Below are 116,368 nucleotides of genomic sequence, written 5' to 3'. Positions count from 1 at the left end.
TGAATGTGGGAACAAACAATTGTTAACAGCCATTGTTGCAAATGTTTTACATTACACGAAAATCTTAGCTACAGAAAGGAGTATGTATGGATGAATTTAATCATCACGGTTACTCTTTGAAAACGGATTAAAAAACCAAAACAACGCTGCCAACTTCACAAAAGCTACCTCTAAAACAGCTGGGAGAATTTGTTCACTGAATCGTGAGCTTGTGCACAGATGCACACAGACACTGGGAAAGGTACTGTATAACCACCAGTATGAGGTTTGTACTGTTCCCCCCCCCCCACTTATTTTTTCCACTCTGAGGCAAGATCCATGGCTGCTGAGAAAGGGGTAGCTCTGTAGAGTGTACATATGTCACACCAACCTTGTGTAGACACTGAGCATACGAATGGGACCTCTTGCTTCAGGAGACTACAGAGTCCAATTCTACCTGTTCTGAAACCACTAGAAGGTGGTTTTAAAGCTGTATTTCAGTCATTGCCCTTTTGTCACAAGCGTGCGGTTTATGAAGTGGTGTGCTTCCCAAAACTGCAGTGAAGTTTTCAAACAGTGTCCAGGCTAACAAAGGTTATGAGCTTAAGCAGTTCAGAGTAAAAAACCAAATGAAAGCAGTTTGGTAGGAGTAAAACAACAGCCACTGTTAATCAGATGTAGCAGACTGGAAATCCTCATATTTCTGTTTTCAAAAAAAAGGGTACAGGAAGTCTCAATCATAAAGCTAAATGAGAAGCACTGTTATGAATTATATTAGAAAAATATTACTATGTCTTCATTACAGCTAAGATGTGATTAATTTTCTAAATAGGTCTTTTTGCTCTCAAAGGTAAAAAACTGCAAGTGCTTAACAAAAATTAATTGCTTACTGGAGCTCTTATTTTGGACAATGTAAAATATTTTTATACAGTAACTGAACAGCGAGTTAAAAATTACTGTGAGAACTCCTCTATAGGATTGCATGACTCAAGCATTAAGACAAGAGAATCAATTAATACTATATTCAAATGTTTTATTTTTTTTAAAAAAGTATCCAGCTGCTGAAGTCAGCCATTAAAATCAAACTAGTATTCTATCACCTTTTGATTACTGCAGAACCAATGGCACATTTCTCTTACCACTAGGGATTTTTCTCTTTTTCCCTGGAGAGGGCTACACTGTTGTCTAGGAAAACCAAAAAAATCTAAACAGTCTGATTTAAAGTATCTAACTTGTTTTCTTGTTTTTAAGCTTTCTCATTAATACAAATTCATTTCATCTGAAATAACTGTCTTTCTTCAACATTGTTTGGTGTGCACTGAAACAGGATATACAAATATTTTATTAAGTGAGTTGAACAGCTTTCAAGTTGCGCTGAACTTTCAGTAAATATTCCTGTAGTCTCTGCTATAATGCCGTTCTGTAATAACTTCCTACAGCGATAAGGGACTCCCCAAAGATCCGTTTACTCCACCTACAGTAACAGAACAATAGACAGGTATTTCCTCTCTTTTGGCAGAAGTGTGTTAGTTTTGATAGAACGCTAAACTATGCCAAGACTCTCTTATTGTTCTGTATACCTACAGCAAGTAATGTTAGGAACCATGATTTTAGTGATAAAAAGACAGGATTTGTAAAACTTCACATGGAAAACTGGTCAAAGCTGTATAAATGAAGAACTTTTGGAAGCTAGATGAACTATTGTACAGGTTTATTAAATAACAACTTAAGCATTTTCCCGAGTAATCTTTTTTCCTTTATTACATGGATAGAAAAATACATTCAAACCCAAACTAACCAGATGTCCAGTTATTAAAAATTTATTCTAAAGCAAACTGATTCAGGTCATGTGACAGCAGGAAGGGTGGCATGGAATGGAGTTCCAGCTGCTCTCCCGTGCTTCAGGCAGCACCACAAGAGGATGTCAGAGGCAGGAATAATCTCTCAAAAGGGGAAATGCTTACCGTGGAAGGAAGTCATTCACTTCCCTCTGAATGCTCCTGCTTGCCCTTTCGGCTCAGTATGAGCCCTCCATAGCCAGGGCTAAAGCCAGTGGGTTTGTCTTGTATTTCTGATTACATCTCGGTGCATTGGTGTTAAAAAGCACCCAACCTATTCCCCACTGATGTATGTGAACTGAGAGTACAATATTGAAATAAAAAATGAGAGAAAGCAATGAACAAGGCAAAATCAAATAACTTTTTTCAGGTAACAAAGGCATCAAATTAGAAAGGAAGCATTTTACATGTATTTTGCCCAAATATGGCAAAGTTACTGAAATTAGTGAGGTTAGTGGTTTGTCAGTCACCCAAAGTTGCTAGAAAATTTGAATGAAGGCCTTAAATGAGACTTCCAGTAAAATCTAGGTGATGCATAAGCATTACGTTGAGCTCTGCACCTGAGAAATTGTCACCCTTGCTATATGTAATGGTGGTGCAGTGGCCTGCAGGAAATGATCTGACAGTTTTAGACAGCTTCACAGGAGGTAAAAATCCACATGACAAAAGGCTACGGTAACACAGACACAGCTGATAACCACAACAGAAAAAACAGTGCTGAGTGACCAAGATGGTTAAGCTGCCGTTTTCTCCAAGCCATGTTATGAGACACATCGACGAGGCAGTGTGGGGGACAACTTCACATTCGTTTTGCCACTGCTGTATCTGATCCATTATTAAATATCCACAAAACCAACTATCCACATCACAGGTATTAATTTTATAATACTAAAAGCTATAGGGAAGTGCATCACACACTTTCTTTGGTAACAGTCCTAACACCAGTATTAAGATATGCTTGCATAGTTCTATAGAAGGTTTGAATTAATTGAAAAAGAAGATTAAAGAAACACAAATTTAAATGTAGAGAAAAAAGTGAACGACAAGCAGCAATCAACACATTACATCAAGAAATCACAATATAAAAGACTACAGGACTGAAAAGTAAAACTTAAACTATCCTCACATTTAAATAATCTACTGCTATAACATCTATGTTAGGACAATATAGTATTCTCTCACTTTTAGTTTCACGGTTGGCAACCCGATAATCAGGGTCACTTCACAGAAAAGAATACACAATTTATAGCTCTACGAAAACATGTTCAGTGCTCCCTAAGGGCCAAATTAAATGTTAGGAATTACTAGGAAGGAGAACAAAACGTAAAGCGTTACTGTGCCACTGTGTAAATTCATACTGCATCTGACTCCATTCAGACTCGAATACCGGCCGTGACTCTTGTTTCCCACCTTAAAACGATGTGGCAGTACCAAAGGCACTGGGAAAAGTGGAAAGAATGATTCAAATTATGGAACAGCTTCATATGAAGAATGACAGTAATTAGTAGAAGTTTTCACTCTAAATAACAGATAAACAAGGGAAGGTGATGGACAGTCATCAAATCACAACTGGCACAGAGATGCTGAATAGATACGAGGCTTCTCTCTGTCCTCCAGCACTGGTACTGGGTGTCACCAAAAGCAGCAGGTTCAAGCAAAGACAAGGCAGTACCTCCTGAGACATGTCATACCTGTGCTGTGAACACCTTTGCACCTGAACACGTTGTGGTCTTTTGGTCATGTATTGAGAGAGCAATTGGACAAGTTCACGGACGAAACAACTTCTCATGCCACCTTACAATGCTGCTGATGCAATGTTTGAACTAAGTGCAGCAGTGAAAAAATGGCTAACCTAAAACATGCATATACAGTCTCAAGAGAAATTAACGATACTATTTTGTTCTATGTTATGTTTCCAGCGTAGTTATAAACAGCATCTGACATCTGAGCAATGGCAGGCATTGCTCTGCAGAGCTAATATACAGGAACTAAAAAGGCAAGGCCATTATGTCTCCTCTTCTGCTGATTCACGAGAGGGAACAACATTCCACCAAGTCCCCTTTTGGGATACCACTCACCGTCAAGCTATGTTAACCACTGTGCTGCTGCGTACTAGACTCCTGTAGTTGTATGGAGTTTTTCTGGTAAAAGATTGGCTCCGCTGGGGTCAGTGGTGCCAGGGACCGCCTGTTTTGTGCTTCCTAGATACCGCAGACTGCAAAAGAAGAAAAAAGAAAAAGTGGTTGTGCCAGAGTAAGAGACAGGCTGAACGAAGGCAGCGTCTCCCTCCCCTTGGAGAAGGGGAAGGACAGGTCCCAGGGAGGTCACGGAGCCGCTCCTGTCAGATGGACAAGTGGTTACTCGCAAATAGCAGTGCTGTTACTGCTGAGCAAGTAGGAATGGGCATATTACTGTAACATTCAAATATCCTAACTTTAATTTCTTTGGTCTGTATTTCATGACTTACGCAGTATAGCTTCCTGCACTAAGTAGCTGTTTATGCATAAGAATAAAAGTGTTATCAATCAATCTCAATCTTCCTCAACTGAAAAAAAAGTCCGTTGCTTAATATCGAGCAATTGTTGGGAGTTTGACTATTACTACTGGGGAAAGAAGTGGTCAATATTAGCCTCAGGAGACTTGAAGGTACTATTTGTGTTAAAGAGGAAGGATGAAGTAAAGCTCACCAGCCAAGCAAAAGTCAGACTGCTCCTAGAATAGGTGGCATAGGCAGGAACATATGGCAACAAAAAGTGAGCTGCATTAGGCAAGTAACTCTCAAAGGTTTTATAACAATGCTATCCCTATTTAAATGAAATGTGGGACACTGTAAGAAACTTAAGGACAGCATAATCCTTAGACAGAAAGTATTTAATTTGTAAAGTCGGCTCCCTTTTTTATATTGTATGGTGAATGTCCGTTTGATGATCAGTCATCTAGGCCAACATGAGAGGGGGTGGATACCTTCTGGAACAGAGAACAAGACTCTCTTAAAAATTATAATCGGGAGAATGAACTACAGAAGAGAGACCTTAAAACAGTGCTGTTCGTCCTTCCCCTATTAAAAGAAAAAACAAAACCAAAACACCAAAAAATTGTCTTCTTGTCCACTGTAGTTTACAAATACTTAAGGGCAGAAATGGCAATCACATTTGTTTCAGAAGACCCTTCAATTTGATATGCTGTATTTAGCTGGACTACATTTACACCTAATTTAGTCTCAAGTCACCATGGTTGATAATCACTTCACGTTAAGTGCCTCTTACACTCCTCAAGTCATTGACTTGTGTCTTTTGATTTTCACGCCACAAACCTGGATCTCGATCTCTTAAAATAAAACTGGGTTTACATAATGGCCCAAACACCCTTATTCCAGACTGACGTACATACAAACATTTCAGCTTCATGTACGTGGGTTGGTTTCATCGAAATAAGATTACTTTAGATTAAATCGGATATTGTCATAATACATTCAGGACTGAACATTTTGACTAAGTTTTTTTGAGAACTGTCTTACTCTCTCAACAATGTGAACAGTCCGTAGTTGGATTTAATGCAGGTAATAAATTTACTTCATTAATAGATACAAGGTGAAAAGACTACTTAATTGTAAGCATTCACGTATGACATTGGTCATATTTGATGACATTTTCATCAACTAGGTTAAGACTAAGGGCAAAAATTTGACAGCTGCTATAAACGTACGTACTTGTCTTTAGAATCATTTAAAGATGATCTCAGAAGTGCTCACAAGGAAAAAAAACCCTATTGTTTTGTATGTAGTACTATAAATAGGAAAAAATAACTTGTCTCTATAAATGATGCCAAATTCCTTTCCTATTCTTTTGCAAGTTCTCAGTAGAGGTGCAGACATTTCTTTCTCTATGGGAGCCTCGCATTCATGTTGCCAAAGGCATTTTTTAACATTTTTTTAAACCACTGGCCAATTTAAAACACTGGACTATTTTGTCATGAAAAATGTTAACTACACAAATTTTTAAAGTCTATTCCTAATTTTTAAAAATCCGTAGCTTTTGTGAACTGACATCATTTGTCCTTTTCAGGACAGGCCTTCAGGGCAACTAACCTTGTTCCCAGCTGGCTGGGAAAGACCAGGGAATGCTGAAAGCAGGCTAAAATAATACCCGTGGAAAGAGAACTGCAGGAAGGAGCCTGGCTCTTTCTGTCCGGTCCTGGAACAAACAAGGGGCACAAGGTTCAACACAGTAGAGCTGTTGTAGCATACCCTGGTCATGGAAATAGTTTTTATTTGTAAGTTCTTGTTTGAATAAAACAGAAGTATATTTAGAGAGAAATTCACATGGATATTATTGCTAGTTATTTCTTGGACCTGAAATTTATTTCCTCATTCTGAGTGAGGAAGGGTTTCTGTATAATATACATTAATTGCACAAGAAAAATACATTTTGAGCTGTAAATTGCTTGCTAGTCTAGAAGTTATGATTTAAACAGTGTACATAGTACTGTCTGAGTCACCAAAAGATAACCGAAGAACTATTATCATAATTTATGGGAGTATTATGAAATATATTATTGGAGTTTTATGAAAATCTGTTAAGCTTTATTTCAATGAAGAAGAATGGAAGTTATTATTTTAAGGTTCTGAGGATAAAAGATCAATTTCAGTGTGCATATAGCTGCATAAACTCTTTCAAATATATTAATTGCTACTGTTGATTCATATTGTTGGAATTATTTTTGACTGAGTGTACCTGAATCAAAACCAAAGCGTCATCAAACATGCAGCAGTGGATATCTAACATTTTGAGACAGACATCTATGAATGATGCACAAGTTCATGAATGAATACTATATCAGTTACATTAGTGATGAAATTTTTCAAAATTTCTACCCATGAAAGACTTAAGTATAATTGTCAGCACAGATTGGAAATAACAGATAGAGTGATACAGAAATAAAGCCTTTGTAATCCATAAGACCACTAATGGATCCCATTTCCTTACGACAGACATTATTGTCATATTAAATTAATGACTAGAAAAAGTATTACCTTCTTAGTTATGCATTTATATTCCATAAATATTTTACAATGAGTACTTATATGTAGATCACACAATAAAATGTTCACGTTTTTGCCACATGTATTATTGCCAAAAGTTTCTGCTTGAAAAATGGAAATACATTCACATACAGAAATCAATTTGCCAGAGGCTATTAAACTGAGTACTTTAAAAAAAAAACAACAAAAAAAAACAAACCAAAGAAGAGAGAGAAGACCCTAGGAATGACTTACTGTTCCTAGCAAGACATTAAGGATTTCTGTGACACTTCTCTTTACAGGCATTTTCAAGTTCTATGGGAGTGTTAAACTTATTGTAATAGTCAGTTACTATTTAGGCAACAATTCTGGTATTTGTGGGCCACACTTTTCAAAAAGTGACTCAGCCCATTCTTAGCATGGATTCAGTTTTTGATTAGGAAAGACTACAATACAGAATTAATATGCAGGAAAAAATAGATGTTTGAGTAAGCTTTAGTCTTAAAAAGTCTTGCTGTCATCAGCCAGATTTTTTTACTGTTTGCCAAGCTCATAATTTTACTACAAGGATTTGAACAGCTTTGCTGTCATGCATATCCCTGTTTTCCTAGTACAAATTTTATTTGGCACTGCCATCTTTATTGCATATATTCCTAAACTAACAACAATGCAAGCAGAAATCTAAGCGTGCCCTGACACATGTGAGAGAGCTTCTGGCAGTGTAACGTCCATTGTCTGCAACTGTTCTGACAGATCCCTGAGCTCAGACAGTGCATCATACATGCTTAAATTATGAACAAACTCCACTGATGTAAGGATAATTCTAAATCCAGAGTATTTGGCACAACGCTTGGCTTCTAAGCCTGGTCCGTGGAAGGATTCAGTGATGGGCCTGAAGGGCTCTAAATTAATTCCAGACCGCCTCGATACAGCCCTGCCTTGAAACCAGCTAGTGAGTATCTAAAAATCTCTGCAGTAGTTATTAGCCTATCACTATATAGTCAACACATCTGCACATCTGTTTTTGATTTTAAGAAGTATATATCAAATAAATTTGTGACTACAGATGTCTCATTCACAACAGATTCTGTGGCACCAAAATATTTTTAAGCTGTGTTTATCACATCATTAAATGAACAGGAATAATAATTCTTCAGACAAAAGGTATTACCAAATGGAAGATTTCATAGTTGGAATAGGGAAATTAAAAAAAAAAAAAAAGTAAGAGCATGAAATCAGAAGGCCATCTTTGCATTTGTACAGACCCTTTCAACTGTATTATAATAAAAACAGGAAGGTATTTTCCAGGTTGGAAATGGAATACATACCTTAGGATTTTGAAAAGTGACCAGTGATAGAGGCTATCAATTTTTTGTTATGCAACTTGAAATGCATTAAGTCACTACAATTACCAGAAAGCGCTGTGTACCCCCTTGTTTCACAGTGAGCAGCGAATATGAATGGATTTGTCTTTCTTTTTAATATTGTGCTCAATCACATAGGTAAAAGTTACAAAATAAGCTACTCTCAAACAGAATGCTTTTCCTTTTATCAAATTCTGTATTCTCACTATTAACTTTACACAATACTCAGCACACATTATTTAGATGAGTTTCAGACAAAAATACTCGTCTTACCACTAAAGCAAAACATTACGTTAATTTGTTTAGGATCTCATCCAAAAATCACGTATACAATGTCATTTGAAGTATGCCCTGATACTGCTTCCTCATCAACAATTACCAATCTTCACCTAGGTATATGGCTTGCCCCTTCATAATGTAGCTTTCTACTGAAGTGATATCAATATGTATTTCTAATGCAAATCAGACTCATTAAACATTTCTTCAGAATAAATTCAACCTGAGTTTTAAAATCCAGTTTCTGAGTTACAATCTTTACATCACAATCAATGATTTTTTTTCCACTGACTTCAGTATAGCCACAGTTTTACTTAGACCTAGAACATGTAGTCCGTGCTGTGAAATTTAAATCAAATTAAGAAAGTATATAAAATATAGTTTATTTCTGCTTTTACTGAAAACTGGTGGGTATGTGCGTGTATCTCCAAATTTCCTACCCTAGCATTTCCTTGTGAATTTAAAGGATTAATCTGGATACTGGGTATCAGCCTGCAGCAACGTATTTTGTGAATGGTCTTCTGGGTTTTGGCCCAAATCTGATTAGCCACAAAGAAGGAAAGAAATTAAAAAATATAACAGGAATTGACAGAATAACACTTTATTATGCACATTTGTATTTTTACAAAAGGTTTTAATAATACAGCGTTGTGCAACTGTAGCATAAAAGTAAAATGATAGCAGTACTTCATTGCTTAGGAGTGGTTTACCTCTCCTTTAAGAGACTTTTGAGCATTGGTATCAAATTGACCAACTTTCTCTGGTTTCTAGCCAGGCATGAACTCACTATACAATCACGTCTACAAAGTGAAGTGAATATGAATTTCATGGAATGTTTCTCAGCTCAGAAAATGTAATTTCTTAAGTTGCACTGCTGCACTTATGTGTATCACCATTTTAAGGTCTTTTCTTTAAATAGCTGGTAACAGTTTTGATATATATCTAGCTTTGCATATGTTCTTCTTCCATACTTTTTCCTTCTTAATGCATACCTCTTTCCAAGATTAGCATAAGTTACAAAGGACCTGTGATGAACATTCACAAGCACTTCAAAGCTCAAGTACCATTTCTGGCCACTCAAAAAGTGTTCAGAAACAAACAACTATGATATTCAGATCCTACTTGAAAACTAGTATATAAAGGAGAAAAAAATATTAACAAACCCTTCAAGATACAATTACTATAGTATCAATGAAAACAAAGACGCCACCAGCCTGGAAGTGCAGTGCTGAAACAGCTGTCAAATAGATTGAGCTGATAGAGGAACCCAGCGCCATCCAGGAAATAGAGCAGAATTCCAGACAATGAGGCCAAGGAAAGGAAAATTGGCTTTTCTGTGTATCACATGGCAAATTAAGTCTACTTGGCCAAATAAATTTGCCTTTTATTTGTTCTTCTATTAATTAGGGTATTTCTCTGAAGGGGAAAAAAAATCTCTGGGCATTTAAAAAAAAAAAAAAAGGACTTCAATAATGAAGTTGAACAGAGAAGTTCAACAGAAGAGTTGAAAAAATGTCAGATCTGCCTTATGTTCACCCTTAGCTATCATCAGACTGATCATCATTATCCTATTTTATCTTTCAAAACAACTCTGGAGATTAGAAAACACATGCATGGTTGACATGAATGCATCTGTCTCCTTTAACAGCTGATTACAAAAGGGTCTGGAAGACACTCTGGGAGTAAAAAGGATGGCATTTCCTATTCACGTCAGTGGGAAGAATAGGTCTTGGTTAACCACATTCTTGTAGAAAAGTCTCCAGAACATTGTCGTGGACTTCCTGCTTGCGATACGGATGCTTGAAATGACCTAATCTGTTTTCTAGCTCATTCAAGAACCCAGACAGATTGCTAGCAGAAATGTCTGATACCTGATATACTATACTTCTGGGGAGGACAGCATACCTCCTTCTGATCTCAAGTCACCCAAGGACAACTCCTAGCCAAGAAAGCAAGCATCTGTTACAAAGACCTGGAAGAATGGGTAATTAGAAGAACATTCTAATAATAATGTTGCTAAGACTCGGCCACAAAAAGTCTATACTTCATAAAAAAGGGCAAAACTTCACCAAACAACCAGTAGAAGAGTAAGCTATTTCCTACCACTTCTGCTTGCTTCTGGTATGATGTTCCAGCTTACATGCCTTTGTGGTCCATAATGCTCCTCTGGAATGGATGGTAGAGAATCTCTTTCTTTGTAATTGTTTTATTCTCCCTGGAAACACAGGAGCCAAGAAAATTGCCTAAGAAATAAGGAGGAGGTGAAAGCACAGACTGCTGTCCCTGCTGCGTCAAGTGAGGCTTGCAGGATTGTTCTAGATGACATATGACCCTCAATAATTGCAGCGTCAAACTTCTGGCAAAAATCTTTGGGTAGTAATCTGATAAAGGTCACCAGATGGTCAAAGATCTTGTGGATATAGTTTGAGAAGCACACAAGGTAGTTCCAAATGTGGAACTGAAGTGAGGCTGAAGAGTCCAGTCTTTTATGGAGCACAAGTAACTCGGGAGTTCTTAGAAAAGTAGCCTTGGCAAGTACTTATGAAGCACTGAGGGGAGGTGAAGATCTAGACCACAGGGAGATCTTTTCCTTAAGAACATGATAATATGGCAATAGCCTGTGGTAGGGCGCTCTGGAAAACAGGTAGTGTGATGCTGCAGGTCTGACAAGCTTCTCCAGTTGCCACAATGGTCATGGAGCTGACCCGCTACTAAGGTCTTGCTCAGGAATCAGAGGCTCCCAGATATGGGGCTTTGTCTTTGTCTGGAGTACAGCTCCTTCCTATCCTCACTGAAACATGGTGTTCAAAAGCAATTCTCTAGTTGTGTTGATGGGATAATAAGCTATTTTGATGCTACTTGGTCCTGAAGAACCCACAAACCTAATTAACAAATACTCTTGAAGCTAGTGCTAATGATCTCAGTGGGCAAAAAGACAAAAGTTGCCCAGGAATATGGGCTATCAAAGCAACTGGAATGATTACCTGAGATTAAGAAACAATTGCCAAGATCAACGCACCTCTCAAAACCCCAAAGCAGAACGCAAACAAAGTAGAATAAAAATACCAGCACTAGCTAAAACTCTTTTAGCTGTAAAAAAACTGAAAAAGGAGGCAGCTTTCATACAGTACCTGTGGTGTGTGGAAATGGTATCATTTTGATTCAGCAGACATTTAACAGCAATTGAACAGAAAGAGGATTATGCTTATTGTCACGTTGACATTATGCAGGGGGTTGATATTTGTGTGTGTTCCTGCTGCTATCAATAAGATTATCTGACCTATAGTGCTAGGTACAGATACGCTCTCAGTGTGAACATAAACATAGATCAGCTGATAAAGAGAATATTGAATCCTTGCCTAATTCAAACAAAGTATGTTTAGCTTGCTATTAATCATCAAGGAAGCTTTTTTTAAAAAGCCAGCCCTTAGAGAGTCCCACAGCCCGTCTATATGGAAAAAAGGAAAAAGGAGGGAGGAAAAGGGGGAAAAAAAGGTGAGGAAGGAGGAAAAACAGATGACAGATTTCTTATCAGAAGAAACGTCTTTCAACTCTTGGAACATATTGTTTGCATTCCATGTCTAAAAAAATGATATTTGCACTTGTGAACTATGTTCAGCAATTAAGTAATCAACAATACATGGAAAGTACCTGATTCTAATAGTTAAGGTTCACGTAAGTTAAATTTTTGCATGTTATTTTGTCATTTAAGACTAACTTTCCAAGTAACTGGGAAAGCACGGCCTGACTTCACAAATATCTTATAAAACATCATGTCCATTTATAAAAATAGTTCGTATATGTTTCAGATTAACACAAACAGAAAACAAATGTACTTGTGCATACTGCTCTGGCAACTGGAATCTTGCTACCTTACATATAGTAAAATAAAATATTATATACTCATTTAATTTATATCCCAAGTCAATATGTTCCTGTATCTGCTATAAAAACAAAGGCTTTTAGCTGCACCTGTCAGAAGCATGATCCTGTTCATAGATCATTGTTGCCTAAAGCCTCAGTATAAAAAGTATATACTAAAGCAGCATTCCCACCTATCCTCTCTAAGGCTCTTGTATTTTGCTAGGCAGTGTACAGAATCATGCCTCTCAACTCAAAACCTGAAAATTCCTTAGTTATTTTAATTTACATGCCAGATTAATATGTTTTACAGCAATTCAATGTTTTACCTTCAGAAATATGGTAATTGGACCATTAGATTTGGTAAAGAGCTATTTGTCTAGGAGACCTGGCTGGGGAGGTAACTAAATAGGATACATCCCAGGATTTCAATTAACACCATAACTGCCCCATGTACATTTTAACAATTCCTAAACTACGAAGTATATAAATTGAGTCTGGAAAATGTTAATCTTTTTTCCCCTAATATATCAGAAAGCATTGAAAGTTTAACGAAACATTTCCTTAAAACTGGAATGCTGTTTTCCTTCTTCCCTCCCCCCCTTTCAAAACTTGCATGAAAAATGCATCAATCATGAGAAGGGGACATGTTAATAAATAAAAGCAAAACTAAATGTATGTGTAAAGGATAGATTGCTCACTTTCAGCATTAAAGAAAGCAAACATGTCAAGTATGTAATATTTTAACAAACAGGGCTATTTAAGTAACTTCCCAGTAAGTAATCAAGGCTAAAACTGAAGAACATAAAATCTTGTTTAAATCCGACCTTTAACAATAGTACCTGACATCTGATGTTCACTTTTTTAATATAAAAGTGCCTCAGAATTAACAGCAGCCATTTGAATACATGACGCTAAGCAACTTCAGTTAAAGTATGTCACTCAGCTTCTTTGGTATTCAGCTAACCTCCTGGTACATAGCTTTTTTGCAATTTTTATATATCAGATAATGAAAGCAATGTGGAGTGTTTTAAATCCCAAAGGTTGCATGCATCTAGGAGACCTACATTTAGGAAACTACTACATTGCAATAAGCCTTACGATAATTAAGTACTAAAAACCAAAGTGGCCAGGAATCACAAACTTTCAAACCATTATCAAGCACACATTGGTACTAAGCAGTAATTATTATGAATTTTAGGGTCTTTGTAATTAGCAGCACAGAGAAGCAGATTACAAATCAGCAAATTTTATAAATCAGCAAGTAAGTAAACAATAACAAAAGGTAATACAGGTACATGTTCACTTCATTTACTAATTGTACTGTTTGTTCACTATGCTTTTTTCTCCAACAATATATTGGCGTAATATTCACATTTAATAAACACTCTAATTCTAGTAAAGAAGACATTTTAAATATAGCAATAAAAGTAATCAAGTACATAGCACTGCAGTTTGTTGTAGATCAGCGCCAGTGAATACTGTATCAGTGAAATTTATTATGTGATAACTATTCCTCTTGAAAAAAAATATTAGAATGCTAAGTAAATAAAAAATCTCTGTAACAGTTCATGGTCAATATTATGCTAATAGTAATAATAAAATAAGATACATGCGTTTCATGTAATTTGCAATTGATACAACATTTTTTCCAAATGTAATTAAAATTCCATCAAGGTTGAACTAGACAGATTTTCAGGTCTCAAAAAACCCTCAAGATTTTTTTTCATGCTTCCATAAACCCTTACATAATTTAAACAATCACAGCAGGAATCATTATGGAATGGTGTAAATGATATTGCAAGTACATGATAAATAAGAAATCAGTTAATGATGTAACCTTAAATGTAGTTCTTCATTGATACAGTGTTTGAGTTTGTTATATTAAGCGTCAGTCATTGCTACCTACTTATTACTAATTGAGCATAAGTGCAAAGATATCATAATGTAAACTTCTGGGTTTCATTTATCAGCTCTGGTAAAACCTATTGCTGTGTCCAGTTCGCTCTCTTTCAAGGCCCTTTCCTCTCAGGTTGTTGTTAATTCAAACACAAAAACTCCAAAGCAACGAAAGAACCCTTCTAAATGTGTTGCTTTTGTTATTGCAGGTCAATTATTATTCTTTCATTGCAAGAAAGATCCAACAGGTGCACATGGCTGATTGTTTCTACATCATTACTTTGTACCCCAGTATGCTGGACACATTTTAGCTATAAATAAGCACATAAAAATTAATCAACTGAAGTTAATACACTTGCATTATCTAGATTCAGAATTTGTAAAATTTCCATAACATACCCTCATTACATAGTCAATTCAGACATATTGTTAACAATAGGGGAGAGAGACTTTTTATGATGGACCAGCCTTTGCTGCTTGGGTAACCCCCCCAGAGATTAGCAGCACTTTCTAAAAGATCCTATTTATTCTTACTCATAAAGAATATCACCTGACAAAAATGAACATCTTGGAAATATTTAAATACGTTTTCACATCCAACTGTTCTTCCTCCTCTTACTGTAACATCATGCCTAAAGGTAATAAGCGCTAGTTTTGAGCACAAAAATAGCTGAGTTAAATGATCAAGCCACTTATCTGTTACTCGATCTTGTGAAACTGCTGCCTGCTTTACCTACATTTGTTTGCCTTTGGCAACTAATACAACCCCTCAGTGTCTGTAAATAATCATGATGTATCTTTATACCATACAGAGGAGGCAAGAGCAGCAAACACATCAGAGTTACAAAAACATTTCAAGTCTTTCATTGGTGCGCAGTTTCTGACGTGGTAAATTCAGGCTCTGAGTTGTCTTAAGCCCAAAGCACGCAACGGGTACTGCTTTCAGTAAACTGTGAGTGGTGAAAGGGAGCGGGAGCTTCAGCTAAGATGCCAAGAGCAGGCTGATGAATTACTGCAATTGTACGCAGTATTGATTATGAATGCTAACCAGTCTTATTGCATTATATGAGGAAGAAAAGTAACTTTTAGCTAAATAAGTAGACTTATATAGGAAAGATTAGTGAGACAAGTGGTTTGAAATTGGAACACGTTCACTGCGTGTCATGACTTCCTGGACAACATAGAAAGCTCAGGTTATGTATGACGAACAACTTGGTCTTAACAATTAATAAAAATAAAATTAACCTAAGAAATGCTGGTGCCGTGCTTAGGTTTTAGAGGACAGACATAAAACACATAAATTTATCATTTTAAAACCAGACGATTTCTGTCTCCTACCACAATTTATTCCTGCCTGCTTTTTTACTCAGATGAATTCCTTCTGTGGTTAGAATGACAAAATACTTCCACGTTAATGAGCTAATTAGCTTAATTGCATAATTTTGCTATTTTTTTAAACTCATGTTGGATCTCCAGAAGAAATAGGTACTAAGTCACAATTACGGGATTCTGTTACATTTCTCCTTCTTTTGGGAGGAGGAAGTTACATTTACATGTTTTGTTCTGAAGATTTGCTTACATAGGCTGTCTTATTAGACCATCGTTACTTTGCTAAAACCAAATTAATCTCCAAACATTTTAGATGTCAAGTTAATGATATATAATAGTTTATGATAATCTTTGAATGCTTAATATTCCAGATAATATTTTTTTTTATTCAAGAGGTAAGACACTGTACATATTTCCACATATTTTCTGTCAAAGCACTATTATTCAGACATCTCCAGCCCAATACTTCAAGTCAAAGGTTTCAGTTTTATTTAATCATGAACAAAACAAATAGTGAATATGTTAACACTATTTTCTTCTAGGTCCAAGCTTTTGCAATACTTACCATAAGAAAGCATTAAGTATGATGAACTACTTAATACATTAAGGCCTATAAGGGTTTCATACACATAACTGAATGAAATAATACAGCCAAAGAAAATAGTTGAGATTTAACTCAAGCGTGTGCTGAAACACAGGCCAGACCCTGAATAGGTATAACTCAGCACAATTTCTTTACTGGGTTGTTTTATGCCTGCTGACAATATAATGTAATTTTAGCAATTTAACAGAATTTAAATGAAAGTTAATTAACAAGGACCTGTCTTCATGATTTACGGTCCGTAAAACGGGTATCATCTGAAAGACGTGGAAATGAGAGAAGCTGATTGAATGATTCAGCTCCCTCCCTCCCCCTCGCCCCCCCCCCCCCCTCCCCCCCAATAAATGACCTGACTTGGACTGATTTTGATCTTTTTCAGAAAATATTTATGCATCTGATGCTCATGGGTTAAGTCAGACTTCTCTGAAAAACCAAACCAGCTCCCTAGTTAGATTTAATCCTTAGCGCTATTAATGAGCAGAGTCCATAAAATGCCTCTATTTCAATTCAAGACAGAAATTTCAATTACCAAGTTAAGGACTGAATTGCCATCAAAATATTAGTATATATTCTTAAATTTAATGCTATTTCACTGAAGGTGTAGATTTTATAATAAAACATGATTCAGCATAAAGTAAACTTTTTATAGAGAGATGCTACATATGAAGAAAGTCACCTATTTTCTGTTTTATTATTAATCTTCAGTTTTGCTTATACCATAGGATGACAAATTGTCCTCGAATATTCAGCTTTGAAAAAGTGAAATCTGGTGAAAATTTCACATTTGACAAATTCTTGCATTTTTATTGTCGAAGAATTAAACTATCCCGCAATTCTCCAAATAAGCTAATGTAAAAAAAATCAGTACCATATATACTTACACAGTTGTCTAATATCTTAAAGCCAGAATTTTGACAGCTATTTGTTGATCTTGATAGCCCATTATCTTTATTTTTATTAGGAAATCAGCATCCAAATTCATGGTACCTTGGGGAAAAAATTCAGCCAAAGACATCCTCATTTACTTAAATGGGTAATTTCTGAACGACTTCTCTTTTTTTTTTTCCAATTTATACATTACATATTGCACAAACATTATGTTTTAAAAAGTTATGCAATTCCATTAAAACTTTCCATAAAGCTAATATGAAGTGTTAGACTATTAATGTTATTTGAAGGAATATGCAGATTATATGTGGCCTGACTATTGAAATCACATCAGCATCAACAGATTCTGCTTGTAAAACATTAAATATCATTGTCTGTCGACAATTTCACCTTTAAAGTGAGAGCTAGGGTATGATCAAAATACATTTCAGCTGTAGAGTTGCACATCATTACATGCTTATCTGGAAATGCCATTTCAGAATGTCCATTTCAGAAGAGTTCAAGTTTGTTCAGATGAGGAGGCTGATTGCTTAGATTTAAAAATACTGTAGCAGAAGCATCTGGATACAGTACCAGAAGCCAGCATGCTGCTCCTTCTCTTCATAAAACCAAAAATATGGGCACCAGAAAAAACTTGAGAGACTATGTAAAGATTTGTGTCCTTCTAGATTCTAAAAAGTTCATGTTTAATTAGGTTGATACAATATTTCTGCTACTTACTGATTGTTCCTCAAAGTTTGTTGCTGCTGAGCTACAGCTTGGATCATCACACTGATATTTTCCTTCGCTAGAAATGGGAAATCTCATCTAAAAATGACATATCATAGCAGCTCCATCTTTCTAGAGCTATCACCCACACTTTTTAAACTGACAAGAGCTATATCCACTAGAGACATTTTATTATACAAGGAACAACTTTTTTCCACTGCTCCTTTCCAGTTTTCTTTGCCAGGTGCCTGTTTTTGACAAATTAAACTAAAAGATGTAAGTTGCAGTAGCTTGGTCTTTGCTGGCACATGATGAAGATCAAAATGTTGTGATTTATCTTTGAAACTGACTGCTTTGCTTAATGCAGAATGCAACTGGATCTCTCTTTCCCACCCTTAGACATGACAAATACATTAACACCACCTCATTGCAAGTACACTGATGTCATGCATAATAAATACACTTGTACAAGAAGCCTCTTTTACCTGTATTTTTTTAATTCCCTTAGTAACTACCTTTTGGTATCCTTCAGTCACTTGTTTCCATGATGTCTGGTTGCCTATGAACCACTGCAGATCTCTCTAGGCCTTTAGCGCTGAAGAAATACGAACATCTTAGCAGCTGATATCATAGCCTGCTTTTAAAGGATAGCACATTACACACAGGTAAATATGAGTTATTGCCTGTACCATCTTAACTGCCTTTATATTAATTTACAAATTAATTTCTCAAACTGTAATATTCAAAGAAAAAATAATGACAACCATGGTATTTGGACATCAACTTCCTCATGGATATGAATGAATGAAAAGCAGCAAACGCAGTAACTTACTAACTCAGAGCTCCAACACAAGATACGTCCTCTGTTCCCACCTCTTTTTTTTTTTTTTTTTTTTTTTTTTTACATACGCTCTACACTACACCAGTAGTCAGGAAGTAGAATATTGTTCCCTGAACAAGGCATCACTTCACCCATTCTACAATCATACACAGGAATTTCTATGCAAACGATCCCAGATTATGATTAGAAAGCCAAGCTATTTAAACCGCATAGCTGGTTTAAATTTCTTTTGTTTTCAGTTTCAAAGGATACTTTGTTTAAAGAATTTGATTACATCAAAGACCATTATTAAAAATAAATCCCAAATAGAACGAAATGCCAAATCTCTTGGCATTCTGGCCAAGATAAAGTTCAGTTGAGAAAGCTGTCAACCATATCTGAGACAATTTTGTCACAGAAATACACAAAAAGGAGAATCTAGAAAGCACTGATGTGTCTCTTAGTTTCCTGAAATACTACCCTGTGTAAATTTCCAAGTTAGGCACCATATTGTTAATCTCTTTCCCGATGTAAAAAGGGCAAGGATTACAGTCAGGGCAAAATTACATACAATAATAATCAGATCTGATTGTTATTACTTTGATGAATGCAGTATGGAAGGCTTGAAGAGAAAATTTAAAGAGGACTTCCTAGAATTTGATTAAGTGTTCTATGCTGATACAAGAGAAAGCACAAAATATTTTCTGAAGTGAAAAGCTGGGCAACTGTGTCCAAAGTTACTAAACAGTTGCAAAAGTTGTCCACATGGTGAGAAACACATTGGAATCGCAGGACTAAATTAGGAAGGAATAATCACAGGTTTTTATTTGATGCGCCTGAAGAACAGGAGACAACAAAAGTACTTCAAGGTGAAAACCACAGCAATTTTGAACAGAGCTGATCCCTGTGCATACCAAGATTACAGGGCACACAATAGCCAGGGCATTGACAAAAAAGAAAAATGTGGCAGTGCAAACAGAAGGGAATGATTAAAACTTAGAAATATTCTAATGGATGTGGTAAGATTTAGACATACTCTGAGTTTGTGGGTCAAAGGAGAGAAATAGGCCAAAGAAGATGCCAAGATTACAGCCTTGAGTGAAGAGGGTCGTGGTTATATTCTCTGTTCTTTCTAGTTATTCTGTGTGGAACAGAGAACAGACAATTAAAACAATAATTGAGTATTTTGAAATATTATAGCCCAATTTTCATTTAGAAACTTACCAAATAGCAACTGAAGATATTTGTTTGTATGTCGAGGCCATAGTATCAATAGCCACTGTTACACAGGAGCAGGTATTCTATCATATGGTACCTTAAGAATCAATCGAAATCACTAAACTACCTATCTTCTTTTGTTAGTGAAACTGGAAGATGACAAAAAAATTACATTACCCTGAAATTAATTTCTTCATTCAAGTTTAAATGAAACACTTTATATTTTTCTGCATTTGTTTAAGGAATAGTAAATGAAAAGGTATTTCTTTATTCTAAAAATTATTCTGTCATGAGGAGAAATTTAGTTAACATTCTTCTCATTTATGATATATGCTAAACTACTCAAACTAAGTTTTCTTTATATTGAAATTGTTCATGATTAGATTGTAAACTCCTCAGGGCAGAGGCCTGGAATATGCTACAAAGACTATTGTTAGGAAACAGAGATGCTACTACAGAACAACTATATTCCCATTACATTTTGGAATGAATTGTGTATACATTTCTTCAGGGTGTTTTTGCACAGACATACCACTGAAATAAAAGCCAAATAATTTGTGAGAAATGGTCTGAAAGCAAATAAATAGATGGTGAAGTATGCTGTTGATATGAAGTTACTGAGGATAGTAAAAATAGAGCTGGCTGAGGGAATCTGCATACAGCCTCACAACCCCGAGTGCACAGGCAGGTGAAATTTAATGTAGATACCCATAACGTAAACACAGAAAAAAATCCTTACCTATAAAACTACCTAGTGAATGTAGACTTTAACAGTCAGAAAAGAGGTCCTGGGATCTATACAGTTAATGCTATGAAAACAACGTTGGATGTTTGTTCAATGTTCAACAGAACAACATTCAACAATGCTCAGTTTACCTGCTTTCTCACTTCCCTAACAAAGCAAAACAAATAAATGACAGGAATTATAAGGAAAGAACCGGATAATGACATGAAAACCATTATTTTGACTGCTCTTCTGTGTTGAATACTGTGTATAACTCCTGGTCTCCTCACCTCCAAAAGCATATAGTAGTGCTCAAAAAATAATTAAAAAAAAGAGATTAATAGTAATGTGCAAAAATCAAATAGACTAAAACTCTTCAGCTTGGAAAATACAAGACTGAGGAAAGTTATAAAATCATGAGTTGAAGACAGAAGGTGACTAGAGAGCAACTGTTCATTGTTTCTACCAAAATGAGAAGAATATCAACCAAGACATATAGGAAACTTTAAAAAAATCAAACCCACATTTCACACAATGCACAGTCAAATTGCATTGAGCAAGGACCTCTTCCTGTATACACTGCAGATGTCAAAAGCCTATGTGGACTTAAAAAAAAAGATTGGGCAAATTTGTGGAATAAAAGTCTTCTGAGAACTGTTAAAAATAAGACACCACTTCTGATTCAGAAAGTGCTAAAGCCACAGATGGTTGCAGTCAGGGTACTAAGGGATCACATGATGTCCTGTCTCTGTACTTTTCCTTAGGCACTTTATAGTGTCCACTGCTACAGACGTATATACTCAAATACGATGTTTTAATGAAGACCAAACTATCTAATTCTTTCTGGAATGCATTTATTTATAGCTGAATTCATGGGAATCAAAAAATAAAGGAGATGCATAATAGCAAGATACATCTCAGCCTTGAAAATATTTACATATAAACTTGATTGTGGTCCAACTGATATCATTAACATATGAATAGAAGTAAATGTAAGAATATAATCCCCAAAGGAACTTCATCTTTTCTCTTTTTAAAACTTTTTAACGCGGCTTCTGTACCGTGTTAAATGTATGTACCAATCATATTGGTACTAAGTGTACCAAGCCAGGACAGAATTTCTTGTTCTTTTTTTGGGAAAGAGTGTAGGAGTATTTCCAACAGAGGAAGGTGTACGACAGTATTAAAATTCCATCAATTACCTCTGCCTTTTGAAAAACAAATCATTACTTATTTCCATCTTCTTATGTACATAAGTTACTTTGTTTGTCACGGCGTATTTTCTGTCAGTAATCGCGCTGGACGATTTCTGCATGTTGTCAACTCTGAGGCCCGTACCCTGCAGCAGCACTTCCTGCTACCCCGCAGCTTCCCCAAAGCAACTGCGACTCAAGTGCTACTCAAATGGAGCAAATCACAAGCAATGGCACCAAGTCATTTCAAGAACGCCTTGTTTAAATAAGCAAGCAAAAAGCGCAATCACCGACTTAACTGATCTGATTTCTAAACCAATTTAAGTCAAGCTGTACAATATTGTGTGGAAACATGGCTCAAACGACATTTATTTTAAGTAACGAGGTACAGATGCAGGTTATAATCATAATTTCCAAAGTGCTAAGCAGTTACTCTTCCAGAAACAAACAAACAGGATGAATGAGCAAAGGCATTACTCACAATCCCATTAGCTGCCTATTTTCACTTACTGCAGCCTAAACACTTTTGACAGTCTGGTCCAAAATGATTATTCTGATCCATTCCAAAGGGATTAGCTGTGCAAATAATCAAACCTGGCCGAGCAATGCGGTCTAATCTGTAACGTAGTTAACAAAGACTGAAAAAAAAGTGTAGAAAATTACTCTAATTCATACTTACTTTTCAGGTGTTAAAAAAAAAAAAAGAGAGGGAGGGTCCTTAAAGGGAAAACACTTCGATACTCTGTGTGCTTTAAAGCCCCTACTAGCAACTTTTCTGTGGTATCCCAAAACAAAAAGACAAGCTGAAAAAGGAAGTTAAACCAGCCCAGCGCTCCTGTCCCTAAATCGCTTGACCAGGCGTCCCCTCCCGCTGCTGCGGCGCGGTGCCGAGGGCGGTGCGCGGCCGCCGGGGCTCGCAGGGCCCGGCCCGCCCCGCTCCCCGCACGCTCCCCGGCGGGGGCGGCCGCCTGTCGCGCGGGATACCCGTACATCTTTGAGAGGACCTGTTTAATACACACGGTAAAGCGCGCTCCCCGCGGCCCGGGCGCTGCGGGATTCCTCCGCTGGCTGCGGCGGGAGCCGCTCCGGGGACGCCGGGCCCCCGCCTGCCGCCTCCGGGCAGGCCGCCGCCGGGCACGGGGCGGCGGGAAGGAGCCGGCGGCTCGCGCCGGGCGTGGAGCGCGAGCGCGCCTCCCCCCGCCCGCCCCCGCTCCCGTGCGGCCGTTAGCGCGTGGCAGTTAGCGCGCAACCGCTCCCGGGGCGCGTGCCGCCGCCGGGGCTTCCGCGCGCGCCGTGTGCAGCGGCGCGAGAGAAGGCGGGCGAGCCGCGGGCTGTTCCTCGCCTCACTCCCACCCCCGCCGGGGCCCCGCCAGCCGCCGCTGCCGCCGGTGAGCGCTGGGAGGCGGCAGCGAGTCCCCGCCGCCGGATCCGTTCGGGGAAAGCGAACGAGCGAGACTTTTACCTTTTCTCTCTTTTCCCGTCTTCACCCACCATGCTGCGGACGCCGCTGCCCGCCGAGGAGAAGCGGCGGCTCGGCCCGGCGCCTTTCTCCTGAGGAGATGAGGGAGGAGCGGCCGGGCCGGAGCTAGCGCGACCCGCGCCTCTCCCTCGTCCTCCCCCCTCCCGCGTCCCCGACCACCATGAGGGAAGAGACAGAAGCCGCCGCCGCGGCCGCCTCCCACCACGGACCCAGCAAAGCCCCGCAGCACTGCCAGCAGCCGGACGGCGGCGGGGCGGCTGCCCCCCCGGCGCTCCCCGGCGGCGGCAGCCCGGAGAGCCTGCGGAACGGCTACGTGAAGAGCTGCGCGACCCCCCTGAGGCAGGACCCCCCGAAGAGCTTCCTCTCTCTGCTGCTGTTCCCTACCGCCGCCGCCTCCTCCCGGGCTCTGCTCAGCCTGGGCGCCCTGGCCGCCGCTGTCCTCTCGCTCCTGGCCTTTCACGGCCGGGGCAGCGCCGGGGGCCAGCAGGACGGGAGCAGCTGGCGGAGCCCCCGGCCGCTGCACGCCTTGCTGTGCCTGTCCCGCTGCCTCAGTCCCCTCTTCAGCATCGCCTGTGCCTTCTTCTTCCTCACCTGCTACCTGGCCGGCGGCAGGCGCGGGGAGCGCGGCGGCGGCACGACCCGCTGGTGGCTGCTGGCGCTTCCCGTCTGCTGCTACTCGGGGGACTTCGTGGCGCTGCAGTGGCTGCTGCCCGCGGAGGGGCACGAAGAGGAGCCCCGGCCCCTGGCCGAGCCGCAGATGGTCCTAGGCAGGCTCCTGACAGTGCTGGGCTCGGTGGCAGCGCTGACCCTGCTGCAGAGCTCCCTGAAGTTGCGCCGGAGCCTCCTCGTCTTGGTCTTCTCCTGCCTGGTGTGGCTGATGTCGCTCACCAGCCTTCACTCGCTCCCCCCAGCCCTCAGACCGCTGCTGGCCGGCTCGGTCGGGGTGGCAGGCTGCCTCCTGGCACTCTGTGGCGGGGAGCACGGCATCTTCTCGGCTCAGAGCCGAGGAGCGCACCACCAGCATCATCACCACCCACGGCTCCCCAGCGTGGAGGAAAAAGTGCCTGTGATCAGACCCAGGAGGAGATCAAGCTGCGTATCCTTAGGGGAAACTTCGGCCAGCTACTATGGCAGCTGCAAAATGTTTAGGAGACCCTCGTTGCCTTGCATTTCCAGAGAGCAGGTAGGTTTCCCCGAAACTGGAGGGAGAAACTTTCTGAGGAATGAGCGCCACTCGCTTTTCCTAACTGCTGTATGTGTCTGTGCTGGATGTCTGCTGTCAAACTCCCGTGAGAGGAATGGAGGAAAATGTTAGTCTCCTAACGGGTTTCTCCACTCGGTTCTGCAGAATCGATATAATCCTTTACGTCTGTATAGAAGCTAAATCATAATAATGTATTTGCTATAGGGCAGAAGGCTTGCTCGCTTTTCATACGAGCTTAAATAATAAAAAGTAGTCCTTATTGATTAAAACAAAACCTCAAACCAAACATCTTTAGCTATCAGCTACTTTGTTATTCTGATTGTTTCTTTTCCAAAGCCCACCACCTCCTCCGCTTCTGGCAGACTTTGCGGGAGAAAGGAACCACAGCTTTCTAGCTGCTCGGCACTTCTGGTTCTTCCCGCTTTCTATCGACAAAATGATTGCCAAATGCTAAAGAAATATCAGGTTTTGAGGGATATTATTTGTCAAATGTTGGCGTTGTTTGAGTGGCAGCTGTCCTTTTGCCTTGCAGATTACTGTCTCTTGTTTCTCTCTCTCCCTCTCACCCTCTCTTTCTCGCTGCACATAAGTTAACATTAGGTTTGGGCTGATGGGATTTAAGAAACTTCTTTTTACTGAAGAGAGAGCTGTTCAGTAGAGTCTGGAGGGATGCCCGAAACGCTCAGTTTCCTTGAATGGAACTCTGTTGGTTTCTACCTCCCGGAAAACTTTTCAATGAGTCTTGTTTTTTGTAGTGCAAACCCCCCCCCCGTGTGTGTGTGTGTGGGAGTTTGTTTTTATTTGGGAACTTGCACGTGAAGTGCAGGAACATCGAGTTGTCTTGCCGGTGGAACTGGCCCGAGGCTGCTGCAAGCGGGTTATCAGCCCGTGATAGGAGGGAGAGCAAGGGGAGTGTATTTAATAAACGTGCAAGTGAACAGTTTCTGGGAAGTGACTGTTGCTGCAGAATCCCTCATCTACTACTGTTGTCGCTGAAATTCATGGATACTAAATGAAATTTTCTGATTTTGCTTTGACACGTATTCCGTAATGCACTTCTTGTGGTGGACTGTGAAACAGGTCTGGGGAAATACGAAGTGAATCTGAAACGCTGGAGTAGTTTTCGAGCATTTCTTTGCCTGCATTTGCACAGTAGAATAATACGGTGGTAATTGTTTTTGCATAAAAGGTTAAAATGCAAGTATGCTGTAACAGGCTTCAGAAATAACTCGTTCAATAAGTTTCAAATTATCTAATGCATACTATGAAAGAAACATTAAAATATTGTACTAGCAGTTAAGATATGTAGGAAATATTGTATAATAATTTACTTTCTCCGTTCCCTTCTGGACAGTAAATGCTCTCTTTTTCTCTCACATTTGCCTGCAGTACAAAAACCTCAGAAAATGTGTTTTCATTAACCTTTCTAGATGACAGAAGATATTTGTTCTTATGCAAGTTACTAAATGCTTCCTTTGATATTCGGCTCACTTCCTAAAGGCGTGCGCATATTTCAAGTTAAGGCATTTATTATTCTTTAAGTAACATCATAAATGTCAACCATAACTAAATACGTAGAATTTATTGGCAGTACTTAAATCATACGTGTTCATAATAAAATGTAATTGGTAGACTTCCAGAATTTGATATCTTTGTTATCACTAGAAGTGAACAGAAAAAACAGAGATCTGAAGTTCTTTATTTTCCTAATAGTCTATTATGCTTTACAATAAATATTTGTGCTTTATTAAGCACAGTTTAAATAGGATTCATATATATATGTTATGTGCAGTATTTTATATGTGATTTTATAAAGGTAACACAGGTTAAATCCTCTGATCTCCTCTCTGACTTGGAGAGAGATCAAACATTGCAGAGCTGATAAAACGTCAATTGTTTGGGTGGGGAGGGGAGAAGTAAGCCCATAATGTGTGACTTTATTTGAATAAACACTACAAGGTTTTTATATTGCTTCCTTGAAACAGAAGGAATGTATGCACTTAATGCTTTTCAGAGAGTATTTATTATGTGAATTTCCTTTAAGGACTGATTGCATGTTTTGCAGATCTTTATAAAATATTACAATGATTCATTTCCAATATTAATATTTTAAGAGTGAGTGTAATGAGCCTTGGTAGGAAGATCAGTGGAGTACAAGGAGTGTGCCGCATGTCCACCGTGGCAGGAATATTTTGATGAATGATAGCTAAGTTGCTATTGTGATTCTATTAGATGTATTTTGTATAATTGTTATGATCCTCTTGTATGTAGAGATTTGTATGAACGTCTGCTAGCAGGACCATATAAGAACAAAAAAGGCAGATGTATCGAATCATAGAATACCAGGTTGGAAGGGACCTCAAGGATCATCTGGTCCAACCTTTCTTGGCAAAAGCATGATCTAGACAAGATGGCCCAGCACTCTGTCCAGCTGAATCGTGAAAGTGTCCAATGTTGGGGAATCCACCACTTCCCTGGGGAGATTATTCCAATGGCTGATTGTTCTCATTGTGAAAAATTTTCTTTTTGTGTAGATTTTAGTTACTCTTTGAGGAAAGTAGAGAATGCTAGTATTGACCTTAAGTTTTCAGTTACTTGTTGATTTGAAATTATGCCCAACTTGCTGTCTAGTTAAACACATGAGAAAAAAAAAATATATTGAGTTGACTGTTTTTTTCATTAAAAAGCTCAAGCCAACAATTCTAAGGGGTCTGTGTGCATGGAGAGTGTCTGGGGGGAACAAGTATGTGCAACCAGTAGTGTGTGCACACCGGAATTGGATGGAGCTATCACTGTTTTCTGGGGTAGAAGTAGAAAGAGGGCCTGTGAGCGTGATCCTGTAAATGCTTTCTAATTTGAGTAATCCTTATGACAAATATTTAGATTATTGCTTTCTGTACTTGAACAGGTATGACAACTATAATGCTGGAGGGTTAATAAAATTAATTACCTTTATTCTTAGCTTTTATATGGGTATCCATGCTTACTTTATCACCAAAGTCTACAAATTCATGCTGTGTGTGTCTTTTCTGCAGTACATATGGCTAGCTATGTAGTTTGAGGTTGGAGGAAAGTGTCTTGAATAGATTTTATCTTTATATTTTTATGGGAGTATACTTAAATGCCATTATCAAATTATAAATACACATAGAAGGAAGCAATATGACTAAAATTAAGGGTAAAATTATGCAAATGCAATGTCTTTTCTGAACTCTACTATATTAACACTTCTCTTGCTCACAGAAATTCATACGATTTTAGCAGTAAACAGGCTTTTTGTATTCTTACGTAAGTACTCATCTTGGACCTAGAGAGGAATTGCTTATTAGCAGTATGACTGCTGTATTGATTGATATTACAAATTTTGTGTAGATGATGTTTTGATTGCATGTATTAATCGGATGCTAATCTGTGAGCTGTACCTGCTGCTACTGGTAAAAAAGGGTTTATCTTCATTGACTGTTGTGTATTTAGCACTTTGTTGTTGTTGTTGTTGTTGTTCATGAAAGCCAAATTAGAATTGGAAATCTAAAAGGTGCTTGTCAGTATTGCAGATTTTGTAAACGCTCTATGTCCTGAAAAATATTGTAGTGAAACTTTTTTTTTTCATTAAAATGATGGTGAATATGTATATGAGAGCAAATAACTATGTGTAGGAACTCATACATAGGAACTTCTCAGAATCCAGAAAGAATATGTGATTTCTAAAATTCATATTTTTCCTTGAGTAAAGAATAGGCCTTCCTAATTAAATATACACGATATGTGTCCAAAACAGTCTGCAAACAGAACTGATACTTTTCCTAGTTACCTGACTAGGTTCAAACACATAGGAAAGCTGGGATATTTCATGGATAAAGACTGCTTTCATGTTACACTCTGTTAATTACAGGAAGAACTGTCTTGTGGTTAGGTGGTTGGATTGACCGCCACCTCTCCCGAGTTTCTGTTCCAAGCTATCTCGTACCTTTGATGCATTACCTTAGGAAGATCAGGACTTGATTTCAAGAGTCTAAAATATTTATTGAAATTAAGGCAGTTCCTTATTTGCTTAGACAACTTATAACTGTGTCTGTTACCTGTTTGTGAAACAAATTATACTTTGTCCTTAAGTACTCACTATATAAACTTTATAGCGCAGAAGCTGTCTCAGTGTCTTAAAATTGTTAAATTCAGATACTGTTTGCAGCCTAGAAACATGTAAGCCCTTACCTGTTGATTGCAGCCAATAACATAAAATGTAACTCTTCTCGCTATGTATTTGACAAACTAGTTCTTTGAAATTTTAAGTTTCCCCCTAATGATTACAATGACTGTTACCACAAGTGTACCTGCATGTCAAGATTTGTTTCTCTTGTTAACAGAATCTTTGTATCTCTTGGGTTTTTATTGTTTGTCTTATGGGGAAAAATCAAGTTAGAAATGTGGGTGTGTTGAGCTATGAATGCAATCAATTTCAATGGGATGTGTCTGAGTGTGGGGAATATACAAAGAGAAGGATTACATGGTGAAAGCAACAGTTTTGGGAAACTGTTTTTGCAACCATTTTTCGGATGAGTAGGATTATATTGTTTCTTTCTGGTTCTCTCTGAGCTTGACAAAGTGTTTTGCACTAGATGAAATGTGAAATGAGAAGGCTCTTCGTAAGAGTTGCATCCTTTTTCTTTTTTTTTTTTTTTCTCCTTTCTTTTTTTTTTTTCCATCCTGAAGTTGTATTCTTGAAGTATTATACCACAAAGAAATGATGATTTGAGTGTGGTCTGCCCATAGAGACCTGTAGAGAGGTCAGAGTTTAAGATGGTATCCTCTGGCAAAGTGACCATGAGGATCGTACAGTGGTTCACAGAGACTGACAAAGAACGCTATTAGGGAGACTGAGTGCAGTTAAGAACTCTGTTAGCTCAGTTTACCTTAAGCTGTTTTTTAGATATCCAAGACTTGGTGACAGTTCATGTTCTGGGCAGAAAAAGTATGCTAAAAGCAGGGAAACATGTCTGTAAGTAATCAGTGTAGCAAAGGGGGTTGACTGTTTCTGTAGGTGTGGTTTCCTAGAAAGAAAATGTAAAAGGAGAAAGGAAGGAGATCAAAGACAACTGCTGTGGAAATGCTGGAGAAATTTGGAGGAAGGTGAGGGTGGCATATCACAGGAGTGACCAGAGCGTGAGTAGGAGAGAAATGGAGGAAGCTGAGCGAGAAGGTTCCGAGGACTGCATGATCAACTGTGTCAAAGGAAACTAACAGGATAATTGGATAAAGTACTAATTTTCAGCTTTGACTAGGAAGACGTTTTAAACTTATGACAGAAAATCATAGAGATGAGGAACAAAAGGTTCCCAGGAGAGTCTCTAGAATGGTAAAGAGGACAGGCTCCACACTGCGGTTCATGAACAGTATACTCTGTGAGGTTAAATATGAAAGGGAAGAGAATTACAAGGAGTCAGGTATGTTTTCCTAAGGAAAAGACTCATCTTTTGACACAATCTATGTGTAGGTATGTATATGCCTGACCATCCTAATTATTGAACTTGACCAACTGAACTGATTGAATACTATGGCCTTAGAAGTTTCAAAGATATCAATTTCCAGCAAGTTTTATGAAAAAAGGGGAGTGGAAATATATCCCAACATAGGGCAAGTCTGCAGTGTGAGCTGAACTCTTAAGAAGCCACATGAGAGTCTCTCATGTCATGAGTGACTACCAGAACTGGGGGGGCGGGAATTCTGTTAAAGCCTGGGACATATTTGACATTTGATAGGAAAGTTATATTTCTAAAAACCTTTTTTTTCCTCCTGTTTTGGTTTTCTGATACCTAAAAATGAAAACTTTGTGCAGCCTTACCATCGTTTAGACAAATCACTGAACAAAGCCAAATGTAACTATCAGGTCTGGTGTTCAGAAACTAGTTGCTGAAGATGGAAAAGAGTAAATCTTGTACTTTTGTGCAAGGATAAGGATTACAGGTAGGGAAACTGGGAGATGTAGTCTGTTCTATCGTTGATGCAAAAACTTGTGGAGGAAAACAGACGAGAAACTTCTGCCTGACAAATGAGAAGGGAGGGCAGACCACGGGAGGCTACAGCCATAGAATATTTTGTTGGAATCTCACCCATTTGTCCAGGATAAAGCTATGTGGAGAGAGCGCTGAAAGAATAGTTTAAGATGAGAGTAAAGGGGAGTGAAAGGAAACGTTGAATTTCAACATGACTTTTTCGGTGGGTGAAAACAATGCTTAGCAAGATGGAAAGAAACAACAGAATAAATTTTAATGGAAAAAAAATAACAGGACTTTTCTGCAACTCAATAGCAGGAACAAAAATTTAAGGTAAAAGTGAGGGCTTGGTTTGGTCATGGCAGACTGTGTAATATGAGAGTGAATGTTAGTGAAGCATAAAAAGGATCAATAACTTTAAGGATCCAGGGGAAGTAATAGCGTACTAGAGCCTTCCAAACAGTCAGGAACCATGGATACTAATAAATTAGAGTTCACAGGGTACCACGTAAACTGACAGATGATGGTATTTGGGAAGGGGAAGTGTGACACAAACAGATTGGCGAGATCTGTCCTTAAGGAAGACCAGTTACGTGAGTTGCCAGCCTTAATGTTTCTTTATGCAAACCCAAATACCTTCACTAAGTTAAAGGTGTATTTGCAGCAAATGTTCCATTTGCTGTTCATTTGATACATGAAGGTTTGTTTTATGGAATGTTAAAATGATTTCTTTCCTATATAATTTACTATTTTTAAGCTATTCAAGATACCATGGAAAATGTACCATGTGAAGCTGTATTTGGGTGCTTTGGATTTGGTTTTGAGAGATCTTCCCTCTTTTATGAGGAACGTTCCAGGCTTTTTGGTATGAATTAGCAATATAGGTACGTTGGTTTAGCTATATCTGTGCTGGTAACAGTAGTTGAGAAACATACGTGGGGTTTAATTTGGGGTGAGTACTTTCAGTATGCCCAAAACAGCCAGTGCTGCGCCCCCGCCCCAGAGGAGCTGTACCGCTGTTAGATGGTGATACGGCAAGCCTGTGTCACACCCGCCTGTTTATATCCACTGTCAGTACAGTTTTATCAGCAAAGTTCATAATATAGAATAAACTCTTCTGAAAGTGTGTGAAACAAGGTTTGCAGAGGGAAGTTTTATCAGTTTTATTGAAATAACAGCTTAACTATGACTCCCTGCATAGGCACTATGTTTCTTTTAACCTTCATTATTGGTCATGTTACATTTTGGTTTTAATTAGATTAAACCCTTTTAACAGGATAGGAGCTAAACTAAAGGATAAAAAAAGGCATTCTTGTACTAGGCTCACTGTCCGCATCTTTAGCATGATTTTTGTTCCAGTGTGACCTAAAATTAAAGGCCTGTATTTACGTTTAGGGTCTTTCAATTTTTCTTAGAGCCAGTTTAATATTACAAATTCAATCATAACTTATTTCCCCGTTTTTTTTATTTTTTTTTTTTTTTCTCCTAAGCACTGTTGTGTGGTACCTGTTTGCCACTTTAGGAATGTAGTTTTGTTCCTTCTGTCTGGTAGATTCTCTTAAAGGAATTTTAAATTTCTGGGTACTCTAAGTTACTAATACAGGATAAGAAGTACAGAGTTTTTTTAAATACAGGTATCAGTGAGTTTTTCTAGTACTGTTGGCTCTCCAGAACAGTTTCTATCCTTTCACACAAATTGCTGATACACCTACTGTTTTTCAACATTTGATGACTGATGAACACTAATCCTCAGATATCTCATCTTCTGTGTGAGAGATGTATGGTAGCAAAGGAATCATTATCTTCTGTGTGAGAGATGCATGGTGGGAAAGGAACCCTAACTGTGTGTATGCTTTACCGACATGGACGGCCTCTTAGCTGGGCTTGTAACTTTGGAAGGGATAGATATGAACAGACTCTTTGTGAGCTTTCTCTGAGGCAGGGATCGATCTCTGTGTTTATAGGACATCATTAGTAGTTAACAAAATTCAGTGTCATGCATGTAGTTTAATGATGCTAACTTGAAAAAGAAAGGAATGTATTTGAGAGAAGTCTTAAGTGATTGTCTTGATTAATGTCCACACTAGCCTTCATTTCATTTGGTTTGCTACCTAGACAGTGTAACGTGTAAATGGACTCACAGGCTCTTTGATACCCGCTCTTGCAATTCCATAGTATCCTACACATTCTCACTCCCTTAGAATTGTCCTCATTACATAGCATGAAATTAAATTTCAGTTAATTTAAGCTGCATCTTTTGTAGATACAAGCAGTTATGGTCTTATGTATGGGTAGTAGGGGAGGGAAACTTGCGTTGAAATCCGAAGGTGTGATTAGCAGGCTGGAAAAGTTTAGATCCTGCTGTGTCTGTGAAATGCCATCTGCTCTGGCACTGCCCTGAAGGAATTGGCTCAGACTGGCAGGAGTAAAAGCACACCAGCACAGTTTTCCTCTTGACTAACTGGGTCTGCGAGAAGCAGGCTTTATTTTGCTTGGGGAAAGGTGAATGTTGATCTGGGTTATACTGTTTCCATTGAGATTGTCCATACAAAAATGCACTGATGTACCTACTGTGTATTGCTGCTTATAGACTGGGGTAAACAAACACATACATTAATGATGACAGGAGCTTGGTTCTTCCTAATGTGGTAGTATAGGATAGAGCAGTATATTTCATATCTTCATATCTTATGTGTCCTCTTTCTGTCCTTGTTTAAACTAACTGCATTTTTGGGGCAGCATAGTATCCATTTGGGGGTCACTGAAACATGCTTACAAAGCAAATTTCAAATGAAACTTGCAATGAGAGAATTTCAATTGATTATGCACACTGATGTTTAACTAGGCATCTTCTAGTCTTTTTTTTTTTTTTTAATAGTAAAAAGCTGAGGAATGTTATGTAGGATCTTTCCAACGATTAAAGAAATTTAGTATGTCTATCTGAAGTTAAAATGAGTGATTACCAGGATGTAAATAACAGGTTTGTGCTGTTAGGGCAAAGCGCAGTTGAAAGTATTTTGATTACAAATATCTGTTAACTTATTTTTATGTAGTTATAGAAAAGCATTAATTAGAATCCATATCAGTGTTTCTTGCTACTTCTTATTCACCATAGCAGAACATTTCCATGCCATGGTAATATTGAAAAATCTAATTTTTCTTTCTATTTGGAGTTTCTGGTTGAACAAGTTTGATTAAGAAAGAAGAGTTTGGAACAGCTTTTGTGTTAATGACCAGGTTTTTTGGTCATTGCTTTTAATTAAGTTAGTTTTCATAACTGACAGCCTGTTTGTTAGATGCCAAAGAATTTTTAAAGAAGCTTGAAAATAATAGGTTTGCCAGTGATTTTCTATAATGTCAAGATCAAAATAAGAAAACGGGAGTAGATGAGCAGAGGCAGATGTTGGCTATTGCTTTTAAGGGTGGCCCGTTTTCAAACCCTCTGAGACAATGAGCGTCATAACGGAGACATCTGCAGAATGTTGCGAAGAAGAAAATACTACTTCAGTCTATGTGCAAAGGATAACAATTTTTTATGAAGAGTAAAAATCGAAACTAGTTAAAAGACCCTAAGCTTCAAACAATCTTGTTAAAACTGAGTACAACTCTGTGCTTACATATGAAATTTGCATAACCCATTGTGAAGATCGTTAAGGATAAAATTTCAGGACACATTCATTTAGAAATTGATGTTATATCTGTAAATATGAAATTGATATCTTGTTCAGGAAAGTATCTTACAACTTTAGAAAAGGTTCAAGCTGTGTTTCATATAATAAAGAGATGCCATTTCAGGATTAACTGCAGAAGTCAATACAGCTTTAATAATGGACCTATAAAGGTATATAGTTAAGTCTTGTGTCATTTTTCTTGTATGAGACTAGTTGCTGATAAAATCTCATTGCTAAAGATTTTTAGGTCTTCTATACTTGCCTTAACACTTATGCTAGTAGAAAGCTCCCTAGAGTCAGCAGAGCACTTAAGCTTTCAAGTGGAAAAGAACATGTGTTTTACAGTGTTTAAGGATTGAGATTATAGTCCTTACTTGTTTAAAAATTCACAGGGTTTAACGTAATTTATAACTTTAGCTCTCTAGTAGCAAGTGTTAACAATCTCAAATGAGTACATTCTGAAAGCTATGTTCCTTTCACCTGTCTGGTGGTGGACAGGATTGCTGTGTGTATAGAAGGCACATCTTTATTTTTAATTATTTGGGCCTTGAAAGTATGATAAAAATAATTTCCCAGGAGATTAATGTTCAATAGTAAATTGCTTGCTTGCTTGTCTTGTCTTTTTTGAAATGTTATTTTTCTTTCTTTTTCCTTGTCCTTACCTGTTCTTAATTTTACAATAATTTTAACACCTCTTCCTACCAGTGTGTTCTTTCTCTTTCTATGTGTTACAAGGTCAGTAACATAATTTGGTCCAAAATTACGAGTATCTTTTGGCAAAGACATAAAAATGTTATGACTGAAAACACTTTACTTTTTTAGAAACCTAGAAATCAAATTATTGTTTAAAAAAAATGTGTAGAACATTTGGTAACATAATTTATAAAATAGAAGAATTAAATGTTTCTTTGCATTTACAGCATAAAAATGTTTCTAGAATCCCTTACTTCAGTACCATGTAAATGTCCATTATTGAAAAAATGATACATAAGTAGACTGTGCTTGAAAAGGGCGTACATTTATTTTTGACATACTCATACAGACCTTATCCTTTACCTTGATACTATACAGTATTGTAAAGTTGTTTGTTTTTTCATTTTGTTCTTTTAGTTCTGCAAGTTAGATGCAAGGTGCTTACTCACCTGTTTCATTCTCCGTAAGCATAACCGCAAATTTATTTGTAAGATCTGAGCTCTTAATATGTAGGCTTTTATAGTTAGGAACTTGTTCTTTGCTGCCCAAAGAGAATCTGTATGTCTTCGGTAGCTTCAAAGCTGAAAACAATCCTCTATTTGTTTATTTCCTGGATAGAGGGGACAAAGGTTTTCTAAGTTGTTTGGTGGTGGTGGTTTTTTGTTTTTTTGTTTTGTTTTGTGTTTTTTTTTGAGAAGACTAAGCCTTTAGCCAGCTTGTTTATGTTTTGCCTAACTCCTTCCTGTTGTAAGCAAGTGAGGAGGGAGAAATAGGAGTAGTATTGGCTCAAGTGCCGTAGTTGTATCAAGAGTAGCTGGCTGACTAATGATAATAGGGAATGAACTGTGCCTCAAAAAAAAAAACCTGAACACCTTACCCCCTTTACTTCTCCTCCATTCAAAACAGAGGGAAACAATTAGGGGATTTGTATTTGTCAATGTACCTTCCTGCAATGTTTGAGAGCTATCAGAAAGTTTTGCCTGATCTTTTATAATACTGACATTCATATATGTATTTAGTTGAGGTATTTCATTCTGATTACAGCTTGGGTTGTAACAGGGCCAGTAGGAGCAGAGGAATATTTTCTGTCCTGATGTCTTGAGCTTTATTTGCCTCCACAGGGCAAGCAAATTCAACTGGACTTTTGCAGAATTTTTTTTTAAGGAAATTTTGAACTTTATTTCCAATTTCTGAGTAATACTTTGGCTCAGCATGTCTGTTAGATTCCCAGCTGTGTCTCAGGTCTGTCTTTTTCTTCCCATCAGCTCTGCTTCACTTTTTGAGATGTTCTGCAGTGGTACCCCTGCAGACTTCAGGAAAAGGGGTAAGCCAAGAAAAGCCAGAGTCAAAAAGAACAGTAAGTTCCCTGCATCTGTCTTGTTATGAGCGTCATTTGGGAGGTTATCTAGCGGGCTGGACAGAGCTGTATTTTTCTTCTTGTGTCGCAGTCAGAGTATAGCAGGAGACGGCGCTGGAGGAAAACTGTATATCATGATGGTGGATTCCGTAGTTGGTGGGTTGTTGTAAGGCAGATAACAATTCTGAGTATTGCAAAGGTGTGAAATCATCAGTATTTGGATAGACTTCCAAGCCTTATAGAGGTTATAGAAGGTTACTTCTATGCAAAATGGTCTTGTTATATATCAATTACATAACCGAAATGGTTAAGTCATTTGGTGCCTATGTCGATATTTAGATATAAGTATTTTTTTAGTGCCCTCTGACAGGACTTGTATGTGAATCTTCCTGCACTTGGTTCTAATCCAGGCATCTAAAAACTCACTTTATCAAAGACTTCCTCAGCAACCATTTTATGTTCTAGTTTTGGAGAACCTGTCCGAACCTTGAATCCCACAACCTAAAGCTGTCATGCAGCTTATGATTTTTCTCAGGGGTCCCTGATCCATTGTTGAATAGAGTTGGAGTAGGAATTTCTTGTATCCCAGTATAACCCTGCAACAATAATCTTGCTAGTCTGTGCTGGTTTGCTTCCCTCCCCTACAGGGATATTTGGATTCCTCAACATGCCTTGTGTCATCACAGGTTTTCTGCCTATCATTGCCTTTTCATCCTGAAACTTCTCGATCTCTTTCTGGAATTTCCATACTCACATACCAGACTACTTCCTTTATTTTTTTTTCTGAGCTGGCTTTGTATTCAATTGAGGAAAGCTGTCTATTGGTGAAGAAAACATTTCTTTCTTTTTTCTTCTGCTTTCCTACCTACTACGTGGGTACTGCAACACCAGAAGGAAGAGGAATGCAGGTGTACGGGAAGAAGCTAAGGAGAGATGCAGAGGAAAACTATACTAATAGAGTAGAAAAGCCTGCTGACAGAAACATCTGCATTTAGAGAAAAGCATCACTGAGATGCTAACAAGTAGTTAATTGCTGACTAAGCCAGAGCATTGATCATATTGTGTAAACATGGTAGCCCTTTTTTGTTTCTTATTTTCTAGATAAGTATAGTTGCCAGTTCATACTTGCATACTGTTCTTATGAGTTTTGTTTCAGGCCGCTGGTTTGTCTGTACCTCTGGGCTCTTTGGCCTAACACTTTGTATTTTGTGTTTTGGAATATGGATAAATTATGATACTAGATTTGAGGAAGAAGGCCTCCCAAGAAACCGTAGAATCGATGATGTATTTTGAAAGAATGAGATGTCCAGTTACTGGAAGATCAGGACTGGTTTGGATCTAAAAGAGCAGTTCTAACTTCATATGAACTGAGTACTCCTGAGTGAGTACGCTTTTGTGAAAGAAATAGTGAAAAGTCCCTAACATCGCCTCCTCCCTGCACCTTCACGTTTTCGATACCTAGTTCTCTTTAGTGGTCAGGAAGCTGCTGTGACAGGTCGTTCTGGCTGGCAGTCATCTGTCTATTTCAGAATGCTTTAGGGGATTTCCCAGTTAAAATTGCACTGGGTAGATCAGTCAGCGAAGGTGGGAGCCTTTTTTTCAGCAGTAAATTTCATGGGCATTTTACCTTGGTGTGAAGCATTGCCCAGAATTTTTAACCAAAAAATATTACTTTTATCTTGCCTTTTTGCTTTCTTTGTCCCCACAGCTATTCCATAGTACAGAAAAACAGTTGTGTTTTACATTGGATAAGCACCGATGTCAGCGCATAAAAGCTCTATGCTGGAAATAGTTTGTTTCATGTTTATTCATGTCCTGAAATGACCAAACTCGCATTTAAAAATAAACCATAAAATTATCCAAATGTTTTTGTGCAATATATTGTCAGAAAGGCCAATATTTGCGTTTTTTTGTTTAATGTGGGGATTTTTTTATTTGCTCTAGAATCTGCAGTTCCCCTGAAAGATAGCTCACTAATGAGATCCATGCGCTCTACATTTTTTTAGATCAAAATGTAATCTTTGTTTTCTGGGGTGTATACGGTAACTGTTTTGTGATACATTTTTAAAACATGCTTCCTACTTATATATGAATACACATCTATTTGAAGTGAATGAGAAGCAGTTTGGTAGATCGTCCTGATGTTTGTATCTAATTTACTTTGAGTTTGGTATAAAATCAGGAAAATTCTGGAACTATAAAGTTAAAATCAGAGATACAGATGATTTGATGTTTTATGTAAAAACCACAGGTGACTAATTGTTTTAAACTTAATTTGTCGCAGAAACTCTCAGTAGTGCAAATGCAAATTAAAAGATATCTGTTGCATATTTTTTTATTTTAAATGATGTTTTCTTTCTCATGTTTTCCTTCTCAATTAAAAGGAGAATGCAGCGTAGACAGCTACTGCAAAGTTGTGAGAAAATTAAAAACGCATGCACAAAACATTGCTGTAAAAGTTAATTTAGAGGTACGATAGGTTAACTGTGAAGATGTTAGTCAAGGGTTAAGCTCAGTGTGTTTCGCTGGCTGCTGAGTGAAACAGGATGCAGTGACTACATTGTCAGACTGCTGGTGTGAGTGCAAACAGATGAGGAAATGCTGGATCAGGCACTTCAGCAACTTGGGCTGTTACCTAGGAAACGGCTTGCGTCATACTTGCCAGCAATTAGCTTACAGTTCTTTTATTTTTGATAGTGTTGCAAGCTGAACTTGACTGTTACAAAGGAAAAGACTGGCTTCATCTCAAACTGTTCGGTTGTGACTGCGGCTATGGCGCTCATGAGAATTTGCAAAATGCTACTTCAGATAAATTGAAAAATTATTTAAACTCTCCAGCCTACTTCTCCAAAGAACGTTGTAGTTGTGCTTGATTCTGAAGATGTACAATCAAATTTTTGTGATCTGTATGAAAATTATCTTCCCTAGTTACCAAAATGAAGTACTATGCAAGTTTCACCAGTGTTTTGGATAGCGCCACCTTTTCTAGCAATTATACTGAAATATTCTTGTGTGTTACATATTAAAACATAGTTTTCAAAATTAATGTTAACGGAGTTTTAACCTCTAAAGCAAGGGATCCTTTTTCTAAATACTTTTTTCCTGTGTTGATTAAAATTCAGTAACTTCCAGTGGTTACCTAGCCACTAATATAAACCAGTTAGTGTTGAAAGCAGTGTGTGTTTTATCTCAGAAAATCACCATGTCTTCTGCATTTCACTTCAAAATTGTAAACAAATTCACAGTAACTCAATTAATATTAACGTACGTTGTTAGTATGGGTATTGCCTTATGGCTAGCTATGGCTAATTATTTTTTTTAGTGAAAAAATCATGCAGTGACCAACAGGTTAAACCAAGAGTGTTTGTCGCTGTGTTTTTACTTTTTGTTGTTGTTGTTGTTGTTACATAGGCAAACATACAAATAAACTTAGATTTTAACAAACTAGTATTATAGGGCATAGTTAAAGGCTAAACTTGTTAAAATGTCGAGGTTAATACAGAATACACTTGTGTTCCTGTGTTTGTGTGAAGCTTAAAAGGTTAATATATTTTAAGTGTTTGAATACTAGGATTTTCAAATTATTTTGGAAGAATTCTTCCATATAAAACCCCCACATTTTCTTCCTTGTTAAAAGAATAACTTTGACAGATCATCAGTTAAAGCTGGGTTAGTATCTGAAGTCTATACGCAAAGCTCTTGGGTAAACAAAAACAACCAACCAAACCACCAAACTTCCCTAATCCCCCCCAAAAAATCCCAAACAAAAAAAACACCCAACAAAAAAAAAAAAAACCAACTCCAAACCTGACTCTTCCCCCTGCCACGCCCCAAACCCTTGAATACAAGGCTTAGAATGTACTAGAGCATCTCTGTTTCTGCACATTTACGATAGATTAACTTGGCTTTAAGAGTCTAGCAGCCTATATTTTTAGGGCATTTTTTTACACTGTAGGCCAGTGTTATCTATGGGTAGCTGGTCACTGGGGTTGTGTTCCAAACAGTGATCACTGTCTACCTGGCCTGGGATCTTCGTATGGGATTCTCTTCAATTTTATTTTATTAAAAAAAAAAAATGTGTGTGGGTGGAGGTGGCTAAAGCACTGGGATGCCATTCTAAAGGAAGAGCAACTGTTTTTGCTGCTAGTTCAAAATTATTTGACTGACTTGTCCAATCTCACTAACACATGTTGTTGCATGTGGCCGCTGCTTGGTATGTGCTTTATTTGGCATGTATTCATATTAGCTCAATTGCAAGTTACGAAGTTTTACCATTGAAGTCAATGAGTATTGGGATTTAAATCTGTATGGTTAATAAACAGCTAACGTAGATGTTAACAAAGCAAGATCTGGAAATTTCAATTTTGAATTGTGAATTTTATCCTTAATCTTCTTTATCCCTTCAATTCCAGACAGTTATGGTGTCATCAGATCACCACTGGTTTCCATGAGTGTACGTCCAGTAACTTTGCCGTGTAATTAGGGCAATGTCTGCAAGTTATGCAATACATCAAATGTATCGAATATTTTGTTTTACCCTTATTTAGTATTTTAGCCCTGTAAGCCTTGTCAGTCTTCCTTCAATGAATGAGATGGGAGTTACATGATCACATACTTATTTTACTGCATAACTTTTAATATTGTTTAATTATCTGAATTTAGTCTTCATTCTGGCACTTGTTAGCTATTTTCAGAGTGCTTTTATGAGCTGACAACATTCAGTTGTTGTTTCCCTGAATGTCATATTCTCAGCCAGACTGTTTGGTATACATGCGTGTTTGAAAAGATGAGCCTGTAATAACAGATGGAACTGCAGCTTAGTAGGACACTACTTGGCTATTTAATCTTTCAGATATTACAGTAAGGGACTGCCTTTTTTTCAGTGAAGTTTTGTATGATTCCTGGGGAAACATTTGGTGCATATCTGTCGTAGTCTCCTGACTTCATAAGTCAACTTATCTAATACTGTATGTTCTGTAACTTTTAGAACTGGTCAGATCGGCGAGTGCTATGAAAGAGAAAAGGGATTAAGGTCTCTTCCATCTTCTTCTGATTGTGATTTTTACTGAGGAAAATAAATCAGTAAAATGTTCTTTGCTATGAAGTATTTTATAGAAAATTCCACTGAAAGCATCAAGAAAGTGATTGATACTCCTTCGTTTCTTTATGTAAGTAGCTAAAATGGCCAGCAGTTAGATTACCTTGCATGGATAGTTTTGTGTATCAGGAATATTTTCATGCTTTTCTGAGCAACACAAAGGGTTTTCTTCTTTGTTTTTTCCATCATAGGGTTATGTTCCTAAATGATCATTAGAATCATCTAAGATGGGCAGGCTTTTAATAATAATAATAATTACTATTATTATTATTATTGCCTAATTTGAATAACTTTCTTCCAGGTCTTTTTGTTTTCAAACCATCTTTGCCAGTAAAGTTGTTTTGTTTCCATATAATCATTAGAGCTCATAGAGGAAATGATGTAGACTTACTTCTGTTCACCAGCCCTTTTCTCCTGATATTAAAATCTCCCTCTTTCCTCTGAATAGGAGGTTTCTTTACAGCTCCACCCTAGGACATCACAACTTCAGCCTGCAGTAAACCTGTTGTTGGGCTTCGTTGTTTGTTTTGGATTTTTAGAGGATAAAAGCTAGGGGGAATTACGGAGAGGCATCCCTTAGCCATCTCTAAATTTTCCTGGCATGTTACAAGTTTTCCTTTACTATTTTGTGATTTTTTTCACTGTTTATTTATTGTCTGTGTCCAAGTAAGTAACTTGTTTCCAGTTTCTTCAGTGTCAGGCTTTCTCTCAATGTGTTGGGTATCCACATAGAATTTGAGTCCTTAATTAACCAATAGAATGTAACAGTTCCCTGAAATCTTATGGAATGGAGAGCTTGTTTCTTCTTTTCATTGCCTTAGATGACAGTTGCAGGTGATTTTTCTCAGTCTTCATATCCCACTACAGTTTTCTTCTGGGATAGTAATGTTATAAATGTTTCTGACTTAAAAGTTGTCCTCTGTGTACTGTAGCTATTTAGGGGAAATGTTTTTGCTAAGATGCACATTGGAGGCCGAGACTTCAATGGCTTTTAAGGTCAAATGATATAGTGGTATCAGTAACTTTTCTATTCCTTCGTCTCCTTCGTCTCCTTCGTCTCCTTCGTCTCCTTCGTCTCCTTCGTCTCCTTCGTCTCCTTCGTCTCCTTCCTCTCCTTCCTCTCCTTCCTCTCCTTCGTCTCCTTCGTCTCCTTCCTCTCCTTCGTCTCCTTCCTCTCCTTCGTCTCCTTCCTCTCCTTCCTCTCCTTCCTCTCCTTCCTCTCCTTCCTCTCCTTCCTCTCCTTCCTCTCCTTCCTCTCCTTCCTCTCCTTCCTCTCCTTCCTCTCCTTCCTCTCCTTCCTCTCCTTCCTCTCCTTCCTCTCCTTCCTCTCCTTCCTCTCCTTCCTCTCCTTCCTCTCCTTCCTCTCCTTCCTCTCCTTCCTCTCCTTCCTCTCCTTCCTCTCCTTCCTCTTTTTTTTTTTTTCCCCCAGCCTTCCTCGTTTTTCCTTCACGTTTTGGTGTTTTTTGGTTTGGAGGGGTTTTTGCCTCTTTTTTTTGCTGATAATACCAGCAGCAGAACTAACTGTGTGGTGCAATAGCAGCTTTTGTTGTCTGGGAAGTACAATGCAGTGCAAGTCTTTCTTAAAATTTTGAGTTCTGGGGTCAGAGCATGAAGTTTTCTGATGCTATGAACTATGTCCAATTTAGATTAATTGTTATGTAGTCACAAAAAGAATTTTTTTTTTCGACCTTTGGACATATCCTTTCTAATCTGAACACCTCTACTCAAATGTTCCAATTCCCTGAATGCTTTGTGGCACTTCCACTGAAAGAAGTGGTCCTTCCCAGCACTGTCTGCTCATTCCTGCCCTGGCACCATCCCCCTTTGTGCTGACACAAGCATTCATGAGACTACACAGTGAACTAAATTGAGGAACTAATCCATGTTAAAACTGATCAGTTCTTTTTGTAGTTCCTTGCCACGTGTCTGCATGCATGCTATTGCCTCATAAGAGAGGGAGTGACACAGGGGTGGGAATGAGCATCCGAGGGAGGGCAGGACTGTTCCTTTATTGTGGCAATGCCAAGTTGTGCTGATTTAAGAGAACTAATGGCACTGCAGTGTAAAGAATGGATGTGTTAGAACTTCCCAATAAATCAATCAAAAGAGCATCCCCTCACACCCAAAAGCCTTTCTATTTTTTCTGTGTATTGAGTGAACTCTCTATTCTGCGTTTGTCTACCTAAAGTAAAAGGAACAGAATGCTTCAACATTGGATAGCTGGAATATGGCAAACATACTTAAAATGTTAAGATATAAAGTAATTGCAGTCAGGTGTGGTACTGCGCTTGCAACATATAACATTATACACAAAGTTTTCACAAAGACCTTGAATGGAAAGGTGCAATTTAGATATCTGAGTTAGACTTGTACAGTGAATAGGGCAGAGGGTTCTTTTGAAAAACAATTTAAGATTGTGCGGTAACAGACAGAATCATACCGCATTCATATGTGAGAACAGAATGAACTGGTAAAGGACACATGTGAATCAGATTCTTCCTAATACTTGAGTATTTGGCACTCATTTAAAACAGTGCTTTAATACTGTTGTGTTTATGTGAAAATTCTTCATTATTTTCAGAATGAAGTAAAATGAACACATTATAAAACTGTAACAAAACTTCTGTGAGTCACCTTATGGGTCTTGGACTCTCATGAATCCATCATGCTTCCATCTGCAGGACTAAATATGTAATATGGTAGTGGAGGAAAACTATTACCTCAGAATATAGAAGTGGAAGCCCTCTCATGCTGAGTCAGGAAGTACGTCTGTCCCTCTGATGCGTCTAGGTATTTTGATGATTTTTCTGCCCACTTTTGTGGGTACCAGAAGTTTCTGATAAAATAAATTGCTACATTAAGGAAGCTTCAATCCATCTCTTTGCAGTAGCCTTCCTTGGCTCTTAATTTTCCTATTGCCAAAAATTCGCATATGTGACAGTAAGAAAAAGGAAAACGTGACCAAAATGACAGTATCTTATTAGTAGTTCAAGCTCAGACTGAACTTCATGGGAGAAATAGGTCCCATGACTTTGTTCCTCCCAGTTTCAGACTTCTATCAGGTTTACAATTTTCTATAATATGGAATTGTGCAATCCAATCATGTATCACTTATTCCTTTCATAATAACTCCTAGTCTGTGGTGTGTTCATTTTATAGAGGTGTTTGCTTATATGTTCTGACCATCATCCCAGTAGAATTACCAGTGCAAAAGGCATTAGCCACAATGATCATTTTTTGCAGAAAGGGTTGGGAGTGGAGAAATGGAAGCAGGCACACCACGTGTCTCATTTCAGCTTTTGAATAAAATAATCTGTTGAGGAGTACACACAAATGACTTCAGGTGTCTGTTTCTGTTGTGAACTTTCTGAGTTTTCTTCTACCACGTGCTGGAGGTTTGTGATCAAAGAGAGAATCTTGTGAAAACACCTGCAGTCCTGCTGCTTTGAGTTGTTAGCTCTACCCCTTTATGAAATCTGAAATATTAGGTCTTGCATTGTGCAACTAATAATGCTTTCCTAATACAAGGACAGTTTCTCATTACCTAATTAGTTTGTTCTGGTTTTTTAAATAATGTTCAGGAAGATAAAGCAGAAATTTGCCCTTGATTAAGTTCACATTTTTTAAACAAAAACATTAACAAAAATGTGGATTATATAGATGCTTGACAAAGATTAAACTCAAACCAGGAGAAGTGAGAGGGAAGTGAAAGGAATGGTAAACTGGAGAGAAAACTTTTAATCATATAAAGAAGAAAAAAGACTATAGAAGCATAAATTTTGTAAGCAAAGCCTGATGTCAAGCTGAATTTGCTTGATAATTTTTTGATCTCCCATACCAGTTATTCCTAGCCAGAAGATGGAGTTAGAACACTTTTTTTTGATTATGTCAAAATAAGGATTTAGCAATTCTCAGGGCTTTATCTATTTCCTAGTGATTGTACAAGATAATCTGTTCTAGACAATGCTGTGTGAAGTATGAAGGATGTGCAGGGCCCTCTGTCACTGGAATTCCCAGAATATGGTCTGTGAGATCTCTAATAAGTATGGCTGGTTGGCAGAAATATACTGAAGAGCTAAAACAGTACAAAGAATTTTCAACTGAAAACATTATTAGAAATATATTGTAAGAAATAGTTGAGGGGAGTTATGCTTTGACTGAGACAGTTTGGCAAGCACTTTTGAAGGGTATACGAGTGGCCCTTAGCAGTCATCCCCTGTAATGACTGCAAAAAGGTATAATGACCCTACATCTCGAGAAAAGGGGTACAGTGACTACTGTTTGTGGTGGCTTTAAAACAGCTATATCTAATGCTGCTAACGGTACAGCTGAGACAATTTGCAGCATACTGTGAGACCTACTCAAAAATTGGGAAATTGGGTGAACATGGGTGGACATTTTGTGCTGAATTCCATTCTGCCATTAATCTTTCTGATTGATCGAACATTTGGAAAAGTAGCCCACAAGGCTTAAATATTTTGCCAAAACTCCTTGTTGTTCTGTGAAATTTAGCCAATGTTTTCTGTAAATGGTCAATGCTGACACGGATATAACCCAAGGCCAGACTAGGCAATTCTAATCTGATTTCCCTGCCTTATTTTCTGTGCCACAGTATCTGGGGGCCTCTAGTCAAAAACTTACCTTTCTTATATGTTAAAGGCTTTGTTCTCAATGCAAATGTACTGTGTACTGATTTAATTAATTAATTAGCTTGGTTACCATCCTGTATGGGTTGGGGAAAATTAAAGATTACCCTTTTATCTATTGGTCAGAAACATGCATCAAACAGAAGCGATTTCAGAACCTCTTAAGTGTTTGATTGTATTGGTATTTAATATAACTTGATCCATAATAAGATTACAGATTTTGTCGCTATGTTAAAATGCTAAAAAAGCTGTAATGCATTTGTATTTATTAGATTTAGTTATATAAAATAGAGCTTTATTCTCTCTTGGAACACTTATAAAGCAAAGGATTCTTATTTTGCTAAAATAGTACTTTTGGAAGATAATATTTTGTCAGAAAATTTCAACAAAGTATTCAAAATGTTTCAAATTTACAATATGAAAACTAGGAATATTGGGATTCTCGTGAATACTGTTTAGTGAACTGATGTGGATTTTTTTGTTTGTTCATTCCATAACTTCTTCTAAGTGCTTTGTGTAGCTTTATTGTTTTTATTTGATTGAAGTATTGCTGCATTCTGATGTGCTGGTTACTTAATAATGATTGTTAGTACATTTACTTCAAAGTTTAAAGAAAAAGCAAATCCATGTACCCCAAAATTCTAAAATTTTGTAAAAACAAAAAAAGTAGAATGCCTAATGTTCACAAAACATCTGTTTTTCTCACCCCATTTTCAGATCTGTGTATTTAATGACTGACTTGTTATGATGTGTCTAAATATTGTAAAATGCCCTGTATGTTCACACTGAAATCTCGTAACTTCAAAGCAGCTACACAATTTTTTTATATTAGCAAAATTATTGTCAAAATGTCAAAAATATAATCAAAAAAACTTTGAAATTAAATTACAGCTTTTGCATTTTGACATTTAAATTGCATGTTGCTTAGTATTCTGACCAGTTTCATAACCTATAGGAACTGCACAGTATGCTTTTGTTTAAGCAGTTGTAGTCATTTTTAGCATTCATTTATAGACACCGAGAAACTGCATTTTCTAGTTTGCAAAGTAGTAGCTCATTTTCTGTGTCCCAAGGCAGTTAATTAAAACTGTTTAAGTGTGACAGTGAGAGTTAACATTGTTTAGACATAATAGTGTGAGTCAGTCTTACGGTGTTTGTAATAACAAGTTTCCACATCACTTTTTTTTTTTTTTAAGCACGAATATGAATTTTTTTCATTGAAGAGTAAATAAATTGGAACTGTTCCATTCTGCAAATGAATCAGCATTTCTTTTATAAGTAGCTTTTTCTAGTCTTAACCAATTCATTTTTGTGAACTCCAAGTTGTTTCCTCTAAACATCTTTCATAGTTAAAGCTTTAGTCCTGAACTTGCACTACTTCTTGAAATCACAGTCCTTACAAGAAGCTAAAGCATCTTTTAGCTATGTAAATGTATCCCTAAAGTTTACATTACAAGACAAAAAATGCTTAAGAAATAATTTTCTGTCTCCTATTTTATCTTCCTGTTAAGTACTAATAAAAGACACTGTCCCATGCTGTCAAATATCTGGACTTGGTGAGGAATTTTTGTTCCCTTACCACAGATGTCTCTTTTCCAGGTCATCTCTAAAGTGGCTATTCTGACCTTCTTTTTAGGTGTACTTCTATAGGTTAATACAGGGTTATATTGCCAATATATTAAATTGTGACATTAACGTTTTGTAAATGTATACAAATTTATGTATATGCCTGTAGATGTGTATGTGTGCACACATCATAGTTTAATTCAAGTACCTTTTTGTCATGTGATCGTCCATCCCTAGTATCTTTGAATTCATTGGCTTATTTCAGTTAAATTTGACAGAGGATAATCATCTTGAATAATAAATTTCCTGTAAATTTAATGAAAATCAGCAGCCAGCAAGAGAAGAGAGCCTACTAGCACCCTTGTTACAAAAAAGACTGGAGAAGCCACGAAAGACAGATGGAATGAGTACTCTAAATACAGGAAAATGGGGCATTTAGAACTTGCAACTCCAAGTTGCCAGGTAATCTAGTCATAAGACAAAAGTTCCAAGGATTTTATAATTTGTGCTACTCCCAGAGCTACTTACCCCTTTTTCTGAAAAATTGTGTTTACTGTTCTGGTATTCCTTGTTGAGATGTCGTATTCAAGTTTTGGGAAGATGATCTTCTACGTAGTGAAACATGACAGTGTATTTCCTGTCATGTTATAGGACTTACTTAATTTTCTGTTTTTCAGTCTTCACCAGTTACAGAAACAAGCTGTCTATTGATGACAGCTCCAAGATAAATGAAATGCTGTCTCATTTATTGGCTGATTTATTTATGCTCTGAGCCTCTCTTGCAGTAGACAATAACTTTTTTTGTTTGTAACAGACTACTAGATGGGAATGGCAATGGCCATTCTTTGAAGGAGGTACTCGAACAGGTTTTGACTTAGCATGAGGCATGCTTCGCTGTTGTTGCTGGGATGTGAAAGCAAGTTGTCTCACTGGTATTTTATTTTGTGTTGTACCTATTCAGAAGTAGGAGAATTGGTCACAGTCTATTCTTGTGGAGCCTTGGCTAGTAAAATGGACAGCAGATAAATGGATATAGCAAAGAAGCTTGCTTTTCAGGGAAAAGATGAATTTTCACAGAATTTCTTTTCTCAGAATGACCAAAGTTTTCCTAACATTGATTCCCACTCATTTTCCTCACAGTCTTTTCTGATGCGCCAAGTTATTTTTTTTTCCCCTCTAAGAAAAGTAACTTATGTGTGAGTGAAGCATGTTTCTCATTGTATCTCCTAGTTCACGTTTTGTTTGCAGATAAGATGGTTTGTATGTTTGTTACTTATTATATTGTTTATATGTATGTGTTGTCTATTTCAGCAGTGAGGTGATTTTTTTTTTTTTTTAAATTAACTAGCTAACATTTATGAAGGAGAGGGTGAACAAGGAAAAAAGACACTTACTTAAAACTTGACCATTTCCAAGACCAGTTGTTAGAACAACAACAAAATCAATCTCCCAGTAAGTCTTACCTCTTTATGGGGTACAAAGCTGGCATTGTAGGAGCATAATTCTAACTAGAATTCTGCAAATGTGTGCTTTGTGCATTGGCTGCATTTTTGGTAACAACTGGACATTTGCTTCTGGGTCTTTGCGTTCAATCACAAGTTATATTTAAAAGATTATCCAGTTGGCTTCTGAATGTCTCTGTATGGGAGGTTTACCAGCAGTAAGCCTTGGACAAGTCTCCTACTGGTGCTGTCCATTGAAGCAAGGTTGAACTGTGTTCTAGCCTCTCAAAAATTCTCAAAGTATAGCAGTTTGAACAGCTAGTTGTTCCCTTCAGCACCTTGATTGTTTCCAGATACAGCAGCAGAAAAATGATGCTTTGTTTCCCAAGGGTATTAGAAAACTGGCAACTCAGTTCTCAGCTGTCATGGTGGGAGGTGTAATGAGAAGTAAATTAAGAATGCTGGAAAAGTTGACTTAAAGTCCATGTACAGGAATATAAATCAGAAAGCAAACTGAAGCAATTTCTGGACTATAACAGAAACAATGAGGAAGGCTTTGCTGAGTTTAATAGAGCCAATTTTTTCTTCAGATCTCTCTGCTTGACTTCCAGATAAACTACTTAAACCTTTGGCTGGCATTGGAATGTTTCAGTTTGGGATCAAATAGCTATTCTTGGCCCAAATTACTTCTGGACATTGTCCAGAGACAATATTCTTTAGGGGTGCATTGAAATCACAGAAACAGCTTTCTCCTACTCCTGGTAGCAGACCGAAAAAATACTATGAGATGAGTGAAACCATACATTATCTGCTTCAGGTCAAATTAATGTTACTTGCTCTTTTCCTTGTCTTGGTTTTAGAGAATTTGGGGATGAATTGTGTAAAACTGTTTGCATGTCAGGAAGTTAATATTTAAAAAAAGAGGATTATCCCTGTTTACTGTCTTTTATATAGTTTTTCCACTTTGCATATGGGTGGTAGGTTTCTTTTGCTGGGGTGAAGGGCGAATGTTCCCGATTTTGATCACTTCCATTTGATATAGTGTATGTTCCAGTTAGCCTGCCCAAATTTATAGTAATTCTTAATGTTAGCTTAAAGGAAGAGGCAGATTGTGTTTTCTTTCCATGCAGTTTTTTGATTGGAGATGTGGACAGCAAAAAAACTGTGATGAATGCATACACAGCTTCTCGTGTCTGAGTAACTAATTATAGTTCAGGGGTTGAGAGTGACTGTTGAACCTGAGGTTTCATAGTGGAAATATGTCAAAAGAATGTGAAAATAAGCGTTCTGGGTTTTGTAATATTGACTCATATTATTCAGTTTTCTTCTCTGCAGTGTCCTTTTTTTTGGCCATTCTAGTTTTAGCTTCTTCCTTCATGTTTTCTCAGAGCCAGCAGGAGGAATATGAGTACACAAGGTACAGGCTCTCCCTGTTATGATGTCTAATATTACAGTGCATTCCTATTAGGCCCAGCTTTGATGAGAAAACTGCGTAATTTCCATAGCCTGAAGCTGGAGAATGCCTACTAGAGGTGCAATACATAAATCTAGCACTTGACTTTAAATAACATTTTTGAACTTGTGCAAACTATATTTATATTTTTTTCTTCTTCTTCTTCAGTAGATTTCCAAAAGTGTAACAAGTGGTTAGAAACTTTATAATATGTTGTTATAGAATGGAAAGTATCAGGCTACTTGAAATTTGATTTTTATTTGTCAATTTCTCTAGACCAATAAACCTGTACATACAGTTTTCACACATTCTTTCTAAATTAAAATTCTGTAACTGTAAAATTAAGTTTACTTGGGAAGCTGTCACAAACAGCTTTGCAGCTGTGTAGTTTTATGTTGTTTATTCTTGAGGGTCTTCAGAATAATTTTTGTATTGAGTTATTTAAAGTAGAGCACTTCTAAGTTCCATAAATGCTAGACTTCCTAAACATTTGACTATTTAGAAAATAGTGATGGGATGATTATTTCTGCTGGTGCAGGTTGTTTTGTGAGGTGTTTTGTTTTCCTGCTGTGGGAACAACAGGGCTTTGTTCCTGTAAACAAACAGTTACTCAATGAAGTTGTTACTGGATTTGAGTTTTTGTTTACAGATTAAACAAAAGTGAAAGAAGCTCAAAGCTTGCATTCCAAAACTGATGACTACTTTTTTTTTGGGGGGGGGGGGGGGGAGGGGGGGGGAAGTGGAAATTATACCATTTAAAATACAGAAAAATAAATCTATTGCTCTTGGTATTCACTGCAAGATGTTTAAGCAGATAAACATTCTTTGAAAATGCCATGAAGGTTTGGAAAAGATCTTCTGTAGTTTTTATTTATAAATTTGTATCTCTTCTCCTGAAGCTATGGTGAGCCCTGCATACTGTCATTCTTTTTCAATTGTAAACATAGTTTCGGTACTACCACTTTTGCACCAAACGCTGTTTCTAAGCGACTGCTGACGTCAGTTGGTGAAGCACAAGAAGGTTTGTGTGTTTATCTGCTGTGGGCAGACTCTTAGAAAAGACGAAAGTATGTAACTAGATTAGGCCAAAGAGATTGCTGCTTTAAATAAGCATACATACTGTTTGCAATGTCATACTTCATTTTTTCTGTATTTTATTTTGATTAGGAGTTGTATCTTCTGTTGCATATGCCACAGTATTTAGTTTGCAGGAGACGATAAGGAGGGGTATATATTGTCTTTGCTATTGCTTTAAAGGGGTAGCCTTTTTTCTTCTTTTCTATAGCATGGTTAGAATGAGAATTTAAAAGGAGTATGTGTCGTAGTGTAAAGCTTTCACATACCTGATCTCAAGGTTAGAAATAGGGCTATTAGAAATGAAAGCAGGCATACAATTTCCAGTTCAAGCGAAACATATTTACTTAGGGATTCTTGGCCAGAGTCTATACATTTGGAAAAACTGGAATGATACTCTTGGAATATTTTACTGCATGGCTTTGTGTCAAACAGAGTTGGAGTGGAGCTGGCTTAATGACCTTTGTGAATTTTTTTGTCCTTGATTATACTTGCAGCACACCCACACTGAATAAAAATTACCTGTAGCAAAAACTCTTTGTATGAAAATCTTTTTATGAAAATAATGGAAATAGTGGTGGGACTGCAGTCATGGTAGGCCAAAGAGTGAAGCTAAAAAGTTTATAGGAAGTAGTAGTACCGGATGGTTTAATAAGGCAGGAAGAAAAATAACAAGCATAGGATCTCTTTTTCAGGTTGAAGAATAAAAGCAGCAACTTTCAGAACTAAAGAAAAGCTGAGAATAATTGCTCCAAATTAACTTAAATTAGATTAAAATTAAAGAAAATGCCTGTGGGACATAGGAGAACATTAGCAAGCATAAGGTGAAAAGGTCAAGCTAAATAAGGTCCTCTTTGAATGTGGCTGTTGCGATGGTCTTACTGGTCTTGAAGTCCACATCAATCTTTTTACGTTTCCTGTACTGTTATATTGTGCTATCCAGTCTGGCCTTGAAAACCTTCAAGGATGGAGATTGCACAGCCTCTCTGGGCACTCTGCTTCACCTTGTCCCACTGCTTGTGTGTCCTCGTAGTGAGAAATTTTTTCCTTATGTCTAGTCTGAACTTCTCTTGTTTCAATGTTGCCTCTCATCTTCCCACTGTGCACTGCGGGGTACAGCCTGGCTTTGTTGTCTTGATGGCCTCCTATTAGACACTGGCAGGCTGCTGTTAGGTCCCCCCCCAAAAGCCATCACTTCTCCAGACTGGATGAGCCCAGCTCCCCCACCCTCTCCTCACAGGGTAGGTTCTCCAGTCCTGTAGTCATCTTGGTGGTCCTCTGCTGAACTTGCTCCATTTTATCGATGTCTGTCTTGTATTGAGGAGCCCAAAACTGGATGTACTGTTCTAGGTATGGTCTCACAAGAGCTGAACAGAGAGGGCAATCATTTCCCTTGGTCTAATGGCTGTGCTCCTGTGAATATAGACCAGGATACTGTTGGCCCCTTTGCTGCCAGGGCACACTGCAGGCTCACGTTCAGCCCTTCATCCTTTTCAGAAGAGCAGCTCTCAGCCTGTATTGTTGCAGGGGACTTCCTTTCCAGGTGCAGGGCTTCGTGTATGTCGCTGTTGAATTTCATAAGACTCCTGTTCACTCATTCCTCCAGCTTGTCCAGGTCCCTCTGGATGGCAGCCCTGTCGCTGCATGTACTGTCTGGTTCCCCCAGTTTGGTGTCATCTGTAAGCATGCCTTGTAAACTTTCATTGTTCAGAAGAACACAGTGGGGTTTAATTCAGGTGAATAAAAGTTAAGTAGCTGCAGCTGCTATTACTCATTTGCCCTTACTGCTTCTTATTCTAGGTCTTTATTGGATTTTCATTCCCTTTAACAATATTTTCTTATTATAAGAATCTTTTCTCCAGCTTTCAATAGCAAAGGTAGAGTTAGGAAATGACATTTAATTCAGTAAACTGTTCTTAAACGAATGGTGAAGTTACTTGTGTGTTTCATTAGTACAAAAGCATAAAAATGGCTCAGATTAAGAGTTCATTTAGCTTATTATTCTGTCTCTAATCTCTGATCTTTGTCTAAGGTCAAGTTTAATATCTGTTCTTAGCAGGTAAATATCTTTTACATCCTTGACTTGAAGATGTCATCTTAAAGAGATTTTTGGGACCAAAAGATGGGTTGCAACTATTTCTATCTATCCTATGCATCTGCCTGGTATTGCAGTGTCTCCAGAAGCAGCACACCAAGGGAAAAATCAATAAAAACAGTAATAGTAAATTGCTGCTTATCATCTTCCCGTCCATTACAAGGGCTAATGTGCAATAAAATGCATTAAAGATCATGGGGGGGAAAGAAAATAGCCATAATCAGAGGCCGATGGAAGGATAAAAATATGATAACATACGATACTCTTTTATTTTTTTTTTTTCCCATACCACCTTCCTACACTCTCCCAACTTCCACCTGTTTTCAGCTCAGGGGACTTCCTAATGTGATTTAGCCATTTAGTTACAAGTGCCTGTTCAGTCTCACCTTCAACTTACGGGCACTTCCTCCTTTGCTCCATTTCCCTTTGAACTTATTTAAACTTCTTGCGTCCACAGCTTCCTTTGATAAGGCAGGTTACTTACTACCTGCTGGTGAAGAAATGCCTCTTTCTGTTTTGGACCTGGCTTGTCCTAGCTCTTTCTCATGGCTTCTGGTTCTTGTGCTGTAAAAAAGTAGTCTACTGAGTTTAACTTTCTACTGACCCGTTCCTTGGGCAGAATTTGCAACAATCACGAGTTCGGTGTAGCAATATACATGACAGCTAGCAATGACAACAACTAATTTGTTTAAAAATTATTTTAAGGTGATTTTAGAGACCAGCTTGATGTGTTAAAGTTCATGACTTTGTATATTCTTAGACTGAATATATTGCAGTAATATATAATTTTGCTGTTTCCTGGAGGTTGATAACTGTCTGCTATTAGGATTTTTTGTTGCAGGATGATGCCACTCAAAGTTCTGCCCAACGATAGCAGATGTTCTTGTGCAAAACGCCTGGAGACAAATGAACAGCAGAAAAATCTGCTCCCTGAGAACTGATACAATGCTATTATATTCATTTCCTTTTGCAGGGGAAAGCTGTTGGTTCTGTGTTGTGTGAGATCAGTTGGAATTACTACAACTGTCTTTGCATACTTACAGTGAAATGGCTGCATCTTGGACATATGGTTTGGGTTTTTACAAGCACTTGTTCTGCAGGTTCTGCTCTTGCTCACAGAGAGCAAACTTTGTATGTTTTTGTAAATAAATGGATTATTTAAAAAAATTATCCTTTCAGTGTCACTGACTTCAAAAGGCAGCCGCAGCAGAGATCCCAAAATACAGTTTTATAGACAGAGAAAAGGTCACTCTTTTCTTGTTAGGTCATGTGTTAAATTATTTAATTATTATTAATTTTACTGTTTTAAAAAAGTAACTCATTGTTTATGACTTATGATCTTATAACAATCCTATTTCAAATTTTAAAAGCTGTTGCTCTGGGATATGATACAAAATACATTGGATTTCTGTAATGATTTTTTAAAAAATGAACCTGTTTAATTTGTTAAACAGTTACTATAATATCTCCTTGAATTAAGGGTATAAAATATTAAAATGAAATTTTCAAGAACACCTGTGGGTTAACCATAATTATTTTAAATTGAGACAAAGCAAGAGACTTTTATTACATTTCCTAATTGCAGTACAACCTATAGCAACCATTCTTGTCTCAGATTTCTTAGTTACCATCCTGTACGTTCTATTAGTTTGTGAAACTGTAACTGGGCTCTGATCCAAAATCTTCTCTCTGTAAATTTATAACAGACAACCTGAGAATCATTTCTCTCTAGACTTGCAAGAAATACCCATGCTGGTTCTTTATAACTTTTTGATAAGTTATTTGCTGGATTATTTTTAGCAGTCCAATGTTACTTTTCAAAAAGTTACATTTTCAGTGCAGTATCATAGTATATTAAAGATGCATTATTTTATCATCTAGGCTTTTTTCATAGGTTTTCAATACATCTTAAACTGGCAACCACAATTTTAAAATTCTGAAACACAGTGTAGAGTCAACAGAACTTTTCAGAACTCTTTTGCTCATTTACATAGGAAAATTAAGTTTTATTAAGGAAATGGAATAAATTGGGAAGTTGTGTGATGTTAGTATGACATGCTGGAAATGGAATAATCCTTCACTGATAATTGGCTAACAGTAAGATTTTGTTGTTTTGCTCATTGTTTATACAAAGATTATGAAAATATAAATTTGATCTAACTTTGATCCTGTAAATTTCTTCTTCCTACTTTTCATTTGACTTTTGCTTTTATTCCAGATATAAAGTTAAACAAATATAAAGCTAGTGTCTTCAGAAATATCCTGAAAGGGTAGGAGACTTCAACAGATATAGCTTGATTTTGGTTAGCATGTGTTATACGGCAATTAATAGAAAAGTTGGCTGATAAGGTGCATTTATAAAGTTACAAATCAAATATATTTGTACATACACAGTGAAGATGCTTTTTGTCTCTGTAACCCAGAATATACACTTCTATGAGGGATAGTTCACATATGGCTCCCAAAAAAATGAAAGGTTTGTACATAAACTAGGCATGATGCCTGAAATAATTAGTTTCAACTCAAATATGGTAATGCCTAATGTAGTCTTTGGAAGCAATTTGGGCACATAGGCTTTATTTTGTGATTTCCTTCTGAGTTGTTCTTTTTTTGGAGGCAACCACTTTAATGTATTGTTCCTAGAGTGGATTCATAGCATATTTTGTGAAATATTAGTTATTCTCTTTCTGCTCTTGATAGCTTTGCTTCCTTGCCTAATTTCAGCAACTGACCGTTCTTTTTGGCCAAATAATTGCTTCTCTTACATGTTGTACAGCAATGGTCTCCAAACTGCTTGGGATGGCTGAGAGTTACCATCCCACTTTGGGTTACAGCAGTGCAAGGGGAATTCCATCTCTGATGTAAAAGCTTAACCTGTTATTAATATTTGGAGTTCTAACCCTAGCAGAAATGAGGCTTGAAATGGAAATTATCACAGCAAGGGAAATAAAATTGGCAACTACTCCTTTTGATAGAAAGGTAAGATGGGGATACAGGATAACATTTATTCTTTCATAGAAAACATATACTATTGACATATTATGACTCTATGACCTCTTGAGGTTCCTTTCAAATGGAATTATCCTAGAAGACTATGTACCTGTTGGTGTGAAATTTTGTGTAGACATAGCTAACTAGTTCAGGTACTGCTGAGGGCATGTTTGCAGTAGCACATAATTCTTCTCAGGCTGTGAATCCTGGGAAAGGAGCTGAGCAAATATTTAAGTACTGAGTCAATGTTGAACTCCAGCCACTGTGGCTACTGAGCTAGTACTGCCTAAGTTTTTTAGCTTGTAGTTCTCTAGGAGTTTTCTAACATACTCCTTGCTAGCTTGTATGAATGAACTAGAAACATCTCATACCTTTGACTACTACTCTTAAGTCTTCTGTCATTGTGGAAATAGGCCATACAGCTTTATACATCCCATCTTTCTTTTCTTGGGATTTAAACTTGCAAAAAAATAGAGACATCCTCATTACTTTAACCAGTACCTCAAAGAGTCTGTTAGCTTACTGAGTTAATGTAAACTTATCAGCATATATTAAATCTACGTTTCAAAAGGTGGTGGGAGCAGACTAAATGTTTAGTGTTCTGAAATGTGCGTTTTAGATGCCTGTAATATGTCCTCGCTGTATAGCACCGCAGTCATAGCAACTGTGTGTTCAAATCATATTATGCCTTTAAATATCATTGAAACCTGAAAAATTCTGCTAACATGATAAATCTTAAGTTGCACTGATGTTTAACTTAGCATTTTGGTTAAATCTTGTGAATTTTGGAGGAAAATGTTCATATGCTTTAACGATATGTTGCAATGCTCTCTGAATGCGGCTTTAGTTGCCTTTCATGTCAGTGACCGAACTCTTCAAAAATTAAAACCTCTTGTTGATTTTTTAAATTTAGTTTCTTGTCCCCACAGTGGTATGAAACCTTTGTTGATTTTGGATGCTGCTGTTTAATGCTGCTGAAGTAATTTGTGATAGAATGAGCTTTGAAGTATATTTTGCTTAAAAGCATAAGTCTGTATCTTCCTTTAAAGAAGTATGTTCTGTATGGGAGAATTATCAAATTTGCACCTCTTAAACTTGGGAAAGAAGTGATACCATACGATTCTTGTCCTTCATTAGATTACATCAGCAAAATATGTAATATATGATGAATAAACTACATACATGATTCACGTTAAAATTTTTAAGCTGTTTTACTCTGTAAGCACAAATTCTGTTTTAAAATTCCTAGTTTGTGAATCATATCAAATTTTGTTGTCTTTCATAAACAGATTACAGGTAGATTTTTAACCCGCTGATCTTTTAGTTTAACTGCTAGTACCTGAGCTAAAGAAATAATTCTGAAATCCCTCTGTAGACCTGTTCCTGAAGAAAGATTTGATGCATGCTTACCCAATTAATTAGTGAATCTTGGGGTTTTTTGTGAGTGAAGAGCCATGCAGCAGAGGAACCCTGGAGTAGGAAAGGTGCTGGATCACACAGCAAGCTGCGATTTCAGTGCGTAAACAGGTTAGCATCTGGTAAGGCCCTGCTAGATGTCACTCTCCTCCATTAGATTGAGGTGCTACAGTCTCTTTTGAGACTTTGATTTTGAAGCTTGTTAATAGCTTCATTAACTATTATGAGGGTTGAAGCAGCTGTTTGATGGACTGGACCGCTAAACATTCTGTAACAGAAAAATGTGCTTCTGAGGTCTACAAGAATTCCTCATTGCATCAGTAGTATACTGGATTTATGTTAGAGGACTTCAAAAATTGGGTAGTCCCTTACCACCAGGTTTTATCAAGAAAGTTAGAAATGAATAGTGGTATTATGGGTAGAAATAACACAATAGAAAAGTTTGCAAAAATTATCTTACAAACCAGTCTGAACAAAAGAAAGAACAATATTGCTGTTTTTCACAAGTTGTCATCTATGTGTTTAATTAAGATTAGTGAAAAGCTCACAAGTCTAAAGAATCCAGAGAATTGTAAATTGTTGGATATTGAGTGAGTTGGAGTTAATATCGATATTAATTTTAACTGCTAGATAAAGAATGAGTTACATATCATGACAGTAAAAAAAAATCTTGGAAGCTAGAATGAGTATCACTTCACGAAGCTGTACTGTGCAGTGTCAATACTGTCAAGAGTTATTAGCGAATATTGAAGTAGATGGCTTATGTGAGTTAAAACAATAAATGTTTTGTGCTGATAATGTGAATATGTCTTCAAGTGAGTATACACATGAATAATTATGGAAACTCTTGCAGGCACTTGTCCATTCCTCTGCTGTCAGCTAAGAAATCAGATAAATAGCTAAGAATTTTTTAAAATGTTTCAACAAGACTTTTTTTCCCTTCAGAGATCTTGCATTTTGTGGCACCTTAAGAATTTTAAAACTACATTGATGAAATATATCTTTACGTAGACTGTTTAGATTTTGCATGAGGATGGGGTGCTCAGATTAAATCTTTAGATACCATCAATGATTGTTTATTGAAACAGCCAATCAGAGAAACCAGAAAAGGAAAAGCAACTGTTAACTTCCTCCTGAGGAATATTTAGGATCTGCTTCAAAATAGCAATCGGAGAGAATCTCTGTAATGATGATTGCAATGTCAGTGATCATTCAGAATTCATATTGGAGCAGTGGAAACCAAAAGATGTTACAATTGTGCTCAGAAAAATTGTTAAAATAAAAGGGGAAAGTAAATAACGTAGAATCCCTGCAGGTGGCATAGAGACTATTCAAAGACAGCATACTGGAAACTTGAGACAAATGCATGCCATTTGTCAAAACAAGATATAAAGATAAAAAGAAAGATGCCATGATTAAACAGGATGGTAAAAAAGGCTCATAGGAAAAAGTAAGCATTCGTGAAAATAATTGAGCTTGTATCCAGAAAAGACAGGTTAAATGTAGTAGTCCAAGGCAGATCAAAAATAATCTGAAGAGCAACTTGTAGAAAAGATAAAAAATTATTATCAGTATTTGTACAAATGCATTAGAAGCTTGAAGCCTTCCAGAATGCCTGTAGGACTGGTAGGTTCTCAAAATAGAAGGAACATCCATATAAGATGAGGCCATAGCAGGAAAAGAAAAGATTCTTTTTGATAATGTTTGCTGTGAGACAGCCTGGAGAAAATTCCTATGCTGGAAGTTTACAAACAATGTTTTAGTGGGTTTAAGTCAAATTTAAGCATTGTAAATGAAATTTGTTAAAGGAAAAACAGCAAAATGTCAGGACCAGATAATGCATGCCCAAGGTTCTTGAGAAACTTGAGGATGAAACAACCAAATTGCTGAATGTAATGGGCATCTTTTTACTTAAAATTGATTAGGTCCCAGCTGACTGCAAGTTGGCTGATGTCATGCCACTTTATGAAAGTTCCCAGGAGGGCTCTAAAGAACTGTTGGCCAATAATCATGACTTTCATAAGAGGCAAATTGGTAGAAATCACAACAAACGTTAACATTACTCATTTCAGAGAAAGATGATATTTTGGGGAAGAGTCAATGCTGCTTTTGTCAGTGAGTCTTGCATCAAACAAACTTATGAGAATTTTTTGAAGGAACCAGCAAGTTTGTAGATTAATAAAGATCCATCTGATACAGTCTGCTTGGATTTCTAAAAGGCAATATTGGAAAACGGAAGAGAAAGAGGTAACAGGGCTAATCAAAGCTATTGGAACCCTTTCATACAAGGCACTATGAGGGCTGCTATGGGGAAAGTTAACTCCATCCCAGCCAGACTCAATACAAGGGGCTGTGACTGCAGCATGGAAGAAGATAGCTATAGGGAGGGTGTGACAGCGGTCTGTGAAATCATGAATGGCAGAGAAAGCCAGAAAAGGCTAGGGGTATCAGATGTTTGAGCCTGCTTGAGATGGAGTGTATTTTAAGCTATGAAACTTCTTCCAATAAGACATTGTAGAGGCCAGAAGTTTAAGGAAGAAAATTAATTGTGAGCTATTAAATACAGTGCCACTTTGAGGAAGCACTTGAGGTGCAGATTGCTGGATACTGGGAAGGTTCAGGAGAAGAGAATTGTTATTTCTCTGTGGGAATCTTCTGATGACTTGTCAAAGACAGGATAGTGAGGTTTGTGGTCTGATCCAGTGTAGCTAGTTTATATTCTTGTTTAAAGCAGTAGAACAATGTTTGTTACTACTTTTGTCATTTAAATGGGTATCCTTGATTGCAATTTCATACAGAAGAGAGGGAAAGAAAGCACAGGTAAATTAACGGTTTTAGAGTCATAATATTTTGCTTTGGTTTTTTTTGTTTTATTTTTTTTTTCATTTAATCAGAGATTTTGATGTTAATGAACTTAATTATGTTTTTTTGAACTTACATGAATGAAAATAACAGTAGCCAAATTCCCAATATAAACCTACCTTATTTTAACATAATTATAAAGAATCTTTTGGCTTGTATCCCTAATGATTAATAACTAACTTTTGCATCAGAACAAATTTGAATTCAAAAGTAGGCTACACAGTTATCTGTTACTGTAAATTTGCTACAGAATTCCCTTAATACTTTTACAATATATTATTCTGTAAATCCAAGTTCTAGATCTAATGTTTAATTTTGCTGAATGTTCCCCCTCTCAATATTTTATCATGTTTTTTTTCTTTTATCTTCATTGATTTACAATCTCTGCATAACCCAAACCATGAAGAATTTTTAGGGAAAAAATGAAAGTTACCTTCCTCCAGTTAGAGTTCAGAAATTGGTACTGAATATTTATACTGTTTGTGCACCTTCCACTTTCTCACCTGAATTACCAGTTATTAGGAGCTTGAGGAATTGAAGAATCTGATTTGATTGGAATGCCAAAGGCAGGGGCAGCTAGTGTGTGTGACAGCACGTATTGAGTTGCTTTTATCTGGTGTATTTTGTTAGCATGAATGCATGGAGTCCCTCTTGAGGAACTCAAATTACAAGTACGTAAAGCTCATTTTTTTTTATATAATGCTATAGGTCATGAAAATGTAAAACCTGGACTGAATATAGACGTATTTGAGTAGAAATTTGTATGGTTTATTTTTTAGCTCTGCACATAGGAGGAGAACAGTTGTTAGGTTAGATATAGGGTTCTGAAGTGAAGTCAAACTTTTATTAAGCCTGTCTAGCCAAAACGGATTAGTAAATTGATTTCGAAATTATAATTAACTTGTCTTTGCCTCCCTTTTCCAAAATGAAAACTACTAACTTGGCACATAGACTAAACTTTTACCTTATTCTTTCTTTCCTTTTTCTTTCATTGGTTTAAGACCAATGTTGTCTCAAACTCCTCTGTTGTAGGACAAGACTGGAAATTGAAGAGAAGTGGCCTTTATGGCAAGGATGTGTGCATTGCTATCTTTGTGAAAATATTTTTTAAAATTTTATTTTGCATATGCTCAATAAAACTTCTTTTATCTTTATAGCACAGTACCTGAAGATTCCACCATAATGCGTACGATCCTATCTGAAGTGGACTTGGCCTATAGTTTCAGTTCAGAGCTTGGGCTGTGCCCCAGAACTGAACAGGAGGATCGTTTCTTCTGTGCTTTGTCTCTCTCTTGCCTTGTCTTGCCTGATTTGATTGCAGTAGGAATAAGAACTGGATGTGGGTGTGGGGAAGAAAATAAGTTAAAATGTTTTTGTAAGCAGAAGGGAAGAAGTTGGGGCTGAAGGAGAGGAGGTTCAAATGGTGGTTTGAACTTGAATGAGAATGGGATAATTTTATGTCTGGAGTAATGAGATTGACATGCTAGACAAGGAGGTTATGATGAGAAACTTGAGAAGTAAACATAGCTGGAGATATCTGAAGAATTAAACTGGAATAAAGAGGTAAGGGATGGGTCTGGATTAATGCTGGAAGGGGCAGGGCTGTAAATCTTGTATTCGAGAGAACAAAGAGAAGTTTGTGCCTGCTGAGGAACATTGCAATCAGGAGACTGAATGACACCATCTCTCTCTCTGCTGCAAGCAAGCACCTGAGAAAGGCTTAGTGCTTTCTAGTATTAATCTGAATAAAAGATACTAACCTGACTTCCACCATTGCTTGCTCCAATGGGACAGATCATCTGGTGGCTTGTCACTCCATCAGTGTGATGACATATGATGGAATTTGGGAATTTTGGTTTGCCTTCTTGTGAATAATTAGGCAGTAGCAATAAAAAAGCTAAAATGGGCTGTGTTTCTGAAGGAATTAAAAAATTAAATAATTCTGGAAATAAAAGTGATTTTGCAAGTTCTAACTATATAATCCCATACACCTGACCTGTCTCCTCCTTACCCCCAAATCCTGAAATTTGTGGTGCATCACAGTGAATAATAAGAGATTTTGTTTTGTTTTGTTTTCTCACTGTAGTTTCCAGTTCTCCGTGCCCCCAAGTAAGTGTAAAGAATGAGTCAGAGGTCAGAAAAAAAGAAGAGAGAGGCTTAGGCTTGAGGCAGTTGAACATTACATTGGAGAACTGAGTTTTATTCTGACTTTATCACTGAAATTTCTTTGTGTGTGTGAGATCCTTGGTGAGTCACTAAAATCTAACTTTTCCCAAGTGGTTACTAGTTGTATGTGTGTTTTTTGGTGTTTTTTTTGTTGTTGTTGTTTTTTTTTTCTTCCTGAGACTATGGATCTGATTTGCAGTAATGGTAACCACTCTCTTCTGTAGCCAAAGACTGCCAACTGTACTTTGAATGCCTAAAATCTATGTAAGTGGCAAAAGAAACTGAACATTCAGTTAGATATCCAAATTTAGCAGGATTATTTTTAATTATTTTCTTTAATCTGAGTTGCTAATCAGTAAAGTACTCCAATATTTTACAAGCATTTTCTAACTAATTTTGTGAGAATATTTGTGAATATTCAGGTGTTATCATGGTAAGAACTATACCAAAGCCAGAGAAAGTAAAAAAAAATTGTTGAGTGGTTTGAACTGCGTTCAGCAAGTATGGGGCCATACACTGAACAATAAAGAAGCAGAGTACCATGCTCTTTCTGTGGGCCTGATTCATTGTCTTTCAAGTGTGGCAACTCACATTTGCTATATTCCTTGTTGACGGACAAAATTTCTGTCTCATTTACCCATCTGTAAATCCCTTAAAATCAAGTCGTCTTAGTATATTGACAAGTGTGATTGCTTCTTTTTCTATTTCTACACACATTAGCATGATATTTTCTAAACATAATTATTGCATCAAACTTGAGGCTACCTTATGAGACTGAGAATTTCAGAGATACATTTTCTACACTGAATTTTGAAAAATGCTTTCCATTCGCTTGAATAAGTGATGACAAACTACTTACATGCATCACCAAAAAGTAATGTGACAGCTAATTAATTGTTCTGCTGCAATAGAACAAGTTCTGTCAGTCATGAATTGAAATTTTTGTTTATAATACATCAGCACGTGGCAGTGGTACTGTGATCCTAAAACATTAACTACAGTATCTTTCATGTCTAGAACACTGTGCGTGCTGCTTATATACTATACAACTCTATTACAAATATATATATGTATATTACATGATACATTACTTTATAGCAGATTTTTATATATTTCAATTCAAATATTGGAGTTTTATGTACAGTAAAGCACTGTGATGCTTTTAAGAAACCTGCATTTATGCTTTGCAGTTTTGTTTGGCATGTTACGATGCTAATAGCTCTCAATTCATTTTCATTGTACGTCATTATGATAAAGCCTTTCCTTTTCCAGCAATCATTTATCTTTTCTCCAGGTACAGGATGGATGTGTTCAGAGAAAATAATCAGTGTAGATAATTAGAGATATGCAATAAATTCTGTAGTTGATAAGACTTTTTAAGAGCTATGCCTGGTTTTGTTTCAGGGTTGAAAGTATGATGAGAAAGGATAATTTTGTGGTTGTAATAGCTGAATGACAAAGAATCTTTGTCTGATACAGTGTTGTTATGCTGATAACCTGTCTATTTCAATTGTCTTTCTGTCTTGGTCTGTCTTTAAAATATTTATCATGATGCTTTCATCTGTCTTGGAGAAGATGGAGAAGGTTTTTTTTAATAACGTTTTAGAAAACTCATTAGAAAATTAATTTGTATTCTCTTCACAGTTTGGAAGGTTTACGGTAAAGAATATATGAGATCACACTAAATGCATGGAATAGAAAGAAATACTGAATTGTTTCCTTACTTAAAATGGTCTAAGTTAAGCTTTTATCCCATAATCATTTAGACGTGTGGGTGGGTGTGTTACTATGGCTTGGCTAGTTTATGATACATCAGCTGTTCTGCAGTAATTGCCAATGGATTTGCTTTTATTTCCTGTGTAGTAATACATTCCCAGTGTATTTTCTCTGAGGGGTGATAACTTGAAGTATTTTGGTTTTTTAAAAATAGCAAGAGGCTTCAGATGGAGCAGCTGAAAAGTAGCAGCTTACACCACACTAATTGCCTAATGGATGGGTCTGAGAGGGCTTAATGGCTAGAAAAATATCCCACTTCACTGGGGTAGATTCAACTCTACGTGAAACTGCAGCAATTCTCATATCTTGAGTCATGCATTATCAACCTATTTCTACCAGTTGAGAAACCAGGTAATTCACATTTCCTGGAGTTAAGAGGCGTATATGTTGAGAGCTTTGGATTTATCAGATTGCTTCAAAAGATTATTATCATTCTAGTGGTTTTATTACTTTATTCATAACTTCCAAGATTTTACTTTGCACTTTTTTTACAACACTACAAAGAAATTTGGGCTACTGCTTGCACAGCACATGTAAGAATGGTGAATGCGTTGATGTAATTTATTACAATATTAATATTAGGAATCTCAGCATTTGTCTTTGGTTTGAGTACAGGTTCAGTTAATATAATTTCTATCCCCTTGATTTGACCCAATAGTTTCGCACGCTGACTGACAGTTTTAAACTGATGATAAAAATCTCTTGAGCTGTTTTTTTTTCTTTGGAATATTTCACCATTTTACATATATTCTGAAGATTTAGGTTAAGATTGCTGAATTCCAACGAATATTTAGTTGGAGAGCTGCCTCCACTGCTGTGGCAGGCAACTTCTGTCATTTACTCCAGTGGCATCCAAGTTTTTCTAAATTGTGAGTGAAAAACGGTCTCCCAGCCTTTCACTGCCTATATTGATGTAAACATGCTGTTCAGAATGACAGTTTTTATCTGCTCACTATGTAGTATACTGATTTCTCAGCAGTTTAACTTCTCTTCCTTTTCCACCAGCCTGTAGCAATTTGGTTCAAGCATTTGCATGTTAATAGTATAAAAAAAGATAAATTTGCATCTTTTACCACCAGTAATCCTCTTCTATACAGACTGATGATGCAGTAATGAACAAGTTATGAGAGGGCAACTCATGAATATAAATAGTCCCATTTTACAAGTATTTTGCCAAGGTCAGTGGGAGAGAGGAGGGAGGTCAGAAGTAACTCCTTAGTCACAATCACATCTGGAGCTGAAACAAACTCTTTCTTTGTCTGTAGAAATTTGGCAGTGTTTTAGGATTGCCAGAGTTTAGATGCTAAAATCTGGGACAATGGCAGAGAACTAAACTGTGCATACATAGATTAACTGTGCATGGAAAGTTATCTGCATAATAACCACTTTTTCTGGATGCCCCGTAGCCTTGATTTCTACATGTTTGGAAAAACAACTGTTTCCGCAGAAATACAGGAAAAGCCTTACCCTATGTGCTTTTCATAAGGCATTGGATTTGACCACTAGAACATAACTTATTAATTTTACAGGACATCTGGCAGTCCTGTGAGGTTCAGTCTGCATTTTTCCCTCATCACAGAAGAAATATTAATGCATCAGCAGAAGCATTCTTTGGATACAGTGATTATTGTTCAAGATAGCACTACTGGCACTTGGTTTTGACCTCTAAACTTGTTTCTGCTTGGCAGTGGCTTTCAGTATTGTCCAAGTGCAGACTGGTGTCTTCTCAAAGAAAAAAATATTTTTGTTTTCTCTTATCTGTCAATCTGTCCACTTAAGTAGTCTCTGTTATCATAATATTATAAAATTCAACTCACAAATTGCCTCTGAGTTAAAAAACAAAACAAAACAAAAAAAGGCATGTCTGCAAGTTCCAGAAAGGGTGGTGCTTATGTGATTCTTTTTGCAGTTTCTCAGTTAAATACTGGATTTTAAGGAAACTGTCTTGGGAATGTAAGCTCTTCAGGGAAAGAGGGCACAGGTTGTCTTAAAAAAAATTCAGCAACTCAAGAGGACAAAAAATTTATGTTATTGCTACAAAGAACAACCACAGCCAAGGGACATGGTGGTGGGTGCTTTCTAGAAAGTATTTTCCAGCCAAAATAGTCTCCTTTTTTTTTTTTTTATGTATACAGCAGTTATTTTTCTTCCATATCCAACATGTCAAACTGATGGAGTATGTAAACTTTTTCTGTAATTACTGACCAATCTTGTAGTTTCAGTGAACAAATATTTTATATTTGACAGTCATTATACATAATCAGTCTGAATAATGCCATAAAGAGGAATCACTGAATATATGCTTGAGGAGTGAGATCATCAGCCCTTAGCTATCAGCTGATGAATAAACCAAGCATTGTGTCCTCATGCCCCCTGAAACATTCCCACAGGTTTGAAGTACTGTTTGGGTATGGGACTTACCACTTTCCAAGTTCAAGGGCTTTTATGTTACAGTTCAGCATAAAACTGTGATGCCATATAGATTTTGGAAGTTTGAAGTACTTTTAAATTACCTAATGGCCACGGTGGTATATGTCTGAAATGACAGAGTTGTGGTAAAAGGTTTTAAATGTGTTTTTCTGCTGCAGCAGATGAGGAATGGTTCATAACCTGCTGTTATCTGAGCTGGAGTGAAGGCAGGAGCAGCATTAGCTTCCTGTGGGCACCATCTGCCCAGTGCAGTAGCCTTAGCACATTACTGATGAGTCCAGAGAGAGCATTAAGCTACTTGAGTTATTTGATTTCTGGTATCTCAGATAGTTTGTCAGAATGGTAGCTTGAAAATAGGATACGTCCTTAGACCTTTGGAAGTTTCAAATGATAACGCTGTTTGAATTTAGCATTCAGTAGTTGTGTATAAGGTTATGACCAGTATGGATATTACAGCATGGCACTAGCCTCAGTAATATCATAAGCTCTGACCATTTGGAAGTAGGAAAGCTTTTCAGGAGCTTCTTTTGGAAGGGCATTATTAGCCTGCTTCCAAAAAGATCCATTCAGTGATGAGAAAGCCATAGCATGAACCATGTGAACCATCTAATAACTATAAGCCATCAAGTAATTTTTTTAGGAAAACTATTTTGGATCAATGCAACAAATAATGGAAGAGGAATGGTGGAAGGAGGTATTGGATTTTTTTATTAAAATTAAGAAACTGATGATGGAGAAATCGGCCTGTAGGTTTTTCTGTATATTTTCATACCACTGGAAATATCTGTTGTTCGCATTTGTTTTGTGTTTTAACAGTGAGTATTTATATACTCCCTTTTTTATTTCAAAATGTAATGCCTGGTATAGAAAAGCAAACAAGGCAAAAAGCTCTTATTCAAGCAATGTATATACACATCAGTGGTGTGACCTCTTAAGTGGTGTGTCACTATCCCCCCAGAAGATCATAACTAAGAAATCGATTTCTGTCCTAATTCTAAAGTTATTCAACGTGTTCGGGTGTGGACATACAAGCAAATTATTATAACTTTTCCACAAAATGATATGAAGAAGGGAAAAAATATTGGAACTTGCTCAAAATTGTAAAAATCTGTTTGATCTCATCTGGGACTACAGACTTGTTGTGCCCCAATCTTAATTGTGCAGTTCATAGAATCACACAGTGGTTCAGGTTGGACGGGACCTCTGAAGGTCACCTGCTCCAACTCCCCTGCTCAAGCAGGGCCACCTGGCGCCAGTTGCCCAGGACCATGTCCAGATAGCAAATGACGGCCTGAATTGAATGTAGCTTTTTGTCTGGGAAAAATAATAATAGGAAACCTATCCTTTTTGTGGATTTTTCTATAATAGACTAAGGATTTTATTCTGTTCATTATTCCTTACGAAGATCGAACATAACATAGCTAGAAAAACTAGCAGAATTACTAAATATTTTCAATCTTTATTTTAAACAATAATTTTTTGTTGTTGTTGCTCTATTTTAGGAAGGTTGTGCAACTCGAAACATACAAAAGGTATAGCTAAACTTGTAGATTTTAAAAAATATGAAGATTTATTCAACTGGCTTCTATTGAAAAGTGATAGTGAGGCTTAAAACGTGTCATTGTAGAATAAAGTTCATTTCTTATGTAATACTTTTGACCTTCCTCAGTTTGTAGCACTTTGATTTTCCTGCAAATGTCTTTGTCATTTTTTTAACTTCTTTAAACACACAAGTAATCATCTTGGGGGGGAGGGGGATCAAAAATAAAAAAAAGGAGCTTGGCATTATTATAGATAAAAAATATTGGAAATTAATTCTTTAGTCATTTTATACACTTAAGTGGTACTGTGTGGATCATGTAACTTTCTTTTAACTTTTCAAGTTAAACTTGATCCTTGCTCAAATGGACTTCATTACAAAAACTGAAATCTTACTCTTTTTACAGATTATACAAACCACATTTATATTGCATAAAAATGCATTTTCTTTTCTTTAGTTATTATACAAAATGATTATTTGTGGATCTAAACTGCCCATAAAATCAGAAGTACTGCGAAGTGGAATGGAAAATTTCATAGCTCTGCCCTGGTGTGGCTGACTGAAAATGTTCATATGGCCCTTCAAGCACTTCTAGTATGATAGTGTCTCACAAATGGCTTCTTGTTTGTTAGATGGTCTAAAATGGTCACTCCTCAGCTTATACTTCATGATTCGATTACTGCCATTTGTTAAGTGAATGGCAGGCCTCAATATATGCATTTCTGTCTTGTCAGGTTCACTTGCCATTCCTGGCAAGTGTTTATACTATCTGTATAAATAATGAAGTAATAGCATGCCTATAGGAGATTTTTCTAAAGTCAATTTGTAGTTGGGTACACCTTGTGTCATAAAAATTTGTAGAGTTATTATCTATCTAAATATTTTTTAAAAGGGTAACTGCATGGCCTCAGCATTTCTGTATGATATGGCAATAGAAAGATCGTGCAGTGGCAGGACTGCAGCTCCTTTACATCCCTTAAATGTTCCTGGGGAGGCTGCCTGACACTTTATCATGTACTTCACAATTTTGACATTCTAGGTTCATGTAATAGGTAGATTTAAGCTGTTATATTTAATTTTTTAGAAATTAGTAGAGCAGAAAGAACAATTCCTGTAGAGGAAGAAGCATGTTTATTTAGTAAATAGTATTGGAGGTATAATATGTATTTTAGCTCAGTTTCCGAAGGAAGTGAAGCTTATATGATTCTGCCTTGCAGGCAGAAAGGTGCAGGAGAGTGTTTGTGCTATCTGTATTTGCCTGTACATCTGTCCCCTCTTGCCTGCTAGCTTTTGAACCTGTTGCATCATTTCAAAAAAAATGATAAAGGAGTAGTTATTTTACTGATGATCCAGTTCCTATAAGTTTGGGGACTGTAGATATTAAGGATTTCATTGTAAGCTTCTACTCCTCGATAGAGATTACCTGTCAGAGAAAGACCTCACAAACATTTTAAGTGCATGGCAATTTCAGTTTCAATTTAAATTTTTGGTGTATTTTTTTGACTGTTCTCTTTTGCTTTTTTACCATAAAATATTTCATTAAATGAATTTTGGGGCATTCATATTGAATTTTTGTTTGTGAGCTTTCTCACTTTAATAGTGAGCCCTTTCCAAAAGATTTGCTAAAATTATGAGGAGCAGAGTTCCTTTCTGTAAATCTTTAACTACATTGCAGGTACCAGGTAATTGAGCAGGAGTTTCCCTTCTGCCTTGTTATCCTGAGATTTCTAGAGATGTGGAGTTCTGTATGGTTCTGACTTACTCCCGCTGCTCCTCATCTATTCTAAATGTGGCTTGTTGAACCAGGTAGCTTGTTTGAGTAGTTTTATGACTGTTATGTACCTCTTTGAAGTTGTTTACATTGTTGGAATTTAAATTTACCAAACTAATTTTGATCTTATGATTTCTAATATGCTACTTTATTAAATGTAGTTATAATGAATCTTTTTTCATTTTTGCTACAAGTGCAAACAAATTACTAGGCTTTATGAATAATTTTATCTATTTTGGAGGGAATGGAGAAAGTAAGAAGGTAGAGAGATGGCCGATTTAGGCATCTCCTCAGTTTTTCTAGTTTTGAAACCAAAACGTAACTTTTATACACTTATTTGGGGAAGTAATGTTGGGATAGGGCTTGTAACAGAGGTATAGTTGTATTCTTCATTTTAGAATATCTTCGACTGTAGTGACGGTTGCCAAGCAGTGATACTGAAATAATATTTTGGAGAACAACTATTCCTGCTATGTTAGGAAACAAAACAGAAAACCACCACCAAATAAGGCATATTTACATGTTTAATAATGCTTCAGTTTTGATTTTTCTATTATGCACGTGGATTAGTAAGTGTTCTCTTCATAAACCTGGAGATAGTCTCCTAATAGACAGTTCTTCCAGTTAATCTGTCAAAATACAAAGTGTGGACTAATGTTTTTAGCTCTAACATAGTCTGACTTTTTCCTGGTGAAGAGAAGGCCCCCCCAGAGATTGAAACATGTGCAGACCTTAATTTTCATATATTTTGACAATTAGTGAAAACTTGCTGTGAACAAAAGAGCATTGAAAAAAATCATTTGATACAACTGACAAAACTTACTCAGATGTGCTCAGCTTGAATCTGCTTGCTACCTGCCAAAAAAATAACCCTGGCTGCTTTTCAGTTCATGGCTGGAGAGGATTTCTTCGTTACATTCTTAAATTATTAATTTTTTTAAGAACAAAATATATGAAACTCAGATGGTAATATTTGAAAGAAGGCAATAGTAATAATGTTTGTTTTAATTCTCTCATATAAATAGCGTAAAATAATGTCACTTGTGTAGATAATTATTGACTCTCTTTTCTTAAATAAGTACCCTGTGCTTTTTGAATGAAAGGTAGCATTGCATGAGTCTTGGGGCTTAAGCAATTATTTAAGATATCTTCCTGCAGTTTAAATATTGTCATTTGGTTTCATGTTTTTAAAAAAGCTTGCTAGCTTTTAGGTGAAATTTAATTTCCCACTTTATCTTGTGTAAAAGCTGATAAGAAGGAAAGATCAGGTGATGCTGCAGCATCCATACACTGTAGTTGAATGCTGAGAGTTCCTTCAAGCTGCCTCATACTCTCTCAGCCCTGTTCTGAGCCCCAAGATCCAAAAATGCTTGCATAATTGGGTACTGTTTTGTGACTTATTAATTGCTCTCTTGGGTATATAGTTGCATGTGAGCCAGATTGGCTACTTTCCCAGCTTGCATCACTGGCAGCTGTTTTGCTTGAGGCAGATGGCTTGTAAGAGAAGCACCCATAAATTAGGGCATTGCTACTTTTTTCAAACCGTTCTGTGAGAGAGAACCTGATGAGATGACATTTCAAAGTGTTTTTTATACACCCTGCTAAACTTCTTTGTAAGTGTCTAAATAGCACATTTTACAGTGATCTCTATTTTGTAGAAGAATTTTAGGGCAGTACAGACACTACAATGTAGTCAGCATGAAAATGTTAAATTATATTAAGAACCATTGGTGATGTTTTCTATATGAAAGAAGGTTCTAAAAAAATTCACATCAGAAAGAGGAAAGAGCCTTAATACCCTTTATATAGTGAGAGTAAAGGCATTTTTAAGGGCAGTAGCTGGAGAGGAAATGGAATAGTGTACGCTAGGAAAACTTCAATGGTCTATTCACGTGTTTTAGACATATTTGTGTGTAACGTTTTTCTTCTGGACTGCATGATCACAGTTCCCATGTAGAAGTTTAATAGCTAGACTTCTATAAAACTACTTCTAAGGAGTAGTATGAGACTTGTGCAATTTCCTTGTAGTTAAGAATTCTATTATTGTGCTTCTCCATCCATATGTTCATTCTGTAGGTGTACACATAGTACTGCTTTGGAGACTGGAAAATTTCTTGCATGAGCAGGATCCATGGACGCACACACACAAACCTTGCCTTTCTATGTGTCTCCACACCAGCATAAACAAAAAATCTCATCCTGGAATTGTCATTTCTTAAAACTACATAGTCATTTTAAGCCAGAGCAGTTTACTACTTTTGCTGTCTGTTTATTCTTTTGCTCCTGTACTGCTGTATTTTGTTAAAGCAAATTACTTTTGGTCTTTTCTAGTTTGTGCCTCAAAGATTCTTCTTTACTGTTGACCATGCCTGCGACCCTCCAGTGGGTTTTAAGAACCACTTTTACTATAGAGACTGCTTCTGAAATTCATTTCTCTGTGTCCATCTTTGCAATAAGGCATGCATTTAAGAAATATGATATTTGATTTGGACTCATACTCCAGGAAATAAAGGATTATTAGAGGAAACATCAATAATTTCCTCCAGTGAGTCCTAAGCTTTCATGCTTTGGTGGCAAGTTGGGAAGGTTTCGAAACCTAACTCAGGCCCGGTTACGACCTGTTCTCCAGTTAGGAGGGAAAAATAGGCTCTGAAAAAGAATTGGTCTCTAACCAAATTTAGCTTGGAGAAAATAGTTTTTCCTTCTTCCCTGGGGAAACGATCCTCTTAAGTTGAGCTGTGTCAGACCTTTTGATCTACAGTATTGGTCCAAGCTGCCTTCATACGTGGACTACTGTTAAATCTCTGTGTTTCATTGCCTTTTTGCCTTACTGTGAAGAACTACTTGGGAGCAGCTCTGCTTACAAACTGGCCACAGAACCAAAGTCTGCTGTCTTTATCATGCTGTTATTTATAAATTGCTTTTTAGTTGTTAAAATATTTAAGTAGTTTAGCTTTTGTGGTTATGACAGGTGTTGGTTGATTCCCCCCTCGCCCCCAATATTTTTAATTTTCTTGAAATGCCAGATTTGTTCGTTTTACTACTGAGGGAAAATGCTGAAATGCAACGGTGGTCTTCCTGCTCTGTGAAACTTGGTATATAATTCTCCTTTGTATGTGCAAAAGATACTGTAGGTATATGCATATTCTTTTCAAGGAGAGAAGGAAGTTGGAATCTGAAGATAAACATGAACTCTGTCTTGCTGTAAGTGTTCGAATCGGAATTATTTTTTAAAATAACATTAATTTTGGGAGGATGAGTTTTCTGTGTCCACATAGTCCATAGAGATGAGGTGATTTAGAGCACTCCTAGTTATGCTGCATATGATATAATCTAGAGCAAATATTTAAACGTTCATTCACACATACTCTCTTTCAGGTGAAATTAGCTTCTGTGAAAAGACCCAGACATTCTCACAGAAAATAGGCTCTAGGTAAACCAGTTGGTAGTTATGGAATGGGTGCAGAAATTACTACGATCTGTTCTGTCCTATGTAAGTAAAGAATAAAAATAGCCCCTTTGGGCCTAATATTTCATAACTTTGACTGTGTATCCTGTTTTATCTTCTGCTGTTAAAACTTAACTTGGCTGCTCTTACTTCTTCAGTGTGAAAAGATACTTTCAGCAATTGGTGGCATAATTGAAGCACAGGAAACACAGGCAACTGCCATCACAGAGCTCCAAAGTAACAAGAGTATCCTCTCTGTTTGTATTAACCTTGAGTTAGTAATAGGTCTTTAACGAGCGTTACCATTTCTGACTGATACCTGCATAACTGTCTTCACTGACCAAGAAAGCACCACTGCATAGGTAGACCTGGAAAGATTCAAATCATAACGCTCTGAAGGAGAGAGGGGCTTGAAATAAGGGCACACTGTTGTATGGGTTGTTTTTTTTTTTTCTTGTAAAAATGTGAAAGCAGGAAAAAAAGAAACATCAAAGGCTGTTGGCAATTTTCAGGTGAGTTGGGTTTGTTTATTGTTTTGTTTTATTTATTTTTTTTTTAAAGTCTGTCTTCCTCAAAATTTGAGAGAGATTTTTGGTTGGTTGGTTGGTTGGTTTTTCCTGCAATCTACTTCTTGCTGACTGATCTCTGGGTCAGAATCTCTGGTATATATGTATGGCAATTAGCCTATGTCTTGCTGATCTAATTGCCCTTATAGGCCAGCTGACTGTCCTTGGCAGAAACAAATACAAAAAAGTTAGACAGTCTGAACAGACAGATTGAAAAGAGAGGATTAAAAAAAAAAAAAAAAAAAAGGAAAGGCAAAAAAGGTAACATAGAGGAAATCATTCCATCTTTCCATAGATTTCAGACAAAGTTCTGTCAACCTGTTTTTCCATTTCTGAGTTTATGGCTGCCTGACTTTAATCTTTTGTATGAAATATTTGATCTGTAAAGCATCTTTATTTTCAATAGCTTCCATGACGTATAACCTTACACGTCAGTGATTTTCTTTCCAATTCCACTAGCATAAATAGAACTTTTTCTATGTAAAACTTGTTTATTTCTGTCTTAAATACAGATTATTTGCTATAATATAGTTGGAGTGAAGAGAAAAATATACCCTATCTACTTAACGCTACTTTTGAGGGGAATAAGATACTGGTTATTCTAGTTATCCTTACTTCAAAACATTCCCATTTGAATATGAGAATTAAAGTATTTTAACTTTACATTATGCTATTTGCAGTTGTGCAAAGAAAATGCTGTAGTGATAGACATGAAATCTAGCATGCTTCAAAAGAATAAATATCCTTCACTTGAAGATTTGCGGTTCTCCACTTTCCCTATCATATGACCATCTTTATGAAGAGGACATATAAACTTATGTTTAAAAACTGTTCTTTCAAGTTATTTGATCCAGTACAGTGGAATACGCTCATGTGATCATCAGCCATCACCATCAAATTAAAAAATAAGCAATTATGTAGATAGAGCAGATCATGGACCTTTGTATGACAATCTTAGCAGTCTGGAAAATGCATTTAAAATACTAAATAATCCTTTTGAAAGAAAATAGCAAGTTAAGGAACGGTAATTTAGAATCTCACCAGAGTATTAGTTCTTCCCTATTTCTATTTTCCCCTCCCTCAAGCTGCTGCTCATCTACTTTCTCTTCAAGAAGTAATAGTAAAATTGTTGGAGGATAAAGAATGGGGAAAGAACTGAAGCTGTTTTCATTTAGGACTGTAATTATTAATAAACACCTTTTAATTTAAAATTTCAAATACAGCTTCTGAAGGTCACTAGCTGGTTTTAAGGAAAATGCTAATCTCCTCAAGAACTCTTACATATCTTTTTTGAGCTTGGGTTCTTTTCAGCTATTTGGTGATACAATGTTCAGTTTAGAGGCGCATAGCTTTTGCCTTTTAAAGCAGGTATAGTTACAGTTGTGACAGTGCCTGTCATCTTCAGATTTGACTTGCAATTCACTCTGATCCTCAAAAAGTAGGTTCTAATTGGATGTGCTGATAATAGATTCATCAATGTGTTTGTTTAGTTAAGTATAATTATAAGCAAGTCCTCAGCTTTATTGGCTTGCTATCTGCAGCTTCGTTCAGGAGATCTGTGCTGCTGGAAGTGCTGCACTTCTCCTTAGTTGTCACTATTGAACCTTCCCGATAATTGTTAGTTACCAGCCTGATATTCACATTTTGAAAGCGTAAAGAGAAGTAAAGTTGAGATGCATTAAATGAAAAAGCAGAAGTTCTCTAGCTTACTTTTTCAATGGATTTTCTGAGCATTATGCAAGATGATGTTTTAGTGTGTTTCTTCATTTATTTTGTTGTATTACTTAGTTTGCTGATGCAGTAGTATGACGGAGGTGATAATACTGTTAGTGCAATGATATGTTTTAAGAAACTTTCATAATGTGATTACATACATTATATACCCATTACTGTAGAGTTTGTGTGTATATACATATATATGTATAAACATGTTTATACATATACGTACATATATATGTATATAAAAATATAACAAGTCCGAAAAGGAAATGTAATACAGGTTTTCCAAGCTCTTTGATCTGTCTTGTATTTAAGTTTTGAAGAAGGTACATACTTAGTTATTGGTGGAGGAGAGCTAGATCATTAGTGTCAATTATTCTGCAAAAGGAACAAATGGACTAAGTCATATCTGAGCCATAATATAAACAGATCTGGTGGACAGTGTATTTTTTTAACTATATTTCTTTTAAAGGGAATGACTGGGTCATGTGTAGCTCTCTGGAGGGAGTGGGAGACTGCTACTGCCCTTGAGAGCATATTGGGTGGGGGGAAGAGGAGAAGCTTCCAGACTACAATAGCGGGGGAAGAATGAGATTTACAGAAAGAAGCTGGAGACGTGTAGTTCAAAGACAGAGATGGATGAGAGGAGCAACTCCATAACCAGGCCTCAAAGAAACTTCCCAAGGGTACAAAAGGATAGTACAGTTTGCTGCAACTAGGAAAATTGCTAAGATGGGTCCATTTTTATAATTACTCATTTTGATTATATCAAACTTGTCCACCCAGCCCAGGCTTTTTATCTTTAATAACAGTCAGTATTAGTATTTGTTTCAGAAGTGGGTTTTTTCCTCTCTGGGGTTCTCTGCCATGTTTTGTCAAATTACACTTTGGGCCACCTTTAGCTAGAGGCTATGTCTGGGCTGTGGTGAGTAGCCATGGATTGATCAGTCTCTGTGAACTTTTTTTAACATCTTTGGTTACGTTTAGTTTCTGTAAAAACCTGCAGCAATGACTGCAATAATTTAATTAGGTAGTGTGTGAGAAATACCTTCTTTGGCTTGTTTTAAGCCTCCTGCCAGATGATCTAATTACAGGGCCCTCATTCATGTGCTTGTGAACAGTACTGACTAACCATTTTGTATTTACCTTTCTCCATAACAGGGGTAACTATAGAGTGTTGTTATAACCCTCTGTTTTCCTCACACTTGGGGGATACCAGTCTGTGTAGCTCCTCACAGTAGAAGCTACTCTGTACCTTGATTTCTCTTATTAGCCTGTCCTTTGTTTTTTTTTCTGTACTTCTATATCTACATGCAGCACTCAGGCTGTGAGTGTAGCATGGATTTATGCAGTGCCAGTTTTTTCTGTATTGTTTGATTTTCCTTTTCTAATATTTCATTTAACATCTTTGAGAATTGGGCTGATGAAAATGACTTCAAGATCTCTTTCCTGGTTGCTGGTGATGTAATATGAGCCCAGCTTTCTATATAAATAGTTTAAAATTTACTTTTGCTCTCAGCATTTACTCATTAGTTAGTACTGAATTTCAGCAATGTCTTATTGCCTATTTACTCGTTATATTAAGATCTTTTGATGCTTTTTCACAATCAACTCTATTTCTGACTATCCTCAGGAATTTTGTGTCGTCAGTGCATGTTGACACTTCAGACTTCTATTGCTTTTTCAGTTCATTTTGAGTGGGTTGATTAAGGCAGATCCCAGCTTGAATCTTTGAGGAAGCGTCTATTGGCAATTTTTTTCTTTTTGTGAATTTGTGAACTTTCTACTCTTATTCTTTACTTTCTATGTTTTAACAAATTGCTAATCCAGAGGAGAGCCATCCCTTTCTTCCCATGTAAATGTGATTTCTTCAAGAGCATTAAAGGGAGGCTGTGTCAAAATGTTTTGTTGTTTGGTTTTGGTTTTGTTTGTTTGTTTTAAATCAAAGTACACTGGCTGACTGGTTCACTTTTATCGGTGTCTGCAGTCTGTTTCAAAGAGTCCAGTAGATTTGTTGGGCATGGTATCCACGTATGAAAATCCTACTGATTTTTGTCAATGTTTCATTTAAATGGTGCATCTATAAATTCGTTTTATGGCGATTCTTTTTTTTTTTTCTCCTCACTTTTTGTGCCTTTCCTCTGGCAGTTTCCCTATGTTCTTCTGGATCCCTTTAAAAGCTAATGTTATAGCTGCTAGTTTCTAGTCCTGTGGTCCAAGACACAACTTGTGATTGGTTATACCACATTGTACAGATTTTACTCCTTTGAAGGTTACTATAATAAAATCTTATCTTTCATGTGTTGGATCAGGCATGATTAAATATTTGATTATTTATTTTGGCCAGTCTATCTCCTAGTTTAGTTTGTAGGTGCTTTACAAGGGTATTTGATTAATATATTCATTTTGAATGTCATTAAGTTAACTGATACATTAAAAATATTCAAATAGAGAAAAAATTCTAATTGCTACATTTCAGTGTAAAGATTATAATTGAATGCTATAGAAGATGTTTGTTATATGCATTAATTTTAGAATGAAATCTATAGTTCCTGTAATGGAAACACCCTTTGTTTTTAAAGCATAAGGTGTATAGCTTTCAGTTTAAAAAAAAAACAAAAAAAACCCAAGAAACCAACAAAAAAAAAAAACCCCAAACAAAAAACAACTATACAACTATTTGCCTTTTTCATAAAGATTATGAGGGTTTTTTTGAATGGAGTAGCCAATTATAATAGTCTGATAGGTGTTGTAAAAGCTTTTCTGTTTGCCTCATTGGAACATTATTTTTCCAGTCAGGTATTGCTAGGAATCTTGGCATCCCATAGTTTTTCTATGGTTAGTGTTAGTTTTAAATTCTAGGTATTTTCCCCTTTTCTGTTTTAAAAAAAAATTAAAACATATGCAAGTTCTACGAGATGCTAGTTGAGAGTTGGATTTGTTGATAAGAACATAGAATTGGTCAGATGAGTGTAGACTTGTTTTTGTTAGGTTCACCTCATTAATATCTATTTTGAAAACATAGTCTTAAATAGACTTCATAGCAAACACAGTAAAGGCTATTAGAAAAAGGCTGAGAAATGAAAAAATTAGTGGTGTTCCGCAAGGCAAAGTTACTTTGCATGAGTGTATAATATTTGATGGATTTATTGGGCATGCTACACTGCAACTTTATTGTAAATAATACTTGTCCCAAATGGCAAATGCTATTCTCACTGCCAGTGTTGTTCTCTGTAGGCATTTATGTAACTTTCACTATTGTGATGATTTTGCTAAAAATGTCTTGCAGTTTAAAAGAACATCCCAATACTTTTCTGCTTGTGTAGAAGTGGCTGGTGAGCTACTCTACTATCATAGAATCACTGGAAGACACTTGACCCATCTTGACCTCCTTCTTTCACATTAGTTTCTCCATCTGAGTCATGCTACCAAACTGAAAGAAAAAAAATAATTGTGTTGAGTCTGGGTATTTTTAAGGACAACTCAAGCTAATATAACACAAGGTTTGAATTTTTTTTTTTTTTTTTTTTGGGGGGGGGAGGGTGGAGGGAGGATATTAATTTCACTCATCAAAATTGTAGGAAAACCTGTTATAGAAACAAAAGTCGGTAAGTTACTTAGAATAAGGAACAAGTCAGCTTCACTATTTTTCACAATTCTCTTTTGTGCTAGAATTTCACACGCCTGTATTCGGAAACCTTTGCAATGAGAATGTTGTATGTAACTGTAACTTGTGCTCTATGAACAGGGTAGCAAAGTGGCTTAGAGAGTAAGTCAAAACACTGGAGTGAAAACAAGCTTTTGGATACTGTTTTCCATTACCTTTGCATATAGTAGGTTATGCAGTTATGTCATCAAGTGTGGGAGAGTCCTGTGATAGTTTGAACAGCAGAATGGAACATAATTTGTGAAAAGGCGAATGAAGAAAAAGAACCTGTAGTTTTGGAGATGTTGATTGTGGGACAAAGATGATTTTTCTCTCCTGGAAGCCTACCTTTAGTTACCATATTAGCAAAGTGTGACATTCAGCTTACACCTACATAAAGTGAATCAATTTCAGGAGGATGTGCCACTAAATGTTACAAAAAACATAGCATTTCACAGTGACTTCTGGAGTTTTAGGGTGTTCGGGATTGTTTTTCCCCTCTTTTAACTGAAATCTGAGCTTGTTCATCCCTCAGTCTTTTCACAGAGAACTTCTCCACAACAAGATTAGTAACTGGTAACAACTAGCAGAGGTGTCTGACTGCATACTCTCTTCCTAGATGGATGAGTTTATCATGAGGCAAGGTGGAATGGTGTTATGTGGCCCTTCCCGTAGTGCTAGTGGCAATTCCTTTGTGCACTTTACACATGCAAGATAAGCATGACATAAACAGCTATCTATGCAAGACTTGCCGTTTGGGGGACAAAGTGGATCTCCCCAAGTGGTTTATTTAATCTAGTCATCATCTAATGTTGCAACAAGTGGGAAGACATCATTGTTCTTTCTTTTTCATTTAGAACAGCATCACAACATTACTACATGGAAAAAAAAAAATCTGTTCTTTAAAATCTGCTGCTGTTTGAGTTTTTCTCAGCTGCTTACCAAGCTGCCAACTAAAGTACTACTTAACATGAATACATTAGAGAAACGTAAATTGGCACTTTCTGTAGAATGCAGCAATTTGCATTCCCTTGTTCTTCTCTGTTTCTGACAGCAATCTGTATTACATTCTTCAGTTTCAGTACTTTTTCTCCCAAGAGATCTCATCTTGTATTTCCTGGCACTTCAACCAGAAACTTGTCCATTAAGATATTTTTTTTTAATACTGATTTAACTTTCGCTAGCCTAATTGCTCTTGTAATCAGACTCATAATTATACTCTCTCATCTGTTTTAAAATTATTGCTTTTAATTCTTTAGCTTGAGCAACTGAGGATTTAGTTAGTTCAGTCCCCGTGTATAACTTCCAACCACAGCACTGCAGCAATATTTGCTTTCCTTTATGACATAATATCTTCTTTGACTTCTTGACCATTTTCTTTCAGCTTACTTCCCTAACTTCTGTCCCTGTGATGTTTCTTTTTGGGTCATCATCAAGTTATTGAAAGAAAACAACACTACTTTGTGTAACAACACTACTCTGTGTAAAGCTTGTACCTTGTGGCAATTTTGTAAATAAAAATCCTTAAGACAACAATTAATGCAATCAAATAAAAAAGTGGTGGTGTCTAGTGAATTAGAGGTTTTGTTACCTGACAGTGCTGTGTCTCTGAATGAACTAGCCTGGGGGATTTGAAAATGCAGCCTCATAGTCTGAAAAAAATTGCGTCTTGTGCGTGAAGTTAGCTGGAGAACAACTATAAGCTTTTGCAAAAACAAATCGTTCAGTGAGTACACTGCATGAAAGTGTTGCTGATTGTTTGCTTCCTCACTGTACAAATTCGGCGTTGACAGATTCAGAATGAAAGGGAATCTTGCATAATCTGTATTTAACTTGTGAAATGCGCTTGGGTATGATATTGGATCTGTCAGAAGTTTACGTGGATTCTGAAAAGATGATCAGAGAAATGCAGAGGTGAAAAATCTGTTGACCTTTGTAATATACAACGGCATACAACATATGGCTCCTTGAGCTGTGTTGCTGAGGCTAAAAGAATATTCTGAGAATTAGCACTACTTACTTAAGAATATTCTTATCTTGAGGTGGCTGCTGTTATCAGTGGCAAGATACTGGACTAGACGATCACTTGATCTAATTCATTTGATGTAAACCATTCTCACATTCATGTTAATTTTTGGCTGAGAGAGTCATACAGCTTAATTTTATGCTGTTTGTTTTAGAGGGGGACGAGCAGAGAGGAGAAATGTAAGTATTTTTATGAGATTTTAAAGAGAAAGTTGTGAGAGAAATCTTTATGAAAAATTCAGTATCATCTTTTCTTCAGCTCAGTGCTGAAAAAAAACCTTGTGGTCATATGAAATAGTTTCTGTTTGCTGAAAAGAAAAGGATCTGAGATTCATTCCTATCTCTAGTGTAATAGGTGGAAAAAAGCCACTTGATTGAAAAAATTAAGTCAATAGAGGGGGAAATCAATTCATCTTTAGTAAGTGTTTTTAGTTACTGCATTAAGAATATATGAGCATACAGTAAAATGCTTAAGCATAAGATTTGCGCACATCCTTCTATTGCAGAAAGATAAAATTTAAGGTTGCTCTCTCCGTCTGTTCCAACACGATACATTAACAGTGTGTCAACAAAGCAGTAAAGGCTCTTACCATGTATAATTGTAAAATAATGCCAATAGGTAAGTGTGAAAAGGATGTTTTGGGAGCAATTTCTAGATTTTGCTTTTTGTAAAATAAACACAATTTTAAAAAATGGTTTTAGGTTTTGGATGACAGTAAAAGAAGTACAGAATGCCAGAACACTGAAGCAACTGTACCAGATCAGAGCAGTAATCCACCTAGCACTGTTTCTTTTCTTTGATGGTGATTAGAACCACATGCTCTAAAGGAAAATGCTTATAATGGGCAATTAAAGGATCTGCACATAGCAGGCTTTTTTCCTCTGCCCTCCCTCCCCCAGTTGCCATAAATTACTGGTTGGCCTTTACTCTGACGTGCAAGTCTGACAAAACCTAGAAGGAACAGGAAATGACCTAAGTGTGGTTTTAGCCAGTTTTTTTCATTACCTACATAAGAAGAAAAAAACCCCCTACTTTCCCTTGATAGACAAAACACCTTTTAGAACCTTTTTGAAACATTTGAAGATCTTGAAAAATATTAAAAGGAAGATTGGAGCAAACATAACAAGCAGTAAGAAAACTGAAGACTTTCTACAGCAGATAAAGTAAAAGCTGACCTGCTGATACTCCTGGTTACAAAAGCAGAAGTAGCATGCCTTTTTAAAAACAAACAAATGAAACAAACACATAAAAAAGAAACAAAACCCCAGCCAAACAAAAATATATTTTTCTGCTTGCAGGGAGTAATATTAACTTTAAGAATAAGCCTGCTGAAGGCTTATTTGAAACTTTAGCATAACAGTGGATCATTTTTGCTCTGTTTTTATATCTGTGCTGACAAAGTTACTGAAAAGTCTCTGAAGTGATTTGTTGAAGTTTACTTAGGTGCAGCTCTTGCCAAAGATTTGTATTTGCAGGGAAGATCAGAATACTGTGGAATTTGGTGAAAACATTATGATGGCCAGACACCTGTATGCTGCAGCGTTGTTCTTATGTGTCCAGCCAAATATGTTGCAGATACTATTCAACGTACAGAGTAGTATTTACTAAAGCAATTAAGTAGAAGCAAATCTTTTTCCATTGAAGGAAGATTTTAGACTTCTTAAAAAGTGAAGATAATGCCTTTTATGAAAGAGTTCAGTAGAGTCAATGACAGAGTCTAGGATAGGGGATATGACTCTTCCATTCAGTACATGTATCCAAACCTCAGAACCATGAAAGCACACTCAGTTACTGTTTGAAGATTGTGGCTATCTGCAGACTTCAGAACCTATTGGCCATTTTACAACCTTGGATAAATAAATTGTGTAGGGTCAGGAAGTGATAAGTCTTAGGATTCCAAAAATATCCTAGTTTTTTCATATCACATTTATTTTCATGGGAGGGTTTAGTGGATGAAGAAATATCATCAGGACTCTACACACCTGATGTATCATATTGAACACTTTTCCAAGTGCTGTATTTTGTCTTGATTACGATAATCTACTAAAGTGGCTGTTGTTCTGGCCTGCAAGATTTCACAACAGAACGTTGTCTGTGTTATCTAAATAATGCTACCTCTACTTTGACAGAGTCATTCTTTGGTTGCATCACCTTTAGTCTCTTACTGAATACAACTTAACTTAATAACACACTGTTTTGCAAAATCTACCTTTTCTACACAGAGAGGGGAAAATCCTAATAAATAAATATATAAAACAAGACTTCTGTGTTGTATACTGCTGTGTTTGTTTTTGTATCATTAAATTACATGGGTTTAAAAAGCTAATTGATTGTAAGCTGTTACAAAAGACTAATTTAGAAATAAAAGCAGTGAATCTAGCATCAGTCTTGTTTGAAAGGCAGTCATGAAAAGAAATGGATATGTAATGTAACCTTTTTCATATTTTACAATAAATTAGTTTCTCATCTGGTTGTAGAATTTTGCTTTTGAATGAAGTGATTTTTTACAGAGCTGATTTCTGAATCAAGTTGCTATGGTGTTGGTTTCATTGTTTAGTTAATTCTATGCTTGGTTGCTATGGAAATACTTATTTACGGAGCTAATGCCTAATGGTGTCAAACAGATGCTACTAGCAACGAGGAATCTTTTATATTTGATCAATGAAAGACTCAGCCAGAAGTAGAAACTCATTTTTGTACTAATTTTTTCTCCATTAAAATTTTGGAGCATAGAATGTGAATGGGTGGTGTCAAATAGGACAAGTTTTCTTTTCTTAACAAGCATTAAAGGAGACGCTGAATCTCCTGAATGGTATTGTCATTGAAACTAAAACTTCCCACTTACCTACTTTAGGCAACCAAACCAGCAATGTTACAAATCTTAACATTGTGTATAGCCTTAGATGGTGTGCGCATTTCAGCTTAGGGTATAGAGCGCATATATTAAGTATATTCTAGTTTTAAAATTGATTTTTAGATTTCTAAGCTCTGAAACAATTTTTTGTAGCCATGTATTTTAAATCTCTGCGTAAGTATGAATGTTGTCCTTAGTACAACTTTGCACAAACACAAGTAATTCTCGAGTCACTAAGATGATGTTATTTTGTATTTTATACATTAAATTATTCTGAAAATATCATTACACAGTTATCTAGCCAAATATAGTTTGAGTTGAACATTTAAGTTGAAAAAAATTGTTTAAAAATGCTTAGTGAACTTTTGTAGTAATTTTAGTGGTTTATAACTTGAGAAAAGTAAAACCCACAGGCTTTCATTGCACTTAAACCTTTAGAAGTTTAAAATACTCCTCAAACATGACTTTAGCCAAATGGAGCTGTGGCACTCGTGCAAAGAAGATCCAAAAGAACTCCACCCTCCATGGCATCAACTGCCTTCTGAAAGGCACATCTGTTACAGGCCCTGGAAACACTGGCTGTGCCGTGATAGGAAAGATAACTTTTTATATAGAAAAATCATTAAAAACAAAACACAGAACCCTGAGGCTCTGCCGGTTTTCATTGACTGTCTTCTCCCATTTCTCATCTGTTTTTACTTTATTTAGACTATAAGCTTCTCAGAGGAGCACTTCTTTCCTTTTTCTTTGCAAAAGTTAATATTACTTGTTCCTGTTGCTGTTTGAACTATAAGCTATTAGGGGAGCCCTTTATACTGTTACCTTGTGTACTTTTTTAAACCAATGTTTCTGACATTGCTAACAATGTGTACTTTCCAAAAGTGTCATCCTTCAGTTTTGGTAAGTCTTGGGTTGATATGGGTTGATATTCAACAATCAGAGCCTTCTCCTCCCCCCCCCCCCCCCCCCCCCCGCAGTAAATAGATGGGTTACAAATACTGTCAGATAATTTGATTCTAAAATTCTTGTGTTCAAATTGCATGGCAATTCCTCTGGAGTACGTGGAAAGAGTTTTCATTGTTTGAGGAAAATATAAACACGGGGTAATATCTGATGCCTACTGTCAATTTTCCTGCATATTTTCAGTAAGTGATATATATTTAAAATCTCCTTAGATTTGACTAAACATCCATAGAAGTGAGCATAGTGTTCACTCTTCAGAATAGCAACTCTGTGGAGAATTTGTTGAGCTTTAGCAACTTTTTTAGCCTTTAAAAAAAATGTATTTCCAGTGATGTAAATTCCTTCTGTTGTTACCTTGTTTTGAGTGACGTGTTTCAGTTTGACCTAAACCCATCACTGGCTGGTGATGGCCAAATCAGAAAAGGTCACTTGTACTTAAAGGGTTTTGTAAGCCGGCCTGTCTTCTTTTAACTGTGTTGAAATTTATTTCATAGGCTAAATAGATTCAATTATTATAGTTAAACATAATGCAGTCCCTGACTGTTAAAGAACAAGGCATAATACTGTGTTATGCGTGGGTTTTAGTTTTGTTTTGTTTTTTATTAACTGTCCTTCAAAACTCTGATCAGCTTGACAGCAGTTATATAAAAGCAGGAAAGTGTGATCATTGCTCTTTAGATGGACTGGGAGACTCTGGGGTTAGAGTCAGGCTGATATGAGAACTTCTCCAAGCTGACTGGTAATTTGGTATACATGGTGATGGGGGGAGGGCTATACATTTTTCACTTTTCAGAAGTTCATCTGCAATATCAGAGGCCACTGCAGTTTTATTTTCAGAGGATCTCCCAGACATGTGATTGCTGTGATGTTGGCACTGACAGTGGATGCTCAAAAGCCAAAGTGTGTGAGTTGCTAAGCAGAGGTTGAAGTTGTAGCTTGGAACTTTTATGACTCAAGTCCCTCCTAGATCAGGTGTTTCTTGTTGGAGGAGGTGAGGAAGAATGTTATGTGCAATGGATTACAAAATCTTAGTATTACAGAGTACAGATCTTTCTGCAACAAGTCTTATGGTTGCAAAATCAAAAATTGCTGAGGCTCTGCCTAAGACCTATTTTAAGGTCTGTTGCTCTGTTCACGTGAAGTCAAAATAAACTGTATCCTTTTTACTCGTGTTGTAACATTAATCCGACTCCGGGAATACTTTGTAACTTTTGTTGATGATCACAGTAATTAAAGCTTTGACTGCCAAACTCTCAACAAAAATAATGCCAAAAATGCTGCTTTTTTAGTATTCCAGATTTAACTTGCAAGACATGGAGTTAGGCTAATTAAACTAAGCCTGGTATGTAGTGAGAAACAAAGTACAGTTTCCTTACAGTTAGTTTCTGAATAGAATAGTAAGGAGTAAATTCTTCTTTAAACAGAGAAATTTTGTAAAGAAGCAGAATTTATCAGCTGTCAACCTTTAAAACTGTCACCCCCTCTTGTCCCTCAAACCATTTCAATTCTGCAGAAGGCCTGTTTAAGGAATATGCTGCTGGTTTCTGTTCCTTTCTCCCGAAATTGTTTTTGTGGGGGAGGCTTTCTGGATTTCAGTGCCATCTTGTGGTGTGTTGTAAGCATCTAAGAAAAGGTAATACTCCCCACCCCCCCGTTCAGTATTAACCTGTAAGGATTTGATTAGTAGAGAGATGTACCAAGTTATATTTACCATGGAAAAATATTCATTGCATAGTGATCTGCATTTTTTCCACTGTGCTTAGTAGAAGAGATTGGTACTTTGTGCCTAAAATTTTCATCAGCTCATTGTAATTACTTTAACGTGTGGCACATGGAATGAGCCCTGAAAATTTTACAGCTAATATAGACTGTGATAGCCTGCTAGCTGTGTTAATATGCTACACCTGTCTTCTCTCAGGAGATATAACTTCTAATTAAAGGTGATGTATAGTGAGTTAAAAAAAAATTTGTTGGCAACATACAGGTAAACTAAAGTTCTGTTTATTTCAAAACTGTTTTAGTTTCTTTCCTGTAAAATTGGTAAGCTTAAATCTTCTGGTTTAAATGACAACAGAAAGTTTTCAGTCATGAATCCAACCTGTGAAATTTTTCATTTAAATAAAATTGTGTATAAAATGGCACCCTGCCATTTAAAATATCAAACCATTATTTGCATTGGAAGTAGATTTTGCATGAGCTGTGCACGTTATCTTACCTTGTGTATACTCGGTGAGTATGGGACACAAGATATAGCAGTAACACCTTCCATTGAATATTTTCCGCCTCTGCAACTTTGAGCCTGTTTCTTTACTATAGCAGGGCTAAAGCCAAAAGGAAGGTTTTGAACTTTTTTAGTTGTATAGTTTGACCCCCAAAATTATAAAAGTATAGCTTATGTGAGTGTGTGTGTGTGTGTGTGTACATACATGTGCACAAAAGCTCGCAATGGCTTAAAGGATGCATAAAGGAGCTTGCATCAGTAAAAATAGTTGCAATTAAGGGTTTGGTACAGAAATGTTCTGGAGTTAGCAAGAGCATAGGTATTTTATTAAGATCTCATTTACGACAAATAAATAAAATCAGCTAATATACCACATATTTAAAAGAAAAATAAAATATTTGAAGAGCTGGGGGAAGGGAAACCTCTTTTGTGTCTCCTAATGGAGGTTGCAAGATTGCAAGTGAGCTGATGCAACTTCATGGACCATTAGTATCAAAGGTTGCTCATACAACTAACAAAACTCATGTGGACACCTGATCTCTGTTGCTGGTTGAATCAAAAGTCAATGAAGCAGATTAATGCAGTCTCTGTGTCCGAGCTTAGGAGGACAGAATGAAACCAAAAGATTTACCTATGTTCGATACAGTAAATAAATGTCAATCTGGAAAGAGAAATCTGAGAATGAAGAAAAACAAAAAAACCCAACCTGCCCAGATGGACAACTCATTCTAGTTTGCTATGGAAGAAAAACCCCTTCATCTTTACAATGATCATGCTAAAACCAAATGCATAATGCAAAATGAATATGGCCAGATAATGTTGGTCATTATCTTAATGCTTGTCACTGACAGGCTAACAGTCATCTCACATGCTTAGTTTTTGGGTTTTGTTTTTTGTTTTTTGGTTTTTTTTTTGTTTTTTTTTCTTTTTCTTTTAATAAAAAGAATGAGGAGATGGTAGCTAGATTAATCACTTAAAACCCCCAAAAACCTCAAATTCTTAATTCTTGGTTTAGATCTGCTTGCTTTGTACAATATGACTTTCTGATATAGCATAACTTACTCCTAGTTTAAGCACATGCTTAATGATAGATCTCTTCGCTTTTCATAGAAAGTGGATGTGATAACTGTTAACTTTAAACGTGGTTTAATGGTGTCTCTCTGAAGATAACAGAAGAGAAAAAGAGCCTTTACGTGCGGCCCTTGCCTGGGTACTGCTGACACGTCAGCCTGTGTTTCTTTATCGACGCTTTCTGCACCTTCTGCTGGACAAGTGCCAGCCTGGAACATTGTGTTTTCTCCATGAAAGAGCTGTTAGTCTTAGAGGAACAAAACCAAACATAGTTCTTATCTATAAAAATAACTTACAGGACTGCAGAATATGAACTACCAAGTGGGGTATTGGTGCTCTGTATTTGTGCTCTGTAGCTACGGAAAAGAGGAAAAAAAAGGGTTATCTTTATATTTATTTAATTTGTGAATGCATGTTGTGCAAATGAATTAATTTATCGGAGAATAATTAGAACCTGTCAAGAAGTCACGAAGAATGAACACTTTTGAAACAAAACAGGCATCTGAATTTCATTTCTTGTATATTGTTTTTATTTTTGTCAGTATAGAAGAAAAAGTAAGTGAGTGCTGTTGACGTACTTGAAGCTGATAGTATCTTCAGATTGTGTTGCTGACGTTCTTTTGTGGGTTTGGTGGGTTTTGTGAAGTTATTCAGAACATGTAGATTTTAAACCATATTCAAGCAAAACCTAACAAAACTTCCTGCAAGAAAATGCTTTTAAAGTTACCAATTTTTAACCTGAGATATTGGGGAGCTCTTTGCCTTTTTTAAAAATAAATGATGTTAGTGTAGTGCTTTCTGCACTGTATTTACAAAATTGCTACTGTTTGAATGGTTCTGGAAAGAAAAAAATTATAAAAGATACTGGAGGTTTTAGGATAGATTTGCAGGAAAGCACTGTCACCACCTAGTTTAGTGTACATGTTAAATGATTTATAAACAATCCAGAAATACGGAAATAAGGACATATAATTATTCTGTCATCAAGATATCTCTGTTGCATGCAATTTCATCAAACTCTTCTTTAGGACTTTTACTGGGGTAGCATTAACTGAGAAAATGGCCTAAGTTACCTATAAAAACATGAAGTGAGAAGCATTTTATATTACATCACATAATCCAGATTTATTCCATTGTTGTTTTTCAGCATTAGCATATCACCTTTTACTCTTCTTTTTTCTTTTTTATTTTTTTCTTTACAGATGATACTTTGGGATTGGGATTTGAAGCAATGGTACAAGCCCTATTACCAGGTCAGTGTATTATGAACCTAATTATTCTTGTGTGAAATATGAGTTCACTGTAAACTGTCAGTTTTCAATTTTTCTGCTGATGTTTCATTTGCCTAAGTTGTCCTAGTACATTCTAGCTCTATGTAACAGAGGCTTGATATTTAGCAGTTCTGACCAAGTTGACAGGGATCTACTTTCTGTGGTGTATATGAGAACAGTCTCAAACCTAACTAAGATGGGAGTGTGTTTTTTGAAATATCCATTAGCATAAGGTTAGGAAGTGATTCCCCAGCAACGTCACCAAACTCGAGTCTACTAGGTTCTCACCTTTTTTCTTGATTGCTTGTTTCTCTCCCTTTCTCTTGTATCAGTGGTGGTGTCTAATCAGCTATTGCTGTTCCTGTTCAGAGAATTATACCAAGTAAAAACTAATCACTTTTGACAGAATTGTTAGGATTTGTTTCAGTAGAATCAGGGTTAATAAAAGTAATGAGGCTGTGGAAATTGCACCTCTATAAGGGCCTTATGACAGTTTGGTCACCAAAATTTCTGTTGATGTTATTGGAAGAGATAGAATACTAAGTTTAATTCTGAGACAAAGTAATGAAAAATTGAGATTAAAAAATTGGCACCAGATCTTTATTTTAAATAGAGAAAAATAAGCTAAAAGCTAATGTTGAATTCTGAAGTATTTTTTATTGTGCGAAAAAAAACAATGCAAAAGTTGGTGCCTGCATATGTCTATATGTATATATTTTCTTTAAAAGAAAAATACATTACATTGATTTTTTTTTTTTTTTTTTTCCAAATTTGCAATGGATGAGATGCTTATTTAAAATTTAGAATACTGTGAAATGTTTTGACATGTTAATAGTTTGCAACATTTCCATCTATTCTAGAATGCTGGCAGTGGAAATGGAGTTGATCTTCCAGTACTAAATGAGGCTCGAAACATGCTAACAGACCTCCTGACCGACCCATCCCTTCCACCACAAGTGATTTCTTCCCTTCGAAGCATTAATAGTTTGATTAGTGCTTTCTCAGGCACATGCAGGCCAAAGGCTAGTCCATTCACACCATTTCCTGGTTTCTTCCCATGTCCTGAAATAGAGGATCCTGCTGAAAAAGGAGATCGAAAGCTGCTTAAGGTCAAAGGACTTCAATTTTCATTCATGTGTGTTGCAATTTTTAAAAAATTATCAAGGAAAATTCATCTGGAAAGAGTGCTCTTGTATGGATAGTAGCTTCTTCACTGAGTAGCTGTGAACTGTTTAAGGTCAAAAGAGAGCAGCTGTGAAAACACATTGAATGAAATGTAGATAGGTACCAAAATGCAAATTCAAGTGGTTGATGGATAGACAGGTAAAAGCACTGGTCTGCACTCTGAACACATGATTCCTTGAAATAAACACAGGATTAAAAAAACTAAAAAGAGATATAAAGTGAAGATGTTATATTCTCATGATATGACACAAACAGGGCTGTTCTTGATTGTCCCACATTCTTGAGCTAACAATTACTGTCAGTATGGCTTTTTCATTGACAATTTTTTTCAAAGAAATTTACTCTTGTGAATATCAGACAGAAACAAATCAGCTATGTAAAAGGAAAAATATCTCGTCTTTCTGTGCAGCACATAACTTTATGGGGCCAGTGTGTAAATCTGCTGTCACTTCTCCGTTATCTAGGGTAAATAAGTGAAAGCAAGTTACTATATGACATGTTAAGGAATGTGGTGGAAAAACATTCAAATAGAGAAACGCGGCTGCAGTGCACCAGAGCTAATAATTCTAGGGTAGCCCGGTACTGACAGCTTGAGGCTGTTTATTGTGGAGCTGGTCTGGGACGTCCCTGCCCTGTAGTTCCTTCCATTTCCAGGCAGCAGACAGCTTGGCCCAAATTGATCAACTTGTTGCCTTAGTATTTTGGAGCAAGATACAGTGCCTCGAGCCAGATTCAGCCTGTGAAATGTCTGTTGGGAACCATTGTCAAGACAAATGCTTTTGGGGAAAAGCTCAGTGTCTACAGTTTACTCTGTGGGAGATCCTGCAGGATCATTGCAGTATAAAATTCCTTGGAATGTCACATGGATATCTACAGAAATCAGTTGGGTAGGGATCATAATCGTTCAGCGTATATTTTTCTTTGTGGATTTTTTTGAAAACTGCTAAGGATTGATATACCAATGTGAAAAATATAATTTATGTGAATGTGAAAATGTAACTTATGATTTTTAAAATTTCTGCATAGCTAGTCAGAATTGTTTGAAATGAAAAATATTCATTGCTGAAGACTGATTATAAAGATTATGTGAGATTGAAAGATTACATTTTTTCACAGCTATTCTCTTTTCTTCCTTCCTAAAAGTAACTCTTCCTTTAAGTATGTATTTTTTCTGTATATTAATTTACCTGGTGGATAAAATAGTGCTTCTCACTATCATTCCATGAATGTTTGACTTTGGTATATGTTTAGGGGTAAGCCAAAAGATCTACCCCTATGTATGTTACTGTAAGAAAGAAAAAGATTTCTCTTTCTTTCAAAAACCAGGTAAGTCAGCACAAATTCCAGATTATGACACACCAAAGAAAAATCACAAGAAAGTATTTCTTCAAAATGGGACCTTTCAGACTATATTGAAAATTTCCATTCTCTCTTTTCCTAACTTGGAATATAAAAGGTCTCCTCCATATTTCAAAGAAGGTCTTTCTTTGCTTTATTTCTCTTCCCTGACTGGCTACAGAGTGTACCCAGTTATAATTTTTTACACTTCTGATGGGGAACTGTCTGCTCTCTTTGGTAGAAAAAAAAAAAAAAAAAACAAGGAAAAGAAACTAAAACTGGGCTTCAGACCTTGGGCTAGCAGTAACTCGTTACCTAATACTAACTCTTCACTCTGAGTTTCTTTGTAGCCAACAACTTGGAAAGTGTAAACTGCCCAGTTGGTGCTATTCACTGATCAGTCTCTCTAAGTTCCTAAAAAAGAAAAAGGAAATCTTAGTTAGACAAAAAACATCTCAGGGCTGCTCTGCTTTACAGTAGAAAGATTTTTCACTTCCATCATGACAGGACTGTCCCCCGGTTTCCTGGCGTGTGGTAGTAGACTGCTTGCCAGATTGGTGGATTTCTGGTGTTATCAACAGTCATGATTTTAATAGTTTTCACACTTTAGGCAAGTGAAAGTTGTCTAGGCAAGCACTTGAGTATCCCCATCCCTTGTCTCCTGGCCTTGTTATTGCTGGTAACTGAAAGTCTTTTCATAACAACTTTGATTTCTGTCACGGTCTAAATTTTGTTTCCAGAGCAACTTTTCCCCTTTGTATAGTGATTACCAGTGACTTTGCTAGCATAGAGTGATCTCGAGTTCCTCAGTCCTTTGCTACCCATGTTTTGTTTATTCTCTGCTTCTTTATCTACTAGGGGAAAGTTCTGGAGTTTTGTCATATCCCCAGTGTTCCCTTGTTCTTAGAGTAGCCAGGAAGAAGAAAAAGTAAGTGCAGGTGCTGGGGCCTTCTTTCCATATTGTGCTACCATGTGCACTTGTTTCAGGGAGTGGATCTTTCTCCTCCGGTGTTGGGAATTTTCAGCTGTGCTCCCCATGTTGTAGAGAGCACGCAGGTTAGATTGATATGGTCCACTCTAGCCTGAGAGCACTACCACTGTATGATAGCACACAGCATACGCTTCTATGGTTCTCTTTCTGGTAAGGCCAGTTGAGGACTGCTGCATGTTTCTGTGGGCAATATGGTGGTCTTATTCTGCCTGTCCCATTCCACCTTTCTGGCTGGCACTACAGCTTTGCAGCAAAGCAAACAGAGTCAAGGTACATCCCATATCAAGGACTCAAAGCAGTCTGATTTTTCAGGGTAAGAGACTGTACTTTGTGTCAACACTTTCTTTTTTTTTTTTTTAAATATGTAATAGCTTTGTGAGTTAAGTATGATCTTTGACCACCTGATGAAGCTTAAAATTGCAAAGTCATTATTTTTGCCAGACTTGTGAAGTGGTAGTATCCAAGGGTCACCTGTTCTCACACGTGACCGTGCAGACCTTACTCAATACTGCAAATATTGCTTTGGAATTTTTGTTTTAAACATTTTTTCCTGGCATCCTTTTTATTTTGCAAGGTCTGATTACACACATCTGTATTATGCAGAAGAATCTTCTCCCCCCAACCCCCTTGAATGGCCAAATCTAGGGATGAGTTAACAAGTGGATTGTGGACTGAATGTAGGCAGAGATAAATCTATATATATTTGTTTAAAATACAATGTATAGGTTATCTGTGCAATGGATGCAGATAGGCCAGAGCTGGCTTTGCAGTTTCAATTCAGTGATCCTATCCTTTCTATTCATTAGGTTCTACTGGTTGCTATTTTAACATGGATATGCTTTTCTGGGGGTATTTCAGTACGGAAGAGCTAATAAGTCCTGAGTTATTTCCATACAGGACTGTTTGAGTGCCGTTGCCCTGCTTTGCAGAGGGCTTTGTGTTCACGTACAAGGGTGATTCCCAGTGTTTGGGTTGCAGTGTGCCTAAACTAACACAGCTTCCAGGCTGGAAGTGGTGAGGTGCCTGGAAAGCTTCCCGAGTGCTATGGGGCTGGTGTGGAAGCAGAGAGGGAGCCTTGATGGACCAGCACTGACCCTGTGAGTTGTGCATTGCCCTTTCCACAATTTCCACAGTACTCGCAATGTCAATATTTAGCAACCGAGTTATCAAAATCTCAGACCGTCCTGAGAGCTGGAGAGCTGACTGCGTAGTCATATGATTGGGATGTGTAGAAAAAGAATCTGTAATTGTACAGCAAGTGACTATCTCTAGAAGATCTCCATTTTTAAAAGTTCTGAATTGTTGGACCACATGGATTTCGGAGTACAAGTGTCTTTACATATTTTAATTTGGGGAAAGAAAACAAGAGGTATGGAAAATAATTATTCCTAGTAAGCAAAATAATTTGATTGCATCTTTTTTTATTTTCTTGAGCAATAAGAGCAAATGTAACATATTGTACAGTACTGTTTCACTACAAAAAAATAACAATAAATAGTCTTCACAAACGATAAATAAAATTTTAATGTCTGTGTTTAATTATATAGATTTTAACCATGGTTAAATTACTCAACAGGGATTAAATAGCAGGAATAGCCTGCCAACACCACAGCTGAGACGAACTTCAGGAGTTTCTGGCATTCCACCTATAGAATCAACATCTTCTAGATGGGAACGGAGTAACAGCAAGAGATCTCATCAGGAATATAACACATCAAGGTAAAAACTTAACCACATTTTAAGGGCAATATAAATGTAGCCTTTCTAAAATGTTCATGTCTGTAATGTTGGAACTTGGCAGCAGAAGTATTTAATGTAAAATCTTGTGAATTAAGTCTCCAAATTCTGCCAGCATAAACTGGAAAATGTTTCAAGTTAATTATATACCGTATTTTGTAACTCTGTTTGATCTCAAGTAGAAATCGGGTCATTCTGAGGTTGAATGGCATGCTCTGTCATCATAAGTAGGCCTGCATATCAGTTTTAGTAGGAAATGAAAAAAAGTCCAACATGCACGATTGCAAAACAAACTAATTTAACCTCTAAACCTTTACTGACTTCCTCCTTCTCCTTTTTACTTAAAATATGTATCACTTTCCAACTTCCACATACCTCAAAATTTGTTTTCTAATTAAAAAGATGATGTACCTTTCTTGCATTTGGTAGCCACTGTTGTGTGTGTTGCAACATTTATTATTCCTACGGTCATCAAGCAAGCAGTAAGGTAGATTAAGAAAGTCATCTCTTCTCTACTTATTAGTCAATAGGGTGCAAATAAAGCTGTTATTTCCAGAATTAATATTACATTTTTAATTAGTATTAAAATAAATATACTTTTTTTCTTTTTGTTTAATGTTGTATATGAGTGAAACTTCACACTTTTTTTTTTTTTTTCCAGTGTGTAAATCTGTATGGCTTTGCTCAGTATCTTGTAAGAAAGGTTTAACAAATGTTTGAATTTGTGTTGCAGCTTGAATCTGTAAAAATGAGTGTGGTTTTGCCTTTTTTTTTTTTTTTTTTAACACTTGGTATCTCTTAAGACTTTAATCTTTTATTTTCCTTATGACCTATGTATAATAGATGCATTTTTTTTAAAGAAAATATGAGTTATGCTGATAACTGATAATTACTAGTAGTGGATGAAAGTTTATATACACACATTCAATAATTTATTTATCAATCTTATATTTAATTTTAAAGTGAACCATTTAAATAATTTGGCCCTTGTCAGTGGCTTTTTCCTCTTGAATAAAATATGCTCTTCAAGTTCTTTCTTACATAATAAAACTTAATTGTGGTTTATGTATAAAATATAATTGAAGATGCTAATAGTAGCAGTAGTAGTAGTTTAAAGATTGTATTTTCATGCTGATTTGGTTATCCGTGTTTGAAAGCATCTCCCCTGTTATATCCACTGGAAATAACCGAAGAAATTGCTTTAAACTTACAAACCGTGGGACTTCAGTTTGAGGCTCAGCACTCCTGGTGCAGACACAGTGTATGTTTACAGAGCGTTTCCTTACAGCTCCTACCAACCGAAGAACCTACTCAAGCTCACCCGGTTAAAAGCAGCAATATGGAAAACACCCTTGCGCATACTCCATCACTTTTAAATTCTCTCTTGACCCTGATGAGTAGCACTTCTAGTTAGCTATGTTCCCCTGCCCTGCTCCTGTCCGCCCCGATACAGCCCTAGAATATGTGTCTGCTTTTTTGTGGTTTGTGTCCTGCCCTTCAGAGTTCTTGCCAACACTTGCACTGTCCCTGTCTCCTTGCATCTTCCAGTGATCGTTCTTATCAGGTACCCTTTAACTTCTAACACATAATCATCTCAAAATCCCCCATGGATGCTTACCTTACAGATAAGGTTAGATGAAATAGCTGAACTGGCATAGCTGTTCCTGCTGCCAAAAGAGGCAGTCTTGCATTCCTAGAGCACTTTGTGCCATTGGCTGTGGCTCTTGAGTCAGCCCTTTGAATTGACAGAAAAATAACAGCAATAAACAGGCAGTTTTTTCCTGCCTTCGGCAGCTGATTCAGCCCAATGAAGGACCCAATGAATGTTAGAAGAGAAGCAAGGAGGAGCAGGCTAATAGTATAACGGGACAGTGAAACAGCAAACTGCTCACTAGGAGCAAAGCTTATCAAAAATCAAAATATTTTTTTACATACAATGACTGCTTTCAACTGAATTCTAGCTGAATTGAGAAAGATAAGATATTACATAGTGGTACAATAAATTAATATTACTACAAAATCTGATTTAATGTTCCAGAATTTTTTTCTATCCGTTCAGACAGTGTTCAAAAGCAGCTCTTGAGAGATGCTGTTTTACTTCCATGCAAATTCTTGATTTGGTTTCTCATTCAAACACTAGTTCAAGATGAACTGATCTTGTTTAATATTTAGTCTTCCTACGCTAAATACTGTTGCAGCATTTTTATGTGCTTTAAAAGAATACATGATAGCTAAACAGTGTACAAATAGTGAAAAGTTCAATCTATCCCAGTTGTCAACCCAAACATTTTTTTAAAGTTGACTAACACGTCAGCATCAGACTTCAGAAGAATAAGTCTGCATTTATGCTTTAACTCATTTTTTTATATTTATATAGTTAAACAAATAATGGGAGATCAAGTATTATTTCTGTATTTGACTTTTGTTTGAAATCTGATTAAACAAGATTAAATTCGGTCTGGTAAATACAGTTTTCCCATACTGAAATGAAATAATTAGTTTTACATAAACCATTTTCACTTTAAAGTACATGTATACAATTATTTTTAATTGCATAGCATGTTTTTGTTTACTAAAGGTAACACACAATTGGAATTTTGGGGTGCAATTTCATGCGTAGAACAGCAGATGGCATAATTCCACAATCGAATTTAGCAGTTTAGTTCCTGAAGTACAATACGACTTTATGTCAAAACCAGCTTTAGTTTTAAGATGATAACAAACAAAATTATTAATTAAATATGCAAAATTGATTTGAAAAGCAAGCTGTGGCTGTGTAAGATCGTAATGGTATTTCCAAAGTAACCAATCTTTTAAATGTTATCAGATCTGTTAGAAAATAGCTTGCTTTGTTAAGATGTTCAAGAAAAGTAAATACCATGTTGGAAAGTAAAACCTATGGCACATGGTCTGAATATACTTATTGTGTCATTTTAGGACCGCATAAAGCTTTCTGTTGCTTTCACCCAGTACCCAGCAGTTTTTATTCCATATAATTGACATATATTGTCTAGCTGATCTTGAATTCAACTTCTTTCTAGTACTGTCTTTTTCTTAAATGGTAGTGGACCGGTAACAGAACAGTCTGGCCATTTTATAAGCATTTTATTTAATAAAAATGGAAGACAAGGTAGGAAAGAAAAAAAATTCTTACTGTTTTATTTTCAGCCAAGGATCTCATTCAAATGGGTCTTTTGGTGCAAACTTGCTGACAATACCAAAACAAAGATCATCTTCTATGACATTGACTCATCATATAGGTCCCAGACGAGCAGGTAAGATCGTGCAATTTGTATAGCTTAGTGGCAGGATGTCAAGGTAGTAGTTAGTATATCATGTATTACAATTGGGTTTTTTTCATGTAAATGTACTACTAAAATAACATCAGCACGTTGCATATATTTAAAAAATATTTTATTTTTAATCTGCTTCTAAGAATACTCAAAATTACAGTTAACACCAACTTTGTAGAAATCTCAACTATACACCTAACGCTATGTAGCTGCAACATGTTATGATGTTCAGTATGGCTGGTACCTGTTGAAAATTGCAACATTTGTGTACATTAATAAGGGAATTTTTTTTTTAGTAATTATGCTTTTTGTAATGGAACAGTCATGTAGACACTCCTAAATACCTGATACCTATCTGGGATGAATATTTAAACAAATTTTGGAAGGAGCAGGAGCAGATTTTATTCTAACACTGTCAGTGTAATAGTAGATACTGTAACAGCAGTGCTGAAATAATGTGTATATCAGTTTTTCAGGGATTATAACTGGTCTGTTTGCCCATATTAAGTGAAAACTTGAAAACTACTTCCTTTGATATTTCTGCCTGTCCATTTTAGCATGATTTTAAAATAACAACCTGTCTAATAATTTTGTTTTATAGAATTTTATATATGCAGGCTGGATTGAGAGAGATGAATGCATATTTTTTAAAAAAAACAAAACAAAACAACTCACCGATTTTCTCTGTATTACTTATTGATGCTTTGGTTGTTTCCCTTTCACTCCTCTGAACACCAAGAAACATGCCAACTCAGGTCACATCTGCACATAAACACATTGTTGCACATTTTCAATGATTCTATGCTCATAAAAAGCGGGGCTGCCTTCTGCACTTCTCTACTTTGAATCTTGTGGAAAATACAGAGCGCAATGATATGCATTTAAAACCTGCTGAATGTGTACATGTAAAAAGGATGAAATTAAGTAACCAACATTAGAGTATAAATGTGTTTTAGTTCTGGAAAGGAGTTTACAAATTGCTTCTCAACTTTCCAGATCTTTCTTTGCAGCAGTGAAGTGACATTTGCTTTCTAAAACTTCTGTCTCTGCACCTGGCAATGTGGACTTTGAAAAATCTTGTCTTTTACTGTAACAAAATGTAATTACATACTACTCTTAGGGTGTGTGAGTCAAGTCAGTGTAGCCTATGACACTGTTGGAAGTGTATAATCTATGCATTCCTTATTTAGGGGCAATACTGTATATTCTCTTAGTAATTTGTTATCAGGCACTGTACAGTCATAAAACTTATGATAGAGTTTTTGCTTCATAGTTTGCAGCAGAATAAGTGATTCAGATTTGTAAAGTCCACAGAATGCCTCATTATTTTGCTCACGGGCACTTTATTCTTTTTGATAAAAGTATGTTTTCAATGGCTATAACTTACCTTGGACACTTGTAGATAACCTGCCTTTTGTATATTTTCACAAGGGAAAGAAATGATGTTTTGTATTAATGCAAAATTTTATTGTAAATTCATGTTAGGCACAGAGTAGCCAAAGTCCAGATTTACCAGCTTTCTTTCCTAGATTTCACAGACAGAAGCCTGAAGTAAACCCTAGCTTACTGTTTGAACAGGAATGGGGAATTTCATGGACCTGAGGAAGATGGAGTTGTTTGTTTGTTTTTTATCTCTAATTACCCATGAGCAAACTTTAGATTTTTTTTTTTTTTCCAATGGCTTATCAGGCAGATTTAGATAGATCATCATGCCAATAAATAAATTGTCAAAAAAGGCCAGTATCTGCCCACTTTAATCCCTTGCTTCAAAAATATGATTACAAAATTCTGTTTTTTTACTTTGTTTTTAAAAACGTCTCAAGCATATTTTTTCATTATTGCAAAACAATGAGGTAAAAGATTTTTGTCTAAGTCAGTTACCAATAGTGAATTGTTTTTGATGATTTTTTTTTCTGGAAAATTTAAAAAAACAGTCCTGAATCAGAAAGGAATATGGAAAGTTTCAGCTACTGATTAAATTTTGCCAAAGCTAGAAACAAAACCAAGCCTCTGAAAGCCAGATATTATAACACGTTACATAGTTTGCCCACTCAGATGTGTAGCCTGTACTGCTGCATAGTTGTAGATCTCAAAACTTGGAATAGATCTAGCTACTTTATATGTGTTTAACTGTGTGAACTCTACACTGTGTTTTGAAAACTTGCACTTTCTTTACAATTTATAAAGGTTCTTGTCATTTAATTTCAGTCTTTCTAAATGGTAATGTTTTTATTGTAATCCAAACCCCATGTAATGTTTGTTTTGGAAGGTGCTTCTCCTGGCCTGAGTCCTGTGGGTTCACCTAGTCATGGATCTGTCTCCAGTGGGGCTTTCAGCAGCTGGTCACCTGTAGAATTTCCCGATACTGCTGATTTTCTTACAAAACCAAGCATTAATTTACATAAGCCTCCAGGATACACATTTAGTTCTCCAGATTTTCACCAACAAGTTAAAACACCTGTAGGTTATATGTGTAGCAGGTACTGTAAACTCTGTTAAATTTTTAGTAACTTCATAGGCATTGAAAAGAATACAATTAAAATGAAAAAATATAACAAGACCTATACATCTACTAGTATTGAAAAAAAAGGCATGTGATCTCATAATAATTTGTAACTGTATTATCCAGGGGATACTAACGAATGCTGTATGTATGCCATTGATTTGAAATGGCTCCTCCTTGAAAGCAGCAGTTATTGTAGAGTAACAATATTTTACATATTTTTAGAAAGGGAGGACTTCCTACCTGGGAATTGAATTCTGTATTTCTCAATACTTTCTAAATAATTAGCTCTACTTTATTAATTCATTGAGGTGAGTCCAGGGGACATGATGGTTGATTATTTTCTAAGTACAGACTAAATCTGTATGTGCCAAATTTAGGAGAAAATACTAAGGTCACTTGGTGGAGAAACGTTCAAAAGCATGCCTTTTTAAGAAAAGTAATTTGCAGGTATTTTTCAGTACAACACAGGAGTAGCAAAAGACGACAATTACTGAATGTTGTAAATGTTTTTCATGTATTTCTGTAAGCTGTGGACGTCAGATACTCAAGCCTGTTCCAACTCCAGAACCAGAATTTGCAGAATATAAAGACAGAAAATCAGGTGGGATTTCAAAATAGACAAAAATTTCATATCAACTTGCTTTAAAAAAAAAAAAAGTGACATTTTTATATTTCTACATGAAATTTTTCCTATAGTTTAAGTAACTCATATGCATATATTTTAGTCTAGTTTGTGACTTAAGTTAATCAAGATAATCTAAAATATTGCCTGCGTCAGAGTAAAGATTTTATAATAGGCTTCCACTCATAGCTTTGTTGTTCTGTACTCCATATATCAAACAAGTTCTCTGCCATCTCAGCTAAACTAATCACTGAACCAATTTTTGCAAGTAAAAAGTTATGCTTCTAGCTTTTCTCAATCTTCAAATAGGTTTTGTGTAACAAATTTTGTCCTTTACAACTTTTTTGTTGTTAAATTCTTAAATAAAAATGGTTTAGAAACAAGCTATTACTTACATTTCTGTGAAGAATCTGTATGATCAGTTCAAGAATTATTAGACACTAGTAATTTACAAATAAATTATTGATATAGTATTTATGTATGTATTTTCTTTAAGGTGAAATTGGAAGTGCTAGTGTTTCAAAAGAATCTTTCCACCATACAGAGAAGAAAAAAGATGAGAGGAAGGAAATGATCGATCAAACACAAAATAATCTGCTTGTAAGCATGTAATTGCAAAAAAACTTGCAATAACTTTTATCAATACAGTATTTCTTTATAATTTCTAAAATGCTTTAAAGAGGTCTTTGCATTGCTAAGAATTGTAATTTCTGGAGGGAAATGGTGCATCGTTGGAATTCAAATTTTCATTTAACAATTGTGTATTTCCAGCTTGCATAAATTTCACTAGCGAATTACAAGAAAGGTGGTGATTGTATTAATTTTTGTTGATCAAAATTAATTTGTGTAGGTTTAATATTGATAGTATGCTCAAACACTGATTGACTAGTATTTTCTCTTGGAAGTTTATGAAAGATGCGGCAGCTTCAGTGGGACTTACAAATGAATGTTCATACAGTGCAGTATATTGGAAGTGCAGGGAGACAAATGGTTTAAGCTTTACTAACATTTTGTTAGTAAACACTGTTAAAGCTCAGTAAATGTTTTGTTAGCCTATGCATATTTTTGCTTTGTTTTATTAACTCATCTTGTTTAAAAAGAAATAAGGATGACAATTTAGCACCATCTCAGAAAGCCCTGGAATCTGCCGCCACAAAATATGAAAAGTCAAGCCCTTAACTGTGCTATTTGTTTTATTGATTTATGATTTTCTCATAGTTGTAGTTACAGCACCATTCAATAAGTTCAATAATGATTTATCATTTTCATGGCTTTTTTTGCCAATAAAACTGACAAATTAGTTTTCATTGTTATTTTAGAGGTGATAAAGTATCTTACTCTCATACAGGTGGAGCAGAGTCCTACATTAGAAACAATGTTATTAGACCATGATTCACTAATGGAGAAGATGAACAATTGGAATTTCCAAATTTTTGACCTTGTACAAGAAATGGGAGACCAGTCTGGAAAGATCCTTAGCCAGGTTTGTTGTCTTTTATTATATGAGGGAGAGTGTGTAAAGCTGTTGTGCTTATCTTTTTTTTTAAACCGTGAAGAAGTTTTGTGGTCAACATATATATGAATGCTAAGTTGAAAAGTAGAAATATCATTTCTCTTGTACTCCATCTCATTGTAAACCATAAAAAGTGATTTATCTATAGACAATTTGCTCCAAATTTTCTGAATTTTATTCTCAATGTAAAAATAGGTTAGATTCACACTCACTAGGTTTTGTAGTAATATGCCATTTCCTAAGAAAAATTGTCTCCTGCTTTCAGAATTACTACCTTGTTTGTCAACCATTTCTTTCTTTGTTATTTCAGTAAAATATTTCTGCCAGAGTTACACCTGTGGGGGAAGAGAAGTGATCTTTTAGGCAGTCTTTTGCCTCTTGATCCTACGAACAATGGGATTTTTTTTCCATGCTGCTTTCTGCATGTAGTATCCCTTTTATCTCTTTCTGACTTATTACTAAGCTCTTTCATGCAGTTTCATGTCATGCTGAAGCCAATCTACTGGCAGGTGCAAAAGTATGATCCTGTTTGCTCTTCCCCAGCCTGTCCCATTCATCAGTGTCATCTGAAAGCTTCTGTCTCTTTCTTTATACTGGATTTAGCAATTATAGAACTATAGTATGAGCTGGATTTGCTTCTGATCTGACCACAAAATATTTTTATTGCCAGTATCTTAGTTTCCTACCCTGGAGTAGATTACATGTTACTGTTCAAGGGTAGTGTTAGGAACAATCAGCTGGAGGGAAGGAAACAGGTTAGAAGCACACAGGTGCAGTTGGAACCATAGGCCTGCACCTATACTGAAGATGGGAAAAAAGAATGTGGATGATTTCATTGTTGTCATTAGACACTATCTTTTCTTTCATGATACACGATATTCTGGGTATTGTTTTAAATCTTCAATTAGTCTTGTTTAATCAAATGTTTTCAGGTCTTTTGTTACTGCAGTTAGTGACAACTGTTAATGTACAGACTAGAATGCCACAATCCACTTTTGAGTGGTGTTTTTACTGTAGTATACTTGTACTCTGTGATCCACATTAGCTTGCATTTCATTTTTGTGCAATCTTGGGGATAGTTCAAACCTGTAAGTACTTAAGTGTGCAGGTTTCTACTTTACCAGAATTTCTGTATCAGTTCTTCCTGATATTGTATGTATGTGTACTACTTGTCCTTCTCCTCCTCCCACCCCAGTCCTTTTGTCTGTTGTGCTGTAAGCATCTGATACATATCTTACTTGAGAGCCAATTAAAAACTGTATTTTACCATCATCAGTTTTAAGATTGGGTATGTGGAAGGGGAATGGTTGGGACAGGTGGAAGGAGGGATGTCCCCTCATTTTGCTCTAATGTTCCTTTGAGCACCTTCCGCACCTCAGAACTTACTGTTTCTCTCAAGTGTCTGGGAAAGAAGTAACAAAAATGAGTAGCAGTGATTTGTTTTGAAAAGCTTACTTAATATTTACAGTCTTATGGGGGGTTAGGTCTTTGTAGTCATTATGTTCTATTTGCAAACCATAATATATTTGCACAGTATATAAATGTTTGGGTGTTCTGAGTACATTTTCGAAATATTTTTTTCATTTACCAGCTGGCTTTGTTAAAAATACCCAAGATAAGTCATAATGAATAAAAGAAATAGGATTTCTTTGCCACAGTCTCAAAAATAAACGCAATGTTGTGGTTTTGTCTTTTTTTTTTTTTTTTATATTAATGGCTCTGCTACTATAGTTAAGTAATTTGAATTTTTGAATAATAAGTAAGAATATAGATTTCTTCTTTTTAGTTCACTAATGGAATAAAGCAGGAGTTCTTTAACATTATGAAAATTTTGGAGAATATTGTTAAAAATAATCAGTTGTGCATAGAATTGATCAGTACAGAAATAAAAGCTTTTACTATTCTGTATTTGAGAGGTTGATTAAAATCCACATTTTTGTGCTAAAAAAATCATTAAATGTATCTGTGGCAATAGTTTTCAGATGATCTTTAATGGAATTTCAGTAATTTCCATCTCTATCAGCGAGCAAAATTTTAAAAACAGGAATAGTTTTAAAGTTGAAAGAGGAGAATATGCTTAGGTGTATTTTTCAGACTAAAATTCATTTTAATATGTATTTAGGTAACTTATACCTTGTTTCAAGACACTGGTTTGTTTGAAATTTTCAAAATCCCAACTCAAGAATTCATGAATTACTTCCGTGCACTAGAAAATGGCTACCGAGATATTCCTTGTAAGTACTATTTGATTACATATGTTTTTCTTTATTAGTGTATTAGTTTAATGTTTAATACAGGGCAGACAATGTCTGAACTTAGTATATTTTTAATTAACACATTCGTCAGAATTTAGAACTGATTTAATGAATTGCAGCAAAAAATTGGTGGACTCCAAAACTGAATTTGTTAATATGTAGGTTGAATATAATCTTAAAGAATTTGAGTGGTTGAATCGAACATACTGAAGTCAATGGGAGAATATTTGTTGACTTAACAGAAATTTGGTTTAGGCCCATAATTGAATAATAAGAAAATATAGAATTTTGACAGTAATTATTCATCTTGCTATTTAGGGCAGCCAAATGTACTGGAAAACAAAACAAAACAACCTCCCCACCCCCACACCCCATATCACAGATGTTTGCACCAACCCAGGTGCTTGTAGGTATCAGATTGGAAGCAATGCTAGTGGCTCACCATCACTGATTTAAAAGGCTACTTAATCCCTTCCTGACTCTCAGGTAGAATGAACTATGTTTAGAGGATGTTTGATGTTTATCTAACTTGTTTCTTAAAAACGTTCAGTGATATAGCCTCTACTAACAGTTTAAATTCAAGTTTTTCTTTATATTTAATCAAAATCTCCCTTGTAGTAAATTTGATACATTACATTTCTTTTTTTCTTTTTGTTCCTTTTGATTATATTTCAGATAATGGTTTTGATTATATTTTGATAATTTTCAGATCACAATCGTATACATGCCACAGATGTTCTTCATGCAGTATGGTATCTGACAACACGGCCCATTCCTGGATTTCAGCAAATTCATAATGAGCATATAATGGAAAGTGATATGGGTATGTATTCACATAGGTTATTTTTTTTCTTTTGCTGTATGAATGTTTTAATGAAACTACAAGAGTTAGAACAAATTACTCTGGAAGAAAATATCTAGTTATTCTTATCACTCAAATTTTTTTTTGTATTTTAACATAAGGCAGTAGAAATATCACAGTGTTAGTACACACCATTCAGAAATATCATGCAGTAGATTTTTTAGAAAAATGATTAGATGAGTAGTGGTTAGTTTGTTAGCCAAGAATACAGGTTCACTTAATAAATTTTCTATGCTGAATGAAATCTCTATATGCTGCTACAGTCAGCATATTTTTAGCATTTGAAATACATTAGACTAATATTTCTTAACTTTATTGGGGAATTAAATAGACCAAAGAAAAAATACCAAAGTAAAAGTATTTAACTTTATTGAAGTTCTCCTTAATGGTTTTTGTGTAAAAATTAGTATTTTAGAATTCTGTATTAGATATCGGATGCAGACATTCAGGCATTGAAGTGAGTAGCCTAACAATAATTGCATAAGAGCATCCCTGAAAGAGAAATAAGGACTTCAAATTCAAATTTTGCATGACATTAGTTCTAATGAAGTTTGCTTTTGTGTTGTCTGTGACTTCATGGAATTAACTTTTAAATTTAGATTTGTAGTTCTTACAACAAATATATACTGTAAGTAAAGCATAATTATTCTAAATATACACTTTTATACTAAAATGTATGTATTTAAGAAAAATAAAATGGGGAAATCAAGCACTCTGTAAGAACTCTGCTTTATATATGCAGTAAAAAAAGACAAGATGCAAGTCATGTGACTTTTAAAGGGCTGTAATTTTAAGAAGTAATTTGTGAACTGTACAGAACATCATACAGTATATGTTGTTTCTTCCTTACTAATTAGCCCTTCTGCTGTCACCTCTCTCTTTTTTCCAAGTTTGTCCATATCCACTGATTGCACCCTATTAAGTTTTCTTCAAGTGTTAAAAGGGTTGGGACTGGAGACTTGACTGCAGGAAAGAAAAATGATAAAAATCCTTTTGTTTCCCTTTACATAAAAGTGAAATTAAAATAAGAAATTATAGTCTTATTGCTTTGGAACTCTTCCAGTATAAATGTTACTAGGATTTTTATTCCTCGCTTATTCTATTAAGGCAAAAGAGACCCTTTTATTATGCAGTGATGAAATAAGTACTATTGCTTTTTTTTTTTTTTAAGTGACTTTGTCCAGGGGAGAGAGGAGAATAAAACTGTGAATCTACTCATCATGCAAATATTTCTAACTTAATGGGTTTCGTTCCTTTTGGAGTAGTTTCCACTGTTCCCTGAGCTTTTCCTATAGGTCTGCAAGTTCAAGAAATGGGCAAATTATAGAAATAGTAAGGGAAATGCTGATTGATCCTTTCTTGGCCTCACTGAGGTTGGAGAGAAACTGTAGAATGCTCTTTTAGTGCTGTCATTTTAAGAAGCGAATGAAATTCCAGGTCTGCATAACAGCAAGAGGTCTTTAGCAGCATGGCAGTAAGGGGAAGGCAAAGAAGTGACAGTGACCTTTACAGTAATATGTAACCAGTGGTATCCATGTGGATTTTCCAAGATCTGTAGTTTGGACTCCGAGATGTACATTTTTGCTAGTTTTTCTCCTTCTCTTCGTTCCCTTCCATGGAACAAATACCTACAAGTGCATTTTAATAATTAAAAGCTTAGATTGTTATGGTTGCTTTCTAATCTAAATGACAAGTCTACTGCAATCAAGAGGCGTAGACTAGACAGCCAGTGTCCTTTGTTCCACTAGATTGCCTTCTGTGCTTGCTGAAACATTCCTCTGAACCAGCCTTCTGCAGCACGAGTGCACTGTAGCTACAAAGAGAGTGACTTCCTCTGTTTTATGTCTTCTAAGGCACCACAGAGTTTCAAGGACCAAGGCAAATCTTTTCTTCCTTCCTCTCCTCTTCCCATGAGGGCAGTGAGTGTGGATATGTGCCCCACAAATATTGCCAAAAGTGTAAAATCTACATTTCTTTTTCTAAAATTGCGTGGCAAGAGTGAGCTCTGACTGTGGTGAATTAAAAATATTTCTTTCCTGATTATGACTGTTCAAAGCTCTTCTGAAAGTCTCCTTTATTTGTGTGAATGATAGTTATCCCTCAGCATTGTAATGGGAAATCTTGTCTGAAAAAATGGACTCTGGGGTATATCTGTATGTAGTAGTAGGTAAAGCATGGGTTTTAGAACAGGAACATTCCGCTTTCCAGTTTTGGGACACTTCTTACAGGCTCCACAATGTCCTGTAGGATTTTGCCCTCCTTGTGTAATGTCATGAAACAGCTAAAGCTTTTTATATATTTGTAAGACTGCATCTACCCTTTTGGACAGCCCGTGTGGTGATGACGAATTTACGACTTACTGGCATTTCAACTTTTCTTCAAAATTGCTGGTTTATCTATAAACAATAGTATGACTTTTTTTTTTTTTAAAGCATAAGTCTTTCTTTGCCAGTTATTCAGCTCCACAATTACAAGGATAACTATATTAAGATTATGTTTGCAATACTACCTGGCTGAGTCATTTAAAATGTATTAAAAATATGAACGAAATAATGTTCTAAAAAATATTTTATTTTTATATTTTCAATTTTCTTAGATGAAGCCAGTGGTATTGCTCCTGTTCAAGTCAGCTATATTTCTTCAAAAAGTTGTTCTATTGCTGATGACAGTTATGGTTGTCTGGCATCAAACATTCCTGCTTTGGAATTGATGGCTTTATATGTAGCAGCTGCCATGCATGATTATGATCATCCTGGTCGTACAAATGCTTTTCTAGTAGCTACAAATGCACCTCAGGTAAGAAATTCTTTAACCAGAAAATTATTTGTCTGTATCTGAAATCAGAATAATGAAAATTTTTCTCTTCTATATCCATGCTATGTATACCCTACTATCCCTATCCAACACTAGCCTGTTTAGGATCATTCGCCTGACTTGAGAAATGGGGAAATTAATTTGTACTTAACTTGTGTAATACTTCTTTTTTCCCCTGATAAATTCCAATGTGTCTTGTACATATTGGTTATGTATGTGTGTAAAAATAATTTTCATTTTACAAAATTAAAAATAATAACATAAATCAATGCAGATTAGAGTAAAAGATTATTTCATAAAGAGCTGGCCCGAGGACTGTCTAAGTAGCTAATTCATAGATATTTTACATTTTGGGAGTCCTCTGAAATCATAGTGGTGTCTGCAATTACTGTAAAAACACAGGTTCCTCTAATAGTCCAATTAACTGCATCGCCTAATCTCTGTAATCCTTTATGGTAAATAGACATTACCTTTAAGGGAGAGAGAATAAAATAAAAGCAAGGAGATGCTTTGCTGATTTCTTATCTCCTGTATTCAACTTTGTTGTTAGAACAGAGAGTAGAAAGAAAGGAGATGCTGTGCTCTTCAGGGTCTAAAAGGCTAAAATGAAAGAGGTGAAGGAGAGTAAAGCTAAACAAAATAGCAGATAGGAAAAAGAAAGGTGGGGCAGGGAAGAATTGGAAGGAAAAGCACTGAAGATGCCTAAACCACATGGTGAAATATTTTTATCTAAAGAGTGGAATATTCATCTGGGGAAGAATATTTATGATGGCTATTTGGATCTCTCTTAATAAGTTAGAGACAAGAAACTTTAATAATATTAACAACAACATCAACAATAATAATTGTAAATCAGAAACCAATACAACTTGTCAGGAGATGGAGACTTTAAAAGTGAACTTTCTGGTCAGTTTTCAACAATTCCTTATGAAAGTTTAGGATGTAGGCAGTTCTGTATTTCTGCTGAAAACAGTATACAAGGAAGAATAAAAACAAACAACACAGACATTCATCTCCAGTTTTCAAAAATATACACATTCATTTTGCTAATGATCTCTTCCTTTCCTCAAAACATGAAGATTATTTTTGCAGTTTTCTAAAGAATTTTTTTTCAGGTCCTATTTAATCTATATTCAATTAATTGTATTCTAGGAAGTTTTGTATAAGCACAGGAGTTGTGAGTAAAATCTACTACGGTTTTAATATTTTAGTTAACTCATTTGCAGTTAAAATGTACTCAGCAGCAGCATTAAACGTAGCACATTGAAAGCTAGTGATACTCCACGCCATTTTGCATTAACCGCAGTTCTTGTATGCTTTGGAGTTCTTTTTATGTTTTTTTTTGGGTTTTTTGTTTGTTTGTTTTTTTTTAAAAAACAATCCAGGAATTAAGAGGAATTAAAAGCATATACTTAGATCTGGGTTTTGGTTTGGGTTTTTTCCTTTTTTTTTTTTTTTTTTTTTTTTTTTTTTTCTTTCTTCTTTAATGTCAGTGTGTGTGTTCCACACATACTGCCCAAAGTGCAAAGTCTACATTTTAAGTGGTTTGTGCCTACATTGTGAATGTAGGTGTCACTAAGATATTGTAAAGGACTTTTAAGGAAAGAAAAAACTTTACTAATTGTATGGGTTTTTTGTTTCTCAACTTCCATTTTTGTTTCACTTCAACCCTCAAAACTAGAAGGCAAAACATAATTTCCAATAGTTGTTGGTTTTTTTTTTTTTTTTTTGAAGTAAGACTTGTTTCTGACTAGCCCTTAAGCCTCAGAATGTTTAATTATAATTTTAAAACTTTACTCTGTCATTTATGATCCTCTTTTTTTTTTTTTTTTTTTTTCTTCTTCTTGTAGGCTGTTCTCTACAATGACAGATCAGTCTTAGAAAATCACCATGCTGCTTCTGCTTGGAATCTTTTCTTATCACGACCAGAATACAACTTTTTATCAAATCTTGATCATGTAGAATTCAAGCGTTTTCGTTTCTTAGTGATTGAAGCAATCCTTGCCACAGATCTCAAGAAGCATTTTGATTTCCTTGCAGAATTTAATGCCAAGGTTTGTTATGTTTTAGTGTCTACACTGAGCTGGTCATGATATATGGATGTTAGTGTTGCTACTCAGTAGTTGTTAGTATTAATAACTTGCATTTAAAGTTTTATATTATTTAAATTCAAGTTACCAAAAAAATGCAAATAGAGTATTTCCTTTGTACAAACCAATTGCAGATTATTTTGTAGATTGTCTAATAAGCCTAGCAGATGTGACTTAGGGACCGACAGGAGACCTTGGTCATATCTCACATTTCCATCTTCTGAGAGATAGTAAATTACTTTTTTTGACTATGTAAGACAAAAAGTGATATAGAAAAAAATAATGAAAGTGTCTGTTGTGCAAAGCCTGGAAAAAAAAAGATTGATGAATAGTTTTAACTTAATTTTTAAAAATGTATGTGCTCAACCCAGGTCAATGATATCAACAGTCATGGTATAGAATGGAGCAATGAAAATGATCGCCTACTGGCCTGTCAAATATGCATCAAACTGGCAGATATTAATGGCCCAGCAAAAGTTAGAGAGCTGCATCTGAAATGGACAGAAGGCATTGTTAATGAATTTTATGAACAGGTGGGTATGGAAAGTGTAATTTACTCTTTTTTAATGACAGGCAGATGATAAATTCTTTGCATTACCAAATGTATAACTAAATTAGAGATTATTCCTTGTATTAAATCTTCAGGTAAGGTGTTTCCATCTTCTCTTTCTGAATACTGAAAATTTATTTTTATGGGTAGCATGCTAAAATAACCTTTTACTTCCTATCAATTGTGTTAGAAGCTTGAAAACAAGCTCCCTGCCAATGTTGTCCATTTTTTAGATATTAGTTTATTTTCTTTCAGTTTTTTTTTCTTAGGATGATGCTGATAAACCAAAATAACTTCTTCCACTTTGGGGAGTTAAGTTCACTGGTATGTTTGCAGGTCAAAGAAAATGTATAGAATCCATACGACTGAAAATGTATATTCAGCTTTAGTGCAAAGACAGAGGATATTTCAAAACTTTCAAAATTAAATATTAAAAATACACATTAGTAACTAACAGTATTAAAATGTAAATAAGATTTTTACAGTGAAACTTTGATAAATAATCCTATCAAGACTAACAGGAAAGAAGTCTGAAAATGTGTTGCCTATTTTTACATTTACACCTTCTGTAAGCCCCCAAAATATATTCTACATTTCTACTCTCTTATTTTTCTGTAGTCAATTTTCTGAGGAGTTACCTATTTACGAGGCAACAACCAAGGATTGAAAAATATTTCTCAAACTAGGAAGTTTTTTCAAACTAGAAAAGTAAAGAACAAAATCACTTGGGAGATTTAAGCAATAGCAATGATAATCTGAAGTGCTTACACTTACTGTAAGACCTTAGTATTCTAAGTTGCTCCTTTAGGAAAAACTTTTTCATAAAACTATCAGGTCCACAGAAGTGCTGACATAAATGATTATAACTCCGAGTTGTGTATGAGCAACTGTTCAATTTTTTTCTTCTCCAATCTGTAAAATGGGAAAAAACTCAAAACCAAACCACGTTATTCTGGATATTATAGTTCATTTCATTCTTCTATGACTTTTGAGGGAAGCCATTTACCAGAATGCCTTACTCTACGTGATTACTTTCCCATTTTCTCTGTTCGTCAGCTCAGCAATTGAAGTCAAATCTCTTCCTACCCTGAAGCTGTCCTGTAGAGGCAGAGCAATAGCAGCTCCAGTAGAACTAGGTCTCCATCCACGCATAAGGGTATCTCGCAGCAAAGCTGAAGGGAGGATTATGGGCTATGCAAGTCTGACCCATAATGTGTCTTTATTTTAAATTGGTCTGGTTACGTCTTCCTTCACTTAGTCTATACTATTATTACCTCTAGTGAAAAGATACAATCCATGTGATGTTTACTTGTTTCCTTAAAAGTAATCTTTAAAATAAAAATTTGAAGTTAATTTTGTGAGAAGTTCTGATAATTTTTTTCATTTCTTTTTCAGGGTGATGAAGAAGCAAGTCTTGGATTACCTATAAGCCCCTTCATGGATCGTTCTTCTCCACAGCTTGCAAAACTGCAAGAATCTTTCATCACTCATATAGTTGGCCCCCTTTGTAATTCCTATAATGCAGCTGGGTTGCTTCCAGGGCAATGGGTTGATGAAGAGGAGGAGGATACAGAAAGTACTGAAGATGATGATGGAGCACCATTAGAGAGTGATGATGAAGAAATGGAAGATGATCTTATTTTAAGTAAGTTTCTGTATTTCAGTTGGCACATATGGTTAATAGATTCAGACATAGCAATGATGGTTGAAATTGTATAGTACAAATATTGTAGATTTTGCGATTATGCTGCTTCATAAATTTTACTCTTTTAATAAAATTTTTGTTAATACCAGGAGACTTGCAATTTGAAACAGAAACTCATTGTTATCCTTTGCCATGTCACTATTTAAATATTCTGAATAAGCATCCATGTTTTTTGCTCAAATTTACATCTCTTACAACGTGCCATTGGTTTTATATGTGTAAAATACAATTATTTTTAATCTCAAACAATTAAATGTGCTTATAATTTTACAGAAGCTCAAAGAAAAAAAGGTAGACGAATATTTTGCCAGCTAATACACCATCTCAGTGAAAATCACAAAATATGGAAGAAAGTGATTGAAGAGGAAGAAAAAAATAAAGCTGAAGGAGCTAAACTGCTGACTGAGATCTCATCTTTACCTCAAGCAGATGAAATTCAGGTTATTGAGGAAGCTGATGAAGAAGATGAGCGACAACTAGGAGAAGACAAAACATGCTAAGAAAACTTCAGTGGTGTCCAGTATGATGATAGCCTATTTTTTTTCCACTGTGCTGACTTTAGCCTGACACAGTTCACATAAAATTGAAAGGCCTTAATACTGTGAGAGGATTCTTTCTACTCTACTGGAATCCCACTCCTATGCACTTTCGCCACACAGAGTATGAAACTTTATTCAAATATTGAGTATTGTATACCCTGATGCAAAGTTCTTTATGCCTTAGTTGGTATAAAATATCCTGATATAATGCTGCCTTGCTGAATATGGAACTCTTATTTTCCTTGAGGTACCTGCAATTTTTAAAAACATTCAGTGACTTCAATTACCAAAGTGGCAAGAACTTTTTGCTAATAAGGAAATGTGGGATGAATCCTAATATTGTTTTGAGTTGTTTATTTCATGTTATTTTTGAACATGAATAAGAAAAAGTCTGTGCCTATATGAAAACTATGTTACCGTTGCAGTGCAAGCCTGTTGTGGGGTGTCTACTTAGTGCAGTAGTGTGCTTAATGTAGTCATCTCAGAGCAACTGTTCAAGGACTGTGACAGAAATGCTGAATTCTGATATTTGTGGTTTAAAAAAGAAAAAAAAAATCCAGGTGCATCTATTTCTGATGCTTTTTATTATTGTGCATAATCTGATGTTTTATTTTTGCAGAAAATATTCAGGTTTGCAGTGGGTGTTCATGATAATTCATTGAATACAAGGCCATTATCATCTGTTGCCTTGCTGTTTTGTGATAGAACATTAAAAACCTGTTCAGCTACTTAAATTATTAAGGAATTTTATTCTTTTAGTCATAATGCTATATTTCCTGCCCTTACTCAGGTTCCTGTTTAAAAACAAGTCAACCACATCATAGATTTTTATCTTGCACCGATTTCTGGTAGTAAATTTTAAGGAAATAAGATCGTATTTCATTTATTCTTTGTATGTAAAACTTTAGGAGAATTAAAGATTTTTTTTTAAAAAAAAAAGACATAAACTACTGTTTCAAAATGGCTAGCGTATTTTAATGTGCCCCACATATTTTCTCCCATCACAGACATAACTTATATTGCCTTCAAGTTTGATGTACATCCTGAAATATATATATGGAAAGCAGAACATAAAAACTTCGTGTAAAGCCTAATAGTAAGATAAACATCACTGTACTATATTACATTTTAGATTGTTGAGTTTTTAAATAAGAAACTTAGACATTCCACACAAATGTGTTTTTTTAGGAACACTGCCATTGTCGATCTAATATAAAACAAACCAAAACACCCCCCCCCCCCAAATTAGGCTACAAGTATGTAAGCAAGCCACAAATAAAGCTAGTTTTAAAAGTGCACCTTTTAGTACTAAACATTTATATGTTGTGCAGTTGAATTGAATGCAAACAAATGCACACCTGTGCAAGTTGCTAAATGTATCTTAGCATATTTGTGTTTACATTTACATCAGTTGACTTGAAAAAAGGTAACATTCCTAAGATAACCTTGTGTAAATTGTATTGCACTATTTTACATAAACAAATCTTTATTCTGCTCTTTGATTGGCCAGTTTAAATAACTGAAAGGAATTATTTTTTTATTTTCCACTAATAACTTTTTGTTGATCCATTTGGAAGACCACTGAGATGTGCTTTTGCTATTTTATATATTCAGTGCCAAATCCCCCTTTGCTGCCATTATTACTACCACTGCATTTTTTGTAACACAAGCAGTGTTAAAACCAGATAATTTCTGTCATTAATAAAATGTTGCACTATTGAAGCTGGCACTTATTGATCATTCACTTGTATTTTACATTTGTTGTTCATATATTTTCCTAACAGAAAATTTGAAGACTACAGAAATTATGCTTGTTCAGTATGCTGTATTGTCAGCATTTGGTGTTTAGCCTATCTGTTTGTATATAAAAAAAAATCACTTTAATACTGTTTAGTTTCATTTTGCTTTGACTGAAAAAAAAAGATGCAAATGAGCTTGTCTAAAGTTACTGTTATATTATTTTACATTACAGTTTTTCATTTAGTTTCCTTTTAAAAAATGAGTATTAAAAACTAATATAAAGAAAAAATAAGAAGGTAAAAATAACATTTTATCTTTTACTAAAGCATTGGCAGCATTTATATCTGGTGACAACTTTGCCAGCAACTTTCTCATCTCAGGTTTCCTTTAAACTCTTTAGAAAT

At 36.1% G+C, this 116,368-nt stretch overlaps 1 protein-coding gene across 3 annotated transcripts; it reads left to right on the top strand.

Moving 5' to 3' along the window:
• Window positions 1-23,002: 23,002 nt before the first annotated feature.
• Window positions 23,003-116,098, top strand: PDE3B (phosphodiesterase 3B). 3 transcript variants are annotated; one of them, XM_082318273.1, is made up of 16 exons: window positions 23,003-24,381; window positions 90,156-90,206; window positions 91,085-91,333; window positions 95,315-95,457; window positions 98,644-98,750; window positions 101,038-101,248; window positions 101,802-101,875; window positions 102,393-102,496; window positions 103,245-103,379; window positions 105,532-105,643; window positions 106,374-106,487; window positions 109,123-109,322; window positions 111,191-111,394; window positions 111,802-111,963; window positions 113,376-113,625; window positions 113,959-116,093. In XM_082318273.1, exons 1-16 carry the CDS (start codon window positions 23,359-23,361, stop codon window positions 114,183-114,185), a joined length of 3,366 nt encoding a protein of 1,121 aa, XP_082174399.1. In that variant the 5' UTR covers window positions 23,003-23,358; the 3' UTR covers window positions 114,186-116,093. The 3 variants fall into 3 exon arrangements, with proteins under 3 accessions (XP_082174399.1, XP_082174401.1, XP_082174400.1); XM_082318274.1 differs by having other exon boundaries at window positions 23,004-24,381; window positions 113,376-113,629; window positions 113,962-114,093; XM_082318275.1 differs by lacking the exons at window positions 90,156-90,206; window positions 91,085-91,333 and having other exon boundaries at window positions 113,959-116,098.
• Window positions 116,099-116,368: the final 270 nt, after the last annotated feature.

Source organism: Platalea leucorodia (assembly GCF_965183815.1).
Source record: "Platalea leucorodia genome assembly, chromosome: 7".
Classification (NCBI taxonomy): domain Eukaryota; kingdom Metazoa; phylum Chordata; class Aves; order Pelecaniformes; family Threskiornithidae; genus Platalea; species Platalea leucorodia.
This window is presented reverse-complemented; position numbering and strand designations above follow the sequence as displayed.

Coding starts and splice junctions, on each gene's coding strand:
- PDE3B (XM_082318273.1), top strand. CDS start 23,359: ATGAGGGAAGAGACAGAAGCCGCCGCCGCGGCCGCCTCCCACCACGGA. Junction 109,323..111,190: donor TAGCTACAAATGCACCTCAG/GTAAGAAATTCT, acceptor TTCTTCTTGTAG/GCTGTTCTCTACAATGACAG. Junction 111,964..113,375: donor TTAATGAATTTTATGAACAG/GTGGGTATGGAA, acceptor TTTCTTTTTCAG/GGTGATGAAGAAGCAAGTCT.